Genomic DNA, 132,671 nt, shown 5'->3' with positions numbered 1-132,671 from the left:
CAATTGTTTTTTAGAACATTTTTTTGTTTTTCAGAATAAAAAAACTAAGAAACACGTTTTAATAACGAGAAACTGTTTTTTGTTTGATGTTTTTAAGAATATAAAATAAAGTATTTTCAGATAACATCTTTTATTTGTTTTCAGTTATTTTCACTTGTTTTTTTAAAGCTATTATAAAAAATAATTATATAAATATGTATAATATTTAAAAACAAAGTTTTAGACATAAAATATATTTTAAAAATAGGTTAAAAATATAAAATATTTTAAGTTTCCAAACAGATTTTTGTCCTAAAGAACAATTTTAAAAAAGATTTACCTAAATTTCATATTGTTTCCAAATGTGTTATATAGCATCATGTCAAAATTGGCACCCTAGATGAGACCCCAAAATGGGCTTTTATTTAGTCGGATCACACACCATGGATAGGTTTGCTTTTATTAAAGAAAGATAATGGGCTTGGCTCCAAGCCCATAACAGTAAATATTAAAGTTGGTGTAGTGTGTGAATCTTAGAACCACAGCAAGAGGACAAAGGCTTGACTTTTGATAAGAGTACGGTAATTTAAAAAAATTATTATTAAATTATCACAAAAAAAATTATTCCAATATATGATAGTTTTTATCAAGTAGGAGAGAGAGGCACGAATAAATTTTTTTTTTAAGCAAAATCGTCTTTTGAAAAGATGATTTAAAAAAAAAATTAATGGAAATAAAAAAAATAATTGAAAAGGGATTAAAAAAAAAAGTAATATTACAAAAAATTGGAAATCCAAACTAATTTAAAAAAAAATCAATGGGAAAAAAAATCAAAAGAGAAAGATTTCCCATTAAAAAAAATTAATATTACAAAAAATAAAATTTTTAAATAAAATAAAATAAAATCCCAAATTTAAAAAAAAAATTAATATTACAAAAAATTGGAAATCCAAACTAATTTAAAAAAAAAAAATCAAAGGGAAATCGTCTCTTCAAAAGACTATTTTCCCATTTAAAAATAAAAAAAAAATTCAAAAGGGAAATCGTCTCTTCAAGAGACGATTTCCCATTAAAAAAATTAATATTACAAAAAATAATTTATTTTTTATTTTTTTAAAAATCCCAAATTAAAAGAAAAAATTAATATTACAAAAAATCAGAAATCCAAACTAAATTAAAAAATATATATATTCAAAGGTAAATTTCCCATTTAAAAAAAATCCCAAAGGGAAATTGTCTCTCGAAGAGACGATTTCCCATTAAAAAAAATTAATATTACAAAAAAATAATTTTAAAAATCCCAAATTTTAAAAATAAAAAAATCCCAAAATAAAAAAAAATTAATATTACACAAAATTGGAAATCCAAACTAAATTAAAAAAAAAAATCAAAGATGATTTCCCATTAAAAAAAATTTAATATTACAAAAAATTGGAAATGATTTTCCAAACTAAATTAAAAAAAATAAAAATTCAAAGACGATTTCCCATTAAAAAAGGTAATATTACAAAAAATTGAAAATTCAAACTAAATTTTGTAATATTAAATTTTTTTAATTTGGGATTTAAAAAAAAATTATTTTTTGTAATATTAATTTTTTTTAATGGGAAATGATTTCCTTTTGAAATTGTTTTTTTAAAAAAAAAAAATTAGTTTGGATTTTTAATTTTTTGTAATATTAATTTTTTTTTAATGGGAAATCGTCTCTTCAAGAGACGATTTCCATTTTTAAATTTTTGCTTAAAAAAATTTTTATCCACGGACCCTCTCTTCTACCTAACAAAAACTACCATACATTTGGAATTACTTTTTCTCTTACTGTAATTTAAGAATAATTTTTTTAAATTACCGTACTCTTGTCAAAAGTCTGACAAAGACTGTACAACTTATATCCCACCCTTCTATCATTAAGAATGCATATGAATGACAAACCTCAAAACCATCACTAACGTCTTCTCCAGATTTGTAAGTCCCATATTGGCATGGCCTCTGATGGGCTGTGATATGATAAACAAGCCCCATGAGATTATTAAGGGCGCTAATGACTTTGTCAATAGAGAGGCACGTGTCCTTGATTATTGGTTGCTTAATGCATATGGATTGTGATGGTAAATCATATTGGATTTTCTGAATTTGTAAGAGAGTTCTAGTTGAATTTGATTGGCATGATAAAGGCATATTCGATTAACATGGACAAATAGATCCAAAATTTGGTTTCATTTTTCATCAGTCAATTGTTTGATGTTGTTTTCAAGATCCATAAGGTTGGTTTGTCGATGCCGCGTATTCCCCACTGTCGTTAACTTGTTTGTATTCACCCCTCAAGAGTCACTGACAGGACATGACATTTTTCTGCTATTTTGGTATCTTATTGCGTCGGTCTGGACACCTTGGGGAGCTTTAAAGCTCATCAAAAAATAAAAATTAAAAAATAAAAATATATAGAAAATTAATTAGTTATTTTTATAAGTAATTTAAACTTATTTTAATTTGAAAAGTACAAATTTTAACTAATTTTAATTATTTAATCTTTAATTAAATAAATTTAATTTAATTTATTTATAATAAAATTAGATATAAAAAAACTATTTTCTTTTAACACCCTCTTCTTTTTTTATTGCTTTTTTGAAACCTAACATACCTCGAATGAAGTTTAAAATGAAATAATTTATGGGTTGAGGTTCAAGTAGAGATAGTGAGTCCGAAAAAAATGTGAGAAAACACTATGGTGTTGAATTAGTGTTTATTAAATTATTCATCCAAATTATTAAATTGTGGTAAAATCTTTGTCGTTAGATAAAGATAAGATATTAAGGAATGACATCATCGAATTATATACAAAAATAAAATTTGAAGATACATACATGATATCATCAATAGTGGTTTGGAAGGGGATATTTAATTATAATATGTCATCAAAATGAGAAGATGTTGGTTTGACACCATCGCTGATGAGGTACTCTTTAGACTCACCACTTTCAGGTTAAGTCAAGCTCATGACCTGACAAACCACGTTGTCTTTTTAGCGTTTAATTAAAAAAAACCTACAAATAATGTGTGATGAAACAGATGTTCTTGCTCTTCACATATGATCGCTATTTAAAAGGAATGTTCTCCTTTACATGAAGAACCTGAGAAAAAGAAATATAAAAAATATATATATACACAAATGACATCTTTTCAATACTTATAAAAAAAATTACCATTCAATATCATATTACAACCCTAATGTATTCCATTGCCTTTTGACTTAAGATTTTATCCTTAATTCCGCCCAATTCTTCTATTGCATGTGGCATTTTGGCGCTCAACTACTACGTCTTAGAGATTTGGCCACTAGGTGATATGATCGAGAGCCATGGCCCATGAGGTTGAGTTGGCCTTTAATTAATTTAGTGGGGGGCATGACCATGTCACATAATATTTTAATTGATGATAAGTCATTATTTAAATAGATATCATGACATAACTACAGCCACCATCTTAGTTAAAAACTCTTTACCTATTCCTCTGTCTCATCCTTATTTTGACTTTTAAACCCATTGACACTTCAATGCTTTTTGGTGATTGGACAAGACCCAAGAAAATCAAAACACAAGATGGAATAGGAATTAGGGGGGAAATTGGTAGGACTCTTTATGGGTTATGGGTATGGGAGGCCCATGTGGGGGAAGAGCAAATAGTCCAAAAATAAGTGGAGTTTGAAAATATACATGAAAAAGAAAGGGCAACCTGGCAATATGTATTAAAATAATTTTTTATTATAAAAAGAATAGTATTTTGCTGTATCTTTCACAAAAGGAAGAGACAGGCATTCTATTAATAAAGTTGAAGGTCACAGCTGTCATGTTTCGGGGCTATGGATTTGGCTAAGAACTTGTCTTCAAATGCTACGAAGAAATATTTATTTTAGAATCTTTCTCTAATTCCTTCAATATTCTCTCCACAAAATTACAACCACCCTTCCTTCAATTTCATATGCCACACTTAACACAAGTTTGATGACTTAATACTTAATACTTAAAACTTAATACTTAATACCCATCTCTCTTATCAATGTTAATGATTTGTCTTTTTTACAAATTAAATAATTCAAAAAGATTTCTTAGATAAATAAATGCAAATTTTAGTAAGTACTTTTCTTAATAAGTTCTAATAAATATCTCCGGACAGACACTCTACCCGGAGACCCCAAACAGACACACAAAATCCGTGTGCAAACTGCCCGTTTCACCTTAATTGGGGGGCACTTGTACAAACGATCCTTCACAGGACCGTACCTTCGGTGCCTAGGGCATTGATTACTACTCAAAAACCACATATTTTAGATACTAACTTTCATGAGTTTCACACCTTTTGAGTAGTAATTATGCCTAATATGCCCAAGTAATACATTACTACCCTTGCAAGAGATTCTAATGGTTCTTTGTTGAGTTTTGGAGATATTTTAAGGTGATTTTTGAAGCATGGAGTGACAAATGGAAAATGGAATGGAGGAGGATACATAATGTGGATGAAGAGGAAGAGGAAATGCACTTGGACCAAGCTTTGGAGCTTAATTGAAGGTGGTGGAGATGGATTAAACATGAACAAATGAGAGAATTTGCAAAGAGGAACCGGAATAGCATGATTTTCGATTTCGCATGACTGTGCGAAATTTTCGCACAGTCATGCGAAATGAAACAGAGAGAGTATGGCTGCAGCATATGAGGAAATTGTGAAGAAGTGATTTCGCATGATCATGCGAAATTTTCGCACAGTCATGCGAAACGCTCCAGAAGAACGAAATTCCAGCTGATTGATTCTTCATTTCGCACCATCATGCGAGATCACTAGGGGCTCGTGCGAAAGTGCATTCTCTCCAGATTCCTTGATGAAGAAGCATCCGGAAGACCTCTAAAATGTTGCCAAGTGTCCTTTTTACCTTGGCCTATAAATAGAAACGGGATTTTCTCATTTAAGGACTTTTGATTCATTTTCTAATTGTAATAACTTTTCATACTTCTTCTCTCTATATACAATTCTCCACTTTCTTTCAGTTTCTTTTATTTTCTCGGTAGCCAAACATGTCTTGTGAGATTAAATCTCCAAGCATGAGTGGCTAAATCTCGTTTTTCTTGGAGGAGGGAGGATCTAGAGGCAAGATCTATGGTGAATTAGAGAATTGAGCTTGAATTGCTAAGGTAATTTGATCCAATTGATTGATTAATTGAAATTTGGGGATTTTTCTCTTCAAATTGTCTTGGATGATTACTACAATGCAAACTAGGTAGATTCATCAAATTCTTAATGCTAGATTTGATGAGATTGAATAGTTGCATTGTGTGAATCATTGGAAGATAATTTAAGATGAATTGAATATATGATTCAAATTGATCTCTTAGATTAGATTACCTAATTTGAAGAGAAATTAGATCTAGATCTAAAGCTAAATCAAAAATCGGTTTAGATGAAAATTTAGGTTTTCAATCTAACTTGATGAAAATTAGATCTTAACACCCATTCACCATGGAAATTGCTCTCTAGAAAATCCTAACTCCGAGAATCTCACCTCTTATAAATTTTCTTCTCTTTTAAACTTCATTTTCAATTCAATTTGAATACATTGTTAATTTGGAAGTTTATCATGCAATTTCAAGTTGATTTCACTTTTTCACAATCATTTCTTATCATCTCATTCAAGCCTTAATCACCAAGAATAATCCATCCTTGTGGACGATACCTAAAAACCACTATGCTACAGTAGTTTGTACTAAAGCCAATTTTTGATCGGGTACAAATTGCTATAGAAGAGTGAATTAGGTTATAAATTTTGTTTTGATCCAACAAACGACAAAATCTGAGCGATCAGGCATTCAGAGGCCCAGTATGTGTTAGCTGAATTACACGAGGGAGTATGCGGGAATCATTCAGGAGGACGATCTCTGGCACATAGAGCCCATTCGCAAGGATATTATTGGCCAACAATGAAGAAGGATGCGGCAGCCTATGTCAAAAAATGTGATAAATGTCAAAGGTATGCTCCCATTCCACATATGCCGTCAGCAACATTAAAATCAATCTCAGGCCCATGGCCCTTCGCGCAATGGGGCATGGACATAGTGGGACCCCTCCTAGCAGCACCTGCCCAGAAAAAGTTCCTCCTTGTCGCCACAGATTACTTCAGTAAATGGGTGGAAGCTGAAGCATATGCTAGCATCAAAGACAAGGATGTCACCAAGTTCATATGGAAAAACATCGTCTGCCGTTTTGGAATTCCACAAACTATCATAGCTGACAATGGTCCTCAATTTGACAGCATCGCATTCAGAAATTTCTGTTCGAAGCTGAATATCCGGAATTCATACTCCACACCGCGTTATCCTCAAAGTAACGGGCAAGCAGAAGCCACAAACAAAACTCTGATCACTACCTTAAAGAAAAGGCTCGAACAAGCCAAAGGGAAATGGGTGGAGGAGCTACCCGGCGTCCTATGGGCCTATCGAACCACACCCGGACGACAAACAGGAAATACTCATTTCGCCCTCGCATACGGAATGGACGCAGTCATTCCTACTGAAATAGGTCTACCTACTATCCGGACTGACGCAGCAAAGCAGAGCGATGCAAACACAGAATTGGGAAGAAACTTGGATTGGGCAGATGAAGTGAGGGAAAGCGCAACCATCCAGATGGCAGACTATCAACAAAGAGCATCCGCCCATTACGATTGCAAAGTAAGGCCCAGAAGCTTCAAAAATGGTACGCTAGTCCTTAGAAAAGTTTTTGAAAACACTACTGAAGTGGGCGTAGGGAAATTCCAAGCTAACTGGGAAGGACCCTATATAGTGTCTAAGGCAAGTGAAAGTGGAGCCTATCATCTACAAAAGTTAGACGGAACTCCATTACTCAGACCATGGAATGTGTCGAATTTAAAGCAGTATTATCAATAAAAGTAAGAGACAAATACAAATGTCAAAAATGTATGTTTTATTGATATTTGTGAAGTATGTACAAAAAGGTCTCCGGACCACAGAAAGTATAGAAAGAAGATTACAGCAAAAATTGCAAAAAGAGAAAAGCTATCAAGGAGCAGGCTTGTCTAAAAGTTTCTTCTCTTCACCCGGAGGAATCGAAGGGACATCCCGCTTGATGACATTCTTCTTCATACAGCAGCGATAGCCAAAGAAGAACATGTCATCCACTTGCTTTTGGTAGTCCGCTTCAAGTTCCTCCCTCTCTGCAGCAAACTCCCGCTCTAACTCTTCTTTTTGCGCTGTTAAGCGCAGCTGCAAATCTTCTTTCTGCTTCTTTTCAATTGAAGCCTCTGTCCGGAGGTGCCTCACCTCCCCCTTCAGAAGAGTCACCTCATCCTCCGTCTCATGCAAGCGGACCTCCATCGAATCCTTCCGGCCCCTTGCCTCAGCTAACTCCACCCGGAAAGCCTCATTATCCCCCCGAGCGGTGGATAAACTGGCTTCGGCCTCCGCCAGTCTCAAGCGCAGCTGATCTTCACTATTTTTGCGTTGAGACGCGAAGGTCTTCATATAATCAGCAGTCCGCAACAGGTTAGTGAATAGATCATGTTGCTGGACCATGCAAACAAAGTACACAAGCAAGAAGAGCGAAATTAGAAGTCATACCACAAACACATCAGCAAGACAAAAATCAAATAGCACAAAGTACAGTATACCGTTTCCACCACTTCAAACATCTTTGCTGAAGGCATGGCAGTAGTGGAGTCGGGTGGAATCCATTTCAGCTTCTCTTCCAACTCTGCGTAACTAAAAGAGTCAGCAGAGATGCAAGTCGCATCATCAACAAGACCCTCCCCAGATGAAGCGTTGGAAGGTGACTCCTCCTCCGGAACCAGGGCCCCCTCATTTCCAGCTAGATGGGTCTCTCCGGGCGTACCCTCATCCGGGACCACCATCGGGGCGGCCGGGGTCTCAGTTGCCATCTCCGTCTCGCTCTCCTCCGGATGGTCATCTTGGACGGACGAGCAACTGACTTCGATGGTCTCCTGAAAACGATCTTGAAGCCGCCCGAGGAGCCCGGACTTTAGGTTCCTCGCCGAACTCGGTCTCTTTGAGGCTGGCCCCTTCACCGGTACAAGGGCAAGAGGGCCTGGCTCGCAGGAGGGCAGACTCTGACTTTCTGCCCCCATTTCCTCAATTGGGGCCGCCATAATTGGGGTCACCGTAATTGGCGACGCTTCCGCGCAAAGGGCCTCAGCTGCATCAGCATCCGGATGGGGGGAGCCGGGATGGTTTATGGACGCAGCTTCCTCAGCCAAAGTAGCCAAACGGGCAACCACCGACATGGAGGGCCCCGAATGGTTCAGCCCCGCGACGTGTCCGGGGCCACTTGAAATAGAGTGGGGGGCAGGGTTCACTGGCTCCTCTATTATTACCTCCGCTGCATGAGTAATAGGTGAAGGAACAAAATCCTTTGGGGGAGTGGGCTCCTTCACTCCCTTCCCATTTTTTACCAGCTTCCTCTTTTTCGCTGGGGCCTTCTTGGGAGGGGAGACTGTGTTGCGTTTCTGTCCGGGAGCCTTCCGTAGAGTTCCCTCGTTTTTTCTCTTCTCCCTATCATCAAGGAGTGCTCGGCGTTTTTCAGCATCAGCTTCTTTCACCTCCTGATAGATAGGGAGATCCTTCAGAACATAATGCTCCCCAGGCACTACCTCCTTTGGCAGCTTCCTGGGGAGAATGTTGACGACATACTCCTGGGACTCCCGGACGACGGCCATTAGGTTCCGCGTAGTGAGCAGCGTCGCATAATGCCTCTCCTTAGCGTCTATCTCAAATAATTTATTGAGGCAGGCAAAAGACGCCTTTTCTACCCAGTCAACTATGTGGCCCCTCCTTTCCGGACCTGCGTTATCAGCAACCAAAGATAAGAATACCATCCGGAAAAATCAACAAAAAGACAACAAGTTAAAAGCCGGACAAAACCCGCAAGCTGACGTACCCGGAAGCTCCATTGATTAGTTTGGACAAAAAGGCCTCCCCGGACGCTCTAAAAACCCCGCCCATGCACCCCGGACCACCATGTGTCCCTTAGCCCCTCCCTTCGTCGAATCCGGCAGCTCCGTCACCAATTGAAGGGAGGGCAGGTGAGCGGACATGCTAAATATGTCATTTTTTCCCTTCTTCAGGGAGTAGACGAAAAGAACCTCCAACAGCGTGAGGTCGAGATTGAACAGCATGTTTATAATGCTGCATCCCATCAGCACCCGGACTATGTTGGGATGAATGAAGGCTGGTGGAATCTTGGAAAAGTGAAGGAATTCCTTGAACAATGCTGGAAGAGGGAACCGAAGCCGGGCGTTAAATTGTTTTTTTGAGAAGGTCATGGCGCGTCCTTCAGCTTTCTCAGTTGACACGACATCCTCCCCCTCATTCAGAAATTCCATAATTACACCATTTGGAATGCAGAATCGATCCCGGAACTCCTTTACACTCACTTTGTCTGTAGATTTCTCATGAGCATCGCCGGCCCGGACAGATGAGACAGCTTTCTTCTTTGAAGACATTTTTTAGCCCGAGGCTGAACCGAAACCTACATACAAGAAGCGTAACAGTCAAAAACACCTTCAAAAAATCCCAGAAAACCAACAAATACCAAACATACAACACACAGTCGCAAGCGGCTTGCCCAAAAAGACAGAAACGAAGCCAGCAAACAACAAAGTGCAACAAAGGGGAAAACAAGAGCAAAATGCACTTACCGAGTGGAAATCTGAAGAAGAAATGTTGCTGTTGCAAGCACGAAAATCACCGGCAGAAAGGTTATAGGGCTTCACTCAGAAAAAGCAGAAGAAAGCACAGAAGGAAGAAGAAGCAAAAACTCTCAGAAAATAACGCAGTAGGAAAAATGCAACAGAAGGCACAGTATGCTATTTATAGGGGGACAACCCCTCGGAAAGCCAAACGCACAGCAACGCCATCATTGAAACGACATGCTGCCTGGGAATACCCAGAGTCGGCGGCTCATCATAAATGCCTTTTTGGCTCCCGCACCCCCACTCGCCACGTGGCCCAACCAGACAAAAAGTCGACTTCGGTTTCAAAAACCAATTATTTTTTAACCCGCCCATTTTTGCTCAGGCAAAATAGGCAAGTTAAAAAGGGGGGCATTGTAGGGACCCCTCCCTCTGAGAACACGTGGCACGCATCTTACAGTGACACATGGCACGCATTGTCATCCGAGTCACCCTCATCCGGATCTTCCTATAAAACACACATGGCACGCTTTTCCGGACTACCTCAAGGAAGATCAAACGACACTTATAAACATATCATCCGGACGGCTTACACAATACATCCGGATGATCAACATATGCCATCCGGATACAATGGTCCGGATCATTGACTGAAGCAAGCAAGTCTCACACGTTACCACAACAGCCTGTCATGGCCCACGTTCCGCCGCCTGCAGGGTGAGAGGACAAGATGAAGTGACAACAAGTCACTTCCTACGATCATTCCACATAGTCACTTCCCACGATTTCTGACAGCCGCATCACCTACCACGATCTCTGTCAGCCACCCGTAGGGTGATGATGGCCCTGCCACCACCTAGTGTTATCATGACAACACAAAATATCTCCCCGCCATTAAAGAGGGAATCAAAGCTTCTGATACTATATATATCAACCTTCACACAAAAAGGAAGGTAAGCTTGTCATACCTAGTAAAAGGCCAACTGATTTATCTCTCTTTGACCATGGCTAACAAGACCATCGGAGGGTGCGTCCGGACACCCTGTCCGGATGCCTTTTTGCAGGTATAACGACTGAATCAAGAACCTGTATTGGTTGAGGTCGCGCATCCATTCATTTGGCAACTACGTGGAACACCAGGAGCGCGAGGCATCAACAAAAGGCATATTCGATTAACATGGACAAATAAATCCAAAATTTGGTTTCGTTTTTCATCAGTCAATTGTTTGATGTTGTTTTCAAGATCCATTTTCGTATTGGATAAGGTTAGTTTGTCGATGCCGCGTATTCCCCACTGTCGTTAACTTGTTTGTATTCACCCCTCAAGAGTCACTGACAGGACATGATTTTGGCGTCGGTCTGGACACCTAGAGGAGCTTTAAAGCTCATCAAAAAATAAAAATTAAAAATTAAAAATATATAGAAAATTTATTAGTTATTTTTATAAGTAATTTAAACTTACTTTAATCTTTAATTAAATAATTTTAATTTTATTTATTTATAATAAAATTAGATATAAGAAAACTATTTTCTTTTAACACCCTTTTCTTTTTTTATTGCTTTTTTGAAACCTAACATACCTCGAATGAAGTTTAAAATGAAATAATTTATGGGTTGAGGTTCAAGTAGAGATAGTGAGCCCGAAAAAATGTGGGAAAACACTATGGTGTTGAATTAGTGTTTATTAAATTCTTCATCCAAATTATTAAATTATGATAAAATCTTTGTCGTTAGACAAAGATAAGGTATTAAGGAATGACATCATCGAATTACATACAAAAATAATATTTGAAGATACATACATGATATCATCAATAGTGGTTTGGAAGGGGATATTTAATTATAATATGTCATCAAAATGGGAAGATGTTGGTTTGACACCACCGCTGACGAGGTACTCTTTAGACTCACCATCTTCAGGTTAAGTCAAGCTCATGACCTGACAAACCACGTTGTCTTTTTAGCGTTTAACTAAAAAAAACCTACAAACGATGTGTGATGACACAGATGTTCTTGCTCTTCACATATAATCGCTATTTAAAAGGAATGTTCTCCTTTACATGAAGAATCCGAGAAAAAGAATTATAAAAAATATATATATACACAAATGATATCTTTTCAATACTTATAAAAAAATTTACCATTCAATGTCATATTACAACCCTAATGTATTCCATTGCCTTTTGACTTAAGATTTTATCCTTAATTCCGCCCAATTCTTCTATTGCATGTGGCATTTTGGCGCTCAACTACTACATCTTAGAGATTTGGCCACTAGGTGATATGATCGAGAGCCATGGCCCATGAGGTTGAGTTGGCCTTTAATTAATTTAGTGGGGGGCATGACCATGTCACATAATATTTTAATTGATGATAAGTCATTATTTAAATAGATATCATGACACAACTACAGCCACCATCTTAGTTAAAAACTTTTTACCTATTCCTCTGTCTCATCCTTATTTTGACTTTTAAACCCATTGACACTTCAATGCTTTTTGGTGATTGGACAAGACCCAAGAAAATCAAAACACAAGATGGAATAGGAATTAGGGGGGAAATTGGTAGGACTCTGTTATGGGTTATGGGTATGGGAGGCCCATGTGGGGGAAGAGCAAATAGTCCAAAAATAAGTGGAGTTTGAAAATATACATGAAAAAGAAAGGGCAACCTGGCAATATGTATTAAAATAATTTTTTATTATAAAAAGAATAGTATTTTGCTGTATCTTTCTCAAAAGGAAGAGACAGGCATTCCATTAATAAAGTTGAAGGTCACAGCTGTCATGTTTCGGGGCTATGGATTTGGCTAAGAACTTGTCTTCAAATGCTACGAAGAAATATTTATTTTAGAATCTTTCTCTAATTCCTTCAATATTCTCTCCACAAAATTACAACCACCCTTCCTTCAATTTCATATGCCACACTGAACACAAGTTTAATGACTTAATACTTAATACTTAATACCCATCTCTCTTATCAATGTTAATGATTTGTCTTTTTTACAAATGAAATAATTCAAGAAGATTTCTTAGATAAATAAATGCAAATTTTAGTAAGTACTTTTCTTAATAAGTTCTAATAAATATAAATTTAGGTGGTGTTTTTTTTTTGTCTGAATATAAAAGACTAAAATATTTGACTTTTTATATTTAGTTAAAAGTAACATGTTGACATCATCCAATATAACTAAACTCAACATATTAATAATAAGTTCACTTTAATCATATTGGATGATATCAACAAGTTACTTTTAACTGAATAAAAAATACTAAATATTTTGATTTTTTCTATTCAATCAAAAAACAAATACCACCTTAATTAACCATTTAAGATGTATTTTCTTATTTTTATTTATTTTTTTATGAAATTTGAATAGTTTGAATTTATATGAAATATAAGTGCAGAAATTTTGGAAATAATATTTACACGAAATCGATTCTAATTCCTTAACTCGAGATTTTAAGAAGAAAAAAAAAAAGATAATTACGTACCATTAAGCTATGCAAACAATTTGATACCAGTTTTTCTCTAAACTAAATTTCATATCTTACCCCCTCACCAACTTCTTTCATAAACCTTAAAATCATTGATGTAGACATAATTTTAAGTTGCGTAGACTTTTAGGCTACGGCGCATAGGTGACATGAGGCGATGTATAACTTATATGATTCATGTTTCTACCTTTCTCATGCTTGGACAAGCAACTCAACTATCAGAAGCCATTAGAGACTAGAGAGTATCAAAGAAGCCATCTGTGAGATAACACGTCTTGTCATGTGTTATCAGTTATCGCTTAGGAAGAAAGAGTCTCACGTACTATAGGCAGAAGGTAGAAAAAAAAATACATGCATTCGTCAAGCCCCCTCTCATTTCCTTTTGGATTATAATCTCCCTTATCGATTTGAATTTTGTTCTTATCTTCTGGGGTTAGGCTTTTGTCTCAACCCTCCTCCCTCCATGTGCATATGTTCTCGTCCATACTCACCCAGAAAATAACTCCATATAACACATCAGCCCAAATGATTTTTTCCTTAAATTTTCTCTAACATCTCTACTTAATTAATGGGTTGTGTTCATGGTGGGCAGTTGTAATTTTCTCCAAACACTTTTTCCTTTCTTTTCCTTTAGGTCTTGATCAGGGAAATAAACAAAGGCCTTTAAGTTATCAAAAGTATCTTAAAATATCAAATTCTTATTATTTAAATGGGTAAGGTTTTCTTAAATAATTCATGCAGCATGATTGAAAGTTGATGGGAAGGAGACTTGGTGAGGACGACTTGGAAAATATCATCCTAGAAGAGTAAAACAGAACTGCTGATCTAGAAGGAGATGGTGTAGTTGTAATAAGATATTAGTCACAATGATTTTCTTATGGAAAAGGAGTAACCCATGGAGATTAGGTACAAGAAGTGGATGAGGATTTGGATTAGGAAGAACAAAGGCCATCATTATCGTGATTATTATATAAAGAAACATATGTATTGATGTACACTATCCCTTGTTCTCATCCATTTGTATGCATTTTTTATGGGTAGAGTGTTGCCAAACTAGGAAGGGTTTTACAATCGTCTCTGTGATTCAAATATAATGATATGAGCCTAATAAGGGGAGGTTTTCTAGGTAGAAAGCTAGGAGAGGAAAGTCCAAAAGTCGTAACCCAAATTTTGAAGCACCACTCCTCATGTGTTCATGTGAGTTAGGCCTCCACCACTTTCTATCTTTTGAACCAACCCACAATTACAGTTCATAGGCTGAGCCCCTCTATTAAATTACAAACTCAAAATTAAGGGAATCTTAGGTCACAGCTGTGTTAATTTGTACTTATGTGGGCATTACCATAGAGTAGATTAGAACTTGGGTTTGTTTTCTCTACTTACAATCTTATCAAATCCAAATTATATCATATGGTCAGTGATGGCAACATTTTAATGAGTACATCATGGCGACATACCAATATATCAATCACACATGGTCTGGTCCTATTCGTCCCTTTCAGACTAGTCAGTGGTCACAACATGTTCAATTTTGCAATGGACATTTTGTATGGACATAGAGAGATGTGGCAAATGGAGCATAATCAGCGTAGACACCTACCCAGTCTCTTGTCGCTTTTCTCATCACTTCACTCTGACTCCCATGGCCTGATGGCCTTATCCCAATAATAATTGAAGTGACTTCCCCCAAATTACCAAACTACCCCCACATCCCCCCAACCCCTCATGTGAGTTTTGGATTCTTCCCCTTCATAAACAAAAACCGTCTCAGGACGCCGCGTTTCACTTGACTTCCCTATTTTCATGTTAATCTCATTCTTTTGTTTTCATTTATTTATTTATTTTTCTTTATAAGGTACAAAATCATTGCGGTAGGTGGGCAACACCTGTGGGTCCCTCCGACGTCCCGGATTCTGCCACGTCGTCATCGTTGTCGAGAGTCGAGACATTTCATTGTATCATCACTCTTCCGGTGGACCCGCCCCGCCCCCACCAATGGATATGCGCCGGATGCTTCTCTTCTGTATTTTGGATTCGGTTATGAAAAATTTGCATTTGCCTCCCCAGGAGCTTGGGAGAGTTTGGAAATCCGCCCCCGCACGCGGACAAGGGGAGTGCGAAATCAAATGACTTGTGATGTGGGGATTTGAATTGGGGCTTTTGGTAATAATGGAAAGTATAGGGAAGGAAAGCGCGAATACGTAAAAAGAATAAAATAAAATTTCAGAATATTCGAGTATATCCAGATAATTTTAGTAGATGAAATTATTGAAGCCATCTGACGTGGATCCTTGCTGTCTGGTCCACCACTCCTGACCCACCACAGCCTTACAAATGTCTTGATGCACTTCACCCAACTACTATCAGCCACGTCGGAAGAGAAATCTGGGCCCGACCATCCGCGGCGGCTCGTTCGTCCACGTTGGCAGGCATGGCCCCACCCCGTGGTCAAAATCTTTTCACTATAAAATCCTTGTCTTCAAGATCTAAACCCAATCCACACCTTTTGAGAACACGTGAGCTTAATCACACCTTCACAGAAAGGAGCCCATGGCCAGAGCGACGGCGAGAATTCCGGCCATTCACCGGAACTTTTTGTCTGCTAATCTTGAGCTTGGGTTTACCGCCGGACAAGCTGCGAGTTTGTCTGACATGGCGTTCGGGTTTCTTGAGGACGGCGAAGGGTGGCCGGAGAGCTTTAGCAGTACTGGTGGGTGCAGTGAAAATGGAGCATTGGATGATGACGAAGATGATGCTGATAAGGAGAAGAACTCTAGTAGTGTGGAAGAGAACAAGAATTTTTGGGAGTCCCAGCACCAGATTTTACATGTAAATTTTTTACTCTCTAAATATTAATTGTGATGACTTTAATATTTTGTCTCTTTCTTTTCTGAGGATTTTCTATTTAACCAAACAGTGCCCTTTACATGGTCGAACATTCCGGTCACCCTAAATAATGAATGAATTTATGTGCATGAATTTTGCAGACAACCTTATGCAGAACTAGCTCTCTAGAATCAGGGATTCGGAATGCCACCAAGGAGGCATTGAAGGAAATACAAATGGATGACAACGTCTGCGTCTGCCTGAGACCAGTTGTTGGTGGTTGCCGGAGTTGTCTGTTGAGAGAAGTCTCCGACCGTCTTCGAAATGCTGGCTACAACTGTGCTATCTGCAAGTCAAAATGGAGGAGCTCACCAAATATCCCATCAGGTATGCATGGAAGATGTGATTAATCTCCATAAAAAATAAGATTATGTTTGGTGTCAAGGCTAAGAATTAAAGCTTCAAAATCGATTATTTCTGCAGGTGAACACACCTTCTTGGATGTGGTCCACAACTCAAGCGCCAAGAAAGGAGAGGTGAGGGTGATAATTGAGCTGAATTTTCGAGCTGAATTCGAGATGGCAAGAGCCAGTGAAGAATACAACCGACTAATCCGCAGACTCCCTGAAGTATTCGTGGGAAAGGTAGAAAGATTACACACCCTAGTTAAGATCTTGTGTATGGCTGCCAAAAAGTGCATGAAAGAGAAGAAAATGCACATGGGTCCATGGAGGAAACACAGGTACATGCAAGCCAAATGGCTTAGCACATGCGTAAGGAGTACATCAACATCCAGCTTGCTGTCCGGGGACTCCGGCCGGTTGCCAAAGCCAAAGGCTTCTATGTTGACTGTAGATTTGATGGAGAAGTTGCCTAATATGCATTGTACTGCTGTCGAGGTCGTGTGATTCTGTCCTGCCTGTAATCCTTGAGTGTGAACTTGGTAGAGTGTACATAGAGGGATCTTCAATAATGGGGAAATATGTATCTTCCTTCTTGCTAAATTGCATGCGAATGCTTAGAGAAAATAGAGGGACTGAAGTCTAGTTTCAAAATTTTATACAGTTATAGACATGATTGCCGTGTAATACTCTTATAAGAAGGAATGAATCTCAAGACTGTGACTTGGATCAAACTTCTTCATGACTCTGATTATAGAACATAAACCGAATTCCCATTGTTCTTTAGCCCAAAGCCTTATGTCCTGTTGGCTCCTGAGGCAAAATGTTAACTATTTGTATAAGTCATTAAATATTAGAATACGATAAGAATAGTTGTCAGCAGCACCTTATCTTAACCTTGACTGGCATTGTTAGTCATGTGTTAAAATTGTTGTCTTCCTAATAAAAACATGTGAAATTTTCAAATGCATGTTACAGGATTTTCCGGGAAAAGAAATGTTCTAAAAACATAATCCAACTGATCGATATTGATCATGTGATTGGCATAAGGTTAACAATGGAATCAAAACGTGGCAAGCTACCCAAATCTACAAATGGGCTTAGTTTTTTTGTGGACGGATTAGCTTTTCTAGGAAATTTCAAATCTTCTAAGCAAAGCTTTGAGATTGTGTGCACAACTTAGAGTAGCTTGCTTCTTTAGAAAGAGGTAAAGACCTGAGAAAGTAGAGAATGATGGGGATAAAATTCAGAAAGGAAAACACAATGCTGGGGTGCTTGGGTATACAGGCAGGAAACCAGAAAGCAAAGTGGCTGTATGAATCAAATGGTGGGGAAATGCTTTTTGCCAAAGCTTCAATTTCTGCAACAAAAAGGGGGAAAGGAGCATACTTTCAAAGAACAATGGGGGAATGTTTTAATGGGAATGGATTGAAAAGATACAGCCATATAGGTTCCATTTGGTTGCTGAGAAAATGTAGGAAAAGAAAATAAATGGGAATTCTAAATCAAAATTGTTGAGGCCTCACGTCCCTATGATTCACGTAATTGCCAAATGGACGCACGCTCTCAATCAAGATTGAGTTCTGGTTCAGTCATCCCTGCAAAAGGTGTCCGGACACACCCTCCGATGGTTTTGTCAACCATGGATAGAGAGATTAATCAATTGGCCTTTTACTAGGAAAAACAAGCTTACCTTCCTCCTTGTGTGAAGGTCCTTATATATAGTATCAGAAGCTCTGTCTCCCTCTTTAATGGTAGGAAAACTTTTTGGCTTGTCATGATGTCTCTAGGCGGTGGCAAGACCATCATCACCCTACGGGCGGCTGACAGAGATCGTGAGAGGTGTCGTGGCTGTCAGAGATCGTGGGAAGTGACTTGCCATCATTCCTGTCCTTTCGCTCTGCAGGCGGCGAAACGTGGGCCGTGACAGGCTGTCGGAATGACGTAGTAAGACTTGCTTACTTTAGTCAACGATCCGGACAAACATATCCGAATAGGATATGTCGGTCGTTCGGATGTGATATGACGGTCGTCCGGATGTGATGTTTGCGAGTGTCGTGTGCCTCTCCTTGAGGGAGTCCGAATAGGGGAGACGCGCCACGTGTCCTCTTGGGAAGATCCGGATGGAGCTGATCCGGATAAAAATGCGTGTCACGTGTCATCAAGGGGAGGGGTCCCTATAAAAACGTGGGAAAAATAAAATTAAAAGGGAACTAGCTCTTCGTACGACATCGTGTAATTTTCTCCGTTTTCTTTTTCTCTGCTTTGCAAACGACACCGTTTGATACTCTCCGTTTTGTCTCAAAAAATGAATATAATGAATGTTTTTATTTTCCTGAAATTGAAAATTTTCAGAATTTATTATTGAGAAAAAATAAATGCCTTTTAAGTTTTGAGAATGAGAAAAAAAAAAAAAAGTGAGAAAAAAAAAATGGGGAAACGTAAAACCCCAGAGCGCTGACCACCGTGTCACTAAACCCTAGAGCACTACTGACCTCTCTCGCTGGAGTAAGTGGCAAAACTATGGCCAACAGACGATGCCTTCGAACCCTGACCCTAACCCTAACTCGCCATGACTCAGCCGTCTTCTCCTCAACCCCATTCCTCCAACCACCACCACCATCGTCATCCCTCAAAACCGTAAACCACCAGCACCTCCACACCCTTCCCCTCCCCTCAAAACCTTCTCACATTCTCCGCATCCCACAACCCACTTGGCCCCCACATCCTCGCCACTTCTCCTCCCACTCCGGAGACGACGAAGACGAAGACGAAGACGAAGACGAGGAGGAGGACGATGATGAAGAAATGGGCGAGAGCAGTGATAGTGAAAAGGTTTCGGCGTCGAATCGTGTGTATTCGGCGGAGGATAAAGAACGCGAGTCGGCCGCTATTGGGTATAAAGTGGTGGGGCCTCTCCAGCCTTCTGATCGGGTTTTTAAACCCTACGAGCCGGTCTTCGCTGTTGTGCAGGTTCGATTTCGATTTTGGATTGATTATTTCGAAAATTGCGAATTGGCACTGTGATGCTGTGATCGGTTGTGATAAATGTGAATTTGTATGTGTAGATTGGTTCGCACCAGTTCAAGGTGAGCAACGGAGATTGCATTTATACGGAGAGGTTGAAATTCTGCGAGGTCAATGACAGGGTATGTTGTGCATGAATTTGCTTACAAAGAATTATAGCCGCTAATTCTGTAGAGAATGCATAATTTCTGTTGAAAAATCTACTAAGATCTCCCTTCTAATTTCACCTGTATTCCCTATTGATGCACTTTTAAAATAAGATTTAATTCATGGTTGTAGTATCAAACTGAGGTTGTTTGCTAAATGCAAAATGTGACATTCCGTGATTGATTACAGCATCCTTGTCTTAGCTCCGCAGAAGAAAGGTGGATGTGCATCTAAGCATTTGTATTTGACTTGAATAATTGTCACGTTTTAGTGCTCCTTTTAGAACTTATAATATCAATATTCTCTGTTCATAGTATCAGCCCTGAGACTAATTGTTCCAATTGGGGATGTAACATTATGGAAATATATTTGAAGGCTTATATTATCATGTGCCATGTTGAACATTATAATTTATTCATATTGACTACCATTTTGAGGACCAATATCAAGGCTTAGTCATTTTGTTCTGTGGCCTCTGTATTATATACTAGTTTTTGTGTATTTGCGCCTTTTTGCTTATTGGTTGCTTTGTATACATCGTGTATACTTTTTATTTTTTTAATACAATTGCTTTTACCTATCAAAAAAAAAAAGTACTGGTATTAATGCTTCAACACCTTGTACTTTCGTGGTCGTATAGTTTCTGAAGAATCTTTCTGGGTCAGTTTGCAATTTTGAGAAGCATGCTGCTTGAAGAAAAGCTATATTTCTCAAAGGAGGTAGAATTACCGTCTCCAAGAATGCTCTTGGAAGCTTGCATTTCCCATTTAGATGCATAAATTTGTTTAGAGAGTTCAACTTGATTTGTATTATTGAGTGGTTAAGTTTTAATATACTTCTTGTTTTTTTTTCCTTTAAGATTTATTAGTACTCTGCAGAAGTGTAATTTCTTTCTTTCTACTTGCTCCTGCATATTCTTATTTTTCCTTTTTCTCAAAGGCTCTGGATGTGTTTCTAGGTGCTAAACCATTTTTTTTTAATGGGCTATTAATTTCATTAAAATGCTGCCAAAAGAGGCATGCCCCCATTTACATCCAATGTATGCAAAACTTGTACAAGGCAACAGCCTGCTAGTTTGAAAAGAGAGTAAAACAAAGGAAGACAACTCCTAAAAATTAATAAAAAAGAAATGCACATGGAAAAAATGACCACAGGACAATATATTTTAATTAAGTACCAGGACAACATGGTAATTTGTAAAGGACCTACAAATGGTAGATTCACAATTGAAATGACAACCATAATCATCAAGTATGGGGTTCCTTCATTTCTTGGCTTCTTCCAAGAGTAGCAATTTGTATGTGGGCAGTAGTATGGCAAAAAATTCTTACTACTTTCCTGCTTGTTAGGATGGTGTGATACTGCTCACCTAGTGTTGTGTGCTCAAGGGAAAGGGGCAAGCTATATGTGTGTCTTCGGACTTGCCTTATGCTGCACATCTCCTTGTTTGTAACCACTTTTGTCATTCTTATATTCTTGCTCATTATGGCTTCCAGTTTAATAGATTTTTAATTAATGTCTTCCACTGGCTTACCTAAGTAGATACAACAAAAGCAATTTGGCAGCTAAGATGCCATTGATGTGGTTATAAGTTTACTTTGAGTTTTTGCTGCCATGATTGTTTACAATTTGATGATAGCCTATTTATTTTATGTTTAATTAATTAATTTAAGCTTCATTTGATGCTAACATGACTGGTGTCAATTGCAGTTGATCTTGAACAGGGTTCTCCTGATTGGCTCAACTAGTCAGACCATTGTTGGTAGGCCGACATTACCAGATGTGGCTGTTCATGCAGTTGTTGAGGAACATGTAAGTTCTTCACTTTTTTTTTTCTTGCTAACCACAACCAGTTTCTTAACAGGGTCTTAGAGGTTCTAATTGGTAAAAACTCAATATCCGTCTTATGATTTAAACTATAAAAAGTTGATTCTTTTTATGTTCTTAAATTTGAATTGATTTCAGGGGTAAAAAGGAATTAGAAAACAGGGCAAATTTAATTTCTTCCCTTTTATGAACATTATATTATTTTAGGCAATTTTTTTTTTTGATAGATAAAGGAAATTCATTAAAAGCCAAAAAGGCTAAAGAGAGTATACACGAAGTATACCAAGATACAAAGGATCAAAAAACAAAAGGTTCTGACCCTTACTTGGTGGCTAACCAGTTTACAAAATCAAACAACGATAAAGTATGATCCTCAATATACACCCTAGCCCAATTCACAAAAGTGTACAAAAAAATGGATTTGATATCTTGGTCGTTTCTTTCCACATCATCGAAGACCCTTCTATTCCTTTCTTTCCAAATAGTCCACATTAGGCAAAGGGGGGCAGTTTTCCATGCTTTCTCCCTTTTCTTGCCCACAAAAGATCCATACCATCCCAGGAGATTCCTTTTCACAGAGGAGTGCATCACCCATTGCACCCCAAAAAGGGAGAAGGTTAGATACCATAACATTTTGGCCTTCTCACAAAACAGGAGAAGGTGATCAGTAGATTCCTCCTCATTTTTACACAAGAAGCACCTATTGGGGATGTTCCAACCAAATCTCTTTAAGCGATCAATGGTGAGTAGTCTGTTCCAAGCCGCCTCCCAACCAAAGAAACTAGCCCTGGTTGGAGCCCAAGACGTCCAGATAGTACTAGCTGGGCATATTATTTTAGGCAATGTTACACCAAGTATTTAATAGGGAAATCATTAATAAAAATGATACTACCTCCTGTATGCTTTGGGATGCCTTTTGGGTGCCCCTTTCTTTTTATATATACACTCCTGATTTTACCTATAAAAAAAATAATAAAAATGATACCAGACTTTCTTTGTGGGGGAAAATGTTGACAATAAACTCATTATAACATTTAGCCTAAAATAAAAATGTTGGATGGGCGAGTGGAAAGATTCGGAATAGTGAAGCCCAAAACAAACACATTTTGGGGAAATCTAGAAATATCTCCAAAAAGTTATAGATTGAAGAAAAGCTTATTGAGATGGTTGGACATTTCTAAAATATGAGTGAACACACCTACAGACGGTGTTGATGTGAGTCAAACATTTTATAATTGGGCAGGAAAAAGGCTAATAAGAACATGTATGAAGTAAGGACAATTTTTATTTTTTACTTTTTTTTTTAATAAAATGAAACAATAACCATGCTTATCTATTTGGAAAAAGAAAAAAGGGAAGCTATGGCATCCATTAATCTGGAAAATAGGATTATTATGCTAATCCAATGGAACAGGAGTGAGGAAGTTCAGAGTTTGTGCTGGAACATATTTACTCCAACTTGCAAATTAGGAGGAGAAGATTCATATATATATATATATAGGCAATAAAAGAAAATAAAACTAATTACGCCCAAAAGAAGATGCACCACAGTTGTGCCAAGTGGCTATCAAAGGAAAGGGAAAAAGAAAAAATGTTGTCTCCTTACTTGAAACTCAACCAATCTATAAAGCCTATTATGGACATCGAGTGGTCCTCTATGTACACTTTGATTCCAAAAAAAAAAAACAAAAGACATAATATGAGATTTAATTGTTGGATTCAAATGTTTGATGTCGTTGAAGGACCTTCTATGTCCAAAGAATCACAAGGGAGCAACCTTCCAAACTTTCCTCTAATTCTTCCCCACAAATGAGTCATGCCCACTCAGATTCCCTCTAACTGCACAGTTTGTCAATCATACCATGTAAATAGAGAATAAACCAGACGCTGCAACATGCTTACTTTGGAATGGTGGAGTAAATGATCAATTGAATCATCATTATCTTTGCATATGTAACATCTATTTGGCAAAATCCATCATCTCCACTTAAGCTGATCTAGCATTAGAATCCCTCCCCATGTCATGCCCCATTCAAAGAACCTTACCTTTGCAAGGAAAGACTCTTTTTCTTGCTTGGCTACAGAAGCATAGAGAGATATAACAAAGAACTTACCTAACTTAGTTTCCTTCCAACTCATCCTATCTTCATTGCTTCTAATTGAAATCATGTGCAATTTTCATAAAAACATATCCACTCCCTCAAGTTCTCAATCATTGAACATATTGAAAAGCAAGGACTCCATTGAACCCCTTTCTCCAACCTATCCCCACACCTTTGCTACCTGATCATCTTTGACAATTGTTATAGTGAAGAAAATGAGGACATGTCTTTGCATCATCTATCTTTCCAATAATTCTATCATTTCCAACTATAAAATTAGCTTTCCTTCTAATAGCCTTCCACCTCTTTCTAATTGTCTTCTAGGCCCGCACCCCATAGCCATCCTGCACATCCATCGAACACCATCCCCCTTTATTTTCTCCAAACTTTCCTATTATGACCCATTTCTATAGGGAATCTCTCTCAATTATGAATCTCCAACTCCTCTTGCCAAGTAAGGCCTAGTTAAAAGTGGATGGACTACCAAAAGCAGCCAATAGACCAATTTACCAAGTAAGACCTTTTCTCAAGTGCTCCACTACCCTATATGAAGTCCCTTTAAATTTTATCTAGCCTTCACAAAATGAGGAATAGACATGAAATAGTTGGAAGACTTGATAATGTATTTTTAATCAAAGTAAGTCTTCCCTCCTTTAGACGGATATTGCCTCATCAACACTACCAAACTTCTTTGAAATCTCTGCTATTTTGTATTGTATATTTTGATAAGTATGTATCTATTCAAAATATATACATACAATAGTCTTTTTGTATTCAGCTCAATCTTTACATTTTCTCTTTCACTCGTAGTATGGGGAAGAAGTGGACTCTAGAGGTAATATTGATTCAATTGAATTGTTTGGGATTCAAAAGTAAAGGAAATCATTTTATCTACTAATTGGTGATTTGCGATATAACTAGGAAGACATTTCAAATACCAAACATACGCTACTGGCAACCGCATCCCACTCCCTCAATGATTTATGAGGAGCTCCCAAAGGAAGGCCCTAGCAGGTAGTGGGTAGCTTCTCCACCCTGCAACGCAACACTGAAGTTAATCCTTCCAAATTATCTACTTCCCAGATTGGTATAGGTTACTTTCCTGTAGAGGAGGAGGAGATTCACATGTAACCTCAAAAACTCTAATACATTCACATGTAGAAGTTTGGTTAGACTCATATAAGCTAAATCATGGTTATATTTCCCTAGGTGCTACCTTATAAGAAACCTAGTATTTCTTTTTTTGTTTTTTTAAGTTCTTACTTTGTGAGAATGAATTTGAGTGTTGGACAGCATTTATGGCTTCTCTTTGTATGCCCTGTAAATGGTATTCCGTGAGGGCCTTTTCTCTAACAAGTAACCCCAAAGGGGCCTCTAATTGCAGCTCCATTAGATGTAAAAGTGTTGTTGTCCTTGTGAAGAAGTTATTCCATGTCAGCATGGTCCTTTTATTTCCACAGTAGGATATATCACAAGAATGGAGACTGATGGACTTAGTTGTGATGTAGATGCTATTTTCCTCTACATGTTAGACCTATCAATAAAGAAGAAAAAAGTCATCCTCTATACATTAGTTATCTTTTCTATTTTCTCTTTTCAATGACACTTTTATAGGCTCTGTAATCCATTGCATCAATTTATGGTGGTGTTTCCCATTTTAAAGTTGATTTATCTTTTTCCTGTTCTCCTTTCTTTGCAGGCATTGGATGCAAAGGTAATCATATTTAAGAAAAAAAGAAGAAAAAATTACCGTAGAACCAAAGGACACCGTCAGGTATGTTATAAATCATCTAGACAAATTTACTATGCTACATATAAGTTGTTTGGTTGATTGTTTCTAACTTCTTGTTATCATTTTTTAGGAATTGACCAGATTGAGAATAACTGATATTCAAGGAATTGAGAAACCAGAAATTCCAGAGGTCGGGAAGTCTGAAAAGGCTGCTCTTAAGAAGCCACAAAAGGTTGCAGTTGCAGCTTAGTGGGGGATTTTCCTCATGGTTACATATGATCAATAATGGCTTTTCATGCTTATATACCTTTCAAGTTATGACTTTAAGGTGTTATATAAGTGAGAATGATCTCATTTTTAACTTGGTTAATGTACATTTTGAATGTCATATCTGGCATTATGTCATCCAACCATTCTAGTGTTGTAGGATTGATATATTGGATCATTTGAATTTGTATTTATTAGTTTTAACTTGTGACACCTTTAAGTAACATCATTCTTTTGTTCCTAGTGAGAAGATTTCCAGATTTTGAAATATAACCTCCCTTTGCTTCTTTTTGTTGTTCCAACGTTTACCGAATTTTGATTCTGATTATGTATATGGTTGCAACTACATGCAAGATACTTTGGAAATGGTATACTATGCATGGAATCTTCTTGGATATAAAGCTAGTGAGCTTAATGTCACACTTAGGTTTTAAGAATTAAGAAGCACTCATGTGGCAATTAGACAACGCAGAGTTTGTGGTAGCATAGTTCTGAAAGGTGTGCTTAAAGTGCCCATATGATCAAGGCACAAGCCACTTTTAGTTATAGCTGATAGTCTACCAGAAACTACACCTGAAGACCATTCAAGAAGTCGTGTCTGATGCTGAAAGAAAGTTACAAAATGGCTTCTCTACTGTTAGTTAAAGATGGTTCAGCAGTTATACAATTAGGTGATCAGTTAAAGCACAGCTGCAGGTTAGTTCACTGTATATAAAGCCTAATGGTGTTCAGCCAAAGATGTGTGTGGAGAATATATGAAAAACAAAGAAATAAAAAGGCTTCAACATTTTCATTCAATATCTCCTTGCTTGCCAAGGTGTGCATCTTGTTGAAGAGGTGCACATGGTTTATTTTATTTTTCCTTTTCAGAACATTTTTATTCTTGATTTTTTAATTGTATATTAAAATTTATATAATTTCATATTTTTTGTTGAATATTTCTTTTAAATGTTTGAAATTTTAATTTTTTTTTTATTGATTTGATTAAATTTTAGATGATATTTTATAAAATTGTTATATATCATAAATAGCATTCATTTCTCTCAAGCGTGCGTCTTATGCTGCGCCTAAGCCATAGGAGACTTGTGCACATTAGATGCACTTTGCGCCTTTTAAAACGTTGTATTTTAGTTAGCTTGCACTAGTGTGGTAGTTAGACAACTTAGGGCATTCTACAGCCTTGTCACGGTCCAATACTAGATATGCCAAGCAAAGCTAGAGAAATTGAAAGCTAGAAAGGATCAAAGAAAGTTTCTCCATGCAAATTGAAAGTTGGGAAAAATGAAGGAAATGCCTCTTGAGTTTGCAACAAGGAAGCTTTAATCACATGGGAGAGTTTGAAAAAATTGAAACTTTATTGCACTTAAAATGCTTTGTTGGGGCTTCATGCCATCAAGATTGATGTCAGGGTTTTAATGATCTAGAATCTCACATTTCAAGAGACTCTTTAGAGCCTTCCTAAATCTATATATGAATATGGGAGAATAGAGGAATGTTTATATTACACATGGAATAATATAAATACCACTCTAGAGACTTTCACTTAACTCTCTAGATTACTCCGGAAGCATTTGGAATGTTCAGGATTGCTTCCACCTAATTCCAGCTTACTCTAGAAGCTTTTGGAATGTTTAAGAATGTCTTAGCATGAAGGGTCATAATCTTTTCGAGAGAATTACTCTAGCCACAATCTCTAGAATGTTTCACTCACTGAAGGGAGGGCTGCTTTTTGTGGGGTTATATTATACTTTGAATTGTTTCTCATGTACACTTTATTTTGGATTACCATAGAAGTTTTTGGAATTTTTAGATCATCTATAAAGAGCTTTAGCATGAGGGGTCGTAAGCTATTGAAGAGTATATAAAGTGCTTTGGCCGTACTCTCAAGAAGATGTGATATGGAACTTTGAAATGCTTTTAATTTCTGGTAGGGTCAAACTTTATGAGCAATGAACTTCAAGTTGCATGGTCTAGTGGATTTCTCATAAATGGAACTGACTGGTCCGTAAATGGCATTCAAGTACTTGGTAGAACATTGATCAAACGGGGTTGTTATAATCATATGGCTGTGTATCATAAATTCCTTGATCAAACCAGTTATCCTATTTGTGCAGCACAAGGTTCTTGGTATTCTACCTAGCCCATGTGTAGAGTGAATGGATATGGGACTCAAAGTTGGTTCATGTCCTGTGAATCTACAACTTTTATGCATCACATCTTTCTAAACACTGTTTGTTTCCTTGATAAGGTGTAAGACCAGTTGAGGAATACTTGAGCTTTGCAAACCTTCATAAGCCAAGTTTGAATAGAATTGTTTGAGATTTATTCAATCACCAAAGCTTGGACATTGTAGAAGTTTGCTTATTTTGATCCATTTCAGCACCTCAGTTGCTGGTAAGATGGAAATTTTCAAGCAGTCAAAGTGTTCTGTCTTTGAACTGTGATTGATGAGAGTCTCAAGCAGAAAATTTGGTTATAATTTTTGACTCTGAACATGATTATGCAAATCTAGAACAGTGAATGGTATGGATAGAGACAATGAAAAAGCACTCCCCATCTCCACAATCTCCAACTAACAATAGTGAGAGACTGTCCCATCCACTCTCCCCCTTTTGGATCATGAAAGAGTGGTGTGAATGCAGGAAGCAAACAGCAGCAGAGCGCATGTGTCTATTGGGTTGACCCAGAACTTGGATTAAGATGAATCTTTTCACTTTTGTCTCCTCTTCTTTATTTAGTTTATTTATTTTCCATGACCCCCATGCATGCCAGGCATGTTAAACCTTGGAACCCACTACAAAGTTGGTGCATGTTATTGCTATCAATGTTATGCATGTTTTAGTGTTTGTCATTTATCATCTATGTGTTTCTCTGTGTTGTGTGGCTTGTGAAATGAGAGAGAGAGAGAGAGAGAGAGAGAGAGAACAGTTGGAAATACCAAATAAAATTTGGAAAATATGGGGAGGGTGAGTGGAGATAATGATGTCCAACAGACAGCTGGAGCTTGTCCACAGCAAATTTGGTGACTTAGGGCCACCCCTAATGAATTTCCTTTCCTCATTGAAAGTCTTATATTCCTCCATGTGGTTTGTGGGATTTGTTAGTGGCCTCACTTTCCTGCCACCTCTTCCCTTGTTACTTAAACTATACCCCAAAACTTTTCTATATGCTCCCTTGAGTGCTCCACTTATGTTTTAAATATTTTTATGCTAATGGAATTCATAGTCACAATAGTCCCTCCACTTAACCACGACTCAACCTTCCCCAATCAATCTCCATTAACTCCCTATATTTAATTACTTCTTTAATCTCTCTTTCAATACATGTAGATTCATACTAAGACTGTTACACATTATTGATATTCCTTTTTTCTTTTTCCTAGATGTTGATTCTTCTCTTAAGTAAAGTATTAGAGAGAACTTATAGGGTTGTATTAGGGTAGAATGGAATAGTTAACCCTTTTCACTTTTATAATTTTGTTCTCATTATCATTACTATAATGGGTATGAAATGCCATGGTCTAAGTTGGTGGCCTTCATTGCACCTTCCCCTGAATTTTCTTTTCCCAGTGGAAGAGGGTTAGAAGTCATATTGGACGGCAGCAAATAATTAACATAAAGGTGTAGGAAGATTTAGAATTGCAAGCCCCATGAGAAGCTCTACACCAAAGGGATGAGACAAAACCATGAGTGACAACCCATATAGTAGAATAAAGATAAGCTGGCCCTCATCCTCAATTTGGAAATAATCTACAAAATGCCTTTCAACTTAGATACCAACTTCAATGCCAAAACCCATTCTGTAGAATGCTGCATTTCATGCTTCCATGATTCAAACTAGTACTGTAACAAGAAAGGGGAAGTATCTGTGATTCATCTTCATATCTTCAATCTTTATAGTCCATTCCCCTGTAGTAATGTTTGATCATCATCATTATCATTGTGATCTTGTTTTAGGGTTTCTTTCCTTTTGAAAGAAAGTACGCATAGTTTCTAAATTTGAGGATCTATTCCAAGGACCATAACATCTTGTTAGTGGCATATATAATTTAAATATTTATTGGACAGCCTTTTCCCGTATCATGTAAAGTCAATAATGCCCAATATGCTTCTCCTACTCAAATATATTCTTTTTTTTTTCTTTCTATTATATTTATGTTGGATTCCTAATGCATAACTACCTGTCCAACAGAAAATGAACATTAAAGGAACAAAAAGGGTATGAAATATTCTCGCATATTCCCATTCTGAATGACTTCCAAATCTAATTTGAAGTACACATGACACCACCCCCATCAAAACTCACCCAGCAATCAACAAAGCAAATCAAGTCCCTTTTCCTCAGCTCCAAAGTTTATAGAAAAAAGTGAATGAAAATCGTTGGCTGCATGAAGTCATGAACAAGGGGAGTCTTCCATTTTGATCTGATCACATCACAAGTTGACTTTCATTGGATTACTTTGTTTGGCCCAGTACCCAGCAATTGGTCAAGCAATGGGCATTTTAAACAGTCTTTATCCAATAGTAGGATAGGCCATACAGCTTTTACAATGGTGACCCATGAAAAGAAAGGATTAAAGGGGGAAAAAATCTCTTTCATGGGTGGTCACAATGAGCATAATTTGAAGGGCACTTTTGTGCCCATCTTGCAAAGGACCAAATTATTGTGATTCCATAAGTTGAATCAAGAAAGACACTAATTTCCCCACTATGTAGATGCCCATCTCTCTATGTGCTATGGTGGAGGAAGGAATTATTCTGAATCCACCTTCATCGGTTAAGCTACCTTTAAGAATCATCCCCTTTTTCCCCTTCCCTTGCTCCTCCCACATCTGACCAATACCCTTATTCCTGACACCCACCTGCTTTAATCTGATTACAACTGCACCTATCCCTTCAGGTACCAACTCAATCTCATCATTCAATCTGATTGATGTTGTTTTGGGACGAGGATAGATGTTGTGACCTAAAAAGAAGGAATTGGGCATGTAAAGCTTGGGTTGCTAAATGATTGGAGCCTGTGAGCAGCCCATACATACATATAATATGGTGGAAAAACCCTTGCAGTTGCAGCTAGCTCATGGCCCCTCATGGGTTACATCACTAGGGGGTCACAGTAATGTGGGCCAAAATCCTCAGACACATTGATGGCAAAGTGCAACATCAATTTGACTGATCAAAAAGAGAGCCGAGTAAATTAAAAAATAACAATAATAAGGAAAAGAATAAGAATTTAAATTTTTTTTATATTGAAATGGGAGAGAAAGTTAGGGAAGGGTCATTTTCATTGAGGAAGGTTTTAGTTCAATGTTTGCCTTTCCAACTAGACAGTGTCTTAGTGCTCATAGATAAAGTCAATCTTTAAGTCACTGTACCTTAAGAAAGTAAGAAACAACCAAAACCATCCACACTTCCCATATATCGTCTTTGTGGGTGTTGGTTTATTTCCGGAGCTCTTCCCACAAATTCAATGCCCGTATGCTTAAAGACAAACACCATTACACTACATTATGGTACATGATTCATGCAGTTTGAACTCAAGGAATATCCTCAGTATAATCCATGGATTCCAAAATGGCACAAACATGGAGTTCATCATCACTGTTTTATATTATACTTTTGGTACTCTTAGATTAACAAATGTTAAATAAGATTAAACCACATTCAACTTTTGGTCACCTTGGATATACAAATACAAAAATTTATATTGAAATCCAAGTTTATTTTTTATTTTTTTACACTCAATTTCGGTTTTTTTTTAATATTAATTTACGATAAAATTTTGAACAAACAGGATTGATTTTTTTTACACTGAACTCATCTTTTTGAAAAACAAATTTTATATAGAATTTTATTTTTTTTTCTAAAAGAAATTTCATATGGAATTTAAATATTTATTGTTTATTAATAATATTTTTTTTAGACAAAAAAAAAGGGTGGGGTGGCGGGGGCGAGGAAAGAAGCCAAGGTCAGTAACCGTTAAGCGGTAGCGTAAGTTTCTTTTTGTTGATCCTGTTGGTATATGCTGCACGTATCCATTCAAATAGTTCTTTATATCCAATTGGATGTGAAAAAAGGCACCCAAAAGCTCCCATGTTTCATAGGTGATAAGCACGGAGTCTGCAATGGTTGAGAGGTCTGCTAATGGCGTGATAGGTGGGACTTGGGGAGGGACTTGGCCTCTCTGATCTCACTAATTTTCTCGGAAAATTCATATACCCAAAGAAAGCTGAGGAAACGGAGGCAAACGGTATATTGTTCTTGATCATCTCAGAGAGAGCTCAATGGGTTTCTGGGTATTCTGGGCCGCCGCCATTGCCTGCAATCATTTGGTACAATTCTTCACTCTGCAATTTCTGCTAGTCTAATTCTCTATTTTTTATTTCAAATGCTTGTGTTTATTTGTGGGCTTGAGGAATTTGAGTGCTATACTTCTGATTATATCATGGGATTGTTATTCATTGTTACTTAAGAAGTTGTGATGCTGTCCTATGAGATATTTCGATATCTTTACTTGAAAAAGTGTTTTGAATTATAACTCTGTCGAGTTCATGCAGATTTTGAATCTTTGCGCGCTACATGTTTGATTTATGGTTGTGTGTGTTTATTTGTTTTCAAGTTGTTGAAAGCAATGGAGCTTGAATTTAGGTTTGCATGTAAAGAAATCGTGAATTATTTGATGGGTGTTTGAATATCATTCTCTTTCACATATTTGGCATCAATTTCGTATTATCTCCTTCTCTATTTTTCATGGAATTGATTTACTTTTGCCAAGTTTGATTTGTTGGAATGAAATTTGAAAGATTTTTGGATCAAATTTTCTTACAAGGGACTGACCAATAAAAGGATGCATCAAAAAAGTGGAGCTGGAATTTAGGTTTGCATGTAAAGAAATCGTGAATTATTTGATGGGTATTGGAATTTGATTCTCTTCTGCATATTTGGCATCAATCTTGAATTTTCTCTTTCTCTACTCCGCATGGAATTGATTCACTTTTGCCAAGTCTAATTTGCTGGATTGAAATTTGAGAAGTTTTTGGATTGAATTTTCATAGAAGTGACTGGCAAATCAAAGGATACACCCAAAAACAAAGGAATGAAAAGAAAAAATGAGAGCTTATCTTAAAGTTGTGTAATGGGTTTAAAGAAATCCTGCTTCCATTTTGGGTCATTAACATGAAAATGATGTAATCATCCACGGAATTCTGAATGTTCAGAAACTTTCATTCATTGACTCTCTGTCTCCCTCTTTATTGTTATTATTATTATTTTCAAATTCACTCATTAGATGTTATTCTCATTAGTTGCTGCCTTACTGGGAAATGTAATATTGAAAATCAGAAGCCCTTCTTCATATATTTTGAAATTTAGAAGCAATTTAATTCTGAAAGCTGCATTATCAGATATTATTATGTTTTTATTTCTTTCTGTATTGAAAAAAATTAAGGAAATTGTTAACAGATGGTGCTGTTACAGGTTACATGGAAACACTAAACCAGTCGGAACAGTTATTTTGACTTCTCGCAAGTAGAGGTGATTGTTGGGATAGCTCTGTTTTGAGACATTATTCAATACATGGCTGAGTTTCTGCAAGTTGAACCACATGGTGTTTTCCTGATTGGATGTTTCCATTTGGTGGCTCAAATCTACATCGTTTGAATTTGGGCCTTTTGTTGTTTGATTGAACTCTTCATATGATTCAAATCTTCTTTGGCAGTGGACAAACCTAGCAGAAACTTTATCTTCTAGGGGCAAATCTCCTTTGGCAAACACCAATTTGTCCTGTGGATAGAGCAATATTTCTTCTTGGCAAATTGGCAATACATATTTCTATGTGAAGATTCAGCTCTTTTGGGCAAATCTCCTTTGGCAAAATTATGATTTTCCTTTATTTGGGTTATCTCCTTTAACAGTTGCATGCTGGAGAGTTCTACTTCTTTTGGAAAATTGTAATTCGTTATCAACTACTTGGAACTGCGTCCGGGCTGTAGGGCAAATCTCCTTTGGCAATTAGTTCTTTTGTCCTTTCACTGGGGAACATCAAATCTGACCTGTGCGGGAACTCTCATTTTGCAGTTGTCCATCTTTGGAACTTAATTCTGTTGGTTGGCAGTTCCTTCTAGTGGAAACTTCAGTCCATTTGTGGGCAAATCTCCTTTGGCAGTTGGAGTCCTTTGTTGACTCCAGTTATCTTTTCGGGGGCAAATCTCCTTTGGCATTAGATCTCCGGTTTCACTGGACAAATCGTACTGTTGGTGATACTGGATTGATCTCTGTAAACATTTTCATTATCTGGAAAAATACTTATATTAGAGAAAAATATTGTCATTTTATCTATTGGTATTAAGCACCATTCCAAGATCCTTATTACAGTACGTGTCAAGATAACAACAGGACCGGCACGCGTGTTGGATGTTCCAAATTGTTCAAGGAAGGAAAAATTAATGGTAACTCCTCCTATCCCTTCTTACTATTAATTTTCCTTTTGTGGAATTTATTATCATGTTAAGTGAAACAAAACTAGCTCAAACTTGCTTTGATGAAGCTTCTATGTGGTTGGTATTAGTGTTTATTGTTTAATCATGTTGATATCTCTTATTTAAACTGCCATTCTAATTAAAATTTTGAAAGGCTGCTTATATGAAGTATCTCTCTATTCATGTCCAGGTATACATGCTTTTCCCTTGGGCTATTCATTTCTAAGTAAAGATCTTCCTTGTGTGATATTTTGTGAAGAATACCTTGGATTTAAAGCAAAACTTTCAACCCAAATATAGTTCCAGCTTTTACTGTAACAAAGGTGAGAAATCTTGTCCTTTTGACTCCCAACTCTAAGCCTTCACCATAATTGGCTTATTTTCTTATCTTGCAATATTTTATTTGATATGAACTGAACTGAAGATATATTCTTTTAGGCATCTGAGAGATGGATATGCTCCTTAGTGATTCTGATTGGGAGAGTTTCAGTGAGAGTGGTAGCAGTGAGGATCAAGAGGACATTGACTCTATGTATGGTGGGAAGGCTCAGAGCATTTTGTCAAGCCTGGAGGAGACTATTGGGAAAATTGATGATTTCCTTTCATTTGAGAGGGGATTCATACATGGGGACATTGTGTGCTCTGTAGCAGATCCATCAGGACAGATGGGGAGAGTGGTGGACGTGGATATGCTTGTGGACTTGGAAAATGTTTATGGAAAAGTCATAAAAGATGTGAATTCCAAGAAACTTTTAAAGATCCGGTCCATTTCTATAGGAGACTATGTTGTTCTTGGACCATGGCTTGGAAGGGTAAGTAAAGTAGTCGACTCTGTTACCATCTTGTTTGATGATGGGGCAAAATGTGAGGTCACTGCAACTGATCACAAGAAGATCTTTCCCATATCTCCCGACTTACTGGAAGATCCACAATACCAATATTATCCAGGACAGAGAGTGCAGGTTAGGCTCTCTACTCTTTCCAAGTCAGCTAGATGGCTATGTGGTGCTTGGAAGGAAAATCGTACTGATGGAACTGTTTGTGCTGTGGAAGCAGGATTGGTGTCTGTTGATTGGCTTGCCTCTGCTCTGGTTGGTTCTGGTTTGAGTTTGCCTGCACCCCCTTGTTGGCAGGACTCAAAAAAACTAACTTTGTTGTCATGTTTTTCACATGCAAACTGGCAGCTTGGAGATTGGTGTATGCTTCCAGTTTCTGATCGTAAGGGTGTTATGGAGAAAAATTGCCTTAGTGTGTCTACTTGTGAGCACATTCTAGGGCATATGAAATTAGAAAGAGGATTTAAGAGAATGAACCTCAGTTTTGAACGAGAGAACATCTTTGTTATGGTGAAGATAAAGACCAAAGTTGATGTTCAGTGGCAGGATGGTAGCTGCTCAGTGGGATTAGATCCACAATCTTTATTTCCCATAAATATTGTTGATGCACATGAATTTTGGCCTGAACAGTTTGTGCTGGAAAAGGGCACTTGTGATGACCCAAATGTTTCTAGCAGCCAAAGATGGGGTGTTGTTGAAGTGGTGGATGCTAAAGAACGAATTGTGAAAGTAAAATGGAAAAATTTTGCCTTGAATGAAGGAAATGATTTGGAGGAAGGCCTCATGGAAGAAACTGTGAGTGCTTATGAACTGGTTGAACACCCAGATTACTCGTACTGTCTTGGTGATTTCGTGTTTAGGTTGGAAAGGAACCAGCTTGTTGATCAAGCTGATGGACAGAATTTCAATAATAATGCAATTGCAGAAATGGGTATGGGCAAAGAAATTCCCCTTAAAGGTGAGACTTGCAGTAAAGATCAGAATGAGTACTCTGATAAATATTATTCATCCCATATTGGCAATGTAGTGGGCTTCAAAGATGGTGGTGTCAAGGTGAAATGGGCTACTGGTCTTACAACCCAGGTATGAACTCTAGTCTCTCATTGTTCTATTTGAATATTACATGCCACTAGTTACATAAGTTGACTGGGGCTTTTGGATGAGTTTGAACTGGTAGTAGCCAAGTGTAATCCACATTATTTCTAGTGGTCTATACTACCATTTAGTTCTCTCACTTTTTATATTTCTGTGAAAATTGTTACTTTGGCGAAGAAAATGTGGGAAGGGTGGGTTAAAAGTGTGAAGTTTATTTTCATTCTACACCAAATTCCTGTTTTAAAAAAGGTAATAACTGCTGCTTTCCAAACTAGTTGAGATTGATATATCACGCTACCAACTTCTGCCACTTATGGAAGCCATCCTGTAATTGATTGTACATTCTGCTTTCACATAAAACTGAAGAGTGTTCATCATGGCATCTTGCTGAATGCATTGTTGGAATGACCTTGCCCCAGGTTGCTCCTAATGAAATCTTTCGAATAGATAAATTTGAAGGTTCATCTACAACTCCCGAAGAAAACATTGAGGAATTGAATCACGAGTTGATTGAGGACGACAATCAATCTTCGCCAGGGAAAGAAAAGGTAAATCCAAGTTTCTATCCAACTGCAAGTCCAAACTCTAGCTGATAATTTCCAAAATTCCATATCTCATATCTTCTCCAATATAACAGAACATAAAGCAATTATTGAACTGGGGTAAATTCCTCAAGGCAGGACCTGTTTTGAAATTCAGCGAGTGTTATATTATTTGTATTGTTGACATCTGGTTTGGTAAAAATTGAACAAATCCTTCAATGTCCAGGATGTGTCAGATCTCAATATTGTTGATAAAGATTGCACAAAGTACCCATGGCAGTCTACTTCCTCCCTCCTTCCTCGAGCGGTTATTGGCTTTTTCTTGAGCATTGCAGCAAGTCTATTTGGTTCACCTGATTCCGCATTACTGTCAGGCCAATTGTCATCCAGCCACTGTTCAGAAGATGAAAATGAATCTGGGACTCATCTGAAAGGAGTATTAAACTCTTGCAATCCTTGCACTGAGGAGCAACATATTGTAGTAGATGACTTACAGGCATCTGGAGAGACAAGTGTAAAGGAGGAAATCAAAGAGATTGGTGGAGATAAAGATCTTCCATTTTCATCAGGCAGCAAGAATCCAGAACAGTTTAGTCAGTTTGATATGGTTTGTGATTGTTCAGACCACCACTTTGTTGATAGTGCTGGCAAGGGATTGGCATTGTCTCAGGTCAGAAACACTCCTCATTTCTCTCTAAATTTATACCAGTTGAAGCATCCAGATAGTGAGATTAATTCTTTTTCTCCCTTAACAGGTTAAAATAGGTTGGTTGAAGAAGGTTCAGCAAGAATGGAGCATGCTTGAGAAAAATCTTCCTGGTTAGCACTTTATTCTATTGACTATAGTGGTTTAGTGCTATTTATGCTATGAAGCATTTTATATGAGGATATCATTTGAGTTCCTTGGACCTGTTAATTGGAGTAGTGAGTGATCTGCTCTGTTTTTAAACATAAATAGAAAAAATGAAGAGGGGTTTCTCGGAGCATAAATGGAGTTTATTATCATTGGGTTTGGAAAATGGTGGTAGAGTCCATTATTGCAAAGGGAAACAAATGTTGGGGATAAATGAACAATTGTTTATAAAAATTCCATGACAGTCAATTGTATTATGTTTTTTAGAGTTCAACAAATTTATGAACTCAGATTCATAAATTTGGTGATATTTTTTGTTGTGAGTTGTAGTAGAAGACCCTCATTTTTTAATGTGATATCATTTATTACTTGTCTGTGGAATAGTAGAAGGTGATCCAATTTATTTTCCTAAAACTAATGGTGTGACAGCTGACAGTGATAAAGAATACACTTGAGAAGTATTTTTCTTTCAATAGATCCTTATAATGTTCAATTGAATGTGAAATTGAAATGAGAGTATGAACTAATAGCAGTTAGAAAGGCTAATTCATGTGAAGAAGATTCTCACTACCCTGGTTCGCAGGCTGTTATTAATTAGACCTTTTGTAATTTTAACAGAAACAATCTATGTCCGCATCTATGAGGAAAGGATGGATCTCCTGCGGGCAGCCATTGTTGGCCCATCTGCAACTCCATATCATGATGGGCTTTTCTTTTTTGATATTTTCCTCCCTCCAGAGTATCCTCATGAACCACCTGTAAGTTATTTCATTTGGGTTTCCAGTTTGTGTATTGAAAGATGTATACGTGATGTGTTGCTGATTTGGAGAACCCATTTTGAGAGTGCAGGAAAATATTTTCCTTTCAAAATCCTTGTTCTTCTATGCAGTCGAGTATATTTCTAATTTTTCAGCAACCTTCTTTGAGATGGGGTCTTCCCCTTACTGAAAAACTTGCTCCCTTTTATTCAGTGTACCTGGATGCTCTTGCACACATCCATGCACAAGTTTATCTTGCATCTGATTAAATCTTACGCGGTTTTTCTGAACCTAAAATCTTATGCAGTTGGTGCACTACAATTCTGGTGGGCTGCGTGTCAACCCTAACTTGTATGAATCTGGAAAGGTGTGCCTCAGTCTCCTCAATACATGGACAGGCACAGGCACAGAAGTATGGAATCCAGGGAGCTCCACCATTCTCCAAGTTCTTCTGTCCCTCCAGGCCCTTGTGCTTAATGAAAAGCCTTACTTTAATGAGGCTGGATATGACAAGCAAATGGGAAGAGCTGAAGGAGAGAAAAACTCCATCAGCTACAATGAAAATGCATTCATCGGTACCTGCAGATCCATTTTGTACCTGCTACGCAATCCACCCAAGGTATAATTATCAAGTCTAGAATCTCTGTTGGCTTCCTTGACTGCATTAAGCTGATATCTGGAATTAAAGACCATCATATTAATGGCAAAATGTTTTAGTTATGGTAATGGCTTTAAGGGCAGTTGGTTAGCCCATGAGATGGGCCCATTTCATTTGTTTGACCCCACCATTTTGATAGAAAGATAATGTCATTGAAAACCCATGATTTTGTATTTTTTGGAAACATTTTAAAGGTGATTAGTTTCTGAACTGGTGCAGCATTTTGAGGCACTTGTGGAGGAGCACTTCAATCAATGCTCCCAACATTTTCTACTAGCTTGTAAGGCCTACATGGAAGGAGCTCCGGTGGGTTGTGCTTTTGAACAAAAGAAAACTGCAGAAGAAAGTCAAAAGGGAAGCTCTACAGGTTTCAAGATCATGCTTGCTAAGCTTTTCCCCAAGCTTGTGGAGGCCTTTTCTGCTAGAGGAATTGATTGCAGCCAATTTGTTGAGATGGAAAAGGGAATATGCTACAATTGGGGTAAGCAACCATAGCTATTCCCAATAAAAAAAAACATTTCTATCAATTGTATAAATTTATGATTTCAAAATTTGCTTGGTGATGGCCTTCTGTGCCCTTTGTGTTATGTGGTGTGGATGTGAATTTAAAAAGCAAAAAAAAAAAAAAAAGGAGAAGAAGTTAAGACTTGATAGCACTATGGTGCTGTAACTGTATTGTATGATGGGTTTGTGAACTCGTGAAAAAAAAAAAAAAAAAAGTGAGACAAGGCTTGATAGCAGAATGGTGCTGTAACTGTACTATATGATGGGTTGTGAAATTCTTGAATAAAATAACAGTACCTGGTGTGGTTTGTTTTTGTAGTTTGGTGATTTTGAGGCTGTTTTGATTCATTAATGATGCTTTCATATTAAAATTTAAACCAGTGTTTGGGTTAATTTGGTGAGTCCAAACCCTCACTTACGGCCTATGGTTAAGGACAAGCATTAAACTCAAATCACAGAATCCCATCTCCCCTGTTGTCTTACCCATTGGCATCACCGACTGCTTTTTGGTCTGGAGCCAACCTTTTGACATGAGAGCACTCATTTGGAAAGTGGAAAACCCTTCCTAGTCCCTAGGGTGTACCCAACTGGCCAAGTGAGGTGGTGGGCTGGATCTGGATTTCAATTTTTACTAGCTGTCTTCCATTGTCTCTGAAAAGTGATAAGCACATGAAAGCCCCCATCACTCCACCATCATACTTAATTTTGATCATTTTCTATTTTCTATCATCATGTTTTTTATAATTCATTTTGTAGTAATTCTAAAAAGGATTTCAACTTTTTAACATTTAAATTTTATTTTTTTTGAAATTATTGTTAAAATATTTATAAATATTTTTTTATATATTTTAAAAAAAATATATTATTAAAATTTTTACAAAAAGTGATTATTACATAATCGAAATGAATATTATTGTATTGTTAAAAAATAAAAAAATAAAAATATTTTTAAAAATAAACTTTTGGATTATATCTCAGGATACAGTTAAAGCCTACAACTTTCCTCCAAAAAATAGGGAAATTATTCTTTTTGTCTTCTGGCAAAATAAGATTAAAAAAAGTTTGGAAGGTATGTGTTCACATTGTAAGCATTTTTCACCTTGAGAGCTTTTAGAAAAACACGTTTTCTAAATATGGAATCAAACGCGGCCTTAGAGGAATGGTGAGGCATGTTTTTTGACAGTGAAAAGAAATGGGGAGGTGTAATGGCGCAACTTGAGGCTTGAGCTCCACTCGGCGATGGAGTCCACCTCATCGTCTTCATTCCCAATGCCCAAATCTAGGGTTTGTGTTAGGGCTCGGATCAACTCTTCGGGAAATCAACACACGTTTTGTGTATTCAGCTTCTTCATCTTCTCCGTCATCACCAACATCTCCACAGCAACTTCTACACCTTCTTCATGGCCTCAAATCTCATACGCCCAACACTGCAACGCTATCGTTCCCGAATCCGCCTCAACAGAACAACAGTTTGAATCTGCCGCTTATGGCGCTGGATTCTTGCATATAGGGAACGGCTACTTCACCGGCGGCGAGTCAATTCTCGGCCAACCCCCGCAATTCGAGGGCGACTCTCCGAGTTTCGTCATGTTTCGCCACGGAGCTCTCTACAGAACCCAGACAGAAGGCGTTATCAAGGTCCGAGGAAACTTGTTTTTTCGGGGCTCCAGAATTGTCTCTCCACTGGGGAATATCACTCACCGGAGATTGCTCCGGTTCCGAATCAATCAGCCACGGATTCCGATTCGGAGGTCCTCCGCGACTTTCGAGCTTAATGGGTTTTGGTCATCAGATGCTGGGAAGCTGTGCATGGTTGGATCGGGTTCGAGTCACTCGAAAGAGGGTAATTCACGACTCTTCAGTGTTGTTTTTAAACTTGATTTTGCACAGAATTCGAGTATTGTTTATAGTTTGGTTCGTGGAACATTAGAGAGTGTAGATACTGAGGATAGTTTCAATTATTTCAAGCCAGTTTCCATATTGGGAATATCACAAATGAGATATGAATATACGTCGATAGAGAAAGAAATTGGGAGCGGGTTCTTGAGTGAGTATAGTAGTGATGAGGATGCATCTCTTAGTTTAGATGTGAGTGAACGCCCAGGTCTCTGTTCTTTTGTTAGGTCAGCAGGTGGGTTTGAATTGGAATATGAAAGTGATTGTGATACTGTCAATTGCAGTCCCCTTGGTGGTGGGACTCCTGGATTTTCACCAAAATTCATGTCTTTCGACCAAGTTGAGTGTCAGGATGATGGAAAGGTGCACATGTTGTTACGGTTTTCAAACTCCAGCTCTCATTTGTTCCGAACTTTTATTCCTGATAAGACATTAGTTGCCGAGGGAGCATGGAACAAGAAGAAGAATCAGCTTTATGTTGTAGCTTGCAGAATCTTGAATGTTGCAAATTCTTTAGCTGATGCTTTTGTTGGGGATTGTTCAATAAAATTGAATTTGAGATTTCCAGCCACCATGTCAATAAAAAACAGGAGCACTATTGTGGGGCAAATTTGGAGCAATAGAACTGTGAATGATTTGGGTTACTTTGGTAGAATTGTGTTCCAGGATACTGGGAATGTACAAATTGATCTGCCTGGTTTAAAATATGAGTATACTGAGACTGACAGCATAAGTAAAGCTTGTGCAAAGAAAAAGGGGGTTAAACACAAGGGACAGGTATACCCTGACGGGCATTCGTTAGACATGAGATTTGACATGTCAGTTAGAAACAGCAAGGGGCAAGTAGGATGGGGTCATGCATTCCCTCTATTTGTGGGTGATAAGTTTGTGGGTGATCAATTATATGGGAAATTTCGCCCTCATTCACCAAGGTTGGGAGGGTCTGAAGCTCTAGTGAGCACCAGCCACAACAGTGTGGTAAATATCAGCTACAAGCTGAGCTTCACACCTTCAACTAGTCTCATGTTGGTGGGTAAGATTTCTTCATCTAGATCAGTAGAAATATCAGCAGAAGGGATATATGATAAGGAAACTGGTGTCCTGTGTATGGTAGGGTGTCAGCATCTGCAATCAAATAAACCATCAACAAAAAATGATTCACTGGACTGCAAAATTCTTGTCAATGTGCAATTCGCTCCATTGAATGCAGGTGGACGTAGTGTCAAGGGAACAATTGAAAGCACACGAGGAAAGTCAGACCAGCTTTATTTTCAACATCTTGAATTGTCTTCAAGTTCTATCTACTTGAGCCAAGCAGCAGAATCCATTTGGAGAATGGATCTGGAGATCACATTGGTTCTGATTTCTAATACATTTGCATGTGTCTTTGTGGGGTTGCAGCTTTTTTATGTGAAAAGGCACCCTGATGTACTTCCCCTCATTTCTATTGTGATGCTCATTGTCCTTACTTTGGGGCACATGATACCTCTACTGTTAAACTTTGAAGCTCTGTTTGTGGCAAACCGTAACCGGCAGAATGTTTTTCTTGGGAGTGGTGGCTGGCTTGAAGTAAATGAAGTAATTGTAAGGGTGGTTACAATGATAGCTTTCCTGTTGCAGTTTCGTCTTCTCCAACTGACATGGTCCTCAAGATCAAATGATGGAAGTGAAAATGCTTTGTGGGTATCTGAAAAGAAGGTTCTGTATTTGTCATTGCCATTGTATGCAGGTGGTGCATTGATTGCTTGGTTTGTGCATCAGTGGAAGAATTCTTACCAGATCCCATTACCACGAACACGGCTTGCACCTGTCAATTACAATCAACAGCATGCTCTCTGGGGTGAACTCAAATCTTATGCAGGTTTGATCCTGGACGGTTTTCTGCTCCCTCAGATAATGTTCAACTTATTCTTCAACCCCAAGGAAAAGGCTCTTGCCTCCCCCTTTTATGTTGGAACAACTGTTGTTCGTTTGCTACCACATGCATATGATCTTTACAGGGCCCATAGTTCTACCTGGAAATTTGATTTATCATACATTTATGCAAATCCTAGAATGGATCTTTATTCCACTGCCTGGGATGTCATTATCCCTTGTGGTGGTATGCTGTTTGCAGCCCTCATTTACTTGCAGCAGCGGTTTGGTGGCCATTGCATTCTTCCCAAGAGATTTAGAGAGAGTTCTGTATATGAGAAAGTACCTGTAGTTATCAATGAACAATTGTAAAGTGAAGCCATTGTTGAAGACATTTATTGCTTTTACTACTGCAAGCTCTTTGGTGCATAAAGGTAATATTGAGACTTATAAGGTTCTGTCTTCTTCAGAAAATATCATGGGCTGTGTGGTTGGTTAGTTATTTGATTGATTTGGGAATATAGTTGGTGAATTCCATTTGCTTTCTTTGAACAACTGTTCGTATAATGTGCTTGTTTAGTTTTATGTCATGGAAATGTAAATTTTTTTTTTTTTTTGCTTCCACAAATTTGAGTGTCGAATGGGGTGTTTCAAACTGGCGCTGGAGTTTTAAATGTGTCTTAGGATCACAATGACCAGAAAGATATCCTTCCTCTTTGTTGCACCATAGTTAATATGTTCACACCTCACAGGCACCAAATAGATGAACATTTGAGTGTGGCAGGAGATCATTTTAACCCGTGATATGAAAAGATTGAGCACCAAGTCCTGAGTACTTGTTGGCTGCAAATAAATCTCCAAGGTGCCAAATTTCCTGATTGTATCTTTTATCAGTACTTTCCTGTGTGTTTCTAGACTTGGTGTTTCTTGTGGCGAGGAGCAGGTTTACTCATCATCTGGGTGCTCTCTCCTTAAATCCTCTCAAATCAGCATAGCTGATGATGCACATGGCTTATCATGGTGTTAACAACAATGAATCGGTCTCATCTTTCAGTTTTTGCTCCAAATACGTCAGTTATTGCTTACACTCTATCCCAACTCGAAATGAGAAAGCACACTAGTTGCCTAACCCAGATTTTGTCTTACCAGTAACACACCTCTATTAGTGGTTTGAAAGCATACACATTGGAGGGCACTCTAGATGACATAGCCATGTATAAAAAAAGGTTGACTATTGAAGTTAACGAAGGCCCAGATAAACTGGGGTCTTTGGATGTGAGCCTTTCCCCACCTTCTGTCCATGGCCTTTAATCCACTGGTTTGGTAAATTATGCCATCCATAACAGCAGAACTAATTCTCATTTATTTGTAAGATAGATCATATTATTCTGGATACCAGGTGTAGAAAACAATTTTATATATCTCTTCACCAGGGTAAACCCTTTCCTTACTTACCTTTCTTGTCTTCTCTCTTTTATCCAGGTCCAGTCTTTCTATTCATCTTCCCCCATCCTTTTCTCCGTAATCCCCAGTCTATGATTTGTCTCTCCCGTCTTAATCTTTTAGGTCAAATTATAGCTTAAGACTTGGTTCCTTGGATTCAGTTTCTGTTACAGTATTTTAAATGTAACCAACTCTACCACTTTCCCTCTAGCCTGGGCAGCCATCCTTTGCCCTGTCAAGATACAACTAAAATCCAGACAAAATACATAGGGCATAGATACTTGGAGCAACCTGCTGATTAAGAAAGATTAATGGAAATATGGTCAATAAATAAGCTAGCCAAGAGCTGAACTAGATATGGACAGCATGTACAAAACCAAAAATTCCCCCACTAATCACTTAATTATGCTGAGCAAAGACAATATTGCAAATATGAATAGGAAAAATGAAACCCAATCACCCTGAAGAGTAATGGGGAATCTTTCTTTCCTTGACTTGCCAGTTGCAGCAGCATAATACCTAAAACCACCCCTCCATCAGCAGAAATAAACGCCAGTCTATCTAACTTGCTCAGAATATTCCCACCTGAAACCCGAAAAACAAAATGCAATGTCAATAATTCATGTGAATACTACTTGTGGTAAAAAGTTGACTAAAAAGAAAACAAAAGAGCAGCGGGGATTCTGGGGAATACTTGAATACCTAGCGGCCATGTTGTATTAACATAATCACATCAGTAAAGTTTAAGGTACGCACCCAACCAACTTTCAACTGTAACATGTAAGCAAATTAGTTTCTTTAACTTCATTTATTTTTTGTGTTAGGTGGAGAATTATTCACTGTCGTTTTTGTTGACAACCTACCATGTTATTCAGCACATCACTTTCATGTTTTACTGAAATTATCTGAAAGCAATAAATCAATAGGTCAATAAAATGGATCTGTGAGTTGTATCCTTGGTGCTATAGTGAACCTTTACCTACCTTAAAGTAAATCAGATATTTTTCCATGCATAGCAATCCAAGAACTGATTAATTGAGGTTTTTGCTGTTGAATATATTTTGAGATAGTTCATGCTCAGGCTTATGGATAACCATTACGTACCATATGCTTTAGTATTACAAGCCTTAGCTACTAACACAAGGGACCTTTGAAGAATACGAAAATTCATGCAACGGTTGGAGCTCATGCCTAGTTCTAGCTGTAAAGAATTCTGCAATAACTATCTTCCTTGGCTGCTAGCTTAGAAACTCCATTAAGCTTCTGCACTGCCATTTTTTGTCTGGAAAAAATTGGGTTACCAACTTCTTTGACTATAAGAGATCCAATGTGATAGATAATTTCAGTGCAACAATTACTACAAGAGACTAATTCATGACCATTAGCAGATAGTACCAGTTAAAAACATAAGAACCCTCTTCCAAGAAAATTTGAGTAGGCAATTAGGATTTGATGATTAGGGAGACGAACAGTCACCTTGAAATGGTAAGTTAGCTTCCATCATAACAACCAAGGAGGTTCAATCCAAGCTACTAGCACATGCAAGCACTTACTATATATTTGTGAGAACAGAAGCAGCATTGTGTATTTAGCTCTAAATCTAAAGGGAATGCAGATGTTTCCTGGTTTCATAAACACAAAGCACAGCCAAAAAGAGTTCCAAGGGAGAGATGTGTCATCAATAGGCACTGTCTAAATGGTGTGATTGCTTACCCAGGTAAAACTAATAACACTGTAAGAGAAGAACTAATAAACCCTATCTAGGGATTTCAAGGGGTTTGAAGAATTATTAATTCCTTAAGAGAAAAAAATCATACAAGAAGCTAGTAATCTTCTTGCCCATCAGAACAAAAAATAATAATAATAAATAACAACAAAACAAAAGAAAAAGCAAAAAAAAAGGATCTTGTGCATTAACTTATTTAATAGTCTATTATCCTATGCAGTTCAACAAAGCCTCTCAACTGCTCCCCAAGTCTCACACCTCATTACGGACTGTTGAGGTAGGAGTTGTTTCCACTTATATGTTGCATGTTGTATTAAAACCAATTACTGTTATTAGAAACTCCAATGATGGGTGTTGCTTGAGTTAGTTCAATAAATAAGGTAATGAACCATGAATGACAGCATAGCTGGGCCTCAATTAACAAGCATTGATGTAGTATATACACTTCAGAGTTATGCTGAAGGAATTTGGATGATGTTTTAGCATTTGAAAATGCAAGGAACAAGTAGGCCACTAAAATTTACACTTCACTAAACCCTTATTAACCATTTGAGGTTTCCCCAAAAGAATTATGTTCCCACAGTGATCGAAGTACAGGGCTCTTTTAATTTCTAAATTTATTCCTCTCATAGCATAGTTATCATATCATCAATGTCCAATTCATTGGCTACTTATGAAAGTGTTGTACTGTCAAGTAAATACAGGAGAAGCATGGGTTCTTAGTTCTAACAAAGAAATTGGGCATGGAACACAAGCTGCAAAATATAATGCTAACTTAGATTATTCAATGCAGGTATGTTTCTCCATCTGGAAAAGTGGCACTGATATAAGGTTTCTATCAGTCATGAGATAAAAGTCTAAAATCTGCGTTTTTTCAAATGCATTCACAATGACTTTTCCCTATCCCTCCATTGACAGAATAAATTTTTTGGCATGGATGTAATGTATGGAAGTGACAAATTGCAAGTGACACCAATGATTGCAGAACTGTTTATTCAAACATCTACTATGGGACTTGCAAAGTATAATTTTTGTCACATAACTGGTTAAGCTTTTATTGCCCATGCTCTAGCAGGAACTATTCTGCAATAGAAGTTGGAAACCATATTAGAATCCATTTGAATGTATCTGCCGTTCAACACGGGCTTTTTAATTCAGAACAAATTTTATTAATCACCAATCAAAATTTCAAGCAACAAGGAAAATATAATTGGCTTTGATTCTTTGAAGCTACGGTAAAAAAACCGGACCGGATCAGCCGGTCACAGTTCCGGTCCGATCTGGTCAATTAGACCGGAAACAGGTTGAACCAGGATCGGACCGGTTGAACCGGCGGTCCAATCGGTGAATTAGACGAATCGGACGGTTAGATTAAATATTTTTTTTTTTTTTTTTTAGCATTAAAATGATGTCGTTTTGTATTGTTCAAAATTTTGTTCGATAAGGAAATAGGTTATTTAGACATCCAATTCTCTATCAAATTGTAAAATTGACCACTCCTTTAATTTCAACTATACTATAATTAAGTTTTATTAAATTAGTTTTGAAAAAAAATCTTGAATTAGTTTTTAATAATAATGGTAATTTAACCTATACTATAATTAAGTTTTATTTATACCAATTCATATATCAAGAATTTAATTTTCATTTAATTAGAAAAAGTATGATATTAGAAAAAGAAAGAGTAAACCTAAACGGAGAGAAAAAAATTGGATATGAGTAATAAGAGATAAATTAAAAATTGAGAGAAATAAATTAGGAAGTAAATAAAGAAGGATGGAAACATTTAAAATGAGTATTTGAGGAAGAAGGGGACTCATTCTCTCGATTTTAAGAGTACTTAAATCTTTTAATCAAATATCTATACTATAATGAGGGTGGTGTGCGAGGGTGGGAGATTGGGAGTTGATAAAGTAAAATCTAAAAAATGCCTTTTATATGTATGAGATATGATTTAATGGTAAAAATATTACAATTTTAAATAAATTTTTTATTTTAAAATAAGTTTTTTATTTAAAAATAAATATTAAAATTTTAAATTTTAAATTAAAATTATGATTTTAATTTAAATTTCTAATTTGAAACTAATTTTCTGATTTTCAAATAAAATTTTAATTTTTAAATAATATATAAATTATTATTTTAATTTTTATAATTATTTTAAATTTTAATATTTTATAAATTATATATTTATGATGTCACTGGTCCAACTGCGATTCGACCATTGGTTCGACCAGTAAATCGTGAACCGATAACTTTTCCAACTCAATGACCGGTCCGGTTCTAAAAACATTGAAAATAACTTCTCCATGCCATGAATCACTAATCACGAAGTCCATCACACTCTACATGGTTGTGAAAAGAAAAAAAAGCTATACCAGCAGTACCATTTAATCTCATTCAGATCCACAATCGTAGTTAATGCAGAGCAGAACATCAACTTCATTTTTTGAAAAACAATACTAAACAAGCTCAAGATTAAAGTTGAAAGAAGTTTGAGAAAATTACAGGTAGTAAATTACCTTGAATCACATGTCAATATTTTTCTTGCCGGTTAGAATTCGAGAAATCTGGAGCCCCCTGCTGAATGCTTCATTGAATAGGATTCTTGTCTGCATGGACTGGAATCCGGGCATCCATGACAGCAATGCCACAGGAGCCAGAATAATTATTCCAAACAGCAAATCATATAGCCGCGCCAAGGAAACCACAGTCTCCCATACCACAGTGGACTGCAGAAAAGGCCGGAGTACCACGGCAATAGATATAAGGCCCCATCCTGTGGGGATGAATGCCAACAGGCTTGTGATAAGATCAAGAAATATCAAATTGGTGAATTTCAGGAATAAAACTATCACAAGTACTATAACCACAATGACAAGAAGCTGAACCAGCCGATAATAGATGTGCTGTGTTGCAGAATATTTATCCCGGGCATATGCTATGATGATACAAATTCCAACAGCCACGATCATATAGATCCATGATAACAAGTAAACAGCAATACTGGTGTTTCCACTAGTAATCTTGAGCCTGTAAACAACGCCGTACTGGAAAAAGAAGAATCGAATATCTAAGATCATCTCCAACAACTTTCCCCAAAGGCCAGTTGTTCTCAGATGATCATGTTCCTCATACCACCACGTTTCCCAGCTCTGTTCAGCTTTTGCCAATATTCCACCACTGCACCATATCCAATTCATGAAATCATCAAAGTCATAGACAGTCTTCAACCAATCAAAGCCAGAAGGATTGAACACAAATGGGGCCATTATCCATGATACTACAAGGAACCAACTTGTGATTGCCATGAGTATGTAAACCAAAGTATTCTTAGCCATGGGACTTTGGGAAGCATACACTATGAGAATCACCCCAAGCTCAACGGCCTTTACAAAATGGCTGCGAGCATAGAGTCTATAATTCTCAGCAAAACTCTTATGCTCCACAACAAAACCACGCCCTGTTGCTCGGTACTTCGCACCCCCATGAAGAATGGTCCGGCCAAAGAAATGGGTGCGAGTTCCCATAGAGAATGTGTAAAATATTGATGCAAGTTGCAACTGCATTGTCAGAAAATCATAAACTGCGCTAAGGAATCCATGCTCCAGAGTGTTCTCCACAACCATTGGAAGGGCAGAGAACAGTCCAAGTTGAATAATGAACTGCTGATTCAAGACTGCACCAAGTGCCCTATTATTGGTCGAACTGTTTGTGGTTGACCCCTCAACGCCACTGAGCGCAAGATAAAGGCGGCCCCACAAAAATGTATAAACAGTAAGTACCACCACCATTGTGTTGAAGTAAAATCCCACAGTCGAATAGAAGAATGAAAGCATCCGGAAGAAGTCCAATCTATGGCCCAATCTATAGACATCTCTACTCAAAACCTGTTCACCATTGCCACTCGCAACCTTGGCCTCGAACATGGAGATCTGGTTCAATCCGACATCTCTTCCCTTACCTACCTGGATGTATTCATGGTGTGTCACATTGCCACCTCGCAAAGTGCAATTGAATCCAGCAAATATATCCTCACTAATATTAATTACTCTGGAAGCCTTGCTGATTCCACCTCGAGTCAAGAACCAGAACCTATCAAAAACATCTGGATGACCATAGTGCATTCGAACTTTCAAAGGATTTGCGAGAACACGCTGCCCTAATGTCACAAAACTCATCTCTTGGGCAGACATGAACCAAGCAAGTGAGGAAACAGACCCTGTAATGACATTTTCACGGACTCCTAATATGGTTGGCTTCCTGATACCATAATATGTCTTGAATTCTTCCAATAGATTTCGCATCTTTAGTGCCTCCTCATAATAATTGTCTTGGTTCATGTCAATGGTCTGAAGTGCATCACCACGGGTAAAGATAATGGCATGATTCTGATTTTCTGGTTTGCCCTCTCCAATCTTCAAAGGACCAGGCAATCTGATCCTGTAAATCTCCACCTCCTTCTGCAGCTCATCGTCATACTTCACAAGGACAGAATAATATTCCACCTCCTCTCTCCCTGAAGGAACCTCATCAACATAGGCAACTCGAAGAGCCTCATTGTTTTTCATCAGAAACAAGATCTCCTCAGCACGAGGATCTCCTTTCATCTTCTGTGATCCATAAATCTGGCAGGCAACCACATATGTGAACTTCATCAGAGCACTGCCATACTCATGCCCTTTAAACAAAAGATTCACACCCCCAGCTCCCCTGTCCAATTTCTTAGCAGGTGGTGCCTTACCCAAGAATGGACCATCTAAACCACTGCTTAAAGAACCATGAGAAGCAAGTTGTTGTGATCCATTTCTTATGTCCATCTCAGATGCAGAATCAAGAAAAGTAAGCATCTTGAGAGCCCTATAATAGTACATCATTCCCCTTACAGTGCGAGATAGTGTCTGGCCTCTGTATGAGGCCCAAAGGCGGAGGTCCCTTGCCTTCGTTGACCATATTTCATTGTCGTCCTCCATGCCATCTCTATGCATCCGCTCCATAAAATTCGCCCATTCATCAGCATATATTTTCTGCAGATAAAACAAAGTGGAAATGCCATCTTCATTCTCATTCCGAAGTGTTCCTTGGCCATACATTACTTCTTCATTATAGTAAGGGGTCAGAATGCTGAAAGGCACCATTTTCTCAACACGGGGAGCATGGGGCATGTTCATAAAGAGGGAATTGCTGAAGAAAGCTATACGCCGTCTTGCCTCAAGATTTGTTGGGACATTATGCATTGAATCTCTTGAAGTAAGAATCGTCTGCAAACGCCGTAAATGCCTAGCATCCTCAGCATCAGGGAATTCGACAGCATTCTCAAAGAGCAACCCTGCATCTGCTGCTGGACTAAGTGGTGCCAAACCTTCCTGCCTCAACTGCACTATGGACCTCTTCACCTTTGGAAATTCTCGAACACAGAGTTCATACAAGGCCTGCAACACATTCACCACCTTACTATGATCTTTCTTAGGTCCCAACAAAAGCTTAATTAGAGATATCAACTTGGCATGGATTTGTGGTAGTAAAGTCATCTTATACATCTCAGTGAACTTCCCAATCTCAATGTACCTTTCTATCTCTTGGAAGAAATTTGCAACAATTGAATTCTCTTCTGAGCCAGATTTAACAACCAAAAGAAGCAAGTACCTGATGCTATCATAAGCTTCAATTACAGCACACCGCCTATACTCATTCTTGCATATCTTAGGCCAAAGCCAACTATCAGATTTATCCGTGACCTCTGCTGCTTGACTGAGAGCGAGCAGCAGCTCATTGCACAGGAGGACACACGGCCAGCGAATAACCCTAATATTCCAACAATTTTGGTGTAGTTCCAAAAGCTCATGTTCTGCATCACTGATGAGATCTTCTTCTCTGAAAGTCAAAATTATCTCATTCCATATCAAGGCAAACCTGGTTGCTTCCACTTGGCTTGACTCTATCTTCTTGTATACTTGGCCAAGTCCATATCGAAGCTTGAATCTGTGGATTACGTCTCGGAGCTTCTTCACTAGTGACAACTTTGTATTTTCCGTTTGCTCCTCAGGCATGAGATTGAACTGCATTGCACTGGCAAAGAACTGAAACCTAAGCCTCAATTGTTCAATATTCCGAATCTCACCAAGATGTGAGAACAATCCATTTGCTCCACCAACAAGGGAGGAGAATATTGCATACCAAATTTGCAAATCCATGAGGTAGATCAAAAGAACAGGAACCCACAACACCACAATTGCTGTCCTATTGGCTTTACCAAAAAACTCATGCCAAGTGTATGTTAAAACCGTGCTAGACAAGAGAATTTTTGTTGGTGCTATCAGGGGCTTGATTTGAAGAAAGTAACTGAATGAGAATTTTGAAGCCAATACTGCAATCCAAAACAGTGAGTACTTCATGTTAGTAACCGGTCCTTCCCTTAGGCCACGACCCACAAAGGTTCTGGTATGAAACCACCAGGTCAAACAGTACAAAACCTTCCAATTTGTTTCCTCGAGACAGATTCGTACCCATGGAATCATAAAAAGAGTCAATGCCAGCAATTCAGGGATGATAAACACAAAGGCAGCCTCGAGAAAAGTAATAATCCTCCTATTTGCAGCATCTGACCACATCCCATCAGAGTTCTTCTGACTCCAAATCCTCCCATAGAAAACACCGAAGACAACAGTCCATGTTATGGCAACCACACTCTTTAGCACCATCCTCACCCCTAATGACCTTGTCTCTCTCGAAACCAAACTATACTGAGTACCAGCATCAAGCACAGATTGGAGAAAACGAAGAGCACCCCATGTGATAAAAACAGTCAACAGTTTCACCTGCACACCCCGGTTCTTCAATGCTTTCCATGGATACTCCGTCCCCTGCCAAGCAACAATAACAAAAGCCTGCAAAGACAAAATTAACAATACCCATAACCGATCAAAGCTCCGAAACACATTCCAAAATGACCTTTGCTCTACAAAACCCGTCTTCCCCACTTTCTTAGTCTTATCGGTTTCAAAAAATTTTGGGCCTCGATTAATAGGCCACCCAAGCCTGCGAAAGCACTTTCTACTCCAAAAGAACTCATTTATGTCATCATAATTCCTCCATGCCGAGTGTGGCTTCGTGCCATTCTGACTACTATCCACCTCGAACTTAATGATATTGTAAATGGGGGTAACCACACGGATCAAAAACCCATTTGCACCATAACTGGGTTCAAAAGGCCTACCAGTGTTATCATCAATGTAGTTCTCAAGAATTTGATTCAGCTCCAAAGCCATGTGGTGAAATATATAGCATATGCATTCAGGACAGAAACGGAGATTAGCAGACTCACCCCATATCAGAAGATAAAGCGAAACGTACAACAACTCGCGACGAAGCGCGTCGCGGCGATTGGACAGCCATAACTGCGATTTCCGGCCAAGATACGAGCACCACGAGGTGTAATTCTTGAGGAGCTTGCTGCGGAAGTCCCGGAGCACGGTCGGGTCGAGGGAGCCGACGGTCTTCGGCGGCGGAGAGAGGCGCATTTGGGAGTTAGCGAGGTGAAGAACCAGGTGCTCTCTCTGGTTCCGAACGTTGTCGTTTTGGAACCCAAAGAACATCCCAAGCCAGTCCAGGATGTCCATGTGGTTGTACCACGTCACGAACGACGGTTTCCGGAGGTCTTCGGCGGTGCGTAAGGCCTCCGCGGCGGCGCGTACCTCCGGGAAACTGAGGGATGGGTGATCAGTAAGGACGTCATGGATGGGGATAATGTTGTAAACCTCAGCAGATACAGGCTGTGACGGCGCGTAGGCTCCGCCGCGACTTCGGGTGCGCGTGGGAATTGGACGATGTCTCAGATTCATATCATTAGACTCTCCTCTGAGTCGAGTATCAGTTCAAAACCATGTGCTCCGTCACTAGATTTGATTTCTCCGTTTTCGAAAACAGAAAAACAAAAACAAAAAAACACTCCGATAAGAATCATAAAACACTGATACTCTGAGCAACAAATGAAAGCATGAGAAGTGAAAATTCGAAAATATCCCAAAAGGGAGAACAGAAACTGAAAGCAAAACTCCCTTTTCTTTTCAAAACATACTCTGAAAGTTTGGATAGCCCACGCATCTATCTGAAGAATATTTTGCAAAACGGTGTCGTATCATCCCACATGGCACCAACACCAATGACCATCCCAGACAGCATGAAGTGGATCACTGTAGGATCCTACCATCATTATTCATTTGATATCATAATAAAACCCCCCTTCACATAATAAGCCAAAGCAACACTGCTCTTCTGTCTTGACTCTTCATCTTGAAATTTGAAATCATACCCAGCTGATTACTTTTTTCCAAAAGCCAATTAAAAGGGTCCATCGTCCATGCCAACCCCATCAGTAAAGACTCTGAAGAATTAAGGATATGTGGACCCATTGGGATTCCTTTTTATCTTTTACACCCAAGGTTGTAACTGATGATATGGCCCACACAGGACCCTTACTGCTCATGATAGAGAATCCTTGCTTCTCATTTGGATATTCTATTTCAGTTCAATGTTCACAACTACACTACTTATGAACTTCTCCTTCAACTTTAATGATTAAGAACCCACATGCAACTCTATGTTTCCAATAGGTTTACCAACCCTTCTGGCCTTTTCAGACGGGAAGGTATTAATTAAACAGCTTTTAAATATTAAAAATATTTTTTGAAAATTAAATTCAAGAAGTGTTTTTGTTTTAGAAACCCATTTACTGAATTCACATTTTTTTTAAAAGGAAAAAAGAAATAAAAAATTGAAATTCCTTCAAGAGATAAATCAAAGGCTTGTTCCTGATCTCCACATGCCTTCATTTTGTCTTCAAGCTCCTTATGGGTTATAAGATCTCATTCTATTAACGTCTATATTAATTTTTGCGGTTTCCCATCTTACTTTGATATTTAAATTCTTCAAGATAACGGTAAGTCCAGCTAATGGGCAATAAATTTTGTGATTTTAATAAGCCGGGCAGAAGTCTGTTTCAACGGCATAAAGTGCAGCAGAGAAAAAGGAACATGCTTGGGCGGATTATTGCTGTAATTTTGAAAATGACCAAATGACAAAAGTCACGTTTTGCCCACCAAAGGGACCAAGTGACAAAGGGTGCTGAAAGTAGAAAGTCATCCTTTTTTTGGGCACATACAACTTAGAACAAGAGTTGATAAATGGGTCTGTTGAGGTCTCATATTTACATAATTTATATGCTTATGGAACAGAATTAGCAGACTAATAAGTTATAGTAATGGTATTTTTGGTGGGTTGTGGGGCCAAAGCCAAAGTTTGCACATGCTCCTTACCCAACAACGGACAAGTTGGCATGGCAACAATGGAGGTTTTGATGGCGCTGACTCACCAATAAAAATACAGAGAGACGGTCAAAAGTGTACTTTCTTAGCAGATTTTTGTATGTATTTATATACCCATTTGAGTTATATTAATAATTTTATATCCAATTTTTTACTATACACACACTTGTCTAGGTTTATAGTTGATTTGTGTAATTTTATCATTGATTTTATTCAAGTAAGGATAAATAAACTTGGGCCAAGTTGTTGATACACTTTTGAACCCTTTTTGTCATTTACACATGAGTTATGTGATGGGATATAATCGCATGTTTACATAATATAGAACTAAAAATAATAATAATAATTTGTAATAATATTTTCCAAATTCAATCTAATTATGATTTTTAAATAATATATATTAAAATATAAAATCAGATTATTTGATATTATTGTTTATTAACTTTGAAGTGTATGTGATTTGTAAGACATTTTGTTATGTTTTAAGGGTTAATTTTATTTATTTATTTTAGAGATTTTGATTAAATATACTTGATTATTATTAATTTGAAATTTTGTCAAAAACATTTGTGATTTTTTAAGTATTAGGATTGTTTGATAAAATTAATTAAAATCATCAAATTGATATTTTTATCTTCCTAGATTATAATTAGTGTAAAGGAAGTCGAGTAACAGTAAAAGTTATGAAATAACAAAGAAATATCGTAAAAGTAATTTAGGATAAGTGAGGTAAAAAAGTAAAATAAAAATATAAACTTAAAAATAAGTTAATTATTTTTACTTATTACTTAAAATTGTTTTTGACTTTCAAATCATACTATTAAATTATTTTATCTAATACATTTAAATTATTAAATAACTTAAATTAAGTTATTAAGTTATTTTAAATTATTAAATGGATTTACCAAACTCCCGCCAAAGCATGGCCTAAATGAACTTGAGCCGAATTGTGGTGATGAAGGAAGAAATCAAGCTTAGAGAGACAGCTCAGCTCGTGGAGTTCAAACAGTGGGGAAAATGGAAAACAAGTTTGAATAGTAGCAGCCAATTTGGAATAGGCCCCACACTTCCAAGAGCATATTATCAGTTCCAATGCTGAATTCCAAAGTTCCAAAATCTACAGCTGCAGGATGCTAGTTCAAATTATGAAGTGATAAACTCTTCCAACTGCTTTTTCTTGGCACCAACTCATCCATTTCAAATTTTGTAGTTCCAATATGGTAGAGAATTCTTATAAATAGGCTTAGCTGCATTTAGAAAGGACTTCTAGTTCAGTTGTAATTTGATATTCTCACTTTTTATTTTTCTTGCACTTTCTTCCCTTTTCTTTCTTGCCAAACATAAGTTGTGAGTGTTTTTCTCCAGCTACGAGAAACTAATTCTATTTTCTCATAAGAAAATCAAATCAGAGATTAAGATTTATAGTGGAGTTCGATGGCAAAGATAATAATATTGATTTTTCTCTCTAACATGAATAATTGAATACAGAGAAATACATCATGAGCATACCTTGAAGATGCAACAGCATTATTGTCTGAAACTGTGTTCATAAACCTTTATCTTCAGTAAACGATCGTGAAAAACTTGTTCGCAGCTGAGCCTCAACTAACAAATAGGGTTCGTCACCAGTAATCCTGGCAAGAGCATAACCCATTTTTGAAATGGTGAAATCGAAGCTTATCCCGAACAATAATTTCTCTATTTGCAATATTTGAGATGAACTTAATAGCTGAATGACAATCCTCACACATCCTAAGGTTCTTCACAATCCTTATAGTCATCCCATGGCTAGTTTTCATCAGCCCAAATGCTATTGCAAGCTTTTCGCTGTGGTATCTAAGGGCATATTCCCTTTCTTCTTCTTCCAACTCATGCATCACCAACTCAGGGGCTGGTACATAACCTGCCTCTTTGCTCCTCAACATCAATTCATCTAAATACTTGTAGATTTCAGTTGTTTCTGGATGAGACCTGTCACCCATGCTAAACAAATAGGACTTCTGACCCACCTCTATTATGCTATAGCCAACTTGCTTCTTCAGGCCTTTTCGAATCATCATATTTCTAACCATTTCCACTCGTTCCATTCGCCCAGCCAATGCATATACATTTGAGAGCAACACATAATGGCTGGGATTTTCGGGTTCAGCGGCTAAAAGATGCTCAGCAACTTGTACTCCAAGGTCTAAATTCTTGTGCATCTTGCAGGCCCCAAGCATGGCAGTCCAAAGTGCAGGTGCTTGCTCCCCCTGTTTCAGATCTTTGATGTATTGAAATGCTTCATTCAGAAATCCAGCACGCCCAAGCATGTCAACCATGCAAACATGATGTTCCACCCTGGGCACCAGGCCGTAGTCTTGCCTCATGCTTGCAAAGGCCTTGCGCCCTTCATGGACTAACCCTGCGTGAGCACAAGCTGACAGGACAGCCACAAATGTGATACCATTTGGAGGTGGCCCATGAATTCTCATTAGGCGAAAAAGCTCGATGGCTTCTCGGCCATAACCATGCATTCCATATCCGGAAATCATAGCCGTCCAAGCAACAACATTCCGCTCATTCATCTCATCGAAAACCTCCCTTGCTTTGCTCACATTTCCGCACCTAGTATACATATTAATCAAGGAAGTGCCAAGGACCACGTTCACATCAAAACTGTTATTAACAATGTAATCATGCACCCAACAGCCCAAATCAAGAGCCCCCGACTGCGAGCAAGCGGACAATACACTTACAAATGTAGCTGAATCGAATTCTACACCCAATTCCCGCATCCGATAAAACAATCCGACCGCTTCTTTAGAAAACCCATTTTGGTCATAACCAGAAATCATCGAATTCCAGGCAATAATTGTTCTCTCCGGCATTCTGTCAAACACTTTCTTAGCCTCACCCACATCACCAGATTTTGCATAGAAAGCGATAAGAGCGGCCTGAACAAACGAATCCGAGTCATACCCACAAACCAAAACATGGGAATGAATGGGTCTACCGATTCTCAAAGCCGAAATATCGGCACACGCCTTTATCACTGCTGTGAACGTGTAATTCGACTGTGGTATAGAGTCTGCCACCATGCGGCGGTAGAAGAGGATAGCATCGCAAGAGAAGCCAAACTTGGAGGAGGCTTTAATGATAGCATTAAAGAGGAAAGAATCGGGATTAGTAATGGAGAAGAAGAGCTGACGAGTGTAGAGGATGGAACCAGCGGTGCAAGCCAAGGTGAGGAGCTTGGTGAGGAGGGCTCGGCTGCGATACGAGCCGGAGACAATGAGGTGGGCGTGGACTTGTTGGAGGGGTTTGAGACGTGGGCCGGCATGGAGCAGAACTTGGTAGGCTGGAGAGTGTGACGGAGACAGTGTGGTCTGGAGGTGTTTGGTTTCCATGAAATATTGCCATGAAAGAAAACGAATGAAAATGAGGGAAAATTGTAATTTGTGCTGCAGCGGTTCACAGAATGGCGAGCTAGGGAAATTAAAACTATAAATTGACTAATATTAAAAGCCTATTTTCCAATTTTACAAATCTATTTGATTTTCCAGAAAAATTACATCAATTAATAAAAATGTTATTATTTTCTATCTTTTATTTTTAAAATTAAAATTTTTTTCGTCACTTCAAAAAGGGGTGTTGGGGCTGGCTTTGTGTTACTAGCCTCAGATAGGTTAATTTTAGTCTTTAGAAAGAGACCTCAAGTGGGGCTTCCCTGCCCCTAATAATGAAGTAGAATACGAAGCACTAATGGCAGGATTGAAAATGGCATTGTGCGTGGGAATTGGTGTTCTCCATGTCCATTATGATTAGTAGGATATGAAGTGAAAGATGAAAAAAAATGCTTTTTATGTCATGAGACGGTGAACGGGTTGATTAGAAAGTTTGAAAAGAGTGGAAGTCTTTTCCTGCCTAAGAGCAAACAACTTGGATGCGAACTCAAATGACTTTCAGCTGTCATCTGCCCATTGACTACATTGATTGAAAGACAATGAGCAATAAATTATTGCTTCTAGAAAGGGGAAAAGGTTTTGGATTAGCGCAGGCCTATATGGAGTCCTACAATCTCACACGCAAAATCTGCTACGATTTTTTTATTTTTTTATTAATGAATTGTGTTGTGCTAAGTCGCTACTTGACCAACCTTATCCTAACTCTACAAGTAACAACGATTGAAGCAAACACAGGAAAGACTTTCGAAGAGTACAAAATTATTCTGATGTGTTCCGACCTTTAAGATTTTTGCCTAAGAGAACCAAGATCACACCAATTTTCATACCCTCTAATTTATCAAGGTAATGGGAGAGCCTATTTATATCCGAATGTTGCCTCCTTCTACTTTATTTTGAATTCAAACAATACTCTTTGAATTCGAATTGGGAGTTAGGGTGGTTACACAACTCTTGTAACCATCCAGTTGAACACACCCCTTAAGTCTTGTGGTGCCTCACACAACCATGTTTAACATTTGATGTCTTATTAGGTCATTAGTTACCACCATCAATGCCTCTTCCTAAGAGGCACCATGCAACTGGCCAAATGTCCCCTCTCATGGAGTCAATCCCCATGAATCAAGTCCAAGCAACCGTGTTACATGTCAAGCCACATCGATGCCTTGTCTTGGCCCGTATATGTAAGTCAACCCACCCATACATGTGAACCATTCACGCATGCCAATTTGTCCTTACGTGTCAACGTATTTAATGTGTTAGTATGTCTTAATTCACAAAAATGATGTCCATGTAATAAGAATTAGCGTGTCATATTTCACACACATCTAACACTAGTCATGTACTACCATGTTTGAGTCAATCTATTTTGTTATAGCACCAAGTCAAATCTAAGTTAACCTGTCTTGTGCATTTACAATCCATGGTATTGTATCTATGGTTAGTTATCTTCTTACATATGGTATTGCACCATTGTGCCAAACCATATGGAGGGGATGCTACAATCGCACCTATCTCATTATGGCCATAAGTTGCACACTGTCACTCATTATGGTCATAGATAGCACACTATCATATAGCGGTGTGCCCATATTTAGGTGCTATCAAGACTCATCCATGCGTCTTACTCATGTTCAAGGCCTTGCATCATGTCCCTTTGGTATGATCAAGCTTAAGTCATGTTATCTTTCTTGAGTTATATATGCAACTGGTCCCTTTTTAAGAGAATTTTAAGTCATTTCCAAGTTGATTTGAGTAGATATTAAGGTGCTTGAGGAATAGTGATTTTTTATTAATCACAAAAATTTTGAAAAATCAAAATTCTACTTGGATACTCTCTTTAAAAGCTTCCTCTTCGTTGAAAAAAAAAAAATACTAGCACCCCAAAATTAAACATTTGAATTTTGGCCAAGATGGGTCATGCCACATGCTACAACGTGTTGTAAGTTTGTAACATGTTAGGCAATGTTTTGCAATATGTGGAGTCTCGTGCTACATTGCTACATGTCGTATCATGCCAACAACGTAAGTTGTCCTAACAACACCACCTAACCTGCTCATTACTTATTGTTAGCCTCGTTTCCATCTTGCTTCTCTCTTTAGGTCTTCAAGGGTGCAAAGTGCTCACCCATGATGCCCTTGGCACTATCGTTCAAGTCAAGGGGCAAACACCTACCCTGTGATAAAAAGGAAGCTCAAAACTTGCAGATTAAAGAAACAAGACATTCAATTATTAATTGACAACCATACAAGCACTCTTTTTCCAAGCCATTCTAAAATAAGAACGAAAACGAGCTTCACGTGCTAGCATTCTAAAAATAAACAAAGCGCCGGATTTTGATAACCGGAAAACCTCAGCAATTTTAAACTGAATGAGATGGTTGTGACACGGACTCCCAAACGACGTCGATCTGTTTGGTGTACAAACATTAAACTCAGAAAACAACGACCCCATATGCCTCGGCAGCATTCAACACAAACCAAACGACGCCGTTTTGTCATCCTGAAATCCTAGCAGAAGCACGCGCACTTACCCAACTCCAGCTCACGCGCCTCGTCGTTCCACCGTACCCCTAACAAAAACAGCTTACAGAATCACTGAAACATGAGTCCCAGATTGAATTCTTCATCCGACCCTGACGCCACCACCGGGTCATGGATCATTCGCGGCATCTTAGCCGGGGCAGCCGTCGCCGGCGCTTGCGCGTTGGTCACTCTCCGGCGATCGGTGAAGCTTCGGAGCCAAGTAGTGGGTATCATACCCGCCCGTTTCGCGTCCTCTCGGTTTGAAGGCAAACCTCTCGTACCCCTCCTCGGAAAGCCGATGATTCAGGTACTAGGGAACAGTTTAAGAAAATTTCTCGCTTTAATTCAGATTCATTCCACTGTAATTACTCTTGTTTTCTTTTGAATTTGAGGCTGCAACATAAATTTAATTTTACAAAGGGGGAGTTTTCATTTGCTTTGTGACCCAAAGCTAATGACTTTTCTGTTTAATCTGTTGTAATAAAAAAACATCCGAAAAAGCATTTTCGTTTTGGGTTTACCTAGCATTCTATGACTATTTTGTTGGTATTTTCAGAGAACCTGGGAAAGAGCAAAACTTGCCACCACATTGGATCAACTGGGTATGACCACTAAGTCAACCCCATTTTTCTTTGGGCTTTGTTTCTAAGATTTTTGGCTTCATATTTTTTTAGCAGACATTACCCTTTTAAGATAATAATCACTCTGTATTTTGTTTGGGTCTGTTCCTCGGTTTTGCATCTATGATACTGGTATTCTCAGTGTTCCAAACAATGGGTCATGGGTGCCATTGTGTTTGTGTTGAAGTCATTATGAGAACTGCTGATGAATATGATGACAGTAGATTAAACCATGTAAAATGCTATTTGGGTCATGTACAGAGGAAGAATCTATCTTCTTCTGACTTGTTAGTAAATGTGTATTAGCTATTTGTAACCAATAGAAATGTTAGAGGCTTTTTGATTGCTCTGATTAGGTTGGGGAGTTGTGCTTGATTTTTTTTTATTGAAATTACTGAAATGATTAGGCTCCATTTGGATATTGGAAAGAATTAGGGAAAGGAAAGGAAAGGAAAGGAAAATGATGGAAAAATTCTTGAAAATGAATTCTGGTACTGAGCCTAGTTCCAACATTTCTCTCCATGCTTCCCAATTTCTCAGAGGTTGAAATGGAACCTTTGTGTTCATAACATGCTCTCAAACATTTTTGTCAACAGAAAATTTTCTCTCTCAATTTGTTTGTAACTTATGATACCTATCTTTGTCTTGTCTAGTTGTGGCTACGGATGATGAGAAGATAGCAGAATGCTGTAGAGGATTTGGAGCTGATGTGATAATGACATCAGAGTCTTGCCGAAATGGTAGGCTTCTGAATTTTTCCTTTTTGTGATTTTAATTGTCTCCTTTTTGGTGCTTGAATTATTATCACTGCTTAGATTGTTTGTTTATTTCTGTTAGGAACTGAACGCTGCAATGAGGCTCTCAAAAAACTGAGAAAGAATTTTGATATTGTTGTCAATATTCAAGGAGATGAGCCTCTTATCGAACCAGAGATTATAGATGGGGTAGTAAAAGCTCTACAGGTATTTATTCCTGTTTTGAACTTTAGTTTCTTGATGAAAGTGGGGTTAACTACCTTAAATAAACAAAGTTTTCTCATTTACCTAAATCCATCCACTTCTCCTTTTTATAGGGAACAACACAAGGGATTTCTTAGTCTTAATTTTATTAAATGCAAGTAGGCAAAACTTTGGGATACAATATGATGCATTTCCTCAATGGTGTTTTTACCTTCCGTTATCTAATTTTTCTTCTGTTTTCAAGTATTTCCGGTTATTTTATTCCTCCATGTCCTTTTAAGTGCAAAGAGTAAAAACACTGTCCAATTTTCTTGTGTGATTCTATTGTGCATTCAAATGCCTAATGAACAGCAATGAATGGAGCTCCATATTATCCCTATGCTGGCTTGCCCTCTCTTTGATCTCTTTAAAACACCAATAAGCACTGACATGAATAACAATGGTTGGTCTGCCTGTTCTCCTTTCTCTCCCTTCTCTCTCGTCTCTCATCGAGGACATCAATGTCAGTTGAAGCTTTCAAATCAATCACAAGCTTGTCTTGGCTACAATTGAAACTAGTGCATTAAATTAAGCAATTTCCATGTAATGTGATTTCCCCCCAAAATGAGCATGTTCATGAAACATAAAGGAATTTTTTGGAAACTGAGGTGAATCTTGTGTAAACACCATAAGAAGCGCAAGATAAAATTTCTTGTATGTCATTTTGCCGTTCCTTAACATCTCCTTTTCTTTTTTCTTGTTTCCTGTGCATTCTCCTTTTTCACATTTTGTGCATCCTGAGGATTGACTTCTGTTTCCCATATGTTCTCTTCATCCATCACACTAATATGTCCCAACCACCAGGAACATATATGATTAGAATGCTAAGGTGGTGTCTGTTTCTCATATCTAGACTGCTGTTTGTTACACATTTCCGTTTTCAAATGTTGAATTGATGGAATTAGTTTTGTGTTCTGCAGGCAGCTCCTGATGCAGTATTTAGCACTGCAGTCACATCTTTAAAACCTGAAGATGCATCTGACCCAAATCGAGTGAAATGTATTGTGGATAATCGAGGTTATGCAATCTATTTTTCAAGAGGATTGATTCCCTATAACAAGTGAGTTTTATGGTATATTTTTGGTTGGATGTAATTATTTTTAGTGTTCTCGGCTACATTCAGAACATTCATGTATCCATCCATGTACGAACACAGGTCAGGGAAGGTCAATCCACACTTCCCATATTTTCTCCATCTTGGTATCCAGGTATTGAATTAACTATAAGTTCAAAAAACCTTACGCATATATCTTTCTGTGCTAATATGTTCCAGCATGCCTCATGCCAACACTCTATTCTGTCTAGCCAGAGCTATGATGCCCAGTTTCTAAGGATATATCCAGAGCTTTCACCTACTCCACTGCAACTAGAAGAAGACCTGGAGCAGCTTAAAGTCCTTGAGAATGGGTATAAGATGAAGGTATTGTATCATCTTCAGTTCTCTATTTGTTTACTGATGATGCCCTCTTAGGGCAAAAAAATAATAATCAAACGATTTATTATTTGACTTGGGGATGGAAACCTGTTATGTCCGTCCTTGAACTCACATAATCCAGTTTGGTACTCCTTGTAAGTCATTCATGGAAGATGGCCAGATTCTTTTGACTAAAAGCAGAATGTCCTTGCAAATTATTCCATCCCCAGGAAAAGCAACCTTTTAACTTGCTTTCTGGGTTAGAAGCTTATATTTTACTTCTCTAGCAGGTGATTAAGGTTGATCATGATGCTCATGGTGTTGATACTCCAGAAGATGTTGAGAAAATAGAAGCTTTGATGCGTGCACAAAACTTGTCTTAGTTTATTGCAAGATAGAGAAGGCAGAGAAGGCGGCGTGGGGGCTCCATCAGCCCATTTATAAAAGAAAATTCTCCCATGATTTTGTTGTTTCAGATAAGCAATTCAGTTTTCTGACTCCAAGCCCGTTTTATGTTTTGGCAAAGAGCAGGCTCTGGAAATAGAGAGTTCTTGATGGCTTTTATGCTTTTGTTCTAATGAGTTTGTCTCTTGTTGGAGATTCAATTTTGTCAGCTACGATTATTTCTGCCACATACAGTGCAGACGCCCGTGATATACATTCTTTTCTTAATCAAAATAAACCCCCAATATTATTTACATTTGGCTTGTGATGATCTTTCTTTGTTTTTTCCTTGCCTTTTTCTGATCAAAAGAAGAACAAACTGGACTCAACACCCAATCCCCCAATAATATTGTCAAAGACTGTTCTCAAAATATCTATTGGAAAATCCTAAAACTTGATTTTGACGAGTGTGTGTTTGTCTACTGTCTTTAAAAACCAATGAAAATTATCATGTGATTTAAAAACGGCTTTTTGTTTTTAAAAATAAAAAACTGTTTTAAAAATTTTCTAATATTGTTTTGTCATTATTATTTAAAAATGATTTTTTAAGACAAAACGAAAACTGAAAATAAATTTTAGAAAACAAGTATAAGTTGTTTTTATTAAATTTTAAAAATAAAAAGAAAATATTGATTTGTTTGATTATGTTTTCTAAAACTATTTTTAATTTTTAATCTTTAATTTAAAAATAATTTTTTTAAAAATATGGTGAAATGTGCCTTAACTTTTACTTTTTCTGTTTCATTTTATTTTTAAAAACAAAAAACAATTTTTAAAAGCTTCCTCAAATAAACTCTATTTAATTAAAAAAAATAGTTTTTAAAAACAAACGAAATTATAGGCAAACGGGAAATTAATTAAAACACTTATTTTACTTATATTAAAAATAAATATTAAAATTATTTTTATATTATAATAATTTTTTCATTAGAATAATTTTTTTATAATTAAAAATTTGATTTATTTTTAACTAATGTATAATTATAAATTTATTTTTTATTTTTTAATAAGACTTATCTTAAATTTAATTTCATATTATTAAATAAAAAATTTATCAAAGTTTTATAAAATAAAAATAAGAAATCATTTTTAAAAATAATACAAATTTTTCATTAAAACAAACTTTTTATTTTTTATTTTTTAAAACATCTTACTACACACTCCTAATTTTTAAAAAACCGGTTTTTATTCTCCATTTTGAAAATAAATTTTAAAAAAAGTTTTGTAAAACACCATTCAAAAAACCCTGGTGGCAGCGGACGTAGTGTCGGACTGTAATGGTGGAGTGCCCGGTGGTGGGGGTTGCCGGAGGTGTGGCTTCTGGCGAGAAGGGGTGGCTGCCGGCGAATGAGAGAAAGGTGAGAGAAGGGGTGGCTGCCGGCGAATGTGGGTATTATGTTGATCTTGGGCCAATTATCAGGCCCATCTGGCTCCGAAACGTAATTCTCCCAAAATAACAGAAGAAAATTAAAAAGAGTGAGAAAAACCGTGGATGAGAAGTTAATAGAGAGAGAAGAGGTGCCGATCCTCAGAACGCAGAGAGAGAAGAGGCTCCTGGTGTTCAAAACGCAGAGAAGACACGAAGAAGAGACCCGTCTCTCAGGTTAGGGTTTTTCTCTCTTCTTTCATTGTTTCTGTCCCATTTTTTCGGCTTCTTCATGGAGATTTCTTCTGGTTTTGAGGTTTTTTTTTTTTTTTTTTTTGTAATGTTAGAGGAATCTGACTTTTGAGGCATTGAAGTAAAGTTTCTTTGATATTTCGATGCTATTTTTTTTTTAAAATAGATTGTATGCCTCCGTTTGATTGAAAGTGTTGTGTTGGTTTATTTGATTGAAATGCTGGATTTTCAGCATCTGGTTTAATTTCCGAACCCATTTGATTTGGGAATTTTCTTTTTTGGTTGACTCTGGCCTTCTCTGTAACTAAGAGGAATGGGTGGAAAGAATGCCAGTGACCTATGGAACTTGATTCGTTGAATGAACACCAATATGTTTATTGATATTAAAAAAAACAAATATTGACACTCCACCTGTATGATTGTTGAGTTGGGAATGTACTTCTATGTATTAGACCTTTTATATATATTTAGGTTTTTCTTTCCTCATATGTGATGTTAATGAGATTTTAAGAGCTTCGAGGTTGCTGGGTGTCGTCATGTCAAAAGCCAATAAGATTGCCGATGCCTTAGCCTATCATATCACATGTAGGTCATTCTGTGACAAATGATTGTATTTGGGATTGGAAAGTTCCTTGCAATATAGCAAGATTGGTGACAGAGATTGTGCAAGCTTTTAAAATGCCTAGATCTTTCTGTATGTGTTGTTGTTAGTAAGGGATTTGTTTTTCTTACGTCGAAGAAAAAGAATAACAGGTGTGAGAAATATAAAATATGGACACCCCTTGTGCTTAAGTGAAGTCTTCCGTGATGGAAAGATGGCCTATTTCTGATTTGGGTGTGCTTCTTCTGACAACCCTCTCTCCATGTCCTATTTTCCACTCAATCATATTCTTTCCATCTAGGTAAATTAATTTTGCTTACAAATGCTTATATACCATTTTTGTTTCAGTGGTTAATCTGTAATTCTCATCTACGTTTTGGAGTTCTGACATGTTCATAGTATGAAGCTTTTATACCTTTTTTTGGGTGGGATATTTTAGTTCTGTCTTTACAAGAGGTGATAATAGGTTGTGGAAAATCTAGAGGCCAAGTGACCACCCACCCCTCCTTCCCTTCCCCCTGGACTCTTGTTTATTTATCATTTTTCGCATTTCACCCTGTTTCTTGTTGTTTTATCTTTGCTATAACTAAAGTATAAATATATATGTATATTTGTATGACAGTGGTCTGTGGTTATTTATTGTCCTATGGTATTAAGTTTGGCAGTCTAATCCCTTCATTTATTCTATGTTAATTGTGTTCTAAGGTCTGAAGTATGTTCTTGAGGTATGGTTTTTACTTTTGCTGAGCACCAGATGAGCATTAGCTCAATCACATCTGGTTGGCTCTGTTCTTCCATGTGGAGGGCAAGGTCTAATAACCAAGATCTTTTGAGGAGAAAATAGAGTTGGCAATATTGGAATAGCTCTAACCCATTAAATCTTGTAAGGAGCTGAGTCATCTATGGCATCACCATATACATGAACCTTCTGTGCTTTCAGCCTACTGGTGGAAAGCTTGAAGGATCAAGGGCTGTGTGATATATTATATTTATTTTAAGTTCTAAGCCTCCACCTCAAGTTGGGGTATATCCTACAAGTATTCCTAAATTACTAACAGACTATACAATAATTTGGTTTTTTGTAGGGTAGTTCACCATACAGACACAGAATGTCAACCCCTTCTCCCTGAAGCCCATGCCCAACTAGTCTCAATATTCTTCAATGTTATTGCAGTTTCTGAACATTACTTCATATTTATATATATATATACACCCACTTAATGAAATTAAAATGGTGTTATTAATTTAAAAGAACAAATTTATTTATATGTGAAAGAAGATGGTTCTTCATGAGATATGATTGATCAGTTGCTGCAGATGGATGGATGCCAAACTTATTTTATTTGCACAGACAATCATATTAGAATGATATTTTTTTTGGGTGCAATTCTGGAAGTGAGAAAGAGATTTGGTGATGCATTCATGACAAAAATGATGGGAAAAAGAAAAGAAAAAAGAAAAAAAATGAAATTAACCAAGATAGTCCACTATCATAGACAAAGGAACTAAGCAAAGGCCCCTTTTCTTCAGTTCTGTACAGTCACTATCCCTGCCAATAAAACCCACTTCATCACCTCTCTCATTTGTCTGCCTATATGAACTCCCTTTCTCATACAAAAAAACAGAGTCCAAAGCCATTCACCACCAACTCCAGCATCATGTTAAAATAATTAAGAATTCAAACCCATCAAAAGAAAAATGGAAAAAGATTAGAAATTACAAGAATGATAAAAATGGAAAAAAAAAAAAAAAAAAAAGAAAGAAAAAAACACCCTCTCTTCAGTTGTGCTCTGTTTGTACTGTTGTTGGTCAGTATATTTTAAGATGACATGGAGAGAGTTTTGATAAGAATTTGAATGCTTTCATCATCCATCTATATGTTCAAGCCAGGGATCTTAGTTTCGATCTTATAACCTGACATTTTTACTTCAATGAAACTTAAAATTTTATCACAATTTCTCTGGAAATTCTAATACTATACCTTAAAGGTTTTTCCTCTGTTTTGGGTTTAAGTTTTATTATTTGTTTAACTGGAAATGAAATAGTGATATTTTGAAGTAATATTGGAAATTCTGCATTGTAAAAGGTGAAAATTTAGAACCTTAAATCTATCTGTGTTTGCTTAAATTCATAATTTGTGCCTCTGTTCTCAATGGTATTGGTACTGGTACACAATTTTAAAATTGATTAATAGATTTCATTGGTCCTTTTAAGAAAATTAAATAATTAATTTGACTATTGTCCACTTTATAATGAGAAAAGTTATGTAAGAAGATTTTCATGATGTAATTCTTCTACTTCTACCTTTTTTATGGCCACTTCATTTTCTTTCATTTCAAATACTAAAAATGACCATAATGGTCTTATTGCACTTTATCCTATTTAAAAAGTGGAGTAAGGAGAAGCATTCTCCATTTGTGATTTTTCTTTGATATGTAGAATTTTTCATACATGGAAAATTCACTTGACTCTTACCATAAGACCCCATAGTCCATATCAAGCAGTCACATGGCTACATCACTTTCTGATGTGGATCACTATTGGCTTTCTTGGTGGGTGCATTAGCTTTACATGCATGGGTTTATTTAATATATTTGATATTGCCATTGTTTTTTAGAAATGATGATACAAGATTATCTCTTACTGATACTGGGTGATGATTTTATGTGAGGCATAGAAGAATACGATACTGAAAACCATGGACCCCATTCAATTGGACTGAAAAATTCAAACTCTTATTGCCATTGTTTTTTTGCTAGCTACTTTTAATTTAATATTTATTTATTTTGCCCATAGAAAAAAAATTTAATTGAAATACTTATTTGACTTGTATTAAAAATGAATATTAAAATTATTTTCATCTTATAGTAATTTTTGTTTCACTAGAATAAAAAAAAAAATATTTTCATCATATTAATATAAATTAAATTCATAAAATTTTTGTAAAATAAAAATAAGACATTGTTTTTAAAAACAATACAAATTCTTTCATCCAAACAAGTTTTTTGTTTTTTGTTTTTAAAAACTATCTTTTAAAACATCTTGTCAAACACTCTTGTTTCTAAAAAATTCTAAAAAACTGTTTTTTGTTCTCTATTTTAAAAACAATTTTTAAAAAACACTACCAAATGAGTAATTCTCTTTTATGTTTAAAAACAGAAATGGGTAACAACTCCTATAAAAAAAGAGGAACTCTAAAAAAAAGAAAAAATTATATTACATTTTTTTAAAGCTACTATCTAAAATTTTAGAATTTGAGTCATAATTTTTCAAAATTATTATATTTCTAAAATAAATATTTACATTTTTTGTAAAAAAAAATTTAAATTTTACAATATTATTAATTTTTAAAGATAAAAAACAACATCTGTATCCAAATAACACTTGTGAGATTATGTAAGAACTCAGAGAAATGAAAGAGATATCAGATTCAAGAAAAGTTAATTATTTAATTGATTATTTTTTAGTTTTCTTTTTAATTTTTTTTATTTTTAATTTTTAATTTTAAGTTATTTTATTTTATCAAATGTATTAAATGATTTAAATTAAGACGGAGAAGTTCCCCACTGAAACTGAAGTCAAATAAGCAAAACTGGAAAAGTGGAACTAGATCAAACAAACAGGGCCCAATGATAATCCTGAACTAGGATAACCTAAACTGGTGCATGGAAAGATATCTTAGCTGGTACAATAATCAAAAGAGTATTACTGTGTTTATATCAAAAGCTCAAAAAATCCAACCTGAAAAGGCTTTATTAAACGAAGGCATGACGATTTCTATGTATAAATCCATGTATCACTGAAAACCTACAGAGAGAACTTCTGCATTGTTCTTCCAGTCACTATTTTTTCTGCATTGTTTTTGTTTCTCCAGTCACCATTGTTTCAGAGGGTTAGGGTTTCTTCTTCAAACCTTTGAGAGATAGCTTGGCAGTATCTTCGATGGCGGAGATGACGGAATTGAGAGTGTACAACACCATGACTCAGCAGAAGGAGATCTTGAAGCCCGTTGTTGATGGCAAAGTCTCCATGTACGTCTGTGGTGTCACTGCATACGACCTCAGCCATCTTGGCCATGGCCGCGCTGCCGTCTCCTTTGACGTCCTCTACCGGTTTGTTTTGTTCCTCAACCATTGAAGTTGTTTGATTTCATTTTATTTTAGCCTGCAAAGATTGATTTTTTTTTTTCCTGCAATAGATCCTTTTCGCTTCGGTATGGAGCTTGGGAAAGAGATATATCTATATGTCTATATATATATATATATAGATTTCATTTTTATGTTAATTTCATGTGCGGGTTTAGTGTAAAAATAAGAGGTTTATCTGGTGTGATGAAAATGTGTGACAATTCAAAATTCTGAATTTATCATCTTTAGAGGCAAAAATTATTTAGGGTTGCTTTTGTTGTGAAATCGAGAAATGTTTGTTGTTCTTGAGAACAGGAAAAAATTGAGAATAATACAAAAATAAATAAAACCTGTGTAGCTGTAAGGTTTTTAAAGCTACTTTTGAAAGTGTTTTTTGAAAATGGCATTTTTTGGAAAATGTTGTAATATTGTTTCATAATTGAATATGATGCAAAATGGAACATGTTAGGTTGTTCTTGTCTTTCAAATGAAGACATTTCTCAAAAAGTAATTTTGATTCTGTTGGCAAACAAGCCCTTACAGGCTTCTTGTAATTGATGCTTTAATCTCGTGGTGATGCAGGAAGAACCTTTTTTTTTTTGTTCTTTTTGATAGGTAAAAAAGAGTGTATTAATAGAAAAAGGTATACATGGTGTATATAAAGAGACTTAACAACCAAAAAAAGTTCGAAAACACAAAAAACTGCAATTGCGCTTTACATAGTGCCAAGCCAATCCACAAAGTCTACCAACAACATGGATCCAGCCCCACTCTACTAGAACCCACTCCCAAAGAAGGTACAAAAAGGAATTTCTAATCGCAAGATCCATGTTTTCACAATTTTCAATGACTCTCCTATTTCTCTCCTACCAAACGGTACAAAACAAACACAAAGGAGCAGCCTCCCAAGCTTTTTTTCTCTTTTTACGAACAAAAATCTTGCACTAGCTCAAGAGAACCCCCCTAATAATGGAATGCAACACCCACTGAACCCCAAAGAGAGCAAAAATCAAATGCCTAAAAAATTGCACCTTCGAACAATGTAGGAGAATATTATCAACTGCTTCTTCCTCTTAAGGTGATCCAACGTAAAAAAAAAAAAAAAAACTGATTTTCGATGGTACCCACAAGCTCCAAATTATGCGAAACGGAAACATCTGTACCCTCCTGAATGCCAAAGAAGAGTAAAATGACTTAACTGAGAAGTTACCGTTCTTTGTAGCTAGCCGCACCCCGCACCATAATATCTTTTGAATCCACAATAATGGAGTACTCATACAACCTCCTAAAAAAGACTTCTACCTCTTCTAATTCTCAATCATGCAATTGTCTCCCAAATCTAGGATTCCAGCTATAGTTGTCCCAAACATCTACCACCTAATCATTTTTTAAAGGACTCTCTCAAAGGTGTGTCCTCACACTATTTGTCCTTCCAAACTTTCACCTTGTTCTCGGAACCAACCTTAAAACTAGTTTTATCCTTGAAATCCTCCTAAACATCTCTAATAGCGTCATAAAAGATGAGGGATCTCCACTCCTGCGCCTTCTCTTCCCTTAATTGAGAAGCCTTAAAAAAAACCCCCCTCCTTCGCCATGATGAGGATGCGGGAGAGTCTCCATTGTCAAGATGAATATATAAGGGGACATAGGATCACCTTTTTTCAAACCTCTAGAACTTTGGAAAAACCTGGAATGGGATCCATTGACCAAAAAGAGAAATGAACTATGGAAATACACCATTTGATCCAACCAGTGTTGTTAAAAGCAAAAGGCGATGTCAAGGCGATAAGACTCCTTTTATCGTAAGGCGAAAAACAAGGCGATAACTTGACTTTAGTAGGGCAATAAAAAATATGCATATATTTAGCTATTCGATACTCAACCAATATAAGTGTTGTCTTCAACAATCAACACTATTAATTTTTCATCCTTTATGATGTCTTGTAAAATTAGAAAAATAGTAATAATTATTCAAAGTGTTAAATATTATACCCCACTTCATAAGAAACATCATATTATTTAGAGATATCCATTATGTCTAAATGCATATCTTAATTTTTCAGACATCTAAAAAACAAAAAAATAAAATAAAATAAGAGATTGAACATTCTAAAGAAGTTTTGGGCATCATCATCATTGTCATAATTGAAATTAAAATTGTCATCACTTCCATAAAGACTAGATTGATAGCCCTCCATCTTATTATCTCTATGATTGATAATATAATATTTCATCTTATACTTCGTTTAATCCAATTTTAGATTGAATGAAATTATAATCTAAGTATGTTTAATCTTACCTTATGGTCAAAGACGATCACCTCTATGCTTTGCGCCTTATCCCATGGCAATTGCCTAGGCTTTGCCTCTTTGAAGTTCTCTTGCCTAGGTTTCAAGAGGTGACTTTTATTTCTCCTACTTGGCCTGATGGCCTAGGCAACCCAGACATTCGCCTTTGATAACACTGAATCCAACCAATCCATTTGGAGCCAAACCCCATTTTTTCCAATAATACTAAAACAAAGTTCCAATTTACATGATCATACACTTTTTCGATATCAAGCTTACAAATAACCTCTTTCAACTTGCCTTTAATTCTAGAATCGATGGTCTCATTTGCAATCAAAACCGCATCCAATATTTGTCTCCTTGCCACCAAAGCATGTTGAAAGTTTGAAACTAATTTACCCACCACTTTTTTAAGTCCATTGGCTAAGACCTTTGCTAGGAGCTTGTAGAGGTCTCTTACCAAGCTAATTGGTCTAAAATCCTTTAAGTCTTTTGCACCCCTTAGGAACTAAGACTATAAATGTGGCATTTAAACTCCTCTCAAAAAACCCTACGTCATGGAATTCTACAAAAAACCTCATCACCTCCTTTTTCACAAAATTGCAACAAAACTTCCAAAAGGCCATGGTAAAACCATCCGATCTAGGTGCTTTATCCCCACATAGATCAGATAAACCAGCAAAAACCTTGATGAGGATGAATATTCAAGATATATATTAAGAAAGGGAATTAGTATTAGTTGTAATTAAAGTAGGATTAGTATTACCTAGAATTAAATTAGGATTGATCTTTGTTGGAGTCTAATTAGGATTAGCTAGTTAAGTTATAATATAATTAGAATTTGAGTCATGATAGGTTATTAGAGTCTTAGTAGACTTTGGATGTTATAATTAGAATTAGAATCATAATAGGTTATTAGTGTCCTAGTAGACTTTGAATTTCTTAGAGAAACCTATAAATAGACTAATCAATGTAAATCAAAGGGATGAATTGATGAATAATATTATATTTTCTTTCATTGCAAGGTTGCAACCCTTAATGGTGAGACTCCATTGATTTTTTTCTAGGTGAGACTCCTAGAAGGCCTTAGTGAGACTCTAAGGTTTTCCATTTTTTCTTCATTGTTTCTTCTTTCTCTCTATTTCTTATCTTATAATTTTCTCTACCATCAAATTTATTCTTTGTTCCTCTCCTTACACCCTAAAAGTAAAACCCTAGCCCACCTACCTTTGAGTGTAGGCAACCATCCTAGGGTTGTCCTACATCAGGCCTCCTCCTTGAAGAAAAGGGTCTTTAAGCCTTCGACATCGTCACTTGACAAAGAATTAAAAGTCATTCTCCCCAATACTCGATCTCCACTCACCCGACTCGGAAAGGATCGTGGGATAAGCGCTAGCCACCCCCTCTTTAATCTCATCTTCCTCAGTTAACAGTTCATTGTTCACCCTACTTTTGGCCATATAACGTCTCCTTCTTCGAGCATTGACCATTTTGTGGAATAAATTGGTGTTTTTATCACCCTCTTCTAGCCAAAACTCTCTTGATTTTTGTCTCCAAGAGATCTCCTCCAGATCTGCCCACTTTTTAAAAACCCCCAACACCCCTCTTCTCACTTCCCTTTTTTCCTCAGTGAGAGGCCTTTCCCTTTCTTTTGCATTCCACTGTCCCAATTGAGACAAAGCAGTTAGCTTCTAAGTAGAGACATTGCCAAAAACGTCCTTATTCCAAACTTTAAGATCTTGCTTCAAAGCTTTTAACTTAGCAACCAAAATATGACTGAAGGAACCTTGAGCACTATAGCCCTCCCACCAATTTTTGATCAGCTCTTTGAATCCATCAACTTTCAACCACATGTTTTCAAATCTGAAAGGAGTTTTCCGTGTAGGGTTTATTTTCCAAATTTCCTCTTTGACATATTCATTGGCATGCCTTATAACATGTTTTCTATCAAACCGGAGTGTAACTTCGGTGTAGCAGATTATGTAGCATTAATCTTAAGAAAAATGACTTAAGTTCTGATGGAATTCTTTGATTGATTTTTTCATGTTGAATCAGGTGTAAAGCATAATTTGTAGAATCTAATCATGCTCTCTTCATGAAAATGTTCAGATATCTACAACACTTGGGCTATGAAGTTACTTATGTGCGAAATTTTACGGATGTTGATGACAAGGTTAGAATTTTGATCTAAGATATTATTTTACTCTATGCTTTAATGATTTAGGACCATGGTTCCAAATCTCAAATATTGCTACATTTCAGTGTTTGGGATTCTGCCTTACAAAATTGTAGTCTTTTGACCTATCAACCATCAACTTAAGTAAGCCATTTTTTGGCTCTTATTAATATATTGCTCTTTTGCATATCAGGAAAAATAAATAAAAAGGAAAAAGTAAACCTTGATTTTGACTACTTAGTGTTTGGTAAAGAAAAATGGAAAACCGTTATTTTTAATTAGAGCTAATATTGATTGAAATTTCTAACTTACCAAAAATGAAAATGAATTAATTTTTTGATTGTTGACAAGAGATTGAGTAGTTTGGAACCATTGCAACCTGGACTAAAATATTGATATTGAACTCAAGATTTAAAATTTTATCTGTACATTGTTCCTTTGGAGTATTTCATCACTTATTAATGGAAGAGCAAGGAAGCAATGTTTCCACTTTCTAGGAGAATTTTGTATATTTATGTGATTTAGTAAAATTTTAGAAACAACCATAATTTAAAGTGAAAGCATTGTGTTCAATGTAGTTAAAAATCTACATCAATGTCTTACCAATCCTGCTTTAGGTTCATTTCTATCTAGTTTAATATTATAACTTTTACTGGATTGTATAAAGCTTCAAACTGTTTGCTTTTGGAGTTTGATATGATTGTTGCACATGCACACACATAAACACACAAACTCACAGGAAATTGAACTCACTAAAGTTGTAATTCTAACTTCTTGGGTTGGCTACTTCATTTTCCCTCCCTCATTCTATCTAATGCCATGTCCTCCTATGAATCCTTGTTACTGATTTCCTTTCTTTTTCCCTTGATGGATATATATATATATATATATATATATATATATATGTGTGTGTGTGTGTGTGTGTGTGTGTGTTGTTGGTATCAGAGCCATGGGAAGGGAAGTTGGGTTTGTTTTGGGTGTTTTAAGCTATCCTAGGATAGGTAGCAGTGTGCCTGGGAGCGCGAGCCCTGCCGGTTGAGCTGTCGTTAGCCGTGGATAGGCATTTGTTAGGCTGTAAGAGGGTTGGGGTGACGTCTCATAAGGTTTGTCAATCTGCTATTAGGCTCTAGATCAAAACCCTAAAATGAGTTCAATTTTTAGAACCATGTCTAGGAGATCCACTGATTCTCAAGATACTGTTGTAAACAGTGAAGAGATCAATTATCCTAAGATCCAAAATGATTTAGATGATTGGAAGTTACCTAAGGTGTCTAATCAAGAAATTTATAAGAAATGAACCTTTAAGTTTTTCACAGATTATACCATCAAAACCTCTTAAATGTCAGTCAACTTAGAACAAAACGACCAAGTCATAAGACTCCTAGATAACAAGTCCATTGAAAAGCATAAGAAAGATGACTATAATTTCATACACTTTGGTATGATTCAAGTAGCAGCTAAACCTTTGACAATATTAGGTTTAAACACCTTTATTGTCATGTGTTTAAGGGATAATAGGCATCTTGAATATCGAGATTCTATTATAGGCGCAATCCAAGCTGGACTAAATGATGACCCAGTTTATTTCCAGTGTTTTCCTAACTTCAGAGTTAGAATAAGAGATGCAGACATCTTAGATTCTGTTGTTCTGCATATTAAGACCCATGACTTTAAGATCAAACCAGGAAACAGTCTTGTTTCAATCATAACCAAGTTTGCCTATAAGAGCATGAACACAAGCGTTGGATCTGGGGTTCTTTGCACCAATCCTAAGGGTGAGACCACTTACTTTCACTCAAATATGCTTGATAAGTCAGATTTCATCGTTCCCAAGAAGATCTTGTGGAAAGATGTTGAGTTTCTTGAAAATTGGCATTTTGCTAATGCCGTTCCAGCCATTGAATAGAGATCTGAAAGGATTGAACAAATTGTTCAATATCCTAATGGAGGAGGAGATCTGATTTTCTCCAACTCTTTCAAACATTCCAGCAGTCCTAGAGTTTCAGTTTATGAATCCTCTAGAGCTTCAAGCTCTTCTATCCCAGTTAGAACCACTAGGGAAGAGGAAGGTTCCAGCTTAGGAAATCCTAAGAACATTAAGCTAACAAGTGTTAGAAGTTACACCAACGTGGCTAGACCATTTTACACAGAGGAAAATGAGTCTACTCCGGAATCCCAACAGGATGAGTCCCTTATTATGTCTCCTACCTATTCTCAGATGATTAACACTATAAGCCTAAGTGATGAAGACTTTGAGATCAACAAGGATCTCTTAAGAAAGGACTTCTATTCTGAAGTCAATAAGTAAAGAAATGATTGGTTCTTTAGCACTATCCCTAAAGTCATTAGAGCCATTTACCAGGAAGAATTCTATGCCTACTTAAGACAAGAAAAGAAAAATATTAAGTTTTGGATTTGGTTTGAACTCTTCAAACAAGAGGAATGTCCAGATTATCCCTATAAGTGTGTTAATAACTCTAAGAGCACTGATAAAATTAAGTCTTTTGAATTTTCTAAGGAATTCCAGGAAAATCCCCAAATTAACCAGGCTTTTGTTGATAGGATTAACCAGAAGATTAAGGATAATCTTGTTGCCCCTTTGACTGTCCAGCCTCATAAGAAGATCAATAGGGTTAAAGGTGATATTAGTTCAAAAGAAGAAGCTGATGAACTAATTAAGATGTTTGAGGAACCCCATAATCAAACTATTTCAAAAAGTATTAACAATTTGGAAGCCTTTAAGACTAGGAATTACTATCCTAGACCTACTTTTCCTGACATGCAGTTTAAGGAAAGAAATCAGTATACTCAAACCTCATACACTAGTGGTACTATCTATGAATGGAACATAGATGGTATGACCGAGTATAACATACTCACTAAGCTTCAAGAAATGACTATGGTAAGTACAACCTATAAATTAAATAATAGACTGCCAGATCATGCTGTAGCTCAAGCCATTGTTGCTGGGTTTACAGGTTAGCTTAAGGGTTGGTGGGATAATTATCTCACTTTTGATGATAGAAATAGTATCCTAAAAGCCTCTAGGATTAATGAGAATAGTGACGTTGTTAAGGACAAAGATGGCCAAGATATCGAGGATGCAGTGGCTACTCTAATCTACTCAATATCCAAGCACTTCATTGGACATCCTGCAAAAATTAAGGATAAAACTGCAGATCTCTTAACCAACCTTAAGTGTCCCAAGCTTCATGATTTTAGGTGGTATAAGAAAGTCTTCCTAACCAAAGTCATGCTAAGATCAGATTGTAACCAGTCTTTTTGGAAAGAAAAATTCATCTCAGGATTACCCAAGCTTTTCTCTGAGAGAATTAGGATTAAGATAAGGGAATAGTATAATGGTCAAATCCCTTATGATAAGCTAACCTATGGTGAGATTATAAACATTGTCACAGCTGAAGGGATTAAGTTGTGCAATGACTTCAAGCTTAAGCAACAAATGAAGAATGAACAAAAAATCTACAAGAATGAATTTGGATCATTCTGTAGCCAATTTGGTTTCAGCCAAAAGGAAACTATGCCTCCCTCTATGCAAAAACCAAGCAGGAGGCCTAGCAAAGATAAGTTTTACCACAGTAAGAGAGGTACCTATGACAACTATAGGATGAATGATACTAAGCAGTCAAGACACGTCCAAAGAAGGGTCAACAAAGATGCCCAAAAAAAGGTAGAAGCTCCTTTAGATGTCAAACCAATTATCTGTTTTAAATGTGGCAAAGTTGGCCATTATAAAAAAGATTGTAGAGTTAAGCAAAAGATTAATAACTTGTCTCAGATGACCTAAAATATATGCTTTGTAAGGTAATGTTAAACTCCACAGATTCTGAATCAAGGACTGATTCAGATAATGAAGATGATATTAATTAACTAGATAGTAGTGGTGAAGTTTCTAGCCAATCTTCTAGTGACCAAGCAGAATGTATTAAAGGTAATTGTAATTGCCGTCCTAAAACTATAAATGTCATAAGCCAAGATCAGGAATTTATCCTAAATACTTTAAGGAAAGTTGAAGATGAAAAGACTAAGCAAAATCTTTATGAAGTTTTTAAGAAATCTGTTGTTAAGACAGAAGCTAAGAAGATTTTAAATCCTTATAACCTTAATGATATCTTAAACAGGTTTGACCAGCAGTCTCCCAAGGAAGTTAGCATTAAGGAACTTCATGATGAAGTTAGGCAGTATAGAAAGGAGATTAAGGAGTTAAGACAATTCATAGGTTTAGGTCTCTCTGATCTCCAAGAACAAATCAATAGAATTGTCAACCAAGGAAACCTTATGGATATTCCAGAATCTTCTCATGTTAATGATAATGAGACAAATACTTTTTTTAAAACTGTGAGTAAGGTTATCTTCCAGAGGTGGGAAGTCTCCCTTACTATAGTAGTCAAAGATAAATTTGTCTTTGATATTATTGCTTTGATTGATTCAGGAGCAGTTGAAAATTGCCTTTAAGAAGGTCTTGTACTTATTCCTTTATATGAAGAGACTAGTCGGTCTCTATTTGGAGCCAATGGCAAAAGCCTTGCCATTAAGTATAAATTAACAGATGTTCATATCCGTAACCATGACATCTATATTAAGCAAACCTTTATCCTTGTTAAGGATCTTAAGGAAAAAGCCCTCCAAGGAATACCCTTCTTAAGCTCTATTTATCCCTTGTGGGTAGATAACCAAGGTATAAGAACAAAGCTATTTGATAAGGAAATTCTTTTTGAATTTGCTAATCCTGTTGTAAACATCACTCCTTGTGATTAAGAAATTAATCTTGTTGGAATAGATGATCCACCTAAGATATTAGGTAGCCAATTCATTCATAATCTCATTATAAATGATATTTTAAGCATTCCTTTATACATTTCAAAATTTCAAATTGATATTTTGAACCAAGGATTTTTAAAAGTTGTTTTCACATCTGAGAAAACAATTAAGTATATAGCTTTTAAGTATAATTTAACTGATTGGATTATTTTAAACCCTAATTTTTAAATTAAGTTTATTAAAGGAGAAAATTTCATTCCTAATCACTCAACTCGTGGAATTTGCAGGGTTCACAAGACCATGGCCCCTAAAAAGAATACCCAAGCTCCTAACCAAAAAACCTAATCCAGTCAGGCTCCTTCTCCCCATAAAATGCTATGGAGCCAACAAGTTGAAGAAGAAGAAGCAAGGCTTCATTCTTCTAACCTTATGCCTAATAAGATGATGACCTTGTACTATGATCATTCTGATCCAGCTAATCCAATCAAGGTCACCCAATACCCAGCCATTTCAGGGTCTCAGACCTTCAAGCAAGTCACTAAGGCTAATTCCTCTCAAAAGGAATTAGCATCAAGCTCCTCTTTTTCAAACAAGCAAATTGTGGTGGCTGCCAACCCCACACCTCTTTCAACAAAATCAAAATATTGGCAAAATGATTTAAATCAACCTCTTTTGGTTATTAAAAGAGAATTTTTTTTCTAAAAACCCTTGAGAGATTGCTGCAAAAACTTTTCAAGAAAATTTTCATTATCCCTATGGTGATCTTTTAAAAACAAGAGAGTTTTATGAAGCAGTCCTTACAGAAATTGGTTCTGTTAAAATTAAGCATAACGTTGATAAATTCAGCAATATGGGCTTGGCATTCTCCACCTGCCATATCTATAAGATTCTTACCAATGTTTTAAAAACCGGACCAGACCGGTCGGTCCAACCAGTTCAATTGTTGACCGGTCACAATTCCGGTCCGGTTTGCCCTATTGAACCGTTTAAGGATCAAACCGGTCACGAACCGCCTAAACCAGCGGTCGGACCGGTGACCCGGTGGAACCAGACGGTTCTAATTGAACCGAACAGTTCTAGTGAACCACCATTTTAAAGGCTCCCTTATATAAAAGGCTTTGGCAAAAGCCCATGCTGGGCCTTGTCTCATAATGACAAAGCTCACACCCCACTCAATCATATTGTGGGCTAAGTTTTGAGCCCACTAGATGAGGTAATGCATTGGCCCTCAATGTGGATAGCTTTTATAGGCATCCTTTGCATCCTCATTTCTCTTGGAATCCGATATGGGATTGCTAACCAACCTAATCAATGAAAAAAAAAATAACAAGTCCCACCCAAGAGGATTTGAACCTTGGACCCCAAGGTCTATAGCCATCCTAAGACACCACTCAGCTACACAGCTTTTGTTATCTAATATGCCAAACAAAATAATATATATTGGATTTAAAATTTTTTTATAATATTAAATAAAAATAATATAATATTTTAAAAAATGATAAAATTAGTTTAAATTTTCATTTTTAATATATTCACATTTAAATATTTTACTTATTCCATTTAATAAAATTAAAAATATTAATATGATTTAATTTGATAATATTATAATTATTTTTAATTTTAATAATAAATAAATTATATATTTATGACATCACTGGTTCGACCATCGGTCCGACCAGTGAACCGTGAACCATGAACCGGTAACTTTTTCGGTTCGATCACCGGTCCGGTTCTGAAAACATTAATTCTTACTATTAAGTAATGGGGTGGAAATCCTAATCTTTCAAGGGAATTTTCTGAACCATCAAAGCCAAGGTTTTTTAATTATTGGAATTATCAGAGAACATGGTTCAATGCTTTTCTGATCCAGAATAGGGACTTCCATCATTCATGGATATTCTATTTTCCATCTAAGAATCAATTTTCCTCTTTCCCATTTTGGTTCCATAGTTGGTGGACTTATTTTGGTTCGACTATTCAGATTCTTCTTAAACCCATCCTGGATGACTTTGAGCTATTTAGCAGTTCTTTTGTTATCCCCAGAGAACTTTCAACTTTTCCCTTTTTACTATTCTTTTTCAGCAAATTTGGCCTTGCTTGGATAGTCCAGTGGGACTATATTATCATTGCAGATCAATCAGCAGCCTTTCCAACTCTGAGAAGGACTTTTAAAACTAAATGGTTGGACGCCTTGAAAAACGATGCATCTATTGATGCAGTTAAGCAATATTTCCTTAAGAACCCCACACAAGTCTCAGCCAATGATGATATGTCTCAGTTTCTCCTCAAAAAGCAATAGCTACAAGCCATGCTTGCAGCAGCTAAGACCCCTCAAGATTTCCAAAAAATCCTTGAAAAAGGAAGCTCAAGTTTTTCCCAAGAAAATTCTTATGCAGAATCTGATGATTCAACAAGCTACCTTCCAGACAATGGTGACGACTGTGAAGGCATCCTTCCTCCAATAAGAAGATCCAAGTAATCATCAGCCTTATGTCTTCCTACCGACAAGAATATTTTCCAGCTTTGCAGTTTTAGCACCAAAAACAGCAAGCATGTGACTACATAGTCTAAAGCAGCCTGTCAGCAGTCTTCTCAGCCGAAAGTGGGTTTTTCGGTGGAAAAGTCTAAAGTACAATAGTAAAAAGCAATGTTTTCAGAACCGGACCGGTGATCGAATCGGAAAAGTTACCGGTTCACGGTTCACTGGTCGGACCGGCGGTCGAACCGCTATTGAACCGGTGACGTCATAAATATATAATTTATATATTATTAAAATTAAAAATAATTATAAAAATTTTAAAATATATATGAATAAATTAAAAATCAATAATATTATCAAATTAAATCATATTAATATTTTTAATTTTGTTAAATGAAATATGTAAAATATTTAAATATGAATATATTAAAAATGAAAATTTAAACTAATTTTATCATTTTTAAAAATATTATATTATTTTTATTTAACATTACAAAAAAAATTTAAAATCTAATATATATTATTTTGTTTAGCATATTAACTAACAAAAGCTGTGTAGCCTAGTGGTGCCTTGGATGCCTTCCGAATCTGGGGTCCAAGGTTCAATTCCTCTTGGCTGGGGGACTTGTTATTATTTTTTTCATTGATTTGGTTGGTTAGGAATCTCACATTGGATTCAAAGAGAAATGAGGATGCCAAGGGTGCCCATAAATTCTATCCACATTGAAGGCTAATGCATTGCCTTATTGGGTGGGCTCAAGACTAAGCCCATAATATGGTTGAGTGGGGTTTGGACTTTGTCATGATGAGACAAGGCCCAGAATGGGCATTTGCCAAAACTTTTTTATGCAAGGAGCCTTTAAAATGGAGGTTCAAATTGAACCGTTCGGTTTGATTAGAACCGTCCGGTTCGACCGAGTCACCGGTCTGACCGCCGGTTTCGGCGGTTCGTGGCCGGTTTAAATCTTAAACGGTTCAATAAAGAGATCGGATCGGAATTGTGACCGGTCGACGCTTGAACCGGCTGGTCCGGTCCGATTTTTAAAACATTGGTAAAAAGAGATTTTTACTATTCACTATTCAGTATTCATCCACGAGATTACTATTCATGACAGTTAGTCAAAAAACAAACAGTGCTTTGTCTCCTCTTTTTGGCTATTTAAGGAGGCTTGATCCTCATTTGTAAGCATCTTGAATTTTTCATTTTCTCTCCCAAGCTTATGCTCTCCCTTCTTTCTTCTTTCTCTCTCAACATGTAAGCCTTTCAAGCCCCAAGCTTTCTTCAAAGCTTTCCTCCCATTGTAAGATATTTCTCCTTATGTATCTATGTTTTATGATATACCTCCTATGATGGATGGTTTTTAAGCTATGTAAATTTTCAAGTTTGTTTTATGTTTCCAGTTTACCTCCTATCATGGATGGTTTTAAATTTATGAATTAAAAGTTTGTGGTTCCTTCTCTTTTTAAATTTATTTGGTTATTTATCTTGTTTATTTTCTAACCCTTTACTTTGTTTTGAATCATGACATAATTCCTGTTTTCATTGCATATGACCTTGTCCTGGGTGTTGTTGGTATCAAAGCCACGGGAAGGAAAGTTGGGTTTGTTTTGGGTGTTTTGAGCTATCCTAGGATAGGTAGCAGTGTGCCTGGGAGCGCGAGCCCTATCGGTTGAGCCGTTGTTAGCCGTGGATAGGCGTTTGTTAGGTTGTAAGAGGGTTGGGGTGACATCTCATAAGGTTTGTCAATTTGCTATTAGGCTCTAGATCAAAACCCTAAAATGAGTTCAATTTTCAGAACCATGTCTAGGAGATCCACTGATTCTCAAGATACTGTTGTAAATAGTGAAGAGATCAATTATCCTAAAATCCAAAATGATTTAGATGATTGGAAGTTACCCGAGGTGTCTAATCAAGAAATTTATAAGAAATGAACCTTTAAGTTTTTCACAAATTATACCATCAAAACCTCTTAAATGTCAGTCAACTTAGAACAAGACGACCAAGTCATAAGACTCCTAGATAATAAGTCCATTGAAAAGCATAAGAAAGATGGCTATAATTTCATACACTTTGGTATGATTCAAGTAGCAGCTAAGCCTTTGACAAGATTAGATTTAAACACCTTTATTGTCATGTGTTTAAGGGATAATAGGCATCTTGAATATCGAGATTCTATTATAGGCGCAGTCCAAGCTGGATTAAATGATGGCCCAGTTTATTTCCAGTGTTTTCCTAACTTCAGAGTTAGAATAAGAGATGCAGACATCTTAGATTCTGTTGTTCTGCATATTAAGACCCATGACTTTAAGATCAAACCAGGAAACAGTCTTGTTTCAATCATAACCAAGTTTGCCTATAAGAGCATGAACACAAGCGTTGGATCTGGGGTTCTTTGCACCAATCCTAAGGGTGAGACCACTTACTTTCACTCAAATATGCTTGATAAGTCAGATTTCATCGTCCCCAAGAAGATCTTGTGGAAAGATGTTGAGTTTCCTGAAAACTGGCATTTTGCTAATGTCATTCAAGCCATTGAACAGAGATTTGAAAGGATTGAACAGATTGTTCAATATCCTGATGGAGGAGGAGATCTGATTTTCTCCAACTCTTTCAGACATTCCAGCAGTCCTAGAGTTTCAGTTTATGAACCCTCTAGAGCTTCAAGCTCTTCTATCCCAGTTAGAACCACTAGGGAAGAGGAAGATTTTAGCTCAGGAAATCCTAAGAACATTAAGCTAACAGGTGTTAGAAGTCACACCAACGTGGCTAGACCATTTTACACAGAGGAAAATGAGTCTACTCAGGAATCCCAACAGGATGAGTCTCCTGTTATGTCTCTTACCTATTCCTAGATGATTAACACTATAAGCCTAAGTGATGAGGACTTTGAGATCAACAAGGATCTCTTAAGAAAGGACTTCTATTAAGCTAAAGAACCAATCATTTCTTTGCTTATTGACTTCTAAATAGAAGTCCTTTCTTAAGAGATCCTTGTTAATCTCAAAGTCCTCATCACTAAGACTTATAGTGTTAATCATCTGAGAATAGGTAGGAGACATAACAGGGGACTCATCCTGTTGGGATTCCTGAGTAGACTCATTTTCCTCTATGTAAAATGGTCTAGCCATGTTGGTGTGACTTCTAACACCTATTAGCTTAATGTTCTTAGGATTTCCTGAGTTGGAACCTTCCTCTTCCCTAGTGGTTCTAACTGGGATAGAAGAGCTTGAAGCTTTAGAGGGTTCATAAACTGAAACTCTAGGATTGCTAGAATGTCTGAAAGAGTTGGAGAAAATCAGATCTCTTCCTCCATCAAGATATTGAACAATCCTTTCAGATCTTTGTTCAATGGCTGGAACGGCATTAGCAAAATGCCAGTTTTCAGGAAACTCAACATCTTTCCACAAGATCTTCTTGGGGACGATGAAATCTGACTTATCAAGCATATCTGAGTGAAAGTAAGTGGTCTCACCCTTAGGACTTGTGCAAAGAGCCCCAGATCCAACGCTTGTGTTCATGCTCTTATAGGCAAACTTGGTTATGATTGAAACATGACTGTTTCCTGGTTTGATCTTAAAGCCATGAGTCTTAATATGCAGGACAACAGAATCTAAGATGTTTGCATCTCTTATTCTAACTATGAAGTTAGGAAAACATTGGAAATAAATTGGGCCATCATTTAGTCCAGCTTGGACTGCGCCTATAATAGAATCTCGATATTCGAGATGCCTATTATCCCTTAAACACATGACAATAGAGGTGTTTAAACCTAATCTTGTCAAAGGCTTAGTTGCTACTTGAATCATACCAAAGTGTATGAAATTATAGCCATCTTTCTTATGTTTTTCAATGGACTTGTTACCTAGGAGTCTTATGACTTGATCATCTTGTTCTAAGCTGACTGACATTTCAGAGGTTTTGATGGTATAATCTATGAAAAACTTAAAGGTTCCTTTCTTGTTTAGACACCTTGGGTAACTTCCAATCATCTAAATCATTTTAGATCTTAGGATAATTGATCTTTTCACTGTTTACAACAGTATCTTGAGAATCAATGGATCTCCTAGACATAGTTCTTAAAATTGAACTCATTTTAGGGTTTTGATCTAAAGCCTAATAGCAGATTGACAAACCTTATGAGATGTCACCCCAACCCTCTTACAGCCTAACAAACGGCTCAACCGGCAGGGCTTGCGCTCCCATGCACACTGCTACCTATCCTAAGATAGCTCAAAACAAACCCAACTTCCCTTCTTCACGTTGAATGAAATCATTCTTCCAAACTGAATCATTTATTAATTCTCATTGCATGGTCGAAACTATCTTAGATGGGCACATGTATCAGCTTGCTGTCTCTGTCTTTTATGTATGGATTTACAATTCTCATTATAGAACTGAGCAATCAATTGGTATGATATTGTACAAAGATCACCAACAAGCCCCAAATACAGGGAATGCTCAAATAGCTGCAGCTGAAAAGAGAAACTTCCTTAAGTTAGTTCCTAGCTATAAACCATCCATGTAGAAGAGTAAAGAATGAATAGTTGATTATTGGAACTTCTGCTTCTCCTCAGACATCATGAGAATTAGAGAGATTTTTCTTTAATTGAGATGATGACTGAAGAACAGATTGCAACCTGGTTCAGGTTGGACTGTTTCACATCAACACAGAAGTACCCAACCCAGGGTCAGGTTTCTATTTCATAAACAGGGATTAACCTATTGACTGTTGGAATAGAACCAACCCAACCCACAAAAAGGTTTAGCTTGGTTTCTTGGGGGGGTCTCTTTTGGTTTTGTGATTTGAAGTATCCTGCTTAGGAATTAACACATAAGAGAAGAAAGCCCCCAAATGGTACAACCTTGAAGTATAGACAAAGAAAAAAAATGTACTTTACTTTGAAACAACAAATATAAAAATGAATTTTCATGATAAACAATTATTATTCTTCCTTCTTATTTCCTAATATTATGCTCTTAGACAGTATTGTTTTACCCCTGTGGTCTGTTTTACTCAACTTCTCAACCCATAACTAAACCAACCTCTATTAATTCTTAACTTACCTAAGAACCAAACTAAACAAACACAAACGAGGTTGGATTGGTTTCAGTCTTGTATTCTATAGTACTTGCAACCCATAGGGAAGATTTTATCAACAAAGCTCACAGAGTAGAATAGTTAACACTTCATGATGCCTTTTTCCTTTGAACTTTTTTTGAGAAGGAATCGCTGCCATACATGCCAAAGGCTAAGGATGGTAGAATTAGTGAAGCTCAACATTAAAAACCCTCCAATCTTGGAGTTAGTAGGGGCCCCTCTCCCCCTCTCAGTCACAATACTTGTTTTGGACTAAGCATTCTAAGCGCCTAACCCAATCCTACCCTGGCTCAACCCCTTTGGCACTTTAGTAGTTTTTAAGTGAGTGCTTATTTGAAAGAAAACTGTGAGAAAAGGCTGTCATTTCAAGTGTACAGAAGAAAATTTTAAATTCAGAATATATCTATATATATTCTTGAATTGGAACTCTATCTATATATATATATGTATTTAGAGTATCTACAGTGAGATTTTCAGTATTGGTTAGTGGCATTCCCGCGCAAAGTTGTCTTCCTGCTACAAACCTTTGTTTGTCTTGGGAGTGTCTAGTAGTTCCTGTGCTATGTGAGATTCAGTTGAGGGAGGATTTGGAAGGGGATTAACCTGTTGGAAAAAGTGGTACATATCAAATTGAGGGGGGGATGGGATGTTGGGGAATTAACCCTTATCAAGAGTACCTTTTTGAGTCTTCCTACTTACATTATGTCTTAAATGTAATTCCTTAAAAAGTGAGGATTGAACTGGAAAAGATTCTAATATATTTCTTGTAGGGGAAATCATTCAGAGGAAAGAAGTGGAGGATTGGGAACTAGGAAGTTGGAGCCTTGAATTAAATGCTGCTTGGCAAATGGTTGTGGAGATATGCTCATGAGCATAATAGCTTGAAGAGGAGAATCATATACTAAAAGTACGGAGAGTTGGATAGACGACGGTGCACTAAGGGGGTGAGAGAGACCATTGGTGTGGGAATATGGAAGGAAATTCGGAGGGGGTGGGACGAGTTCAGCCTTGGAACTTCCCTTTTGGTCATGAATGATAGGAATCCAAATTCTGGTTGGATAACTAGGTAGGGGAGCATTGTTGAAAGAGACTTTTCCCATATTGTTTGGCCTAGCCACTTCAAAAATATTAGTGGCAGATCTGTGGGACACAGATGGATGTTGCCCATTGGCCCTTGCATTTTCGAATGCATTTCCATGACTGGGAAATAGACTAAGTGTGTTAGTTTTCAAAGCTTATAAATGTTGTGAGAGTTGAAGCAGTAGGGGAGAATTCTTTATTTTGGAAGGAGAAAAATAAAGGGATATTTTAGTTCAAATCCCTTTATTCTTTCTTATATGCGAAGGAGAGGGGGTTGTTTCCTGTTTAAGAAGTCTGGGATTCCAGTGCCCTTTGAGGACCCTTTTTCTTGTGCATGGGAGGCCATGTTAAGAAAATCTTAACTGTATATATGCTTATGAGGAGAGGGTGTGGATGTTGGTTAAGAGGTAAAATCTTTGTAAAACTAGTGAAGCATCAGGCAGCCATATCCCAATTTACTGCATCAAATCTAGATAGATGTCGATGTGTTGTTGGCAATTTTTAGGTTGCAATGGATATTTCCTTTCTCGATTAAAAAAACTTTTGTCGGGCTGGAAGTTTTGGAGGTCAGAAAAGTAGCAAAAGAAGGTTTGGAAATTGACTTCTCTTTGTTCATCTTGGAAGACGTGGAGAGATCAAATTGATCAAATTTTTAATGGTAAAGAGTATTGAGACAAAAGCTAAAGGAATAAAAACAAAAAAAATTAAATCCCTTTGGGAAGGTGTTGAGTCTTATTTGGAAATGGAAAACTGTACATTGTTGGAGTTCAGTGATTGTCTAAATTGTAGATAACTACTAACCCCTCCCCCTTCTTGTGTACGTAGGTACCTCTAATTGTTTATTTCTGCCAAAGCATTTTAGTCCCATTTCTTTTAGTTTAAAACACTTTAATGGGTGATCGAACATTTGAAAGTTGGAAATAACTTTGAAGCTATCCAAAAGTGGCACGAAATGGGGCCTAAGACAATATTTTAACCCAAGGCTGTCAAATGGAGGTTGTAGATAAGACCAATAAGAACTTTTGAATTGAATGGTTGGCTCAAACTGGAAAGGAGGAAAGCATCGTACTTCAATGTTAAAAAACCGGTGCCTTCTTTATTGTAGAAAAATATTGGAGTTGTCTTTCACTTATTAGTTTCAAATTCCAAAATTCTCACTAGCATTAATATTTATTTTTTAATAGAATTGAGCTCATTCACTCTACTATAGAAGGTATATAAGTCATCTTAGCGTCAAGCTTGATTGAGTGGGCGCAAATGTAGCCTAAAAGCATGAAACATCATTTCTATGTTTGGTTCTAGGAAAATTTGAGGGAAAATGCAAGTGAAATAAAATAGAGAAGAAAAGTAAGCAAGAAAATAAAGAATAGATTTAAAGTCAATAAGTTATTTTTATATGCTACTCCAAACTCATTTTACGTGTTTTTCCTATTCTATGTAAAGATTAAATAAATTTAAGAATATATAAATTTTAAACTAATTTTAATTATATTTGATTTTCTTTCATATTTTTCATAGAGAAACCAAACATGAAAAAATCAATTCTTTTAGTATTTTTTTTCTTTCATTAGTACTTTGTGGGAACCAAACATAACCTAAGAAACTCTAATTAAAAAAAAAAAAAAAAATACCCTAAGAAACAATAATGAATGTGATAATGATTTAGAAGCATATGATTCAGAATTGTTATTTCAATGTGATTGGTGCATGCATCTTATTTGCTTAAATGAAACTTGTTGCTCACATTTACATTAAGCTAAATCATTACACGATGTCATTGGGAGCCACTAATGCACATCCAATCACATAACACAAGGCCTTTTCTTCCTCACATATACACATTTTTCTTGCACTATAAGCTTTATTTCAACCAATAGAGCAAAACCCATTGTTGGAATCTAACCTACTTGCTGGAAAACATGTCCTTCGCCCATGCATTCTTAGCAACATGTTCACACCACATTGTCAACCTCTAAAAGTTGTTGGAATTTGATGCCGAGTTCGTGAGGTAGACACAACTTGGTTGAGTCTTATTGGATTTAGACTATATTTTTTATAGATAAGAAGATAAATATATTAGAAAGGGCCGCCAAAAGAGCGACCCACGTTATACAGAACATTTACACCAGCCAACAAAGGCTACACTAAAAGCCAAAGCTACAAAACAAGAATGACTTAAACAACATCACCCTCAACAAGTTCCCAACCAATCGAAAAAAAATGAAGAGTCAAAGGAACATCATTTATAAACAACTTTGTTCTCAACCATGGAAGACCAACAAAAATGCATTTTAGACTTTGAATTGAAAACTCCTTCCCATCAAAGGCTATTCTATTCCTTACCTTCCAAACTGTCCAAAATAAGCATAAGGGATTCGCTCTCCAAACCTTCCTAGGTTTTTTAGCCACGAATGAACCATGCCAACATAAGTGTCTGTCTAACCAACCAGGGTAGCACCCAAGACACCAAAAAAAAGGCAAAAAACAACTCTCAAAAGACCCTTGTCTTTACACAATAGACAAGGAGACAATTACTATTTTTTATTTTTTATTTTGTCTTACACTAATGGTATTAAGGAGTGAAATTGCCAACTTAGTATGTTTTGCTCATGGCTAATTCTTTGAGAACTTCATTTAGTTTGTGTCTTTCTCACATCCCACCCCAAAATCCAAACTGCACTTGGCTTTCAACTCTTCCATTACCCATATATATGTATGTGTGCATGCATAGTTGTTAACTCGTAAAACGTATCATGCATCTTTTTTCTATTTTTGTGTCATGTATTGTATTGCATGGTGTATCATAATTTTTTTTTTTTTTCATATGGTAAAAAATAAATAGAAAAAATGTGTACATGTCTACATATATTGGAAGCATGAAATATAAAACGATATATAACCAATTTCATAAAAGATAGTAGGGTTAAATTATATCATTCCATATGAAAATATTGAATGCTAGAGTTTTGAAAAATTCAAGTTAACAATATATAAGTTTAATGTATATGTTCATCACAAAATCTACAAAATTAAACTTTTAAAATTTTTATATTTGATTTTTAGTTCCAAATTCTAACTATGCATATGTACATATATTGTTTATACATATGTGAAGTGAACATGTGCACGTGCACACACACATAAACTTTTCATGATTCTCATCTTTTGTTCCCCACCAAAAATAAAAAAATAATGAAAAATAGTTGAAAGTTAATGTATTGTTGTACCACATATTGTATTGTGTATCATTTATATATTGTAAGATAATTTTTAGAAAAATATGCAGATTGCGAAATGTATCAATTTCCATTAAAAAAAATATATTGTATTGTTGTATCATATCGTATACTGTAAGTTTTTAACAACTATGTGTGTGTTTCCCTCAAAAGTTAAGACCATTTTCCTCTTTTCTCATTTGAATTGCACCTTCGGCCACTTCAGACTGAAGACCCTAATCCACATAAGTTATTCAACAAGGATTATGCATAGTTTTAATGAACATCATTTATTGAATACTTGGCTGGTGAAAGATTTCATATTAGAATTTCATCCAAGGCTAACTAGGGCAAAACATATTGGTCAACATGTAGTTGCTTCAGCACATGATCTCAAAATTGTAAACTGTTGAGTTCCAAAGATTGACCCCACCTTCCGAGTGATCCCCATGCATAATATTCATTTAAGGTTCTTAATCTGCTGTTGAAATTAATGGTAGATATAGTTTTTTCAAATTTGTGCTGGTTTAGCTTTTTTGAACTTGTGCACATTAATATCAGTTTTGAGTGATTGAATCTTAACCCAAATCATGGTTCAGAAGTTGCTGAACACATGAGAGTACTTGATTTAATTTTTGTATCTTCACACCAAAAACTATGTAAAGTTGATATTTTGCAATTCTTATCATCTTCTATAAATTTTTTTGTCAACCTCCATTGAAATAATCATGGGTAATACTCAGTTGATTTCTATAGACTTTGTCCCTGAAATGCTTAGTGGCTGCCAATGTTTGAAATTCTGCAGATTATCCGGAGGGCAAATGAGCTTGGAGAGAATCCATTGACTCTGAGTAGCCACTTTTGCCAGGAATATCTTGATGACATGACTGATCTCCACTGCCTCAGTCCTACCCATCAGCCACGTGTTTCTGATCACATGGACCAGATCAAGGATATGATAACTCAGGTTATCTTCTTGCTTTATTTCACGTGAAGTTTGTAACAGAAATTTACCTCTCTCTCTCTCTCTCTCTCATGTGCTGATGTGTGTAGCAATGTCGTTTATCCAATATAAATGCCAATAATGAAAAAAGATTCTGCATTGTAACTACTTATTATAAAATACAAATTTGAGGCAGCCCATAACAGTGAGGACCAATGTCTGTTTTATGTGGAAGTTGCATACTCAAAAACTTGTCAGGGAGAAATATACACCCATAGTGCCTTACATTGCTGTGTTTTGACTTTTCGTAATAACATCTTTAGGAATGTCACATCTTTCATTAATGGCAACAGTGACATGAAAATGAAAATTCTAACTTCTTTTTGCATTCTAAGAGTATCGAATATAAACATGTGAAGTTCATTGGTTATGATATGTTGACCATTGTATTGAACTTACCTTTTTTTCTTCCCCTTTTGACTGTTGATGTGCCCTGCAGATTATCAACAATGATTGTGCATACACAATTGATGGGGATGTGTACTTTGCTGTTGATAAATCCCCAAATTATGGCAGATTATCTGGGCGGAAGCTGGAAAATAACAGAGCTGGTGAACGTGTTGCTGTTGATTCAAGAAAGCGAAATCCAGCTGACTTCGCATTGTGGAAGGTGAGAAACTGTCACAAATTTCCTGATATTTATGCTCATTTTTGCGCCTAATATTTCCAATTTTGCAGGCTGCAAAGCCTGGTGAGCCAAGTTGGGACAGCCCATGGGGTCCTGGAAGACCAGGATGGCACATAGAGTGCAGTGCAATGAGTGCACATTATTTGACCTTCAAATTTGATATTCATGGTGGTGGAATAGATTTGATATTTCCACATCATGAAAATGAAATTGCCCAGAGTTGTGCAGCTTGCCAAGAAAGCAATGTTAGTTACTGGATGCATAATGGGCATGTCACTAACAACAATGAGAAAATGTCAAAGTCATTGGGGAATTTTTTCACAATCCGGCAGGTAAAGCTAATCCAATATCATAAATTTTCCATCTGTTTGGTGCCTTTTAAATTTGTAACTGTTTCTATTTCTTATGAGTATGTTTCTATTTGACCCATTCTTTGTAGATTACTGATCTGTACCATCCACTGGCATTGAGATACTTCTTGCTGGGTACACACTATCGATCTCCTGTCAATTACTCAATTGCACAGCTGGAAATTGCATCAGAAGCTGTATTCTATATATATCAGGTATAAAACATTTTCTTGTCCCCAGATTTTCCATTGACCAGGACAGGCTTGGTGGGTCATGATGGGTGGATTAAATATTTGCTCCAGTCCTTAACCAGTAAATATATATGCACCATACAGAGTCCCTAACAATTGAAACTTCTCTTTTATTTTTATTTCATTTCATTTAGGATTACTTAATCTTCATCGGTCTTCTCTCACCCACTGTGTAAGTTGGGTTGATGAATTTCCTTTGAACTGCTCAAGTTATGAATTTCTTATAAACTGCTAGAGTTGTTCTGGTTTCTTGAATTGATATTTGTTATTTCTCCAGGTTGTGGAATTGATATTTGTAATTTCTCTGATTCTCTGTGAATTTATTTTAATTACATTAATTAATTAATTATTTTTTGGAGAAAAAACGTGACCCGTGTTTGGACCAGAAAGTGACTTGGATTTATGGATAATTCCCTAATTGGATCACCTGCCAATGGTGGTTCCATCTTTATTCCACTCTGCTGGAGTGTACCCAACTAGACCCAAACAAATGTAGAACAGATATATTGCATGCACACATGTTATATTAATATTTCTTTTTGAACTATTTTGTGATTATTAGACATTGCGAGATTGTGAGGATACTTTGTCTCTATTTCAAGAAGTAAATGGGCGAAATGTTTGCATTGCTCCTGCTGCCCAAGACTGCATCAGGACGCTACAGACTGATTTCCAGACAAAGATGTCTGATGATTTGTCCACTCCACATATATTGAATGCTTCTCTTCAAGAGGCCTTGAGGTTCATAAATAGTTGTTTAAACATGCTCAAGGTATGCAATCAGAATTGGATCAAGCAAACCTTTAATGCATTCTCTGTTAGGGGAATAACATGAAATTTTATTTTTCTATTGTTTTCCAGAAGAAGCAACAGAAGCAACAGCAATTATCAGCAGTTGAGTCCCTCACCAAATTAGGAAAAGAAGTGAAGGGAGTTCTCAGTGTTCTGGGATTGCTGTCCACTTTGGCTTATTCTGAGGTGATGAAAGCACTATGTTAAATTTTTACAGCCAAATTTGTCTTGGATGAATTTCATCTTCAACTATGGCTTCTTTCATTGGACAGGTTTTGCAGCAGCTGAAAGGTAAGGCATTAAAGAGAGCTGGGATGATTGAAGATGATGTTTTGCATCTCATTGAAGAAAGGGCACTAGCAAGGAAAAACAAGGATTTCTCAAAGGGTGATCAGATAAGAGCTGATTTGGCTTCCAAGGGCATTGCTCTCATGGATGTGGGCAAGGAAACAATTTGGAGGCCGTGTGTCCCAGTCCAACAAGAACCGCAGGCACCAGCCTCGTCAACTTAATGGTGGGCAACCTTATTTCACCTGACTCATGCTTTTGAGAATTTTTGGTTATGATTCTTAAATTTATTGCTCATAAATATAGAAAGCTCGTACAAGTGTTTCATTTATATGCTAATCTATGTTGTAACTTTCCTCGACTTTCTCATGTTTACGACCCCACTGCGGTGGTCTCGGACTTTAGAATTTATTGTTCAAAAAAATATAATTTTGTTTTTTTAGACTTTCATCATATAGTACTCTCACTCATAATTTCAATAATGCTTTCCTTTCCATGGTGAATGGGAGAGCTCCCTCTTCAGGCATCATATAATGAGTTCCAACCTCCAACCATATCCATATTAATTCTTACTTGGAAAATTTTCAGTTGAAATAATAACAGGAAGCTGGTGGTTGTCCGGCTTGATGCGCCAAGCACTCTGAAAATAAATCATGCAAAACAAGATACAATGAAATAGAAATGGCAGGTTTAAAAGTATAAAAATTGAATGAAAAAGTTGACAGAATATTAAGCCATAAAGGATGCAAGTCTTCTCGAAACCAATGTATAGCTGGTGCAGGATGGTGACTAGCTGCAGTGAAATTCACTGCATAGCTGCAGCTGTACACTGGAGTCTTGGCTTGCAGCACTTAAATCCACCACATAGTAGCACTGATGCTTACATTCTTTACAATATGTTGGACTAGTTTCTTAATTTCGAAGTGGGAACTCTCCATTGGAAATCAAGCAGGTCAAAATAGCTCCCTGTGTGTCCCGTATGATCATATATCTGTTCTGCAATGCATTAGGTGGCAGCATCTGCTTCTCTTTGCTACTCGTCTGTGCATACCTTAAGTGAGGAGTTTCAGTTAAGATAAATGTGATTGCTGTACATGTGGGCTGTCATGTTCAAGGATTGCAGCATGGCTTCCCCTCTAGTATTGAATTTGAATACTGTTATTCCACCATTATTCACATCAATTGCTCGGAACCTGAACCATCAAAACAGTGTCAGAGCTTGCTGCTAAAAGAACTGGAATGACCATGTTCCTATTGTTGTAGTATGATATTCTGCGAACAATTACAGGAGAGCTGGAGGCAAGAATTCAAGCCGTTGGCCAAAATTTTATGCCGTTTACATGAATGCGATTTACTGCTGAACGGTCCAGGAATTTATATTGAAATCAGAAGCAAACTCCTTAAGGATTAAGACAAGATTACTGGCTTGGACACTGAAATTATGAGATTATTGGTCACCCTTATACCTCTCAGGGCTAAGTCCAAGAGCCGTGCAGATGAGTGCCCTCAATATTGATTTGTGAGTGATAACCAAAAAATGTTCTCCCTGGTAAAAGACGCACACTTTCAAGAGAATATATTTAAAAAAAAAAAAAAGAAGAATCCTAAGATGACAACGAAATGTGAGCTGCATGGCACAGAAAATAACTCACAGGTGTATACAAGATTTCTCTCCAAGCCTCACTTGCTGTTGCCCATATTTTTTGAAGAGGGTAGACACCATTCACATTAAAATTAGCTGGATCTTCTCTCCAGGTTATATACTCCTTTGGATATTCCCTCCTAGCATCCACTGCCTCCAAACACTGAATGTAATTTAGTGTAGTGTCTACAAATTAAAGACTGTAGACTGAGCATTGTTCCCAGAACCTCACTAGCCTTGCTCAAAACTCAGTCTTACCAACTAAACTTTATTGAAGTACCAAAATATTTGACCAACACACTGATGTTTAGTGAGAATATTACTAACTTTTTTAGAACACTATGCATGGGTCCAAGTTTACTGGATGAACAAGTAAAATAAAAGGACGCACCATTTTTCATGCCTTCAAGAAAAAAAAGATGGGCTTCCTCCAGCGAATCAAGGAAAACCAGAGGTCCTTCCCTCCCTTGCCATATGACTTCAGCAGTGGACTGCAGTGAACACCCAGAGCTAATGATTGATAAAATTTCATATATGTGCAGACTATCATTTATATGTATCAGTCAAACCTTGGCACGACATATTGGACTTGAGAAACACTGATCGAAGTATATGTTTGCTAAGGCTTCTCTGCACCTTTCTGCTTGCCTCACTCCAGTTTCTGTTAGAACAGAGAGGTTTGAGCTTCCCTGAATGTGTAATTAACAACTAAGTTAGCAGTAAGATAACTATGGAATGTAAGATACAGAGGAAGAAGAACTTGGGGTTCACAATAGACTTCCAATAATCAAAGAACCATAGAGAACAAAAGGATCAGTTGGTTAAATAGGTTCTTAAGTTCAAAAATAGTGAAAGAAAAGAATAACATGTGAATAAGAACAGTGATTTTGGAATGCTTTTCCTTGTAAACCGGCCAAGTTGAAGAACAGGGGTTTGGGCAGTAAGAAGCAACTAACCTGAATTCTACTCTCTTGGTTCCAGGAGCTAAGGCCATGCCTTACTAGAGTTACCTTCTTGGGTGAAGACAGCAACTTACGAGTAAGCGATGTTGTTGCTCTATTGAAATCATAAGCAGCCCCAGTCATAGAAGCCTCATGTTCAAGTTTTTCTGTTGTGAAACAGTAGATGCATAGTTAAAACCATCTCCCACTTGGAATAATCATATGCAAGTAATTTGAAGCCATCCACACAATTCATATAGAGAGAGAGCAAGCATATTTCCTTTATTAATTATTTTGTATCAGCAGGATTTTTCTGAAAATGAGGCACATATTACTGATCCATGCACCCATTTTTCCACAGTAATTCCTTCAAATTTTCTAGCACACAAAAACATAGCTACTATGATGCATCGGTATCACCCAATCGAGTTGGTTGGTTCTATGGATCCCCACCTACTAGGGTCACTAGTATTCTGCTTTTCTAAAGGAGCAATTGGGATAAATAAGCATAAAGTTTAGATGCAAAGCAACCCCAACCTTCAGTCATCAAATCATCCAACTTTATACACACATTTGACCAGAAAACATGAAGATCAATGGCAATTTATTCTTATCAAGCACAATCAGATTCACCAGTGTCAGTTTTCCCACATGGGGCAGTCTTAATTTCACGTGAAGGGAACCCATTTTGCTATTTGATTCTTCTCTAATTAATGGGCAAAACCCATTTTAGATTTTTGAACATGAAGATTTGCGAATGGGTTCTTGTTATCTTCAGGATGGAAGACGTCTATAAGCCTCTTATGTGATTCAATTTAATGAAATACTCTGAACCCACAATTCCTTTTGTGGGTGGTTTCAATTTCATTTCTCTGGAACCCCGTTTGGCAGTCAAGAAAGTGCAGAAATAAATTCGAAGCTGTATATTTTTGGTTGTTGGTTTCCTCTGGTCTCTGAGAAACCATTAGGGCAACGAAAGAGCAACTTCTTCATTCATTCTCCCCTACTTTATTCATTCTACATAAAAAGTTAAAAACACATGAAATTACCAGTGATTGAAGGCGTGTCTGGACTCGAATTTGAGCACCTAATCTGCAATGTTGGAGGCCTCTGAGTCTGAAGTTTTGGAAGCCTTTTAAAATCATAAACAGAGGTGGAACACAGAAGAGCTTTGCAACTCATCTTCTTGACAACTGGGTTGAAGGTGTTTGTGTGTTCCTGATGCTTTGTTTCACATTTGGCTGGATCTTCTGCAGTGGTGGGTGGGTGATGCCATGGTTCCAAAGAGGTCAAGAATTTATTTGAATTCAGTTATAGATGATGTAGATAGGGTAAGTTGATTGGATGGCAGAGACTGAATGGGTGGTCGTCGATTCTCATCCTCGTATTTTATCCTGTGGATATGCCTTTCCATATAAAGTAACTTTCACAGGTTCCAAACACTCCCAACTTTCCACTTGTGCCGTGCCATGACAGTAGTTTGGTTGTATGGTTAGTGTTAATGTAATTGATTCACATTGATCCACATTGGTGCGGGGTCACCTAAAACCTTAAAGTTCTAAAATAAATTGGTAATTTGATACAATCCATGCTTTAAATTTTAAGGATGTTGGCTTACAATCTATTTCTCAATTTGCTCACATTCATGCACGTAGAGTAGTAAATCTGCAAAAGAAAAAATAAAGACCACCTTTTTCAATGTTTCCAAACAGATAACAAGAGCAATATATAGTTATATATCCTTCATCGGATATGGGACCGAGTTGAGTCATGAACATCAGCAAACATATTACATGATAGATCCATACTGGGGACTGTATACTGGTCTAAGGTTTAGGGTTGAGGACAGCGTGAATGGAATAGAGAAGAAGCACCAAATAAAGTACAGCAGCGCTGAAACCGGCTATAAGAGCTCCTGTGACATGGTCACAAAACTTAGGAACTTGTCCACAAACCGGTAGCCAACCAGCATGACTGTTCCCTTTCTTGCCCACATCAGCTATGGCCAAGGCCGCAGAAATGCTTGAAGTAAGTAGCAGAGTCATAAACTGAAGAACAAGAAAACAATCTCTTCATCAACAAGATCGATTAAATCTAATCCATACAAGAAAAGAAGCCATGAACGCGTTAAATTACCACATCAAGAAGGAAAACTAAGCGCCAAAGTGGAGTTGAGAAAGAGAGAAAAAGGGCAATGAAGCTGTATCCACTTGCAATTGCATTCGTGATCGCAAAGTATCTGCACCAAGCTTTTGGTCACCAATGATAGAAATAAAGTAATTAAACCATGGGAGAGAAATGAATTAACTCACACGAAAGCCCGCGCATTGGTATACTTTGCATCAAATGATAGGTTCAAGACCTCAGCAGAGTCACGGCTGGTGACTATTACAATGGTTGCAGACAGGGCTGCACCCAAGACTAGGAGCCTTAGTAGAGTTGTGATGATCCTCTTGATCTTAGCCATGAAGGTTAAGCTTCACTGAGTCTATAGTAAGGAGTGCAAGGCGCCTCTAGGAGGGAAGTTTAAATGGAAAACCATAGAGGATACATATGGGCTGACTGCCCAGGTGTGCATGTGTTAGGAAGGCAGGTACGGGGTAGTACACTAGTTTAATTTTTCTTTGCATTTTCCTGAGAAAATTGCTTTGATCACTCATGAAATCATGCAAATTATCTGCCTCCTACCAACATGTGTAGCCAGATCAGTGCTTCCTAAATGGAAATTTTTGGGTTAGTTGCATGAAAAATATATGCCTCGGCATCATTGTGAAGAGTAATCGATTTAGTTGAACTACCCACTTGTGCAATGGCCTAGTGGCCTGCCTCTTGGGGAACTTGGCCCCCAAACCTGTCTTGCGGGCGACCACCGACCCAACTTTGATATTAAATAATAGTACTACATACCTTTGTCATTATACTCTATACGTATGTGAAACCATATGGGCGGGTTTTAAATATTATAAGTAGATATTTTGTCAAAATATAAAATTTTCCAGCTGGAGGAAACGTGGCAAGTGTCATTTCTTCCAGTTGGCTAGGAGTGAGAGAATTAGCTGGCAAGGGATAACATAGGGGGGTTGGTTTGAGAATGGGGTAGGAATAGTACAAGGGTGCGGCCGGGGTTTTCACAGAGCTAGGTGTTCAAATATTCTAATATGTATACATCAATGCTATTCTTTCTTTGATTTTGTTTGTAATGTTTGCTCCTCTTGTATAAATATTTTTCATTTTATACTCAATAAACCCTCATAACTTTAAAACGTATTTACATAATTAAAAGAAATTATTATACATAATATCAAGAACTTTCACGATGTGAGATATCAACTCTCTTTGGGAAACCCAGGAGAGTGACTGGCATCAACTTATATCCGAACATATTTGTAGAATTAAAAATAAATAAATAAATAGAAACTACAATGATTTGCATGATTTCTAGGATCGTGAGACTGAATACAGAGGAGGCTTATTCCAATATAGTTCTTGACATCTTGTCAATTAATGGTTATGAGGTTTCCATATTTGTTGCTTCTTGTGTTCTATCATCCACTAAGTTCATTTGGTCTTCAGCTCTTCACTCATGGATGCACTGGCCTATGTTCACTACTATCCTAGAAAGCCTCTTGTGCCATAGGGCATTTGCACTTCAGGCAGCTTCCAGCTGGCATTTTAAATACTTGCTTCTACGTGCCTTTATCTTCCTCTCTTTTGGTGATGGTCCTTCTGAGATTTTTCATGGCTATCATTCTCCCACAGAATGTGATTGTTACCATTGCCTGCAATTCTGAATATAACCAAGAAGATTCTGTCACTATGAAGCAACCCTCAAAAGATCATGATTCTTTTTATCACTATTCTTCATTTCATATTGGTAGCAAATCTTTAATAAGTTTTCGATATCTTATCCTGTTAATTCCTCCATGTTTCCCAAGGATCAGGAAAAAAAAGACGGGAGGACTTATTAGAGAGGATTTCCCACAGCCAGACACAGCTCGTACGATACTTAGCTTAGTTGGACATCAATCTCAGCAGCAGCTATTTTACAGGCATGTGGTTGGGTTCTTCCGAAAAATTGGATGATGATGGTCTTGCCCACCCTGTGAGTATTTATGAATGTGCTGCTACTGTATCCTGTCCTGCTAGGACTAAGAAATGATTGACCAAATTTAATCTTTCTAAAACCTATAGATTATTCTATATTAGGGTACAAGAGGTGTGAGTGAGGATACTATAATGGAGAAGACCTCGCCTATTGCTCAAGATGAATCCCTGGGACAAGCTTCACACTATACAAGGCATGATCACAAGCACAATCTTGTGCCACAGTGGCACAGGGATTCCGGACCAGGCAAGCTATATCATAATTCACTCTATTTCTCCACTCCAAAATAGGATTTCTGATGTGTAATTCATAGAACCTAACTAATCATAGAACCTTGTTATATAATATACAATCACATTAAGAAGTGACATACCCTGTACATGACATTTGTGCTTTTCTTGGATTCTTGTAGTTGATTTCAACCATTTGGGGGCTTTTCAGGTTCCAGTGACAACAAATGCAGAAGGGTTGAGATTTGTGCAAGTAAAGATTGGGATCCATTCAGATACCTCAGGTTGGAGACAAGTTTAGCTGTAACCATGATCCAAAAAGAACAGTTGGAATGAGATACACAAGAAGACATGCCATGGACCATCAAATGAATCACTCCAGATATTACTGCGAACCCACATGCAATTTCTTCCCAGATGACAATCTCATCAGCTTATTGAGTGCATCATGGGGGAAGTTGCTGCTCAAATGGGAAAGGAAGGAGATGCTACTCCTTTTACAGATGTTGCTATGAGCTGTTTCCACATTAGAATCATAGATCAGGAAATAATTTTGTTAAAAGCAAGGTTAGTATCTTAGGACCAAGCCTACATGATATCCATCAAGTCCCAAGGTCATGCTAGATTCAAATAGCAAGAGTGACCTTATTTTGAGGACCAACAAATCCTTCGAAAGCCTTCTAACTGATATATGATTATTATGATATGTTGTAGAAGCTGAAGCAGTTTAATCTGAACGCTATCAAAGCAGATAGTCTTTTTATCTTTTTAGTAAATGAGTGCATAAACATTAAAGTTCCACCTTATTCTCCATTGAGCAGTATTACTTATGATCATATATAGCCTCCAACGAATCAGCCTGTTTTGTCTTTTTACCAGATTCCCTTACTAACTACTGTCTGGTTAATCTAGAAATCATTTAGACGTTCTTTAGAACAGGTGTAAACACTTCTAATCATCAGAATTGGGTTCCATACAAAACATAAAATGTAAAATAGTGTCTTATCCATCTTTTTCTTTATCTTCCCCGTAGGGATCCTTCTTTCTCTTTCTTCCCTTCATTTTTCACATATTTTCCTTTTTCTTGTTCCATTTTGTTCGCTTGTTTGTAGTTTTTTCTTCTTCTTTTTTAATTATTTCGAGTTTGAGCTGTTATCTTGCTGCTTAGTGAACAGTTTGAAAATTCTATGGCGTAGTCTTTTAGAACAGTTCTCAAGTGTTTTTAGCAACAAAAGTAATTTCAGAACTTAAGTATGAAAAACAGTTTTTTCAGCTTATTCCTCAAGAAGGTACAGCAAGCTTATGTACAACGCAAAAGCTTCCAAAACATTCTTCATATTTTTAATTCTTACTTGGAGTACTCTATAAAAAACAACTGAAACCACCTTAAACAACTGAGAACATCCATTCCCTTGCACAAGGGCCCACAAAATTCTCACAAGGCAACCTACAAGGGACAATTCCACAACAGGGGACTGTGATTTGGAGAAATAGAGCGAGATTGCATCAATGCTCACAGTGCTGCATGCTTTCTTAAAAAAGGATTATTTGACCAAAGTAATGCATATCGGGGATGCATGTTTGTGAGTGAGGGTTGACAGCTATTGCAAACCTCAAGAAGAATACTTTTGAATGCAGAGTTTGCAAGAACAAAATTGACATTGTTCGGTGTATCCAATGTTTTCTCTCTCACCCACTCATGCTCAGACTCAATGTTGAATTATGTTGGCTTGGGTCATTGTATCTGCATTTTCACATTCCCTATGCCTGTAAATTGATCTAACAAGAGCTAATTTTGCACCCATAAGCTCAAGAAGTTCATCTCTCCATCTTTAGGTAGGAAGTTGAATGGAGCCTGAGAGATATTTAACCTTAGAAATTTATAATGGTTACATAAACTTGTGTACTAGTTTTTGGATTCTCACTCTTCTTGGGATGAAGTTTGACAGGGTAGTTTTATAAATCGCTGAGGTACTCAGCAAGGAGTTTTTTTACTTTCCTTGATAAGCACACAGAAAATATTATAAACAGGAAAAAGAAGGTTAAGTACTCAGCAAGAAGTTGGGAGGCCATATAGTGTGATATACCAATCTTCCAGGGACGCCATAATAAGGATCATTGGTGTCTTCCCTCCTTTTTGCTTTGCCTCTTGGCACCCATTTTAAAAATAAGGATCATTGGTTCCCCTTAATCCATTTGAAAATAAAAAGAAAGTTCTGTTGCAGTAGGTGGATTTGAAATTGTATTTCATGGGATAAGCTGTAACAGAAAGAGAGAGAGAGAGGATGTCAGATTGAGCTGATAAGTTGTTCTCAAACCAAATTGAAAATGTTTTTCATTACAGGATTAGATAAATTATCTCAATCTAATCCTGCTAACTAATTCATCTGCTAATTTCATCCAAGATTCTGTAATAAATACATCTTTTCATTTTTGTCAAAATTTGACAGGAATTTTGGTGTAGGGAGTTTCTTGATGAAGGCAATACATAGAATGATCCAGTCAATGGAGCATAAAAAATTAATTACTTCATGAATAAATTAACAGAAATTAAGGCTCACTGGCAACCAAAAAATTAGAGATATGCCTATCACATTTCATAAATAGACTTCTTTTTAGGATTTTTCAAGAACATTATAGACGTAGAAATGCAGAACCAGGTAAACAAAAAAAATGAGATTCCAGCTCTGACCTTTTTTCATTCATTGGTTGTTGTCGCCATTTCTCCACAATGGTAATCGGGGAAATTGTGAAAGCAGAGATTCCATGACCCTTGCAGGAACTGTTTTATTCATTGTCACAGTTTCCTTTGCCTCTGCTTGAATATCAATATCCCTCCAGAACTTGATAACATGGAGGCTCTCCTCCTCAGTTGATCTCTGGACGACTATTCTGGAAGCGAACCCCAATTCCCTCATTTGAAGGCATATTTGTGTGGGATTGTTTGCTGTAAGGGTAACCATGTACAACCAGCCCTTGTCCGACAAGAGATTGTCAGCAATGGGCAGTATCTTATTAATAACACTACGACCATTCTCCCCTCCAGCCCAGGAAGATGTGATTCCATCACGGCCAACTTCATCTTCAGGTGTTGGCACATAAGGAGGGTTCACAACCATCACATCCACCATTCCAGCGAGGCTCTTCTCCAGTCCTGATGCTATGTCAGTGTTTATCAACTCTGCATGGACTCCATGTGCTTCCAGCGTCTCTTGGGTCACCCTCACTGCATGAGGGTTGATGTCAGTTGCCAAATAATGGATCCCTTGAGCCTCCTGGCCAAGAATAAGTGCTAGAGAAGTGATAACATAACCACTTCCACAACCCACTTCCATGCACAATGCTGGATGATGCTCCAACAAATTAGTTCGATCAGCTAGGAGTGCATCAACTAAGGCAAATGAGTCATCACATGGTTCATAAACCTCAGGATGTGAACTCACACGGCGGATTTGGGCGATTCTGTAGGTCATCTTGTAAGAGACCTGGTACAAAAAAAAGGTCCCATAAGGGCTCATCAAATCAATCTGTATGGAAGGATTATATGTCTGATGGATGACTGAGTCATAATTAGAAGCAGCTCTTCAAGTTTTGATTAATTCTCACTGAAATTTTATTCAGATTTAGCGTATTAACAAAAATAATAATAAAATTAAATTCTCCTATACCATTCTTATTTGTTCGAATGGAGTGAAGAGAGATTTTCACCAAACCTACATTCAATGTTTCATCCACGTAGTTTTCACATAAGATGGCATAAATAAGAAATTTAGAATTCAAGATACCATGGAACTGAAAGTCACATTAGAGAACATAGCTTAATATATATATTTGTTTCAGCATCCGGTACCACCCAGGTTTGCCATCTCACAGTCGAGACATGACTCTAGGTTAAATTGTATATAGAAGAGGAATTGCATTAGGCCTGAGATCTAAGTCCTAGAGGTTCAACCCGAACGATATAATCCGCAGTTTCATGTCGATACCAAAATGATAGAGAAATAATCAAAATTCTGTGATGAATCAATATCAAAGTACATTAAAATAACTGAAAACAGCAAAGCACAAATCAATCAAACAAACAAAAAACAAAAAAGAAGAAATACTGAATTTTGAGTTTAAAAACCCTACTGAATCCGTCAAATGCGATTCGCTGCTTTGGATCCCGCCGCCATCACCCGCCTCTTCAATGATGTATGTGCCTGCAAGGCTGCAAAACTGATGTATGCAAATCTGAAAAGAGAGATCCGCAGCCTTGATTTGGTTGTGGGCGAAATGCCAATGTGCTGAGAGAGGAAGAAAGGTGGAGAAGCAGAAGGCCGCGGTTCATCAAGCGGAGAAACAATCCAGGTCGAGCGAGACCATATGGTCTTTGTCCAAAGCGAAAGGAATATGGTCAGGAATCGTATGCTCTATATTTGCTAAAGCCCTCCTCCCCTTCCAACAGCCGCGCCTAGCACACCGCAGAAGGATGACACCTCCCCTTCTGAGCCTTCCTTAGGGGGACGTAAAAGGGTTATTTGATTAAAAGTTTCATTAAAAACCCAATTTCAAAATCCAACCCACCATTTTTTTAAGCACATTTTGATAAAAATATCTTTATTTTTTCTTATAAAAATAACATTTTTTATAAATAAAAAAAATTACATGTAAATACTTAAAATAATTAAATATATTTATATTAAAAATGAGAAAAGTTAAATCCATTAATATGAACATTATTTCATCATTTTTAATCAATTAATTCAAAATAAATTATTTGATTAAAATGATCCAAATCACGATTATGGAAGAATTACCTCTCTCATTTTGAAAAATGAAATATAATCTCATTTACCTAAAAATATTGTTTAATAATTTTTTAATTTCTCTTCTCATCAAATATTTTTAGATAAAAAAAATTTAAGAGTTCTTATAAAAACCTTTTATGAATTATATAAAAAAATTGTGTATATTTAATAAAATTTTTATAATATAAATATTATCCAAAGTAAAATGAGAAATAGAAATATATCATAAACAAAACTAAATATACCAAAGAGACACAAAATAATTCAATAGATCTACCGAACGATAAAATAAAGTTATTAATAATATTTAATTTTTTTAGGTTAATCTAAAAAATAAATTAAAATATCACATAATATGCATAGCAAAAAATAAATAAAAATCTCTATTGAAATTAAAGTTATGATATCTCACATTGAATTAAGGTAAAAAAAAAATTTTAAGTTATGTAACTATATACTCATTTTAATCGTGTAGATGTGTTTTTAAATCATAAGAGATCCTTGAACCTAAAGTAAATAATATTTATCCAATCAGGAGTTTCACAGTCCTCAAATGTGGGGTCGTAGGGGTGTCGGTTTGTTTGACTATACTATCCCATGGAACACAATGAATAGAGGCGAACAATATTTATATGCCTGTAAATGATTGTGATAAAGTTTTTGAAGTCAAATAAATATGAATTTTTTTTAATCATGTAGATGTATTTTAAAGTCACGAGAATTCTTTCTGACCCAAAACAAACAATATCTACACTATTGAATATAGATCATTATAAAAACTCTATTTCGATACTGTTTTTGAAAATAGTTCAAAAGTTTTTTAAGACCATGCTATAATATTTTTCTAAATAAAAGTTAATATTTTTGAAATATAAAACATTTTTAACATATTTTTTATATTTTAAAAATAAATTTTATATGTGGTGTTTTATTTTTAATTATTCATTATATTTATATAATTATTTTTTAAATAATTTTAAAAATACTTTATTTTTTATAATTGCCAAATATGTTTTTATTTAATAGGATAGAAAACTATTTTAAAAAACAATCACCCATACCTCACCCACCTGCCCTGGATTGGATTGGGACCTTGTGATATAAAATATAATACAAAGGCGGTTCAATGTATATACAAACAGATAGATATATGTACCATGCACCATCAATTAATACAACAAAGTCTGTACAAATTTATTATTTTTTTAATCTTCAATAAATATATACGGACTTCTTCTTCCATAACTCTATAACAAACAATAGCTTCCACGTATATTTGTGAGCCTGACATGTGACCACAATCAGCCATACCACCATTGGCAAAAGCCTCAACCATCACATGCCCAAAATAAAAAAGGTGACGGCAACTGGAGGGAGGAAAGCTTGTAGAGGGGATAAGATCATGATGGCAATACAATACATTATCTTCCCAAATTTTGTGCATACTGACAATACAGTATGGCAAGGTGGTTATCATTGAATGCCCCCCTTTCTTGAAAAGTTGCACTCGCAGTAGCACAGTGCCTGAATCTGATCTCTTTCTGAAACTTGTTGAACTCAGCAGTTCAGCTGGAAAAAGAAAGAAAGAGATGAAGGGGCCATAATAAAGTGATAGAAAGGTTAGAGGAGAAGGGTCTGAGCAGCATTGTTGTCTTAATATCAGATGGAGCAGGAAGAAAAGCAGGAGTCCACTTCACCCCTGCCTGTTATCCCAAGATTAGATCGCATTGATCGCCTGGTAAAATATTATCTGTTCTACCCTTTGATTATTATTGTCTGTTACCTCACTATTTCAGTCAGTTGCATAATTTGATTGAGAATTGGGGTTGTGTTCCTGACTGCAAAATTGTGATTATGCAGCTGCAGTTTCTGGAAGAGAAGCATTGCTCGGCGAGAAAGCAAAATTCCTCCAGTTCTGCCATCCGACAAAGCTTGCCAGAAGATCAGGAGTTCAAGACTCTGTCCTCTGCACTTGAGGAAGTTCATCACAAAGGCACACTTATGGAGCGAGTGGCAATGCTTGAGAATCGAGTTTTACAGGCATGCTTTTAATTAATTTATTCAGAAAATTTGTTCACTTAAAAAAAATCTAAACATAATCTTTTTTCTGCTATTGTGCTTCTCCGTGCAGTTGACCCTGCAGATGGATGAAGGAAACACATCAGGGTCGAGCTCTTCCACCATTCCAGATCCTGTAAAAACTGATAAGCCTTCGGGTTTACACACCATCACCAGACAGGAGGAAGGCTCCGCAGAAGCATGTGTGACGAAGCCACAGGCGTCCCATAAAAGAAGACAGAAAACAATAGGCCCCATAACGCGCCACAGAAAATGGGTGGCCTGGTTTCAGATGGGATGCTAATACCATACACCCACCACATCCTCTGCATTCCAGAATGTAAACCCTTACTAGTTTCATACATTCTGAATCCAATGTGCCGATTTCCCTTCTTATCCGCTGGGTTTTCTTTAATGTCCAAAACGATTAGAAGATGACCTTGCCAAGCGTGAAAACACGCCCTCCTGCTACAGTTTTTGGGCATTCATGGGCTGTTTCACGAGGATGACCACAAGAGATTAGCTTACAAGAAACGAAAGCCATGAAGTGTCTTATACAGAATTAATGATTAAAACTCCACTCCACTCCACATCAGCCGTCCTTTAAGACTTGTTCTAGGTGGTCACGGAAGCTGATATTTTCTAAGGGAGATCGCATTATTGTATGCACTGTAATGGAAATGTTGACATGCTCATTCATGAGTAGGCGTTGGGTCGCAAATTCTAAGATGTGATTGATCGATGGGGTGCATTGTTCAAGAGAAAGCTCATCTGTAAAGGTATCTTTACAAAAGTCTCAAAAACCCTGTTCTGTATTAAAAAAATCCTAGTTATCTTGGGATAACTGGTTTATGAAGTGGGGCCGTTTGGGTTAAGCTTCAACCAGCCCAAACACCCAGTTCTCAATCTAACAGGATTAGACTAGAGACTTGCAAATAGATGCCCAACACAGATCTCGTGACCAAAGTAGTAGTAGGCCTGCTTGATAAGTTTTTTCAATTTTTAAAAATTACTCTATAATGTTTAATAAAATAAAATTCCATTTGAAAACTTGAAATGTTTTTAATATTTTTTAAAAATAATTTTTATATTTAATGTTTTATTTTTAAGCATTTTGCATGTTTGTATAACTATTTTTTTAAATAATATTAAAAAAATAAAAATAATTAAAAAAATATTGTTTGAAAGCACTCTGAAAACAGTTTATTTTCTACTTTTAAAAATAGGAAATAGAAGATAATTCTCTTATTACCAAAAGTATTTACTTATTTTTTTATGTTGAAAATCATAAAACAAATCTAAAAATAGTTACCAAATATAATCTTATTTTGAGATACATACATCCATGTGCATGTCTTTTTTTTCTTCCCTTTTTTTGATTAAAACCATAGTTGGTTCCATGAATGATTCTCACAACAAAATGAAAATTTTGGATGAATGAGTCTTGTAAGAAAAAAAAAAGACTTATAAAATAATGAGAGTTAGGTTGAAAAAATCAATAATAAAATCAAATTTGGTCAAAATTTCCTAAATAAATGGTCCCCGATCACATCATAAGTTTTGGTTGAGAAAATGAAGAATCATATCATAGTTTTTGGCTAAGAAAACGGAGGATTAGGGTTTTATCATGAGATTTAAAACGTGGAATGAGAAGATAAAAAATGCAAAGCAAAATGAGAACAAAGATTCGATTCCATAGGTAAAATATTTTTTAACAAAACTACAATTAATGATTTTGATTTTACCCCCAAAATATACGAAAATACTTTTGCAAAGTATTAATTGAAGGCATTAAAATTATAATTATCGATTATAGATTTTAAAATCATGGTGATTACGATTTTAAATTTAAACTTAAGATAAAATCAGAAAATGTATACATATAGACATGGGTGTAAATCTTATAAGATGAAAAAAAAAATTCCAAGTCCTCTCAAGGGAAGGGATGCCCTCTTCCCCATCCAAAATCTCCTCTTTTTTTTAGTTAAAAGGCATTCAGTGATGTTTGGATTGTTTTATTTTATTTTTTCATTTTTTAATTTTAATTTTCTTGGTTTTTTTCAAACTCTTTCAAATGTAAAGTTCAAAGTTCACTAAAGGCTTAAAATCAAATTTTAATGTAATTTGTAAATGTTAAATACTTTTAGGAACAATTGTGTTTTGGATCTAATTGGGTCCAAAAAAATAAGTTTTGGTTCATATAAATTCACCATTTAAACCTAAAACCTAAAGAAAATGTGAAATTGAGAAAAAGGATATGGATTTTTTATCTTTTCAAAAATGATATTTATTGACTATGAAAAAAAAAGAGTAAAAAAACATTAATTTAAATTTTATTCATTTTACAAAACTCAATAAAATATAATTTAATTTAGTGACTTGGAAAAAAAATACACTATTTTCCAAAAAAATAAAAATAAATTATTATTATTTAAAAATCAAACATCTTGGAAAATATATATTTTTAAAATTGTGTATATAAAAAATAACTAAAAATATGTCAAATTTATTTTTTTTAAATTATATATTTTTGGAATATATATATATTTTAAATTAGTTTTCTAAAAATAATAAATTTTCAGAATAATTATTAAAATAAAATTAAGATAAAAAAATTTGTTAAACATTGTGATAGAAAATATTCAAAATAGTTTTGAAGGATATATTGGTCTCTTTATATTTTATATCTTTCTCTTCAATTATGTAATTTTTATGGGTCAAATCTTAATTTTTAGGTTCAACTAGATTCAAAACACAATTGTTAAAAGGTCATGAAATAAAACTATGTAGTAGGTAGAGCCAGTACACCAACTATACCTGATGGATATAAATTAGAATTAAATGGGTGGCCCATATTGTGTGCATTGGACCGACCGGTGAACTTCTAGGAGCCCACTTCTCTCCATATTTGAGTCATTTTTAAAGTATGGATGGTGATTAAAATGTTTTAGGACAAAGAGGGTTTTAACTTTTAATCATGGTTTTAGTTCAACCAAGTTTTACCTCGAAAATATCATGCCCAAAAAATTGGTCTAAGTCATTTGAAAGTTAGTAAAGGAAGGTAATCATAATAGGTTTAAGTTTAAGTTGATTTAAGTGAAGTACACTAGGGATTTACTAAAGATGCATATGATGACTAGATAAAATTTTTAAGATCTGCTGCCTCATAAGTTTTGAAGTCTTCAATTTAGTTCAATTAGGGTTTCACTCGATGTTATGATCTTGAAGCTCCTATTTATCCTTTTTTAGTTGATTTATTGCTATCAAAACTTAAATATTAAATAAAATATAACTCTTTGAGTTATTAATTTTACGGTAAGATATCCCACTTTTAGGTAAATAGTGATACTTAAAGTAGACTTATCAACCTGATCTGCAGGTATGTTAAAACAACTTAATACTCAAGAGCGTCAATTTTAGGGAATTAGTCACCATCCCTAAATATTGTAATTCCTTCTAATAGAAGTGATAGGCATAGGTAAAAAGTTTCATATATTTCTTTATTAGATAACTATGCATAGCCACGCTATCAAGACATCTAAACCACCAACTTCACACCAAAACCAAAAGAATAATAATAGATAATTCACGGGAAATCAAAGTAGCTACAAGATAAGTTATTTGACTAGGAATTTACTCATATTTTAATCTATAGTTAAACTAAAATAACAATGGTTGATTAAAAAATTTGTATTGATTTAGTAGGTATGTTACAACAGAAAAATCAAATATCATATTGGACGTTATTTTAGTATATTGGATGTTCTCTTTATAATATTCATCACATCATATTACATTGAATGTTTCTCCTAGAAGTATTCATCTTGATGCGACATGTTAGATGTCGTATTTATAATGTCTTAATTGACATTTCCCAACTGCTAAACTTTACAATGAGTTAATCCTCATTGTGACATTGACCAATTCATACTTTATAACTAAGGAGTGCATGAATCAAATCTTCAATGAGGAGTAATTATCTAAATAATTTTTAACGAATCTTGACATTAAATTCATGTGGTACATATCTCGTTATATTTTAACAACCATTCACTCCTTCTACGTAACCATATCTTCACTTCATCATCCATTGAGCTGTCACATGTGGGCAAATAGTTAGACTAACATAATTTAATCGTGTTTGGGGAAAGTGAATGAATTTCTTCATTGTAAGGATAAAATTCAACTCCACCATGCTTAATAGATGGAAGATGTGAATGTCCATCACGCTTTGAATGTGTGCTTGAATTTAATCAGGTCATGACAAGTGGGGTTAGTATGTATGGTTGGAAAAGTTTGTAGAAAAATACACATGTGATGCTAGAGTGATGTCAAATTCTTTCATTATTCTTTAATTCAAATTTAAAAATAATAATTAATTATCAAATAATTGTTCATTAATTTAGGTATTAATAAGTGGGTTTGGGTGATTGGATAAGGTTTTGGAAAATAACCCATGGAGCCTGAGATTTTTGTTAAAGAGATAATGAGAAAAATATTATATTATAGACATCATTTATAAATTGTAAGGTAATTAATGGTATTTATTATTATTATTATTATTATTATAAAATTAAATATTAATTATGAAAATGTATCAAATTAAACAACTAATAATAAGAACATTTAAAAAAAAGTTTTAGATTTATATTAAAAAGAAATTATCAAGAATATTTAAAGGAAATTTTTAAAAGAATTAAAAAAGAAAAATAAAAATCATTAGAAAAAATTTCAATAATTTTAACCATTTTGCAGAAAAACTCTTCTTCTTCTTCTTATTATTATTACTATAAAGAATTCAATCATTTTTGTTATAAATTTTGATATTTTTCCAAATAGAAGAGGTATGTGCTTAGGTCTCCGTCTTATAACTTGAATTCATAATCCTATTTATTTATACTTTAGTTTCTTTATTTATACTTACATCCAAAGGTTTAGATTTTTTTTTTATGAACTTTTATAAGTGAAAATTAAGATTTGGATAAATACCAAATCAATAACTTAATTTTTTTATTTTTTCAAATAATTTGATATAAGAGAGTTGAAAGTAAATAGGAAAACAATATGTATGAATATTAAATAAGATTTTATTTATTTTAGTTAGATCTTAATATATTTTTAGTAGTTAATAGTAAATATTATTTTGTTTGGTAATAATATTTAATTCTCTTTTAAATTGAATTATAGGGCCAAAATTTTCATTTTCATTTTTATTTTCCTTAAAAGTTTTAAATATAGAAGGGAATTTTTTCCATTTTTCTATATTGAAAAATTGAGGAGATTAAGCAACTAAAAAAATATAAATTCTCGATGTTTAATAATAGGTTTAATTTAGTTATATTGATTAATATCAATAAATTACTTTTAATTGAATAAAAATAATCAATTATTTTAAGTTTTTTTATAAATATTATCATATCTACAAGTTCAATTAAGACCTAATAAAATATTCATCGTCTTTTATTTATTTAAATATTTTCATTAATTCACATGCTTCATATCTTATTATCAAAACACTAACAAAACATGCATAAACATTTTTTAAAATTTATGGTACACCCAAAAAGTAAAGGGTAATCAAGAAGAGACCAAGGCAAAAAGCAAGACCATAAGAAAAAATGACACCATGAGATGTCGGTGGGTTGGTGAGATTGTGAGAAGTAGCTTTTGAACAAGTACAACAATTTTTTTTTTTTTCAAAAAAAAGTTAAAAGCTTAACTAATTTGATATATATGGGGAGAATTGCGTTTTGGATTTAGTTGGGCAGAAAAATTAAGTTTTTGTTTATATAAATTCATTATTTAAACTCAAAACCTAGAAGAAGTGAAAATTGAGAAGAAGTATATGAATTTTTTATCTTTAAAAAAATAATTTATATTGACAATAAAAAAAAATTAGAAAAATATTAATTTAAATTTTATTTATTTTATAAACCTCAATAAAATTTAATTTAATTTAGTGATTTAGAAAAAATACACCATTTTCCAAAAAAATAAAAATAAATTATTATTATTCTTATTATTTAAAAATCAAACATCTTAAAGAATATATATATTTAAAATTATGTATATAAAAAATAACTAAAAATATATCAAATTTATTTTTTTAAATGATATATTTTTAATACATACATATATATATATATATATATATATATATTAAATTAATTTTCTAAATATAATAAAATTTTAAAATAATTATTAAAAAAAATAATTTAAGATAAAAAAGTTTGTCAACGTAATATAAAATACTCAAAATAGTTTTAAATGATATATTACTCTTTTCATATTTTATATCATTTCCTTTAATTATATAATTTTTATGGGTCAAATTTTAATTTTTGGATTCAATAAAAAAAAATACAATTGTTATTTTTTTTATATTAACAAAGTTTTAATTTTTAATATTAGAAAGATAGAACAATAGGACATAATGATATGCACGGTGACAAAAATATTATATTTTTCATATAACACTTTTTTAATTATATTTAAAAAAATAATATTTAAAATAAAAAATAAAAGGCGATGAGGAAGGTGCACGACATTAGCTAAAATGGAGACGAAAATCATCGCAAGACTCACGTGCTTGATGAGACACTACTTTTTCTTTGCCTTTTTCTAAAAATAAAAAATAATCGTTAGGCAGGAGGAATCTTCTACGGACACCGACGTTGCACTGACTACAATTGCGTCAGCAACTTCGTTTTTTTTCATCATTATCCATCCTTTTTCCTGTGGGGACACTTTCCAACGTCCTGCTATGCCTCACGCACTCCTCAGCTCCGAAGTTACACGCCACCGTTCGATGATGATCTGACAATCTTAGCGGTGGAGGCAGCGCAGCACCCATTCCTTACAATTCTTCATCAGAGAATTTGAGTTTAGGTCTCTAGGAGAGCAGCAATAAATGGTGGGGGGCCGACCGCCCCAAGATATTCAGCAGAAGGCCGGGACTTTTCTCAATAGTACAGTAGTTTAAAAAAGTTATGCTTAAATTATTGTAGTAGAAGAAGTTATTACAAATATATGGTAGTTTTTGCCACATAGGAGAGAGGAGAGAGGAGAGAGGGTGAGAGAGGAGAGAGGAGAGAGGAGAGAGGGTGAGAGAGAGGAGAGAGGAGATAGGAGATAGGGTGATAGGATATTACAAAAGGGAACTCGTCTCTTGAAGAGACGAGTTCCATGAAAAAAAAAATATATATTTTTTTAAAAAAATTCTCATTTACTCAAGGGAACTCGTCTCTTGAAGAGACGAGTTCCATGAAAAAAGACAAGGGAAAGACGAGTTCCCAGGGAAAATTTTTTTTTTTTTTTAAATATATTTTTTATTTAAAAAAAATCCCAAATTAAATAAATAAAAAATTCCTAAAGGTAACTCGTCTTTTGGGGAATTTTTTTTTTAAATATATTTTTTATTTAAAAAAATCCCAAATTAAAAAAAAAAAAATTCTTAAAGGGAACTCGTCTCTTCAAGAGACGAGTTCCCATGTAAAAAAAAATATATATTAAAAAAAAAAAATTTCCTAAAGGGAACTCGTCTATTGAAGAGACGAGTTTCATGGGAAAAAAATTATTATTTTTTTTTAAATATATTTTTTGTTTAAAAAAAATTTTCCTAAAGGGAACTCGTCTCTTCAAGACACGAGTTCCCATAGGAAAAACAATATTTTTTTTTTAAAAAAAAAATCCCAAATTAAAAAAAAAAAAAAACAATTTTTTTTTTTAAAATATAATTTTTTTACATGGGAACTCGTCTCTTGAAGAGACGAGTTCCCTTTAGGAATTTTTTTTTTTGTTTTTTATTATTATTATTATTATTATTATTATATATATTTTAAAAAAAAAAAATTTACATGGGAACTCGTCTCTTGAAGAGACGAGTTCCCTTTGGAATTGGTTTTTTTTTTTTTTTTTTTTTTTATTTGGGATTTTTTTAAATAAAAAATATATTTAAAAAAAAAAAAAATTTCCTATGGGAACTCGTCTTAAAGTCCAATTTTTTAAATTAATTTTTTTTTGCCATAGGAAATTTTTTTTTTAAAAAAAATATATTTTTTATTTAAAAAAATCCCAAATAAAAAAAAAAAAAAAAAAAAAAAAAAAAAAAAAACCAATTCCAAAGGGAACTCGTCTCTTGATATATATATATATATAATAATAATAATAATTAAAAAAAAAAAAAAAAAAAAAAAAAAAACAATTCCTAAAGGGAACTCGTCTCTTCAAGAGACGAGTTCCCATGTAAAAAAAATTATATTTTAAAAAAAATTTGTTTTTTTTTTTTTTTTTTTTTAATTTGGGATTTTTTTTTAAAAAAAAAATATTGTTTTTCCTGAAGAGACGAATTCCCTTTAGGAAATTTTTTTTTAAACAAAAAATATATTTAAAAAAAAATAATAATTTTTTTCCTCTCTTGAAGAGACGAGTTCCTTTAGGAATTTTTTTTTTTTAATATATATATTTTTAAAAAAAATATATATATATTTTAAAAAAAAAAAATTTACATGGGAACTCGTCTCTTCAAGAGACGAGTTCCCTTTGGAATTGGTTTTTTTTTTTTTTTTTTTTTTTGTTTTAATTTGGGATTTTTTTAAATAAAAAATATATTTTAAAAAAAAAAAATTTCCTATGGGAACTCGTCTTAAAGTCCAATTTTTTAAATTAATTTTTTTTTGCCATAGGAAATTTTTTTTTTTTTTAAAATATATTTTTTATTTAAAAAAATCCCAAATAAAAAAAAAAAAAAAAAAAAAAAAAAAAAAAAAAAAAACCAATTCCAAAGGGAACTCGTCTCTTCAAGAGACGAGTTCCCATGTAAATTTTTTTTTAAAATATATATATATATATATATATAATAATAATAATAATAATTAAAAAAAAAAAAAAAAAAAAAAAAAAAAAAAAAAAAAAACAATTCCTAAAGGGAACTCGTCTCTTCAAGAGACGAGTTCCCATGTAAAAAAAATTATATTTTAAAAAAATTTGTTTTTTTTTTTTTTTTTTTTTTAATTTGGGATTTTTTTTTTAAAAAAAAATATTGTTTTTCCTGAAGAGACGAGTTCCCTTTAGGAAATTTTTTTTTAAACAAAAAATATATTTAAAAAAAAATAATAATTTTTTTCCTCTCTTGAAGAGACGAGTTCCCTTTAGGAATTTTTTTTTTTTAATATATATATTTTTAAAAAAAATATATTTTTTTTTACATGGGAACTCGTCTCTTCAAGAGACGAGTTCCCTTTAAGAATTTTTTTTTTTTTTTTAATTTGGGATTTTTTTTAAATAAAAAATATATTTAAAAAAAAAAAAAAATTCCCAAAGAGACGAGTTCCCTTTAGGAAATTTTTTTTTTATTTAATTTGGGATTTTTTTTAAATAAAAAATATATTTAAAAAAAAAAAAATTTTCCCTGGGAACTCGTCTTTCCCTTGTCTTTTTTCATGGAACTCGTCTCTTAAAGAGACGAGTTCCCTTGAGTAAATGGGAATTTTTTTAAAAAAATATATATATTTTTTTTCATGGAACTCGTCTCTTCAAGAGACGAGTTCCCTTTTATAATATCCTATCACCCTATCTCCTATCCCCTCTCTCCTCTCTCCTCTCTCTCACCCTCTCTCCTCTCTCCTCTCTCACCCTCTCTCCTCTCTCCTCTCTCCTATGTGGCAAAAACTACCATATATTTGTAATAACTTCTTCTACTACAATAATTTAAGCATAACTTTTTTAAACTACTGTACTATTGAGAAAAGTCCCAGAAGGCCGGATGTCTTTTTGCCACCTAGACCCTAATGTCGATATACAAAAGCCCTTTATTTATTTTTTATTTTTTTCAAATTAGTCCATTTTTAATTTATGTTGGACCTTTTTCTATTTTTTTATTTAAAAATAATAATAATTTATTGTGCTTTTCTTTTTTTTCATTCTTTCATTTTAATTATTTATTAACACTTTAAATATAAAATGATAATAATTATAATAATAATATATAATAAATAATTGATGAGAAAAAAATGATATAAAAATAAAGATATAATAAACAAATTTAACTTTTCATTTATGGATATCCTTAAAAATTTTAATTTTTAATTATATAAAATAAAAAATAAAATATATTTTTATTTAGAAAAATATATGTAATCAATATATTATTTTATTTTAATTTTATTAAAAATTAAAATTTTTGCATATTAAAATTATGCATCATGTGATCTTTTGAAAATAGTTTTTGAAAAATAAAGTACTATTCTCTTATGAAAAAAGTAATGATAAGTGTATTAAAAATATCACTCTTCTACATCCTGATGATACTTTTAACACACTTTAGTATTACTTTTTTTTTATAAAAAAAATGATATTTTTTTATATATATAAAAATATGATACCTTATTTTCAAAGGTTGTATCGAAATGTGTATTTTTTTTTTATTTGAAGATGCAAAAATTTAATTTTTAACAAAATTAAGAGAAATTAATATAATTGATAAAATACATTTTTTTAATAAAAAAAATCTATTTTAATTTTAATTTTATATAATAAAAAATATTAAAATTTTTAATAAAGCAAAATATTAAAACTATAACAAACTTTTTATCTTCTTTAATTAAAAATGTTTTAGGAACCGTAACCGATCGGAAAGTGGTTACTCAAATAAGTAAATTAGATATTTAATAATTATTTAAAAATAATAATGATACGACATTCACTTAATAGATTTTTTTTTTATAAAAAAAATCTATTTTTTGTTATGTAATTTGTTACCCAAAATACAATTAAAGTGTTTTTTTTTAATTTATTTATAAATACTAAATGGTGTTTTCAAAGGTGCTTCCAACAAAAATATGCTATGCATAAAAGTATTACAAATTAAAAATATTTTAATTAAAATTATTTTTAAACAAATTCTAAATATTATATCATATTAAATTATCAAGCTGAATAAAAATTCAAATTATAAAATAATAATCGGTAAGTAGACTCCACATTTTGGAAGATGTTGAATGGGCTTATAGGTTGGTAGTGCTTGCCGTCAAGGTTGAAACTATCGTTCACATGACGAGCGGCGAGCTCCATTTCCAAAATTGTACTTTTCACTTTTTTGCCATTAAAATAAATTATTTTTTTATTAGAAATATGGATATATTTGGTATTGGAAGATACGAAAGATATTTGACTTTCCTTAATCTCATGCCGGAGAATATGACTTTACACTACATGAGGTGCACAATTAGGTCATATTGCTTTGTATTGAAGTCTAGTATTTTCCTTTACAAAATATATTTTTTTCATTTATTTATTTACATTAATTATTATAATAATTAAATATTTTGTTTTATGAATTATTTATTTAGACTATCAATTATTTTAAAGAAGTTAGTGCTTGGAAGGATGTTGGTAGTTGGTAGTTGGTACTTGGTGAAAGAAAAGTCTTGAAATTCAAATGTCTCAAAGGACAATTAGCATGTAATTTAATAAATAAAAAGAAAAATAAATTATTATATGAGATAATTGTATTTTGATCCAATTTGATTAAAAAGTTAAGATTTAGTCATAAAAATTACATAATGGATGAGAATGATATAAAATATGAAGATACTAATATACCATTCAAAATTATTTTTTAGAAACTTTTTTATCTTAATTTTTTTAATAATTATTATCAAAATTTATTATTTTTAGAAAACTAATTTTTTTTAAAATATATTATAAAAATATATTTTTCAAGATGTTTGATTTTTAAATAATAATAATTTATTTTTATTTTTTTGGAAAATGATATATATTTTTTTTCAAATCACTAAATTATATTAAATTTTATTGAGGTTTACAAAAGAAATAAAATTTAAATTAATATTTTTCTATTTTTTTTCATAATCAATAAATGTCATTTTTGGAAAGATAAAAACTTTATATCATTCTTCTCAATTTTCACACTTTCTTTTTTAGGTTTTGGGCTTAAATAATGAATTTATATGGATCAATTTTTTTAAAAAATAATAATAAAGATAAAAACTTTATTTTCTTGTAATAATATTTTTTTTAAAAAAAAAAACCTGTGTAAAAATTTTGATATGATAAAGAGTATTTATGCCAAATTTTCAAATAAAAACATGAAAATTGTTATATTTTTTTATATGTAAAAATTAAATAATTTTAAAATTTATAAATTATTAACTAATTTCAATTATATTTGATTTGATTTTCTATTTTTATAATAAAATAAAATTATTTTTAATTATTTTTTTATTTTTAGTACTTTTAGAATTGGGAAAAGTGGATTGACTTATTAATTTAAAAAAATATATAAAAAAACCCAAAAGTTTATAAATCAAAATTTTCCTTACCCATTTACAAATATTTTAAAATACATACTTTTTTTTTTTCATGCAGTTAGTTTTTTTTTAAATTTTTTTATTTTAAAGTTAAAAAGATATTTTATGAAATAATTATATGATTTATAAAAATACATATATTTTAAATAGAAAAAGATAAAACAGATATATATAAAAATAAAAATTCCAAATTTTATTTTTATATTTTCTAAAAAGAGTGAGTCAAAACCATTTTTCACACCAACCATAAAGCTTATTAGTTTTTATCAACTATTTATAATTAACAATTAAATCAAATTTATCCCATCAATGTGTTTGTATGTATATGTGTATATATATATATATATAATCTTATTTTTATATTTTTACTTTAAATTTTTTTTTATTATCAAAAACAATATTTAATTTAAAGTAATTAAAAATTATTAAAAGATATTTAAAAAAAATTATATTTCATTTTTTTTAAACATGGAAGCATATAAATTATCATCTCATCTCTTTGAATAAAATAATTTTTTATTTTTTTAATTAAATAATCCTATTTCGAAAATGAACCGCCTTAGAAAAAGGAAATCTAAAATATCTTATGGTAATTTTAAAATATAAAAAAAAAATTAAGAAGATTCAGTGTCCCACAAAGTACGTAAAAACAGAGGGGCAGTGAAAAGGGTAAACCACAAGGCAAGGGGACCCATCAAGCACTAAACGGGTGCCACGTAAGCGAAAGAGATGACCGGTCTGTGAGATGTATAATCGACCGGTTTTTTTTCTATAAAGTCCCCCTCACGAGAGAACCGCTCTCTGCCATTCTCTCTATTTCTCTGTTCCTTCGTTGGCCCAATCAGACTCCCCATTGGAGTTTCTCCGCAGCTCTGAGAGCATCTTCTGCGTACCTACACTTCTGAAGCATCTGATCGGCGCAGGGGCATCGCTACTCGGTACGTGTTCGGTGTTTTCTCGATCTCTCTTTATTTTATTTTGTTTTAATTTTTATTTTTGGATGGACAAGACGTGGATCTTGTGTTTTTGTGGTTGGATGTTGGTGTATATTTTCTTCATTTCTGAATGTGCCGTCTTTTCTTCTCCTTTTTTTTTTTTCATGGAAAATTTGTGAATCAGTTTGGATTTTTCTTTTTAGATTTGAAAGGAATTCTGGGAATCACACCAAGGAGATGGTATTAGGAGGTTTTTTCTTTTTCTCAGCCTTTTGGCTTGGCTCTTGCTGTAGAGTATTCGTGCGGCCTCTGGTCAAACCCTATTTTTTTGGGGGTTGGGGGAAGTGATTGGTACAGTGGTCTGATTTCATGGCAAATACATTCTCGTCTTCGTGTCGGTGGGGTTATCTGTTCACATGATAACCATGGTCTCATTTTAAGTGGAGTTTTAGGCCCCATGAATGCCGGACAGAAAGAAGAGCGGTTTCAGTCGGAGAAGATAAATTAGCCGGAAGAAACAACGAAGAAAAGGAAGTATGGTTTTGTGTTTGTTCTCCGTCTTGACCTTGTACGAGTATATCAAGGCTTCATCTGGATCTCCTGTAATAACATGGTAAAGAAGGGGAAATGCTAAAGTTTGCTTCGAAGTAGGTTCCTTTCTCAAGCTGACTTTGACATTTCCTTCGTTTGTTGGGAGATTCAGACGAAGCCTCATAAACCAAATTGGGTTTCATGCTCAGAGGATTTTATGACATTTCGATCCTTCAGATGAAGGAAATATTGCTTTTTCCTCAAGAAAAGTGAAAAGAAAAGAGAAAAAAATAAATAAATAAATTTGCTGCGGTTTCTTGATTTTGTCCGCTTTCATGGAATTTCCTAGTTTCTTCCTCCTTTTGTTCCCATTAGAAAACAATAAAGGTTGTGGCGGCCCCTTTAGCTAAAACAGATCTGTAGATTAGGCAGCTGAGGAGCAAGTGCCAAATTTTGTGTGCATTAATGTTTTCTAACTGCTGTTCTTTTTCCGGTTTGGATTTCCATTAAATGCTGAATGATGAATGAATAGAGGGAGGGTCCCAGAAGGATCCGCTGCTAGGTAAAGCATCCACAAGGGACTGGAACAGAAAAGTATTTCTTCTTCATTTGGTTTGTTCATCCTTTTTCTCCTTCAATTTAATTTGTAGGTGTTGTGTCTTATGTCTGTTACCAGTCACCAGATGGGTGGGTGGAAGTGATGAACTGAATTGCAGGATTTTCTAAAATTACCCGCATGTAGTTAGGCCAGCATTCAATGATCCGATACTATATTTTTAGAAATTGTGCAATTGGAAAGGATGATTGTAGGAACACCAGTTTACAAACGCAACTGGGTTGCTGTGCCTTTGTAAAGATTCAAAAACCCAGTTGTGAAGGGGCAAAGGTGCCATTGCTCTTAGGTGGCTGCTCGCAAACTTAAAAAGAAAATGAGAGCAACAAAGATTTGTGAAACACTTCAGCTTCCAAAATGGGATTTTCCTCTTCTAACTCTGCATGTTTCTATTGACTGAAAATTCTTCCATTCAAGCTATCTTCTTAACCTGCTGCCATTAATCTGATTCCATCACTGTGTGAACTAAAAGCTCTCAACAATAAGTCCTAGTTTGAATTTAATGTAACACTGAGATAAATATAGCCAGTTATTAGTTTTCTAACCATAATTTTCTCTTAATTGAAAACATAGGTTATTTTTCTTCCTTGGTGAGATCAAAAGCTATTGCTATCTCCTTTCCTTCAATTCCCATTAAATGATCAAAACCATAAACAATGAGGTAGTAGAAGTTAGTAGTGATTAATGGTTTGGAAGTAATTGGATTTTTTTTTTTCAATCATGCAGAAGTTATGACTTGAATTTAAGAAATGATGTATCCAATTTTTTAGAAGATATTCTATTTCCATGTAATGCCCCACTTTGTCAATAAGTGGTTGAAATTGGTTGGAAGCTTTTTAATACTTCAGCATCCTCAGTCTGTCAAAATATTGGGTATTAAGGCACCTTCACCAGTATGTTAGGCCTTCAATTCCATATCTTGTAAGGCACCTAATTTAGCCATACTTATGACACGGTTGGTCCAGCTTATAAGGATATGGATAATGCTGATTCGAAAGTTTTAATGGTCCTCTTGGTTTAAATTGCTGAAAAGAAGAAAAGGAAAAGAATTTCTAAGGGGAACAGGCCAACATGTATTATAGGCTTCTGATAGATGACCTCTCATCCTTTTTTATTGTCTATCTAGTTCTAATTCATGATACCGATGTTGTGGTCCCTTCAATTATTTTTCTTTATTTAACCACTTGGTAGATGAGATGCATTTTCTTTTAGCCCCTATGTCTTGGATCACTATCGGGTTGGTTTATTCTGGGTTCCCAATTTTCAATCTGGAATCTTTGGTGAATCGTTATCATGTGTTTTGTGCATATTTGATTATTTGAAAGGATCTGATGCATATAAACATTTTGGTTTTAGCTAGACTTTTGTTGGAAGGTTAACCATATTCAAATAATGGGTGGTTTTGTTTTAAGTCTCGTAGTTATAAAACGTACTCAAGTCAAGAAACCTGGTTATTAATGCTTCGCTCTTATCTTTCTTTTTTCCTTGATTATTTTTCAGGGTTAAGAATTGGTTGGCTTGAAGAAATTGTGAGACAGATCCATGGCCATCGAGCAATACTTCGCCCATGACTGGAGATCTGTATCTGCTGCAGCAACTGAAGCTGAAAATCTTAATGATAGCTTTGAATGCAATATCTGCTTTGATTCTGCAAGAGACCCAGTGGTCACTTTGTGTGGCCACCTCTATTGTTGGCCATGCGTCTACAAGTGGTTCCATGTCCAGAGTGCCTCCCTCGCATCTGATGAGCACCCACAATGCCCAGTTTGCAAAGCGGAAATATCTCACACTACCCTTGTCCCCCTCTATGGTCGGGGCCAAACCCCAAGTGAAACTGAGCTAGAGGGCAAGACACACTGCTTTGGCATGGCCATACCCCCCAGACCGCCAGCTTGCGGAACCCAAGCGCTGATAAATGCTACATCCCACAATGGTCAGCAACTTCAATACCGTAATCCATATCAAAACCAGCAATATGATCCTCATCCATACAACGATTATGAACATGACTCTCCATCATCATTGTTCAACATGGGAGGGAGCACAGCAACAAGTTTCTTCCATCCGGTGGGCATGTTTGGGGAAATGGTTTATGCCAGGGTGTTTGGCAATTCAGAGAGCTTATATGCATATCCAAACTCATATCACCTAACAGGAAGCAGTACCCCCAGGTTGAGAAGGCAAGAGATGCAAGCTGACAAGTCACTGAACAGAATTTCAATATTCCTCTTCTGTTGCTTTCTTCTGTGCCTTGCCCTGTTTTAATTATAGTTAGCTGTACGCCCTTGCCCTTTTTGTATACTTTGTAAATCGGTTATGAATCGTAAGCTTACCAACTGGACTATGCATGGAACGCATGGGGAAGATGAGATGACAGATGAAAATATTTTAAACATCCTCTCTTACAGTTACTTTCTTGTTTGTCCCTTCCTGGCATTGGTTTTACCTCCAACTATCACCGAGTTGAATCGTGCCGGATACCTGCCACAAGAATAAGATAAAAATGGCCTTTTATAACCATTCTATACGTTTTATATTCCACATCTTGAAGGTTCTGTTTGGGATGAGTTATTGACTTTTATGTGGGGGGGTACTGTATGATTGTTGGCACTCCTCCTATAAGGACTGTTCTGAGTTTCGGCTGTTGCTCCTGCTAGCAACACGCTTTCATCTCAACCTGATCATGGCCCGGCCATGAGTAAATGAGGTGGTTCTAGGAATTTGACACCCCGTGGTGTTGATTTGTGAATGGGCCACAGGCCACTTTATTTCTAAGCCAACTGGATCACACTAAGAGCTTTGGGAACGAATCCTCTAATTAGATGGTACATGAGAACTCTTTTAAGGATAAGTCTATGATTTTCAATCAGGGAAAGTCATAGTGGGGGTGGTATTGGAGCCAATTGAGCGACAATCAATGCGGCCATGACGGTGTCTGATCGGCCATGCATATATCCACTATCTTATATTTGCTCAATTCAATACTATCAACCTACTCCAGTGGCACCCAAGTCTCAAAACTCTCACCGAAAGAAGAAAAAACCAAGACGCAAATCACCCGTCATGATAAAAGGTCTTGGCTCAATCTTTAATCATATCCCTTGTTTGAAAAAAGTGGTCCAGGGTCACCATGGCTTTCAACTGGGGATTGAAAAGCTATTGCCTTTTCCTCTGGGAATCCTGCTTTTGTTCCAATTCCCAAGTCATTCGCCCCAAAATTAGTTCAAAATTCTATTCAAAAGTGAGAAGAAAAATTGGGAATCCTAGTGTCTTCTTGTGAATTCTAGTTCTGCCTTCTAATTCAGTGGCTTTAACTTCTAACCAAAACAAATTACTTCCTTTGAACAAACTGGCCTTTCCCCCACCCCACCCCCCCATTACCTCATGCTAAAGCCAATCCCTAGTTTGATATGCATCTTGGGATGTGGCTGTGGTTCAACGGTCACATGTGAGGTGATAAAGCCAAAAGAAGAAAACAGGGTCACTGGCGCCATTATATACTTGCAATAATTAAACAAAAACCTTCTAGATTCCCACCTAAACAACGCATGAAATTGAAGCCAATAATTAATTAGTAGTGGGACGTATGCCTCTGGAAGCTTGCAATTCACTCAGGTCTCTCCCACAAGCACACTGATTGAAAGGAAATAATTTGTTTTTTAGCCCTTTGTCTCCGTTAGTTGACTCACAACTTGATGGAGGAGATTGACTCATTTCTCCACTGCAAGCCCAGCAAGATGATACATTGACAAGTGGCTTGATTTGCAATCTTCCAATGTGGGGGGCGACTTTTTCCGATTGGTCTTGGTTCTGATTCTGGTTTGGCCACCCAACTGACCCCAAACCCTTTTGTGGGTTTCGTTCACCAGTCGAGGCAACCACCCTCCGGAGCTAACGAGGCGACATGATGTGATTGGAGCTATGACTTTGTGGTTTTGCCATTTCCGTTTAGTCCACCCCCCATAAACACTTACGACCCTACAAACATGTCACATTGAACCACGCTGGATTGAGTGTGAAACAACATTTCTCCTCTCCAATTTCCTTTTTAGTAACATTCGTGTGTGAAATTGATGAACATTTTCACATTACATTTATTCATATTTAGTTTTTTTTTTTTTGGAATTTTCAGCTGATAACAGACTTTTGAGTCGTGACAGTAAGAATCACGGCGGAAGAGAAAAAGAGAAGGTGGGATCATTTTTTCTTAGACATAATCCTCATTCAAATTTCAAAGGTCTTTCCTGCTTCACTTTGTGACTTTGTATACAATATGAAAAAAGAGAAAGCAGAAAGAGTGGAGTAGATTTCAAATCTAAAATCCTACTAATTGTGCTTTCTTAGTTGTGGCATCATCATCTTCCACTACTTCGATCCTATTCATGTATTTATTTAGAATTTACTAGGAACGTCTAAAAGGCGACACGTGAAAGACACGAAGAAAAATAAAATTGGGCAATCCGTGATCCGTTTTAAATCATTGTGTTCATTTTTTTTTTCAACTCATTTGATGGTCTTTCTTCCCGTGATCTGGTTTCCATTATGTTTTGTTATTTGTCGTGTTTGCGAGTGCGACAGCCTCGGAGTCAAATATTTACATATAATTTTAAAAAATTATTATTTTATAAAAAAATATTTTTATCAAGAAAAGATAAAAAGTTAGATTTCTAAAATCGCGCTTTCAATAACTTTTTAATCCTTAATTATTAAACAAATAAACATCATGTATGATGCAATCATTTAATAGTCGGTCATCAAATTGGATTGGATCTTGTTTCACATGTTAATGAATCAACTAATCTATTTATTTAAAGCCATATTTTCAATATATTTAATGCGGGTTAAATAGGTTCGGTTATAATATGTTAATAGTTTTTTACAATTATTAAATAGGTTATAGTTATAATATATTCAATAGATAAATTATGGTCAAATTTGTGTTATGCGGATAGATAAAAAATAATATATATTTATAAAACATGTTATATAGATTAATACAAATTTAAATTGAATATGATTATATTTAATCTAAACTAATGAAAAATTACATCATGTTGGAATCTTATTAAATTTTATCATCTTTGACAAAAGCTTGGAAAAGTTTGTTATAATATAATCTTCACATGGCATTGCCATGTGATTAGCAGCTAAATTAAGGAAAAACATCCCTAGTAATATTGGATTAGGCATTAAGTACAAGCAGAGGGAATGAATAGTCGATTGAATGCAAATGTCTTTCACCATTTTGATTATATACGTGTAGACTAAAAAGACAGTTATTTTTAATAATAAAAAAATATAAAGATATTTTTGTCAAAAAATATCAAAAAAGACTAAAATTAGATTTCAAATTTTGAATTTTCAATGCATTTTTAATCAAATAACTCTCTCATAAATCAACTCATTTGTATTTTTTTTTTGTTAAGATGATGCAACAAGAACATCCCATATTTCATTATTTCTAGGGTTTTCAAAAGCAGTGTTTAAACATTCCGTTTTTATTTAAAATGACTTTATTATTTTTTACCTCCAATTAGAGATGACAATTAAATAAGTTTTTTTGAATGATCGTTTCACCCCTAATAAAAACAATTTGAAATAAAGGTAAATGGGCTCAAACAAAATCAGATATGAACCTGATTATATATAATTTTAAATAAAAAGTTATTTTAATTGATTTTTTTTTTCAATTTTCAACTTTTTAACATAAATAAAATGTTCGCTTTTTATAAAAAATAAATTATAAATATTTATAAAATCATATTTATTTTTAATAAAAATTTAAATTTAAAAAAAAAAAAAAAAAGATGAAACAAGACACATATAAGAAATTCCTATACTTGTTTAATTTTAATTTTTAGACAAAAATGAAAATAGATATAAATAAACAGGACAGGATTGGGATGAGGGTGACCTATCTCCAACCTGTCCCCGTTATCATCCCTACCTCCAAAATGGTTGGATTTCTTTATACTTATGTTTCATGTTTCCATGATTTAATATAATATATTTAATCATAGTTATTTATACTTCCATTCCATCTAAATTTAATTGTTCAAAAGGGTCTAAATTCTGAATTCAATATCATAGTTGTTGGTACCATGACATTTTCCAATCTTTTATTCATCCTTCAAATAATTTTCATATTTGGGCAGTCATATTTTAGAAAGCAACTTGGTAGATTAGGGTGAATGTAAGAAAAAATCCTATTTAAATAGGAAATTTTACAAAATTATATATTCATAAATATAACTTAAAACGTAGAACATCATATAAGCTTGCATTAGATATGATGTTGAGAATGTGTTTGTTAGTAATTTTAAGAAATATTTATAACATTTTTAATTAGGGGTCTCCAAAAAGCCCGCGGCCCGCGGCCCGCTTTAGGCCCGGCTCGAGCCCGTTTATGGGCGGGCCGGGCCGCGGGCCTAAATTTAGGCCCGTAGGCCCGCTGTGGACCCCGCATTTTCGGCTCAATGCGTTTCCCACTCGATGACGAGCTCGATTTTTAATTTGAAAAATTGATTTATATTGATTATGAAAATGACTTGGAGTCGCCACTTATTTTTGTTTTATTTTTAAAGGGTAAACAAAATAAGAAAGAAAAACCCTAAGTGTGACTCCTTATTTTGGAAAAAGTGGTCTGTGAAAAACCGGATCGGGTTCGGGGGTCAGGTTACTTATCAGGAAGGTACGGTAAAAACCGTAGCACCCTTCTAAGTCCCTAAAAACGGGTCTCTACTAATAAAATGAAGCAACCATGACAATTGATGAAGAAATTAATGAATACTCAGAGTGACATGCACACGTGAGAATTTAAACATGCATATCGAAAATGACCAGAGCGGATGTAGATGCGTACCTGGGCAGTGATCCATGAAGCGCTATCAAGAAGTGACGTTAGTGCACAATTAAAAAATAATAGCATGCACGTCGTAGAGCAGGATAAATAAATAGCGCGTGACAAACAAATCAATCAATCATAAAATCACGTATGTGGGGCCCCCACCAAAGCCCGATCGATCTTGTATGAATTAATCTCACAAATTCCATTATTCTGAAATTATGAAAATGACACTCACGCTTATTAAAGTCAAGAGGAGCAGAAGATTGTTTGAAAGCCAGAGCAGAATTAAAACTACTCGGGAGAAAATTAGATTTTTGAAATTTAATTGAAAAAAACGAAATCTCGAAGATCATTTGAAGGCGGACTTTTTAGAAATGAACAAATAAAATGGTAATAAAAATAATGATGATAACAAATGAGTAACTGGGTAAATATGGTAATCGGAACATTAGGAATTGAAAATTAAGTTCGGAGATAGGACACTTGGAATTTTAGATAGCTAAATTTAGAAATCGGAATTTTGAAGAATTAGACTTTAATGATTGAGATTTTTAAGAGAAATAAATGGGTAAATATGGAATAATGTTATTAATTAATCAAAACGATATTTGGACGGATGAATAGTGAATAGTGGGGTTTGTGAGATTAAAGACTAAATTGGAAAATCGGATTTTGACGAAAGTGATATTTGAACGGATGAAAGTGAGTAGTGGGATTTTGAAAATTAATTTTGAAAGTCGGATATTTGAATAATTGGACTCTAATTATTGGAATTTTTAGAAGAAAGAAATAAGTAAACGTGGAATTTATAATAATGATAACAAAGATGATGTTTGAATGAATAAAAGTGAATGGTGGAATTTTTGAGTCTCAAGGTTAAATTTGGAAATCCGGTTTTGAAGAGTGGAATTTTAATGATTGAAATAAATAAATAAACAAATATGGAATAATGATACTTATTAACAAAAATAATGTTTAAACAAATAATAATAATAAAAAAAAAGAATAGTGGAATTTTTCTAATTGGAAATTTGAATTAGGGCATTGGGTTTTTAGAGGATTAGACTTTGAATAAATAGGTAGGTATGAGATTATAATACTAATTAACGAGAATAATATTTAGGCGATATTAACAAAAATAATGTTTAAACGAATAATAATAATAATAAAAAAAAGAATAGTGGAATTTTTCTAATTGGAAATTTGAATTAGGGCATTGGGTTTTTAAAGGATTAGACTTTGAATAAATAAGCAGGTATGAGATTATAATACTAATTAACGAGAATAATATTTAGGCGAATGAAGATGGGTAGTAGAATTTTTGGGATTGAAGTTTTAATTCAGGAATCGGATTTTTGAAGAATTGGGTCTTATATAAGTAAATAGATGTGGAACAAGAATCCTAATTAACAAAAATAAAATATAGACGAATAATGGAATTTCTGGGATTGAAAAGTGAATTAAGACATGGGGTTTTCGAGAAATTGGACTTTGAATGGATATGGAATAATGATTCTAATGGATGATGATAAAATTTAGACGAATTGTAGAATTCTTAGGGTTGAAAAATTGAGTTAAGGAGTTAGGTCTTCGAGGGATTAGATTCTAAATAAGTAAATGAATATTGGATCATAATTCAAATTAAAGAAAATAACATTTAGACAAATAGTAGAATTTTAGGATTGAAAATTAAATTATGACATTGGATCTTTTTAAAGAATTGGATTTTGGATAAATAAACTAATATAGGATGATAATACTAATTAACGAAAATAATCACTTAAAACAAAATGAAAAGAATAGTAGAATTTTTTTGGGTATGAAAGTTAAGTTAGGACAATGAATTTTTGAAGAGTTGGACCCTAAATGAAATAAAAGACACGGGGAATAAGAATTCTAATTAACGAAAATATCGTTTAGGCGAATAATAGAGTTTCTAAGGTTGAAAGTTAAATTG

The 132,671-nt window shown here is 35.4% G+C and overlaps 13 protein-coding genes and 1 non-coding gene across 22 annotated transcripts; 8 read left to right on the top strand and 6 right to left on the bottom strand.

Annotated features, from left to right (window-relative positions):
* Positions 1 to 15,267: 15,267 nt before the first annotated feature.
* Positions 15,268 to 17,145, top strand: LOC100261530 (uncharacterized). The gene is made up of 3 exons (XM_002263155.4): positions 15,268 to 16,013; positions 16,172 to 16,397; positions 16,494 to 17,145. Exons 1-3 carry the CDS (start codon positions 15,735 to 15,737, stop codon positions 16,916 to 16,918), a joined length of 930 nt encoding a protein of 309 aa, XP_002263191.2. The 5' UTR covers positions 15,268 to 15,734; the 3' UTR covers positions 16,919 to 17,145.
* Positions 17,146 to 17,644: 499 nt separating this feature from the next.
* LOC100245717 (large ribosomal subunit protein bL21m) lies at positions 17,645 to 25,800 on the top strand. Its single transcript, XM_059740061.1, has 5 exons — positions 17,645 to 19,384; positions 19,480 to 19,560; positions 21,296 to 21,397; positions 25,214 to 25,288; positions 25,377 to 25,800. Exons 1-5 carry the CDS (start codon positions 18,935 to 18,937, stop codon positions 25,494 to 25,496), a joined length of 828 nt encoding a protein of 275 aa, XP_059596044.1. The 5' UTR covers positions 17,645 to 18,934; the 3' UTR covers positions 25,497 to 25,800.
* Positions 25,801 to 31,505: 5,705 nt separating this feature from the next.
* On the top strand, positions 31,506 to 39,553 carry LOC100266813 (probable ubiquitin-conjugating enzyme E2 24). Of its 2 annotated transcripts, none has more exons than XM_002267454.5 (10): positions 31,506 to 31,844; positions 32,989 to 33,959; positions 34,180 to 34,312; positions 34,428 to 35,908; positions 36,340 to 36,468; positions 36,689 to 37,132; positions 37,218 to 37,281; positions 37,934 to 38,073; positions 38,381 to 38,692; positions 38,951 to 39,553. In XM_002267454.5, the coding sequence occupies exons 4-10, from the start codon at positions 34,439 to 34,441 to the stop codon at positions 39,224 to 39,226; spliced, it is 2,835 nt and encodes a 944-aa protein (XP_002267490.3). In that variant the 5' UTR covers positions 31,506 to 31,844; positions 32,989 to 33,959; positions 34,180 to 34,312; positions 34,428 to 34,438; the 3' UTR covers positions 39,227 to 39,553. The 2 variants fall into 2 exon arrangements, with proteins under 2 accessions (XP_002267490.3, XP_059596048.1); XM_059740065.1 differs by having other exon boundaries at positions 31,559 to 31,844; positions 32,342 to 33,959.
* A 735-nt stretch (positions 39,554 to 40,288) lies between these two features.
* On the top strand, positions 40,289 to 43,613 carry LOC100253928 (uncharacterized). Its single transcript, XM_002269347.5, has one exon. The coding sequence runs from the start codon at positions 40,475 to 40,477 to the stop codon at positions 43,355 to 43,357; it is 2,883 nt and encodes a 960-aa protein (XP_002269383.3). The 5' UTR covers positions 40,289 to 40,474; the 3' UTR covers positions 43,358 to 43,613.
* Positions 43,614 to 44,709: 1,096 nt separating this feature from the next.
* Positions 44,710 to 54,431, bottom strand: LOC104878648 (callose synthase 11-like). 2 transcript variants are annotated; one of them, XM_059739986.1, is made up of 3 exons: positions 48,677 to 54,431; positions 47,198 to 47,237; positions 44,710 to 45,013 (listed from the first exon to the last, which is right to left on the bottom strand). In XM_059739986.1, the coding sequence occupies exon 1, from the start codon at positions 53,993 to 53,995 to the stop codon at positions 48,683 to 48,685; it is 5,313 nt and encodes a 1,770-aa protein (XP_059595969.1). In that variant the 5' UTR covers positions 53,996 to 54,431; the 3' UTR covers positions 44,710 to 45,013; positions 47,198 to 47,237; positions 48,677 to 48,682. The 2 variants fall into 2 exon arrangements, with proteins under 2 accessions (XP_059595969.1, XP_059595968.1); XM_059739985.1 differs by lacking the exon at positions 47,198 to 47,237 and having other exon boundaries at positions 48,677 to 54,430.
* On the bottom strand, positions 50,964 to 51,042 carry LOC132254587 (small nucleolar RNA J33). Its single transcript, XR_009466849.1, has one exon. It is a non-coding gene; the product is annotated as a small nucleolar RNA J33 (small nucleolar RNA).
* Positions 54,432 to 56,895: 2,464 nt separating the features above from the next.
* Positions 56,896 to 58,973, bottom strand: LOC100855391 (pentatricopeptide repeat-containing protein At2g33760). The gene is given in 2 exon segments (XM_059739984.1): positions 56,896 to 58,848; positions 58,850 to 58,973. Coding segments are annotated over 2 exon segments (1,776 nt in total). The 5' UTR covers positions 58,877 to 58,973; the 3' UTR covers positions 56,896 to 57,099.
* Positions 58,974 to 61,130: 2,157 nt separating this feature from the next.
* On the top strand, positions 61,131 to 65,173 carry LOC100246238 (3-deoxy-manno-octulosonate cytidylyltransferase, mitochondrial). The gene is made up of 8 exons (XM_002263644.4): positions 61,131 to 61,750; positions 62,000 to 62,045; positions 62,717 to 62,803; positions 62,901 to 63,025; positions 63,982 to 64,121; positions 64,218 to 64,269; positions 64,371 to 64,481; positions 64,766 to 65,173. The coding sequence occupies exons 1-8, from the start codon at positions 61,523 to 61,525 to the stop codon at positions 64,856 to 64,858; spliced, it is 882 nt and encodes a 293-aa protein (XP_002263680.1). The 5' UTR covers positions 61,131 to 61,522; the 3' UTR covers positions 64,859 to 65,173.
* Positions 65,174 to 66,149: 976 nt separating this feature from the next.
* On the top strand, positions 66,150 to 96,146 carry LOC100251639 (cysteine--tRNA ligase 2, cytoplasmic). The gene is made up of 10 exons (XM_002262961.5): positions 66,150 to 66,522; positions 71,013 to 71,250; positions 75,663 to 75,726; positions 93,187 to 93,348; positions 93,824 to 93,994; positions 94,063 to 94,344; positions 94,452 to 94,577; positions 95,176 to 95,385; positions 95,475 to 95,591; positions 95,678 to 96,146. Exons 2-10 carry the CDS (start codon positions 71,081 to 71,083, stop codon positions 95,915 to 95,917), a joined length of 1,542 nt encoding a protein of 513 aa, XP_002262997.2. The 5' UTR covers positions 66,150 to 66,522; positions 71,013 to 71,080; the 3' UTR covers positions 95,918 to 96,146.
* Positions 96,147 to 96,364: 218 nt separating this feature from the next.
* LOC100256763 (probable 2-carboxy-D-arabinitol-1-phosphatase) lies at positions 96,365 to 99,631 on the bottom strand. Its single transcript, XM_059739980.1, has 7 exons — positions 99,326 to 99,631; positions 98,292 to 98,443; positions 97,905 to 98,024; positions 97,727 to 97,826; positions 97,346 to 97,485; positions 97,160 to 97,239; positions 96,365 to 96,886 (listed from the first exon to the last, which is right to left on the bottom strand). The coding sequence occupies exons 1-7, from the start codon at positions 99,456 to 99,458 to the stop codon at positions 96,760 to 96,762; spliced, it is 852 nt and encodes a 283-aa protein (XP_059595963.1). The 5' UTR covers positions 99,459 to 99,631; the 3' UTR covers positions 96,365 to 96,759.
* Positions 99,326 to 104,778, bottom strand: LOC132254418 (CASP-like protein 1C1). The gene is made up of 5 exons (XM_059739983.1): positions 104,699 to 104,778; positions 102,755 to 103,127; positions 100,589 to 102,063; positions 100,413 to 100,515; positions 99,326 to 100,324 (listed from the first exon to the last, which is right to left on the bottom strand). The coding sequence occupies exons 3-5, from the start codon at positions 100,741 to 100,743 to the stop codon at positions 100,103 to 100,105; spliced, it is 480 nt and encodes a 159-aa protein (XP_059595966.1). The 5' UTR covers positions 100,744 to 102,063; positions 102,755 to 103,127; positions 104,699 to 104,778; the 3' UTR covers positions 99,326 to 100,102.
* Positions 100,413 to 107,134, bottom strand: LOC132254417 (uncharacterized LOC116803646). Of its 2 annotated transcripts, none has more exons than XM_059739982.1 (3): positions 106,743 to 107,134; positions 105,307 to 106,096; positions 100,413 to 100,517 (listed from the first exon to the last, which is right to left on the bottom strand). In XM_059739982.1, exon 2 carries the CDS (start codon positions 106,082 to 106,084, stop codon positions 105,314 to 105,316), a length of 771 nt encoding a protein of 256 aa, XP_059595965.1. In that variant the 5' UTR covers positions 106,085 to 106,096; positions 106,743 to 107,134; the 3' UTR covers positions 100,413 to 100,517; positions 105,307 to 105,313. The 2 variants fall into 2 exon arrangements, with proteins under 2 accessions (XP_059595965.1, XP_059595964.1); XM_059739981.1 differs by lacking the exon at positions 100,413 to 100,517 and adding an exon at positions 104,477 to 104,870 and having other exon boundaries at positions 105,304 to 106,096.
* A 1,676-nt stretch (positions 107,135 to 108,810) lies between these two features.
* On the top strand, positions 108,811 to 109,855 carry LOC132254500 (uncharacterized). Its single transcript, XM_059740296.1, has 3 exons — positions 108,811 to 109,139; positions 109,262 to 109,441; positions 109,533 to 109,855. Exons 1-3 carry the CDS (start codon positions 109,065 to 109,067, stop codon positions 109,761 to 109,763), a joined length of 486 nt encoding a protein of 161 aa, XP_059596279.1. The 5' UTR covers positions 108,811 to 109,064; the 3' UTR covers positions 109,764 to 109,855.
* A 12,711-nt stretch (positions 109,856 to 122,566) lies between these two features.
* LOC100265502 (E3 ubiquitin-protein ligase RMA1H1-like) lies at positions 122,567 to 126,278 on the top strand. 6 transcript variants are annotated; one of them, XM_010649113.3, is made up of 4 exons: positions 122,577 to 122,726; positions 122,927 to 123,257; positions 123,787 to 123,848; positions 125,368 to 126,278. In XM_010649113.3, the coding sequence occupies exon 4, from the start codon at positions 125,410 to 125,412 to the stop codon at positions 126,130 to 126,132; it is 723 nt and encodes a 240-aa protein (XP_010647415.1). In that variant the 5' UTR covers positions 122,577 to 122,726; positions 122,927 to 123,257; positions 123,787 to 123,848; positions 125,368 to 125,409; the 3' UTR covers positions 126,133 to 126,278. The 6 variants fall into 6 exon arrangements, with proteins under 6 accessions (XP_010647416.1, XP_059595960.1, XP_002262822.1 ...); XM_019218665.2 differs by having other exon boundaries at positions 123,787 to 123,866; XM_010649114.3 differs by lacking the exon at positions 123,787 to 123,848 and having other exon boundaries at positions 122,567 to 122,726.
* Positions 126,279 to 132,671: the final 6,393 nt, after the last annotated feature.

Source organism: Vitis vinifera, chromosome 10 (genome assembly GCF_030704535.1).
Source record: "Vitis vinifera cultivar Pinot Noir 40024 chromosome 10, ASM3070453v1".
Lineage (NCBI taxonomy): Eukaryota > Viridiplantae > Streptophyta > Magnoliopsida > Vitales > Vitaceae > Vitis > Vitis vinifera.
Note: the sequence above shows the minus strand (reverse complement) of the source record. Positions and strands in the feature narration are given on the sequence as shown.

Coding starts and splice junctions, on each gene's coding strand:
- LOC100261530 (XM_002263155.4), top strand. CDS start 15,735: ATGGCCAGAGCGACGGCGAGAATTCCGGCCATTCACCGGAACTTTTTG. Junction 16,014..16,171: donor CCCAGCACCAGATTTTACAT/GTAAATTTTTTA, acceptor TGAATTTTGCAG/ACAACCTTATGCAGAACTAG. Junction 16,398..16,493: donor CTCACCAAATATCCCATCAG/GTATGCATGGAA, acceptor TTATTTCTGCAG/GTGAACACACCTTCTTGGAT.
- LOC100245717 (XM_059740061.1), top strand. CDS start 18,935: ATGGCCAACAGACGATGCCTTCGAACCCTGACCCTAACCCTAACTCGC. Junction 19,385..19,479: donor CGGTCTTCGCTGTTGTGCAG/GTTCGATTTCGA, acceptor TTGTATGTGTAG/ATTGGTTCGCACCAGTTCAA. Junction 19,561..21,295: donor TCTGCGAGGTCAATGACAGG/GTATGTTGTGCA, acceptor TGTCAATTGCAG/TTGATCTTGAACAGGGTTCT.
- LOC100266813 (XM_002267454.5), top strand. CDS start 34,439: ATGGATATGCTCCTTAGTGATTCTGATTGGGAGAGTTTCAGTGAGAGT. Junction 37,133..37,217: donor AGGGATTGGCATTGTCTCAG/GTCAGAAACACT, acceptor CTCCCTTAACAG/GTTAAAATAGGTTGGTTGAA. Junction 37,282..37,933: donor GCTTGAGAAAAATCTTCCTG/GTTAGCACTTTA, acceptor TAATTTTAACAG/AAACAATCTATGTCCGCATC.
- LOC100253928 (XM_002269347.5), top strand. CDS start 40,475: ATGGAGTCCACCTCATCGTCTTCATTCCCAATGCCCAAATCTAGGGTT.
- LOC104878648 (XM_059739986.1), bottom strand. CDS start 53,995: ATGAATCTGAGACATCGTCCAATTCCCACGCGCACCCGAAGTCGCGGC.
- LOC100246238 (XM_002263644.4), top strand. CDS start 61,523: ATGAGTCCCAGATTGAATTCTTCATCCGACCCTGACGCCACCACCGGG. Junction 63,026..63,981: donor GGGTAGTAAAAGCTCTACAG/GTATTTATTCCT, acceptor TGTGTTCTGCAG/GCAGCTCCTGATGCAGTATT. Junction 64,122..64,217: donor GGATTGATTCCCTATAACAA/GTGAGTTTTATG, acceptor GTACGAACACAG/GTCAGGGAAGGTCAATCCAC.
- LOC100251639 (XM_002262961.5), top strand. CDS start 71,081: ATGGCGGAGATGACGGAATTGAGAGTGTACAACACCATGACTCAGCAG. Junction 94,345..94,451: donor ATTTTTTCACAATCCGGCAG/GTAAAGCTAATC, acceptor CATTCTTTGTAG/ATTACTGATCTGTACCATCC. Junction 95,592..95,677: donor CCACTTTGGCTTATTCTGAG/GTGATGAAAGCA, acceptor TTCATTGGACAG/GTTTTGCAGCAGCTGAAAGG.
- LOC100256763 (XM_059739980.1), bottom strand. CDS start 99,458: ATGAGTTGCAAAGCTCTTCTGTGTTCCACCTCTGTTTATGATTTTAAA. Junction 97,827..97,904: donor GTCCAATATGTCGTGCCAAG/GTTTGACTGATA, acceptor TGTTCACTGCAG/TCCACTGCTGAAGTCATATG. Junction 97,240..97,345: donor GAGAAATCTTGTATACACCT/GTGAGTTATTTT, acceptor GTCTTTTACCAG/GGAGAACATTTTTTGGTTAT.
- LOC132254418 (XM_059739983.1), bottom strand. CDS start 100,743: ATGGCTAAGATCAAGAGGATCATCACAACTCTACTAAGGCTCCTAGTC. Junction 100,516..100,588: donor ACCAATGCGCGGGCTTTCGT/GTGAGTTAATTC, acceptor AGCTTGGTGCAG/ATACTTTGCGATCACGAATG. Junction 100,325..100,412: donor TAGTTTTCCTTCTTGATGTG/GTAATTTAACGC, acceptor CTTGTTCTTCAG/TTTATGACTCTGCTACTTAC.
- LOC132254417 (XM_059739982.1), bottom strand. CDS start 106,084: ATGACCTACAGAATCGCCCAAATCCGCCGTGTGAGTTCACATCCTGAG.
- LOC132254500 (XM_059740296.1), top strand. CDS start 109,065: ATGGAGCAGGAAGAAAAGCAGGAGTCCACTTCACCCCTGCCTGTTATC. Junction 109,140..109,261: donor TAGATCGCATTGATCGCCTG/GTAAAATATTAT, acceptor GTGATTATGCAG/CTGCAGTTTCTGGAAGAGAA. Junction 109,442..109,532: donor TTGAGAATCGAGTTTTACAG/GCATGCTTTTAA, acceptor TTCTCCGTGCAG/TTGACCCTGCAGATGGATGA.
- LOC100265502 (XM_002262786.5), top strand. CDS start 125,410: ATGGCCATCGAGCAATACTTCGCCCATGACTGGAGATCTGTATCTGCT.